Source organism: Mya arenaria, chromosome 17 (assembly GCF_026914265.1).
Source record: "Mya arenaria isolate MELC-2E11 chromosome 17, ASM2691426v1".
In the NCBI taxonomy this organism is placed as follows: Eukaryota; Metazoa; Mollusca; class Bivalvia; order Myida; family Myidae; genus Mya; species Mya arenaria.
In genome coordinates, this window is record NC_069138.1 from 47048499 (window position 1) to 47164397 (window position 115899).

Sequence of the window (115899 nt, forward strand, 5' to 3'; positions counted from 1 at the left end):
AGCACTGCCCCTGTTCTATTCTCTATGAGAGGAAAGCAGAACAGCACTGGCCCTGTCCTGTTCTCTATGAGCGGTAAGCAGAACAGCACTGCCCCTGTCCTGTTCTCTATGAGCGGTAAGCAGTACAACACTGTCCCTGTTCTCTATGAGAGTAAAGCAGAACAGCACTGCCCCTGTTCTATTCTCTATGAGAGGAAAGCAGAACAGCACTCACCCTGTTCTGTTCTCTATGAAAGGTAAGCAGTACAGCTGTGCCCCATTTCTGTTCTCTATTAGAGGTAAGCAGAACAGCACTGCTTCTGTTTTATTCTCTGTGAGTGGAAAGCAGAACAGCACTGCCCCTGTTCTGTTCTCTATGAGAGGTAAGCAGTACAGCATTGTCCCTGTTCTCTATGTGAGGAAAGCAGAATAGCACTCCACCTGTTCTATTCTCTATAAGAGGTAAGCAGAATAGCCCTGACCCTGTTCTGTTCTATATGAGAGGAAAGCATTACAACACTGTCCCTGTTCTCTATGAGAGTAAAGCAGAACAGCACTGCCCCTGTTCTATTCTCTTTTAGAGGAAAGCAGAACAGCACTGCCCCTGTCCTGTTCTCTATGAGCGGTAAGCAGTACAACACTGTCCCTGTTCTCTATGAGAGTAAAGCAGAACAGCACTGCCCCTGTTCTATTCTCTATGAGAGGAAAGCAGAACAGCACTCACCCTGTTCTGTTCTCTATGAAAGGTAAGCAGTACAGCTGTGCCCCATTTCTGTTCTCTATTAGAGGTAAGCAGAACAGCACTGCTTCTGTTTTATTATCTGTGAGTGGAAAGCAGAACAGCACTGCCCCTGTTCTGTTCTCTATGAGAGGTAAGCAGTACAGCACTGCACCTGTTCTGTTCTCTATGAGCGGTAAGCAGTACAACACTGTCCCTGTTCTCTATGAGAGTAAAGCAGAACAGCACTGCCCCTGTTCTATTCTCTATGAGAGGAAAGCAGAACAGCACTCACCCTGTTCTGTTCTCTATGAAAGGTAAGCAGTACAGCTGTGCCCCATTTCTGTTCTCTATTAGAGGTAAGCAGAACAGCACTGCTTCTGTTTTATTATCTGTGAGTGGAAAGCAGAACAGCACTGCCCCTGTTCTGTTCTCTATGAGAGGTAAGCAGTACAGCACTGCCCCTGTCCTGTTCTCTATGAGCGGTAAGCAGTACAACACTGTCCCTGTTCTCTATGAGAGTAAAGCAGAACAGCACTGCCCCTGTTCTATTCTCTTTGAGAGGAAAGCAGAACAGCACTGCCCCTGTCCTGTTCTCTATGAAAGGTAAGCAGTACAGCACTGTCCCTGTTCTCTATGAGAGGAAAGCAGATCATTACTGACCCTGTCATGTTCTATATGAGAGTAAAGCAGTACAACACTGTCCCTGTTCTCTATGAGAGGAATGCAGAAAAGTACTGCCCCTGTCCTTTTCCCTATGAGTGGAAAACAGAACAGCACTGACCCTGTTCTGTTCTCTATGAGAGGAAAGCAAAACAGCATTGCCTCTGTCCTGTTCTCTATGAGCGATAAGCAGTACAGCACTGCCCCTGTTCTGTTCTCTATGAGACGACAGCAGAACAGCACTGTCCCTGTTCTCTATGAGAGGAAAGAAGTACAGCACTGCCCCTGTTCTCTATGAATGGAAAGCAGTACAGTACTGCCTCTGTTCTATATGAGAGGACAGCAGTACAACACTGCCCCTGTTCCGTTCTCTATGAGAGGACAGCAGTACAGCACTGCCCCTGTTCCGTTCTCTATGAGAGGACAGCAGTACAGCACTGCCCCTGTTCCGTTCTCTATGAGAGGACAGCAGTACAACACTGCCCCTGGTCTCTATGATAGGTAAGCAGTACAGCACTGCCCCTGTTCCGTTCTCTATGAGAGGACAGCAGTACAGCACTGCCCCTGTTCTGTTCTCTATGAGAGGGCAGCAGTACAACACTGCCCCTGTTCTCTATGAGAGGACAGCAGTACAGCACTGCCCCTGTTCAGTTCTCTATGAGAGGAAAGTAGTACAGCACTGTCCCTATTCTCTATGAGAGGTAAGCAACACAGCACTGCCTCTGTTCTGTTCTCTATGAAAGGTAAGCAGAACAGCACTGCCCCTATTCTCTATGAGAGGTAAGCAATACAGCACTGCCTCTGTTCTGTTCTCTATGAGAGGTAAGCAGTACAGCATTGCCCCTATTCTCTATGAGAGGTAAGCAATACAGCACTGCCTCTGTTCTGTTCTCTATGAAAGGTAAGTAGTACAGCACTGCCCCTGTTCTGTTCTCTATGAGAGGTAAGCAGTACAGCACTGCTCCTGTTCTCTATGAGAGGTAAGCAATACAGCACTGCCTCTGTTCTGTTGTATATGAGAGGTAAGCAGTACAGCACTGCCCCTGTTCCGTTCTCTATGAGAGGACAGCAGTACAGCACTGCCCCTGTTCCGTTCTCTATGAGAGGTAAGCAGTACAGCACTGCCTCTGTTCCGTTCTCTATGAGAGGACAGCAGTACAGCACTGCCCCTGTTCTATTCTCTATTAGTGGAAAGCAGTACAGCACTGCCCCTGTTCTGTTCTCTATGAGTGGAAACAGTACAGCACTGACCCTGTTCTGTTCTCTATGAGAGGTAAGCAGTTCAGCACTGACCCTGGTCTGTTCTCTATGAGAGGTAAGCAGTACAGCACTGACCCTGTTCTCTATGAGTGGAAAACAGAACAGCACTGTCCCTGTTCTGTTCTCTATGAGAGGTAAGCAGTACAGCACTGCCCCAGTTCTGTTCTCCATGAAAAGAAAGCAGAACAGCACTGACCTTGTTCTGTTCTCTATGAGAGGAAAGCAGTACAGCACTGCCCCTGTTCGGTTCTCTATGAGAGGAAAGCAGAACAGCACTGACCTTGTTCTGTTCTCAATGAGAGGTAAGCAGTACAGCACTGCCCCTGTTCTGTTCTCTATGAGAGGTAAGTAGTACAGCACTGCCCCTGTTCTGTTCTCTATGAGAGGTAAGCAGTACAGCACTGCCCCCGTTCTGTTCTCTATGAGAGGTAAGCAGTACAGCACTGACCCTGTTCTGTTCTCTATGAGTTGAAAACAGTACAGCACTGCCCCTGTTCTGTTCTCTATGAGAGGTAAGCAGTACAGCACTGCCCCTGTTCTCTATGAGTGGAAAACAGTACAGCACTGACCCTGTTCTGTTCTCTATGAGAGGACAGCAGTACAGCACTGTCCCTGTTTTCTATGAGAGGAAAACTGTACAGCACTGTCCCTGTTCTCTATGAGAGGAAAGCAGTACATCACTGACCCTGTTCTCTATGAGAGGAAAGCAGTACAGCACTGACCCTGTTCTCTATGAGTGGAAAACAGTACAGCACTGACCCTGTTCTGTTCTCTATGAGAGGTAAGCAGTACAGCACTTACCCTGTCTGTTCTCTATGAGAGGTAAGCAGTACAGCACTGCCCCTGTTCTCTATGAGTGGAAAACAGTACAGCACTGGCCCTGTTCTGTTCTCTATGAGAGGACAGCAGTACAGCACTGTCCCTGTTCTCTATGAGAGGAAAACTGTACAGCACTGTCCCTGTTCTCTATGAGAGGAAAGCAGTACAGCACTGACCCTGTTCTCTATGAGAGGAAAGCAGTACAGCACTGACCCTGTTCTCTATGAGAGGAAAGCAGTACAGCACTGACCCTGTTCTCTATCAGAGGAAAGCAGTACAGCATTGACCCTGTTCTCTATCAGAGGAAAGCAGTACAGCATTGTCCCTGTTCTCTATGAGAGGAAAGCAGTACAACATTGCCCCTGTTCTCCAAGAAAAGAAAGCAGTAGAGCGCGCGAAGAAAAAAAATACTTAGCCATAACATTGTTCAATGTGTTGATCGCCTTAACATTGTTGAGTGTGTTTATAACCACAATAGTGTACAATGTGTTTATAGCCACACTATTGAAAACAACTGTCAATTAACTTCTTAGGGTCAATTGTGTACACAGCGAGGATTAGAGGATTGTAAATTGTCTTCTTGTAAACGCTTCAGATCTGATATTTACGTCTGTAGATCGTGTATTTGGTGAAATTCATTATTTTTTCAAGTACTCTAGTAGTCATTTGGTACTCGGGTACTCGGATGATTGATCGAGTACTCGAGTACTCGGGCACTCGTTGCCATCCCTAGTTTATAGTCACACAAGTGTACAATGTGTTTATGGTTCACACAAGTGTATAATGTGTTCATAGCAATAACAATGAACAGTGTCTTTATAGTCACAAAAGTGCACAATGTGTTTATAGTCACAATATTGTACAATGTGCTTATAATCACACCAATGCGCAATGTGATTATAGCCACACAACTGTACGGTGTATTTTAAGTCACACATGTGTAGTGTCTTTATAGTCACAAAAGTGTACAATGTGTTTATAGTCACACAAGTGTACAATGTGTATAATGTCACAATAGTGTACAATGTCTTTATTGTCACAATAGTGTACAATGTGTTTATAATCACACAAGTGTACAATGTGTTTTTATAGTCACAATAGTGTACAATGTGTTTATTGTCGCAATAGTGTACAGTGTGTTTAAGGTCACAATAGTGTACAATGTGTTTAAAGTCACAATAGTGTACAATGTGTTTATAGCCACATAAGTGTACAATGTGTTTATAGTCACCCAAGTGTACAATGTGTTTATTGTCACAATAGTGTACAATGTGTTTATAGTCACACAAGTGTACAAATCACTACTCGAGTACTCGGACGTTCGCTCGAGTACTCGGGTACTCGTTGCCATCCGAGTTAGTCTATAGCCACAATAGTGTAAAAATGCGGTATAAGAAACACTTCCGGTTCAGACAAACTTTTGGGTTATTTAGAAAGGCAACTCCTATTTACATTTTGTCTGTCTTGAAGTGTCAAGAGCGAATTGGTATAGTCACTCCTCCCCCCCCCCCAAAAAAAAAAAATAATAATTTTTTTTTGTCTTATTCTTGGGTAGTTGTTAGTTTTTCATTTATTTTTCACCACGATTGTGAAGTAAGATATTTCAACTGATACAAAGTTGGCAAGATGATGCGCGAAAGTTTGGTCTTCGGTTGTGGGAATGACTGGATCTACACGGAGAATACCTGTAGTGGTCTGTGATATACTCTGCATGATCTAGTAAACTCCGCCTACCAACTAGCAGCTGCGAATAGCAATTACGCAACTATATCCATTTATTTCAATAATCATAGTTAGTTGTTGTAACAAGGATATGTTGTTTAATATTCTTATTATACATAACACGTAACAGTACAATACCCACTTGCATGGCTTGGTGACAACTAACCAAATTCGCATACGCCAAGGCCGGGAACCGAAGTCGCGACGAAATGGTGAGAAGCCAGTGTGTTTTACACTACTCTCACCGAACATCTTTCGGCAATATTTACTGAACATGTTGAATTGAACTTATGACAATAAGACAGGCAATTAGCAAACGAAGTTTAAAATCGCCAAAAAAAAAAAATGAAAATGATAACGTCAGACCAATAGGCGGCGTAGTGGAAACTGAATAATTGTGATATCGAATATCCTGATAGTAATGAAACGACCCCATCTGACACCTTTTATGCACATGAATGTCCTGTTAACTATTTTAGCATACCATTATAGGCGTCCGCACCGTGGTACTCTTGTCTACGGTTAATATGCTTTGCACAATTTCATTCATTTGGCTACACTAAACTTAAAATAATCTTGTGTATTTTTTTCACATATACTTCCAATTCCGTGTGTATTTTCAGGATGAGATATTTTGGTCTGACAGGGATGCCCGAAATCACATTGTTAATAGTATTTCATTACTATGTTCAAAATTACTTACATGTACTAAGATATATCACAGTATCTTTAGTTTTCCAGATGAGAACCTACTTGTACTAATTTCGGCATTTAAAAGACATTATCTTGTCGTGTTGAAATCAAAAGATTTGTTCGCCATTTTGATCCGCGGTGAACGTTAGAACTCTCCTTCGTTCAAAATAGCATTTGTCATGTGTAGGAAACTAGTAAATTTTACATTTCTTTTTCAAATAATTCCAATATGTCTGCCGCTGTTTCTGCTTCAGCGGGGTTGGCCGTTTCTTGGCCGTCGGCCGAAAATGGGTCGCTCTGTTTTGACACCGGCCAGAAAACGACCCGGCCAGTTTATAGCCAAACCCCTGGTATTTAATGGGAGATGGATTCTTGCTTTAAATTTTATAGAGAACGTCTGGCGCTCAGTTAAAATTGATTTAAAAACTTTAAAGTTCTACATTAAATGGTTTAAAACTTTATTATTAACAATTATAACCTTTTTAAATAGCTATACAAATAATTGAGGAGAATTCTTATAAAGAAACTGTCGAAGCAGTAGAACGTATTTTTATAAAGAATTATTTTACACAGTGATACGTAACCCTAAGTAAATATTATTTAAGAGAGACTGTAAGTTCAATGTTAACGTGTGTGTATCCGCCATTGTTAAACTGTTGCCATTCTATACTGGAGGAGTTGATATTAAAGCAGTATATTTCAATATACTAATAGGTTAACACGAACTGTGAATCAATAACTTTTTTATAAACTAAGTGCAGACGCCTGATATGATTTTGTAAATTATATTTATAAGTTCTCATTTGTTTCAGGTTGTTCTCAGAAATAAATCGTTAAATGTTATATTGGACTTTAAATCTTAATTGACCCTACCTATGCGAGGTCGTAACAGTATATCCTTATAATATATATGCCCTTGTTATATTCTAATAAAGTTGAATAAATTGTTTTTGTGAAGGATGGCGACCGTCCGAGGTCTTTGTTTTAAATATTTGAAAAACGTATGTAGTCACAAGGACTCCATTCATACACATAACACACAAAAAGCGTGCCTTGTCTAATACTACGACGTTAGACAAGGTATTGATTGGCCTGAGATATATCGTATTTGTAATCATAAGCCTGTGAGTTTGTTTGGCCATAATCCATCAAGTGGATTTAAAACTAAATGCAACATCTTCAGCCTGTGGATCGACTTCATTCACGATGGATGCATACTTTAACGTATCACATGGAACTAACTACTGAAGAGGCGGATCATACCTCCGCAATGCATCCATACAAGTACAGCGTGCATTGATTCTACTTGAATGTAGCTTTATATAAAGCTCACATAAACGGCGCGGTGACAAACGGACTCAAAATACAGGATTAACAGAACTTTTTAGATTTTACATTTTGCGTAAAAATGATTCATTTGAATTTTAAAAAGGCCTCGATTAGATCATATTTTCATGACAGTATGCGAGTTCACTAACTCGTGAGTTATACTCCATATAAATTGTTTCATATGCGCCCTATAATATTGTCCGAATAAAACGTAAATTAGTCCCAACGAATGGCAAAGATAGCGAAGTAATGACATTAAAATCACCAGATCACTGAAAATATAAGAGGAATTTATTTCAAATTTATCATCTCAACGTGCCGGCTTCTAAGTAAATCAAATATTTAAATCATCGGTCTTAAGTCGGAGTTCATAGTTTATGGGTGCTTGCAGTTTCATCATGTCTTTAATCCTGACAAGAAAGTCATTTCTTGTGACAGGCGCGGGCCGAGGACTGGGGCGTTCAGTTGCCACCACCCTTCATTCCCACGGCTGTAAGGTGTACGCTCTAAGCCGGTCACCGGAACCTTAAGAGTCTTTGGTGACGGAACACCATGGAATCATACCGATACAAGGTGATTGAACATATCGAGGATGTCAGTGAGAAATAGAAGGACATAGAAGAGTTGGATGGTTTAGTGAACAATGCTGCAAAGTTTAGGCTTAAGCCAGTGAGTTAAATTGATTGTATGCGTCTGTTATGGACGTTAATGCTAATTGGACTATAAATATTATGCAGGTCGTGGCAAGAAAGATGATTTAGGCAGGAAGGAGCGGTTCTATTGTGAATGTGTCCAGTATGGTATCCGATTTCATCAATCCAACATATATTGTACCGAAAGACGATCAACATTTGGATAAGGATCGAGAGTCGCCGTTTGCAACGTACTTCCGGTCACATACTCCGGGTCGGCTACTGTGTGCCACAAGTGAGGTGGTGTCGCCAATAATGCATTTGCTCAGTGACCTGTCCACCATAGTTTCCGGGACTGAAGACGGCGCTATGCTGTTGTCATTTATTTCAACTTCCACAAAGATATAAAGGATTTATTTCTTAAATATGTTAATATTTTAAGACCAGACAAAAAGCGACACCTAAATATTATGATAAAGTCTTTAACATATTAGATAGATTATAACAGAGTATAACAATTATCATATGAACACCAGGCATCATCAATTCACTTACTGCAGGGCGAAATATCGTAACTAGCTTACAATGCGATTGTCAAGAAGAGTTGTAAGAGAAAAAGCTATGAAGCATATCACCATAACCATACAGAGACACATTTAATGCTAAACTGTGAAGAACCCTTGCAATATTCGACACTTCTTGGACTGACAAAACTACAACGAAAGTTACATGTACATTCGCACACACAGAAACAATGACAGAAACTATCACAGATACAATGAAAGACACAAACTCAGATATAAACACTGAAATAGTCACGGACACAGGCGTAATCATTGCAACAGACACAGACAAAGCCACATATACAATAATAGATACTGAAACAGCCACAGATACCGACACATATACAGATATAGACACTGACACAGGCAAAGTCATACACACTGAAACAGACACGGTCACATATACAATAACAGACAATGACACAGACGCAGAAACATATGCAATAATAGACACTGACACAGATGCAGAAACATATGCAGTAAAAGACACTGACACAGATGCAGACACATATACAATAATATACACTGACACAGACGCAGAAACATATGCCATAATAGACACTGACACAGATGCAGAAACATATGCAATAATAGACACTGAAACACTTAATAATTGACTTGATAAGTTTTATGTATACAGGCCCTGCCTGGCATGCTTTTTGTCTTTTAAATTGCGTAACACCTAAATTTATTACAATCGATAATATGAGTTTTTTAATCTTTTTATAAGAATCAATTAATTATTTCTTAAAGAGGACATGAGGATGTACTAAAGAAAACTTAAGCAGATGCACTTTGCAACAAATAAATTCTGGACGAGTTAAATATGTTCCCACAGACAATGATACAGGTCATCTTAAGTCAAAACGCATTAACGGTATCCGACCATTAGATATCAGGCTATTAACGAATCAACCCCAAACGGTAGCCAACCATTTAGCTAGCTAACCATTTAGGTAGCCAACCATTTAGGTATCCGACCCTTAAGGTATCTAACCATTAATGTATCAGACCATTAAGGTATTCGACCATAAAGGTATCCAGCCATTAAGGTATCAGACCAAAGGTATCCGACAATTAAGATACAAGCCAATCAAGGCTTACGAGCATTAAGGTATCCGGTTATTAAGGTATCCGAACATTAAGGTATCTAACCATTAAGGTATCAAACCATTAACAATGACCAGATCGGATTAACATCTAAGCGACTATGGGTGACTGTGCATAAAAGTAGTTTCCATAATTATAACATTTTAGGCTAATCATTTTTGATTCTGGTAGTTTTTTGTAGATTTTGATTTTACTCGGCTTGAGCCTTGTGGTGTCCGAATCTGCAAAAATCTACTTGAGTCGAATACAACCTACTGGATCAAAACGCAGTACTTATAACCCTATTATGTACAAAACCTGTTACCCCGTGGACAGAGCATCTTTAACCCACAGGGCCATTGTAACTTTGAACAATCATTGTAAAAGACAACTACATACATGTACAAGATGCTTAAGGAAGTAGTAATAAAAATTTAGAATTGTTTTCTCCGTCTTAATTTATATGCATTAGATAACTCAATAAATGCTGCAATTGGCCATTCTTATATTGTCCTTTGTCACTGTCCTGATAGCTCCCTATCTCAATAGATGCAAAAGGTTGTAGGTTCATGATTCCCTGGTCCAATATGTCATACAGAAAGATGTTGAATGTAGAATCAAGAAGCTTTCTTTTCAGGCACTCCAAATTGAATAGTACTGTAACATTTGGAGTGCCAAGAATTTGTTGGATTCCTAGGCAACAGGTATCAGGTGTTGCAGTACATTTGGAAAATACTTTTCACCCGTCCTTGTAAATCTAAAAAAGCTTTCATTTCGCAAAAGAAGTTTATATGACTAAATTAAGGTTGCTAAATCAGAGTTTGAATAATTCTGAAAACTAGATGTGCCTTTAATTGCAGCAATTTGAACTCTAACTCATAATGTCAATTAAGCTGGTTATGCAATACTGCAGTTCCTTGGTGTTGGGATTGCTTTATTTACTTGAATAAACAAACAGTTCTTGTGTTGGAAAGTACAATGTATTAACATGCATTTTTCTTGCCCTAACTCCATCCAAGCCTTAAATCTTAGATCAACATGTACTTGGGGCTATGTGTAATATCAATGAGAGCTATAAATTGTGTTCAATTTAGTGCCACTTATGATATTTCATTCCACATACAAAAACACTAACATGTTCAAACGAATATCCTATGTTATGATAGAACCATTGCCAAGTTTGTAATTTGAAAAGACAAGAAATTATATCTGGTTAGGGTTTGACATAGTCTTTCTAGACAGCTGGACTTGTTTTGCAGTTACTTTAAAAATATTTAAAAGCTAAACTGAGCAAGACTTAAGCAAAAAACTCACAATACCAAAAGGGGTTTTAAAGACTTATGAGATCATTCTCACATCACTTATACCATTAGTTCTTATCTACAAGCTTAAGTCAACATAATAATTGATGTTTTACATAAATATTGCAATGAATAAAACATATTGCAATAACATAGCAATCAAGCCTAAACATGAGATTTCAACATTTTCCCGATAAACAATAAATAAGTTTACTTAATAATTTTCTCGATACTTACACAAGCTGGAAAATGGTCTCTTTTTGAATACTTCACATATTTCATGGCTTTCATCATTAAAACTAACATTTCGCTTGTTATTTCAATATTCAATGATTTGGTAAACATTCATAAATGAAGGTTAAAATTAAGATTCATACTAATCATGCCTACCAAAAACACCTGACTGACCAATTAGAATCCAATTTCGGCAGGGCTTATTGGTGGTTCAGTGAAATCAACCATGACCTCCCACAATCTGCACTGATCAACAGTAAATGCATTGTTTCCATTGTTCTTATTTTCATAAAGTTAGAAAACAATTGCAATGAATAAAATTTATTCCTTATCACTGAGAGAAAGTTTAGAATGAACGAAGCCGACGGTTACATTTAGTGGGATATCAAATCCTACAAATGTATTCATCATTTTATTTAACCGTATTTAGTATAAATGTTAAAGTTTTGAAAGTCTAAAAAGTTTCAATTTTTGTATATTTTGTGCTTCATTTAATTTCATTGAAATTTGTTTTTCTTAGTGTTCAATCCCAAGCATACTTGTTCACATTTAAGTGCAAGAAAAGTCTCAAAATTATGATCTGAATAAATTTTTATATTAATGTTAGGTCACATAAAAGATAAACAATGTATTGTGCTTTTTAAAAATAACAGTTTTTCATCTGTTTAAAATTATTTCAAATGCTGTGCATTGAAATTTGATTATGAGTTTAAACTATGACAGGAATAATTCAAGGGAATGTTGTTTTTTGGTGATTTCTAGCTTTTAAATTGTCTGAATCGAATGAATATTTATAAATTACGTAAGGTACCGGGTATTCTCAAATTGGTCACACTTGTTGAACTTTGTACTGGCTTCTTTTTGTCTGTCTCAAATTTAATACAGCATTGGCTTCACCTGTTGTTTATTAAAGGGAATGTACACCAGAATGGCACCAAAAAAGTTGGATTTTTTTTCTTTAACGAATCTAAGGACAATTTTTTAATAAACTATTTTACTCTTTGATATCGTTATTGCAAATAAAATACCAAAATGTAAAAAAATTGCAGTATAGTGTCGAATCCTTTTTTTAAAGGAAAAACACGAAATAACTGCTATTAATAAATCATTTGTAAACTATGTGCATCATCAGTTAGTAAGTTTCAATGCATTAATTCGGTACACATCGATACCAAGTTAATGTCAGGTTTCTATAAAAAAAGTTTTTTTCTTTTTCATTATTAACTGAGTACAGCCCATTTAAAATGTACCTTATAATGTCTGTGACTTATCAAATATTTAATAGTAATGGTCTGCAGCCAAGATTTGTTTGAATTATCAAGGTTTCAAACTGCATTGTGTATGCGATTGGAAAGCTGATCTTGAAAGCTCCCTTACTATATTTTTTTTAAAATAGCATAGACCCTTGGGTGATTACTGATTTTCATTCTTGGCGAGAAAACAAAAAGTGAGCTCAAAGCGTCTTCAGAAAAAGAACTTTATGCACCAGTCAAATGTAACCACGACCGCCACCCCCCCCCCCCTTCCAGGTCTGGGGAATACTTTGACTTTCAGTCCAACCAATCCCCTATAAAATCCCTGCCCTACCCTGCGGGAACGAACTGGTGGTAAAATCCCTGCCAAATAACCTCACACCCCAAGGATCTTAGGTAAGGGTAATTCCCTGCTATATTACCCTGCTATATAACCACCGCAGTCATCAGGCACTGCGAGGACACCGCTGAAAGGTGAAAACACTGCCTTTTTCCCTAGTATACCCCGAGGGTGGTAACAATTGACCGGTGCATAATAAGAGTAGAAATCCAAAGTGAGCAGGTAAATGGCGATGGTTTATCACACAATGTCATTGAACAAAATGTACTTACACTGAGAATGGCTCCAAGACATTTCTATGCACATAGGTAAATACTCATCATATTCATAAGCCAGATGCTATGCGCATATTCATACATTTGGCTTCATTTAAAATGAAACTTTATTAATAAGTATGCGCATATTTGATATTTCTTTATCTCCATTTTGCAAAATTGAAATCACAGGATTTTATCAAACGAACTTGTATTGCTTGAAATTCTACGTGTCAAATTAGCCATGCTATCCACGGTAAGATGACAATAAATCCGTTTGATGGTGGTAATCATTCAATGGCGACTTTATTGATAAATTTCTTCAATATAACACGTATAAAATTCACATTATCAGCATCCGGAAGTAGTGATAACATGTACATGTGTAAATCATTCGACCGCTCTGATCAGAGTGAATGAGTCAATACAGTAGACTGGTACCCTAATTTACTTTTCCTCAAGAACACAAGTTATAACGTTATACAGGTACGCGGCATATGTTTTTTTTTATTTTATATTAATAGTATTTAAACAATCAATACCAAAAATCATGCTGTATTAAAAAAAGTGCTGAGTGACATGCAATGATTAGTTAAAAAATAAACTTTGTATTAAAAAAGAAAATATCACGGCAACATGCAAATTATGTCGAAAAAAAGAACAGCCCTGTTAATAAATTAATACCAACATTCTATGCAAAGGATAACAATACTTTTTTTAAAAAACAACAACAAATATATTGGTTGTTTACTACTTAGACCGCAAGCTTGATTCGTTTTACGTACTCACAAGACATCTCGAATGCGCGACGGGCACCGTGGTTAGCTGATACTGGTCTCTTTTCGGATAAAAAAGAAAGCGGCTACCAGTCTATCAATCAAGAGCTTTGAACGGAAAATGTCGATGCGTACTTTTCCAATATGTTCATATTCTTATTGCATTTAATCTGACCGTATGCAAGAACATTCATGTAGTTAACCCGATTAACTCACTCGCTACGTACCCATTTCTTGTGCTTCATTAAAAGAACATACAATTAGCTTGTCTTGTTAGGAGAACTATTTTTATTGGATGTTTTCATTGTAATCAGTTCTGGTACTACTTTGATTATTCAAATTTGCTAACGGCAATCCAATCAAAATGCAGCGTATGAATACATTACGTCAGTGAACCCCTAGATTCGGCTTGAAAATGCAGACATCGCGATTACGGCTATGAACTAGGCCACAACTGCCCTAAACCAAAAACCGGTTCATGCACCTGCGCACACGTCCTACACACCTATCCCTTTTGCAGAGATACACAAACATCTAGGCGAGTTACTCTCTAATGATGGCAACAAGAATAATCATATTACCTATATTAATGCAAGGCTTGGTCTAGAACTAACATCAAAAATATATATAATTAAGTTTTACCGAACAACAGTAAAACACTGAAATGGCCTAATTCAGAAAGAAAATGAAAACTAGCATGCGAAATTGAAGTGTTTTGAGGACTTACGAACTTCTTTCTCTCATAACAAAAGTTGTTGAATCGGAGCTAGATAAGATAATTATATAACAACTCATGCAATATATGGACAGTGGTTTCACGATCGTAGCCTTTAGTACATTAAGGGAATTTATGTATGTCATGTTTGTAACTTAGCTATACGGTAGATGTATTAAAGCAATGACCGCACATCTGAAGGACCAAGGCTGCAAAGGTTTGCAAAACATACTGGCGCCATGAATCAACATTGCCAACTTATATATTGAATAGATATGTGTTTATATTTATGTACAAAGTGCCTAAAATAAGTACCTAAACAGATAAAATATATTATAACTATATTGAACTGATATCTTTCGATGAAGATGTGCAGGATGGCATGCCCTTAGGTTATTTTTTTTTGTAAAATGCAACATCTTTTATCAATGCGCGATATTAGCTGAATAAATAAAAGCATGAAACTGGAGTGATTTGGATTGTAATTATATATAATGCAAAATACTGGGACAAACTTGAAAGCCAAACAATTAACAAACACCCTGTAAAGGTACAAGGTCTTTCAGAGGGGAACTGTAGTAATATATACTGAAAACTACTGGGACAAGCCTATATGTCAATCAATTAACAACAACACTGTAAAGGTAAAAGGCTGAGTCTTAAGAGAATGGAACTGTAATAATATATAATGGACACTAGAGGGAAAAAAACGAACAATTAATAGCCGAACGATTAAACACAGACCCTATGTAGGTACATGCCTAGAAGCCGAACAATTAGCGAAGACTCTGTAAAGGTACGTGGTTAAGACCTCACAGGGTGGCTTATATAATGTACAGGGACATGCCTAGAAGCTAAACAATTAGCGAAGACTCTGTAAAGGTACGTGGTTAAGACCTCACAGGGTGGCTTATATAATGTACAGGGACATGCCTAGAAGCCAAACAATTAGCGAATACTCTGTAAAGGTACGTGGTTAAGACCTCACAGGGTGGCTTATATAATGTACAGGGACATGCCTAGAAGCTAAACAATTAGCGAATACTCTGTAAAGGTACGTGGTTAAGACCTCACAGGGTGGCTTATATAATGTACAGGGACATGCCTAGAAGCTAAACAATTAGCGAATACTCTGTAAAGGTACGTGGTTAAGACCTCACAGGGTGGCTTATATAATGTACAGGGACATGCCTAGAAGCTAAACAATTAGCGAATACTCTGTAAAGGTACGTGGTTAAGACCTCACAGGGTGGCTTATATAATGTACAGGGACATGCCTAGAAGCTAAACAATTAGCGAATACTCTGTAAAGGTACGTGGTTAAGACCTCACAGGGTGGCTTATATAATGTACAGGGACATGCCTAGAAGCTAAACAATTAGCGAATACTCTGTAAAGGTACGTGGTTAAGACCTCACAGGGTGGCTTATATAATGTACAGGGACATGCCTAGAAGCTAAACAATTAGCGAATACTCTGTAAAGGTACGTGGTTAAGACCTCACAGGGTGGCTTATATAATGTACAGGGACATGCCTAGAAGCTAAACAATTAGCGAATACTCTGTAAAGGTACGTGGTTAAGACCTCACAGGGTGGCTTATATAATGTACAGGGACATGCCTAGAAGCTAAACAATTAGCGAATACTATGTAAAGGTACGTGGTTAAGACCTCACAGGGTGGCTTATATAATGTACAGGGACATGCCTAGAAGCCAAACAATTAGCGAATACTCTGTAAAGGTACGTGGTTAAGACCTCACAGGGTGGCTTATATAATGTACAGGGACATGCCTAGAAGCTAAACAATTAGCGAATACTCTGTTAAGGTATAAGGCTAAGACCTTACAGAAGGAAACTGTGTTGATATATATTATAGGGATACTGGGATAAGCCTATAAGCCAAACAATTAGCAAAGCCACTGTAAAGGTACAAGACTGAGTTCTAAGAGAAGAGACTGTAATGATATATAGCGGAAACTAGAGAGACAAAAGCCGATCAGTTAAACAAAGACCAGGCTACACGTACAAGGGTAAGACCTTACAGAGGGGAACTGTAGTGATATATAATAGAACCTACTGGGATAAACATAAAACAATTAGCAAAGACCCTATAAAGGTACGTAGTTCATGGGGGGGGGGGGTGTAATGTAACATAATGTACAGGGACATGCCTATAAGCCAAACATTTACCTTAGACTCTTTAAAGGTACATATTAATGCCTTACAAGGGGTGGGGGTGGGGGCTGTAATGACATAATATGAAATGTACAGGAAGACACTGAACGAGATACACACAACTTAAAACTGTACATTTTCAGTAACATATTCGGCTACCAGGTAGTTCCATGGTGTGATTATGAATAATAGTGGATATTGTAACTATGATGGACGTGAATAGTAAGTCATATGTTCTACTACCAGGTCGTTCCATGGTGTGATTATATCACTTTAATTGCCATTAAAATCGTGTTTGAAAGTCATGACCACCAGTGCTGGTGCGACAACTGATAACGATTGTCGAGACTAACCCTCGTAAGGCGGCTTTCAGTTCATCTCAAGTAAGGTAAGAGTGTACATATGCTTTTATAATTCTTTTTTGTTGTTTGATAAAATAAAGATAAACTAGTATTGAACAAGGGGGTTATGACTTAACGTCGACGTTACTTCCGTTGTTTTGTATATTATGATAGTTGAGTAAAACGATCGAACCTGACACGGCGTGTTGTTTACTGACTCAGTCTTACAAAGATATTGTGGCTGAAACCGGTACTTGTCCGGCTTGGTGAAAACAAACCGAATTCACATACACCGAGGCCGGAAATTAAAACCCGGGATGCCTTGGCGAGAAGCAAGCGCCCTTATCACCGCACTGATCGGACACGAACTGAACAGTTGACTTAAAGATTTCATTCTATCATCTACAGGTGTTTACAATATACCGAAATGGGGATTGGCTACGTAGTTATTGCGCTTTCATTTGTTGGCATCTGCCATGGGTGAGTACCACATATTTTGGCATCTGCCATGGTTGAGTACTACATTTGTTGGCATCTGCCATGGGTGAGTACCACATTTGTTGGCATCTGCCATTGGTGAGTACCACATTTGTTGGCATCTGTCATGGGTGAGTACCACATTTGTTGGCATCTGCCATTGGTGAATACCACATTTGTTGGCATTTGCCATTGGTGAGTACCACATTTGTTGGCATCTGCTATTGGTGAGTACCACATTTGTTGGCATCTGCCATTGGTGGGTACCGCATTTGTTGGCATCTGCCATTGTTGAGTACCGCATCTGTTGGCATCTGCCATGGGTGAGTACCACATTTGTTGGCATCTGCCATGGGTGAGTACCACATATTTTGGCATCTGCCATGGTTGAGTACTACATTTGTTGGCATCCGAGATGGGTGAGTACTACATTTGTTGGCATCTGCCATGGGTGAGTACCACATTTGTTAGCATCTGTCATGGGTGAGTACCACATTTGTTGGCATCTGCCATGGGTGAGTACCACATTTGTTGGCATTTGCCATTGGTGAGTACCACATTTGTTGGCATCTGCCATTGGTGAGTACCACATTTGTTGGCATCTGCCATTGGTGAGTACCACATTTGTTGGCATCTGTCATGGGTGAGTACCACATTTGTTGGCATCTGCCATTGGTGAGTACCACATTTGTTGGCATTTGCCATTGGTGAGTACCACATATGTTGGCATCTGCCATGGGTGAGTACCACATTTGTTGGCATCTGCTATTGGTGAGTACCACATTTGTTGGCATCTGCCATTGGTGGGTACCGCATTTGTTGGCATCTGCCATTGTTGAGTACCGCATCTGTTGGCATCTGCCATGGGTGAGTACCACATTTGTTGGCATCTGCCATGGGTGAGTACCACATTTGTTGGCATCTGCCATTGGTGAGTACCACATTTGTTGGCATCTGTCATGGGTGAGTACCACATTTGTTGGCATCTGCCATTGGTGAATACCACATTTGTTGGCATTTGCCATTGGTGAGTACCACATATGTTGGCATCTGCCATGGGTGAGTACCACATTTGTTGGCATCTGCTATTGGTGAGTACCACATTTGTTGGCATCTGCCATTGGTGGGTACCGCATTTGTTGGCATCTGCCATTGTTGAGTACCGCATCTGTTGGCATCTGCCATGGGTGAGTACCACATTTGTTGGCATCTGCCATGGGTGAGTACCGCATCTGTTGGCATCTGCCATGGTTGAGTACTACATTTGTTGGCATCCGAGATGGGTGAGTACCACATTTGTTGGCATCTGTCATGGGTGAGTACCACATTTGTTGGCATCTGCCATGGGTGAGTACCACATTTGTTGGCATCTGCCATGGGTGAGTACCACATTTGTTGGCATCTGCCATTGGTGAGTACCACATTTGTTGGCATCTGTCATGGGTGAGTACCACATTTGTTGGCATCTGCCATTGGTGAATACCACATTTGTTGGCATTTGCCATTGTTATGGGTGAGTACCACATATTTTGGCATCTGCAATGGGTGAGTACCACAATTGTTTGGCATCCGAGATGGGTGAGTACTGCATTTGTTGGCATCTGCCATTGGTGAGTACCACATATGTTGGCATCTGCCATTGTTGAGTACCGCATTTGTTGGCATCTGCCATGGGTGAGTACCACATTTGTTGGCATCTGCAGTGGGTGAGTACCACATATGTTGGCATCTGCCATTGGTGAGTACCACATTTGTTGGCATCTGCCATGGGTGAGTACCACATATGTTGGCATTTGTCATGGTTGAGTACCACATATGTTGGCATTTGTCATGGGTGAGTACCACATATGTTGGCATCTGCCATTGGTGAGTACCACATTTGTTGGCATCTGCCATGGGTGAGTACCACATATGTTGGCATTTGTCATGGGTGAGTACCACATATGTTGGCATTTGCCATTGGTGAGTACCACATTTGTTGGCATCTACCATTGGGGAGTACCACATTTGTTGGCATCTGCCATGGGTGAGTACCACATATGTTGGCATTTGTCATTGGTGCCAGCGTTTAAATGTGTCAACAAAGCAACTGCATATGCTTTTGCTCTGACGCTCCAGCGTAGGGTTTTCAATGTTTATTTAAAGCTGAACTCTCAAAGAGTAAACGTTTTAACAACTGTCCTAAAGTTCTCACTGGTGGAAAACCAAGTCATGTCTTAACAATATAGCATGGTACTTATTAAAGGCCTATAAGAGATTTCGTTGGAAAATGGTAGAATATAAATTAATAAACTCATTGTGTCAAACTGTTCTATGTGGTGATTTCAGAGGATTTATTTATCGTTTATATTTCATTGCTCCTATAGGTTGGATATGAGTCGGTTGCAGCCGTACAATTTTACGGCAGAGATCATGTTCATCGTGGAGGATTTAGACCAAGACGGGATCATGACTGTCGCCGAGATTGACACCGTCTTCGCGCAATATGACACCAATGGTATCGTTTTAACTATGTATTTACGTAATTGAAAGAGATTCAGCTCGTATGCCCTAGGTCTAAGACATTGTTTGTTTCGGGTAACCCGACCCTACATGATAAAAGGCGCCGACTCTAGTAAAAAATCCACACAAAAAAGAAAAGAAAGAAGAAGATCTTCCCACCAAAAACCCATTTTTTGAACAGTATTAGTATTTTTTTTTGACAGAATAAAGTTCCATAACAAGTAGTAACAGCAATGTTTGAGCGCTGTTTTCAAACAAATGCGCTTGACATAAAGTATATTGGAATACACATCCCTACCTACCCTACCTAGTAAGTTTGGGGATGTTTCCCTAGAAAAACATCTTTTTGGGCCCTATGTTGCTCGACATTTTTACTTTCTTTTTGACATATGCCATATATTTTGATGATATTCGTTGTATTTCATGGGTACTGTTTCATTTACTTTATGTTTTATATCAATACTGACTTCTTTTTTCTCGTCCTCCCACTCATGGAGGTCAGAATTTATTTTATACTACCGTACTTCATTGTAAAACACTGCAAAATGCAAATGGCTTGCACTACACATAAATCGATATATGTTAACTAATCTGAATATATACTTGTTTGAAATAGTTTGCTGTATTTAAGACCCTTAAAGCCTGGTTGAACACCGTATATGTGTCCTGTATTACATATGTAACCTGAATTAAATATATACATGTATTTACGTTTTTCAAAATAATGTTTGCGTTGAGTATAAAATAAAAATGACAATAAAACGACAAATGAAAAAAAAGGCCTCCAGTGATGATCAACGCCAACAGGGTCTATCAATAACTGATTCATGTGTAAATTATTTATATTTATATTAAAGATTAGCTAGACAACAAAATAGCATACACATGTACTATAAATACCAAGCGGGTATATAGATAAGGCCTAAAATGGTTTGTTTAGGGTTACATCATTTTTAAAAATAGGATGGGTAGGTAGGCTTTTTCATTTATTTTTTTATAAGGCTTTATGTAAAAATGTCTTTTCCATCATTAAAAATGGTGTTAAAGTAATCTTCTGTATAAAACATTCAATGTTTTAAACTAAATATTGAAAAGCACTTAAAGAAATATTCTTGTTTTTGGGGCCTTATGAAGCTTACCTATTTAGAAAGTCTCATTAGAATTTAATTGTGTTGTTTCATTTGTGGCATATGTCCTGTCCTTCTTACCTGTATGACAAAATAATTTTACGTGATTATAGCACAGCGTACAGTATTTCTTGACTTTAACATTTGTCCCCAATCTTCATGTGATGAAATAGAGAGCCTTACTAGTTCACATTTATAATTTATATCTCTGATGCCGACCCGGAGACAGCTAAAGTTCATTACTAAGACGAGGCGAGGGGCAATGTTTACGAACTGTCTCAATTCTGAGTTCACACTCAAGTTGCAAACCTGCGTTACTTCATTTCATTGTAACTTAACTTCCCGTTGATTATTTGTGATGCATTTGCTAAACGTTAATTATATTTGAAGCTGACATTTATTTTTGTAAAACGTATGGTATAAATACGATTCTTTGTAATTTTATAAAAATGCTTTTCTGTGTCTGAGTTTTAACTCAGACTTGAGACTGTACGTAATCACGATCCCTGTAGTCATGTTACAGCAATCAGGACCCGATATCTCGAAATCTTAAGCGCAGCAATCATAAGTAACTAATTTCAATAAGCTGACATTCTTACTTGCTTTTACTAAAAACAATATGGTTAATCCTGATTATCATCAAGGCCATTTCCTTTTTTAAACTTGTTCAAAAACACTAAATAATATAAATATTGCACAAATTATAGCAAAACAAAAATAGTGAGTTTAACTTAATCCTGGTATAAGGGATTAAAGCTATTCCGAGAAATTGGCTCTAGGTAGCCTTGTTTAGTTTGTTCTGCCATTTACCTGTTTGTTTACATCGATTTTGACCCGTGGTGAACAACGTGAGAACCCCGTTGAAGTCACGTGATTCCTTACCATGATGACACAATACATGCATGTTATCCGTTACATATTTTGACCCCTCACTTCAGGCGATGGAAAAGAGAGCCGACACGAGTACACGGCGTTTATATGCGCCGCTGATCCTGCCCTCTACCAAATTAGCCACTATTTGTACGACGCATACGACGTCAATGGTGACCATAAACTCGATTTGGTCGACTACGAGGGCTTCCACAATAATATGGATAGCAACAGTTTGTTATATTTATCTATATAAACTTTACCAAGCTCGTATAACCTCTACTGCTAACGAATGCAATGTATGTTATCAGATATATGCGTTAATGTGTACAAGCCAAACTACTGTATGTGCAAGTAGACGTACAACCGTGCAATATCTCCCATGTCTACAATATGAGTAAAAGGCAAACACAATTGTTTGAGTGAATATTTGATTTGTGTGCACTTATGAAAGCTAAACGTTTTAACTTACAGACGATGGACTACTCAACATGGAAGAATTTGTGGCCTATTGGGTAGCAGTAAGTGTTTTACTTTTCTATCTCTACCCCACTTAGAGATTAAGAGTGGGGACGCGCCCGACCCTCAACGCACTCTCCCCTCTCTCCCCGACCACCTTAGCTAGTTAACTTTCCTTATGTCAACATCGGATGGAAGTAATGAGTATAATAGACCAGACTGCACACTTTTCCAAACATTTATTATTAATTACCAAATTGAATATATGAGTCACATCTCCAAGTTGTTCACGCAAACTCCTCTCTCTCTCTCTCTCTCTCTCTCTCTCTCTGTCTCTCTCTCTCTCTCACACTCTCTCTCTCTCTCTCTCTCTCTCTCTCTCTCTCTCTCTCTCTCTCTCTCTCTCTCTCTCTCTCTCTCTCTCTCTCTGTGTCTCTCTCTCTAATTATACATATATAAAACCGTTCCTAATATTTTGTCTATTCAGCTACTCACGAGTATTGAATCCGTTGGCAACCATCAGCACGGACAGTCGCACGAACACGGCGCTCCAGCTTGCCATACCTAACCATGACGTGTTTGACCACATTGCTATGTTTGCGGAGTGATGAATTAAAAATAGAAACGCTTTTGTGGTTACTTTATACTTAATTTGAGTTTGGCTGTAGAAAATGATGACTTTCATGTTCGAGTCAGTGTCCTTCAAAAAAAAACAGTATAGCACTGCTCATGTTCTCTCTGAGAAGAAAGCATTACGGCGCTGCCCCAGCTCTGAGAAGAAAGCAGTTCAGAACCGCCCCTGTTCATTTTGAGAAGAAAGCAGTACAGCGCTCCCCCGTTCTCTGTGAGAAGAAAGCCGTTCGGAACTGCCCCTATTCACACTGAGAAGAAAGCAGAACAAGGCTCCTCCAGTTCTCTCTGAGAAAAACGCAGTTCAGAACTGTCCCTGTTCTCTCTGAAAATAAAGCAGTACAGCACTGCCCCGGTAAACAATGAGAAGAATGCAGTACAGCGCTGCCCCTTTCCACTCTGAGAAGAAAATAGTACAGCACTTTCCCTGTTCAATCTGAGAAAAAACAAGTAGAGCATTGCCACTGTTCACTCTGTGGAGAAAGCGGTACAGCACTGCCCCTGTTTACTTTGAGAAGAAAACACTAAAGCACTGCTTCTGTTTACTCTGAGAAGAAAGCAGTACAGCACTGCCTCTGTTTACTCTGAGAAGAAAGCAGTTCAGCACTCCCCATGTTCACTCTGAGTAGAAAGCAGTTCAGAACTGCCCCAGTTCTATCTGAGAAGAAAGCAGTACAGCGCTTCCCCTGTTCACTCTGAGTAGAAAGCAGTTCAGAACTGCCCCAGTTCTATCTGAGAAGAAAGCAGTACAGCGCTTCCCCTGTTCACAATGAGTAGAGATCAGTACAGCACTGCCTCTGTTCACTCTTAGAAGAAGCAGTTCAGAACTGCCACGGTTCACCCTGGGAAGAAAGCAGTATAGGGGTACCCCACTTCTCTAGGAGTAAAAAGCAAAACAGTGCTGCCCATGTTCACTCTGAGAAGAAAGCTGTTTAGCAATGCCCCTGTTGTCTGTGAGTAGAATACAGTACACCACTGCCCCTGCTCAGTCTCAGTAGAAATCAGGAGAGCACTGCCCCTTTTCAAGCTGATTAAACTGAGTAAAAACAGTTCAGCATTGCCCCTGTTCACTCTGAGTAGAAAGCACTACAACGCTGCAACTGTTCACTCTGAGAAGAAAGCAGTATAACACTTCCCCTGTTCCCCTCAGTAAAAAGCATTACAGCACGGCCCCTGTTCAATATGAGCAGAAAGCAGTATAGCAATGCCTCTGTTCACTCTGGGTAGAAAGCAGTACAGCACTGCCTCTGTTCACTCTGGATAGAAAGCAGTACAGCAATGCCTCTGTTCACTATGGGTAGAAAGCAGTACAGCAATGCCTCTGTTCACTCTGGGTAGAAAGCAGTACAGCAATGCCTCTGTTCACTCTGGGTAGAAAGCGGTACAGCAATGCCCCTGTTCACTCTGGGTAGAAAGCGGTACAGCAATGCCTCTGTTCACTCTGGGTAGAAAGCAGTACAGCAATGCCTCTGTTCACTCTGGGTAGAAAGCAGTACAGCACTGCCTCTGTTCACTCTGTGTAGAAAGCAGTACAGCACTGCCTCTGTTCACTCTGGGTAGAAAGCAGTACAGCAATGCCTCTGTTCACTCTGGGTAGAAAGCAGTACAGGACTGCCTCTGAGTCTGAGAAGAAGAACAGTACAGCACTGCAACTGTTCACTAAGAGAAGAAAACACTAAAACACTGCCCTGTTCAATATGAAAAGAAAGTAGTGCAGCACTGCCACTGATCACTCTGTGAAGAAAGCACTACAGCACTTTCTCTCTTCTCTATAAGAAGAAAGCAGTATAGCACTGCCCCTTTTCTCTATATAAAAACATTACATCACTGTCTCATTTCACTATGAGTAAAAAGCAGTACAACACTGCCCTTTTGACATAGAAAAGAAAGCAGGATAGCACTGCCTTGTTTTCTATGAGAAGAAAGCAGTGCAGCACTGCACCTTTTCACTCTGTTTAGAGAGAAGTAAATCACTGCCCCTGTTCAGTTTGTGTAGAATGCAGTACAGCACTGCCCCTGTTCACTCTGATTAGAAAGCAGTACGGCACAGCTCCTCTTCACTCTCTGAAGAATGCAGTACAGCACTACCCTGTATACTCTGAGAAGACAGCAGTACAGCAGTGCCACTGTTCACTCTGAGTAGAAAGCAGTACACAACTGCCTCTGTTCACTCTGGAGAGAAGGTAGTACAGCATTGCCCATGTTTACGCTGAGAATAAAGCAGTACAGCACTGCCCATGTTCTCCAAGAGATGAAAGCAATTCAGCACTGCCCCTGTTCGACATGAGAAGTAAGCAGTATAGCGCTCCCCAGTTCTCTCTAAGAAGAAAGCAGTTCAGAATTACCCCGGTTCACCCTGTAAAGCAAGCAGTTAGTGCTCCCCGAGTTGTCTCTGAAAAAAAGCAGTACAGCGCTTCACCTGTTCTCTATGAGAAGAGAGCAGTATCGCACTGCCCCTGTTTTCTATCAGATGAAATCAGTACAGCACTGCCTATTTTCACTCTGAGTAAAAAACAACTGCCTGGTTCACTCTGAGAGGAAAGCAGTACAGCTCAGTCCATCTTTACCCTGAGAAGAAATCAATACAGCACCGCCCCTGTTCTCAATAAGAACTTTTAGTTCCCATAGGAATGGTCATTCACTAAAAAGGCCGTCGTCAATTCTTGTCTAATTGTTATCTAGGGAAATAGTTAATTTTAACTAAATTTATTTATTTATTTTTAACAACGATTGTAAAGTAACTTTATTAACTAAAGCTTGAAATATTCTTATGCTAATAAAATCAGGCAAATTACAAACAATATTTGAAATAGCCATAATCAGAAAATGTAAATATTACAACGTCGGCCAGAACGGCAGCGTCGTGGAAAGAAAATTATTTTAATATCTTATCTCCTTATAGTATGTCCTGATTGTATGTCCTTATAAATACTCTTGCTTTATTCTTATGAAGTTGAATGAATTGTTTTGAGCAGGATGGCGATCGTGTGAGGTCTTTGTTTTAAATATTTGAAAAAGACGTATTTCGTCACATGGGCTCCGTTGATTCCAAAAACAAACAAAAAGAGTGTCTTGTCAAATAATACGACGCTTGACACGTTATTGATTGGACTGAAATATATCGTATTGGTTATCATAAGCATGTGAGTTTGTTTGGCCTTAATTCATCAAATGAATTTAAAACTAAATGCAACATCTTCAGCCTGTGGATCGACTTCATACACGAAGGATGCATACTTTAACGTATCACATGGAACTAACTACTGAAGAGGCGGATCATACCGTCGCAATGCATCCATAACAGTACAGCGTGTATTGATTGATTCCACTTGTACCTCCACACAGTAGCTTAAAATTACGCTCACGGGAACGGAGCAATGACAAACAAACTCAAAATACCGGTTTGAAAGAAAAAAGTGGATTTCAACTTTTGCGTAAAATTGAATCATTTGAATTTTAAAAAGGCCTCGATAAGATCATATTTATCTTAAGGACATTATGCGAGTACACTTACCCTTGAGTAATTGTTTAAAATATGCCATATAATATAGTTCGACTGATACGCAAACTAGTCCAAACGAATGGCAAAGATAGCGAAGTAACGACATTAAAATCATCTAATCGCTGAATAATTTAAGAAGAATTAAATTTAACTTTATCAACTCAACGTGCCGGTTTTTAAGTAAATAAAACACTTGGATTATCGGACTTAGGTTGGAGTTCATAGTTTAATAGTGTTAACAGTTTCATCATGTCTTTAAACCTATCCGGAAAGTCATTCCTTGTGACAGGCGCGGGCCGCGGACTGGGGCGTTCCGTTTCCGCCACCCTTCACTCCTATGGCTGTAAGGTGTACGCCCTAAGCCGGTCCCTGGAACCTTTAGACTCCTTAGTGAGGGAACACCCGGGAATCATACCGATACAAGGTGATATTGCAAATATCGAGGATATCAGTGAGAAATTGAAGGACATAGAAGCATTGGATGGTTTAGTGAACAATGCTGCAACGTCTAGGATTGAGCCAGTGTGTGCAATAGATTGTACGCGCGATTTGATGGCGTCTGTTATGGACGTCAATGTTTATGGGACTATAAATATAACGCAGATCGTGGCAAGAAAGATGATTGAGGCAGGAAAGAGCGGTTCTATTGTGAATGTGTCCAGTACATGGTCACTTCAGGCAACACCTCAGTGTATGGTCTACACTGTATCAAAGGCGGCGCTGGACATGGTATCCAAACAGTTTGCTTTAGAGCTTGCACCGCACAAGATCAGAGTCAATTCCATCAATCCAACATATATTGTACCTGAAGACGATAAGCATTTGGATGAGGACCGAGAGTCGCCGTTTGCATCGTACTTTCGGTCACATACTCCAGGCCGGCGACTTTGTGGCACAAGTGAAGTGGTGTCGCCAATAATGTATTTGCTCAGTGACCTGTCCACTATGGTTTCCGGGACTGTAAATGTTGTAGACGGCGCTATGCTGTCATCATTTAGTTCAGCTTCCACGTTTAATGACATATTTAATATTTAATCGTGTATATGTAGATTATGTTTCGATTGTAAACAAAGCTCAAATAAGTAATGTGAATGACGTTATAGGACGTAAACTTCTTTGAAGTCTGGTGAACATTATTATCACCGACTTCGGAAGAATTTGGACATGAGCCACACTGAACACTTTGTGGCAGACCATTGTTAAAAATCCTGTGCAATACAGCAAAAGTGATGATCTGTAAATATGAATATATTTTAACGTTATTTCCTATAAATTGCAAAATATAAAACCAAAATATTAAAAAACACTATTTTATCGATAGACGGTGTGAAAAGCACTGTATGATACTTCTCTTCAATAAATTGCACAGTTGACAAAGAATCTACATTGTTCTAAGTTATGATGTCAGTGTTCTGCTGTTCCATGTAAGTGACGTCACGCGTTGTGGTGACATGGGTGCCCATTTATCAAGTTCACCTAGAACGGCCGCCTCAAACCTTAAAAAGTTTGTTTAGTTGATAATTAAGATGCTATACAGTACCAAGCAATGGTTTCACTGCAACCCATACTGAACAAAATTTTGCATTTCTCTTTGTATTAATACGGTAATCAAAACTTTACCAAACATAACCCTGCATTTCTAGTACAATTTTCGATACGTAGAAGAGGGCTTTACCACTTACTTGTGATTTATATCGAGTTTATGCACGGCCTGTAAACGCCAGCTCCACCACTTTACGGTGGTGCAAAGAAAAAGAGCTGTCGACACTTCCGTGGTGGAGCTGTCCCCTGTTTACATGAACAAACGTGAGTATGATTTATATTTTATTTGAGAATTTCATTTAACGGACATATTTCGGAGATCGGAGAATGTGGTACCGTGTAAGAACACTTCTACTGTAGGCTGGTAACTATTTCGTTTCAATATTGTGCAAACTGTGGTGCCAGGAGCTTTTACCCCGAATCAGACTTGTGCATATTTTGAGATCTGATTGCATAGCAAGTACATTTCGGTGCTTACACACCCCGTAAGACAATCTCACGCATGCAAACATAACTGTTATGTATTGTACCTAAGCCGGAACACAACAAAACTAATAAGCACTTCTTAAAAACGAAAAATGCACGTATTTATAAAAGTGGTGGCGCTGTTGCCCTAGTGGTGGCGCTGTCGAGTAGTGGTGGCGCTATCGAGTATGTTTTGCTCTTGAAGTAATATAAAAAGTTAACGCTTTTGGAATAAATACTTTAGTTGCTATATTTATCATTCACTGAACATTATGCTGGTTATGCATACTACTTGCGGAAACAAAACTCTTCGCGAATTATCTTAACCTTACTTAAAACTATTTCGAAAACAAACGGCTATGTGCTGTTATACATATATGCTATATACATCCGAGGTTGTTTTCGATAAAAATGGCCGAGGAGTTCCGAATGATCACTCTATTGTACAATGTGATTATAAATGCACTTCCGGTTCAAGCAAACATTCGGATCATTTAGAGGCAGCTCCTATTTACTTTTCGCGAGTCTTGAAATGTCAAGAGCGAATGACACTTTTAGTACCCATTGGTATGGTCATTCACTAAAAGGCCGTGGTAAATTCTTGCCTTATTGTTTTCTAGGGCAAATGTTAGTTTTAACTTTCTTTATTTTTACAAGGATTGTGAAGTAAGGTTTAGGCCTCGGAAGCGTCAGTTTGAAGGTGCAATGAATCGGAGGTTAGCCAGCGTTTGTGAAAAGGCAGTTGTTTACCATTGAAATATTCTGTAAATAAATTCCAAGCTCGTAAGTACTACCGGCTTTCTTAAGTAAGAGTGATACTTTGGCATGGCTTTGATACATTCTTTGTAAGGACAATTAGACGACGTAAAAAAACAGCGCCTTGGTAAGACGACCTGGCGGCAGAAATTTAGTAAGCCAAGGAGGGATTGCAGGTTCTTAAGAGTTAGTTTACGTGACCGAGGTGCCGAAACCTAAGCCCCATAAGCAGTCTAAGTTTGTCTAGTTTGTCTTGGGGCAATATGGCCTCCATTGTAGTTGAGTCTAATTCCAAACCCATAAATGTGATAATTGATGTGGCGTTTTCAGTTTTTTCGTGTTTAATTGGAACACCGATTTGAGAACAAAATCCCCAAAAACGGTCTAAATTGGATTGGCAAACGACCGAGTCTGGCGGGCCGATAAATAGAAAATCGTCCAAGATATGGACTATGTAATTAATCTGTAAATACCTTTGAGCGGCGTAATGCAGGCCGGAGCTAAATCTTTCAAAAATTGCACATGAGAAGGATAGTATCATAGAAATATTGACCATTAAATTTCAAACCAAGCAGATGGTAATCATCTGGATAAACAGGGGTTAATCGAAAAGCTGGATCTATGTCAGTTTTACCAAAAAGGGCCCCCTGACCTATGAGAAGAAGTTCGTGCACGGCGTCGTCGAAAGAACTATAGGTGACAGATGATAAATCTTGATCGATGAAATCGTGGACTGATGTACCATGAGGCCAACTGAGGTGATGAATGAGCCGATACTGACCTGGGGATTTCATTGGTACTAAACCAATCGGTCTTATGCAGAGGGTAGGTAAGGGGGATTGACGAAGGGCCCTTTAATACGACCAGTATCCAGCTCCTTCTGAAGCTTGGCACAAACCATGTCTTGATTTTCAGTACATGACTTCAGATTAGAATGGGTGGGTAGGCGAGGACCGTGGTAACCAAGTCTGAAGCCTTGAAAGAAATCTGCAACGATGTATTTGCTAAACTGATAACACTTTAAATACTTGGATAGAACACCATTTTTGACTGGAGTGACTATGTCGAGGTTATTTATTGTATTTGTTAGCTGGAGGGCGGTTTGTGGACAATGTTTTCTCCCACCTCAGATAAGTAGATCCAATAATTAACCATGCTAGAAATTCTTATCTTGCCCACAGGCGAAGATAAAAATGCCCGTATGGAACTCCTTTTTAATGGTCACCACATTGTAAATACCTCCCTTGTTGAAGACTGTCGTCTGTAGCATCATGGAAACCGTGTCTTCTGGCAATATTTAGAACGCTAATTAATTACTTATCGCTTTAAATGTCACCATAAAACAGTTTTCACGCACCTATCAAGAAATAATGCTTCACTCTCCTTAGAACTATTTAAAGACCGATTTGACTATTAACATAATCTGAATCACTGCGCGCATATCCATGACAACCACGAATTATCGCATATCCATACGCAATTATTTTTACTAAGCACAAAAGAGTTCCAGCAAAAAATACATTTTTACTTAATTTTGTTTAACTGAGGTGGGAGAAAAAGCTTCTACCATAGCCGCTCGTGTAAGATAGGTCCATCCCAACCCTCGCGCAGGATGTTTTGTGGAAACTCGGTAAACCTCGTTTATGCACCCTACTCTCGGGTCGGAATGAACCTCTCTTACACTCTCGCCCATTGAAGATACTTATAATCTCCTTATAGTATGTCCTGATCGTATGTCCTTATAGTATGTCCTTGTTAGATTCGTATGAAGTTAAATGAATTGTTTTTGTGAATGAATGCGACCGTCCGAGGTCTTTGTTTTACATAAAGACGTTTTTAGTCTCAAGGTCATACCCATAACACACAAAACGGGTGCCTTGTCAAATACTACGACGTTTAACAGATTTTGATTGGACTGAAATATATCGTATTGGTTAGCATAAGCATGTGAGTTTGTTTGGCATTAATTTGAATCAAGTGGATTTAAAACTAAATGCACCTAACATGAAAAGAATGAATTAGATAAAATCCAGACCGAGTGTGCCAGAATTGTAACTGGTTGTACACGTTTTGTTTCCTTACGTCTTCTTGAAGTTGAAACTGGCTGGGAAAGTTTACAAACTAGGCGCGAAATGCACAAACTTCTCCTTTTCTTTAAAATGTAAAATGGGTTCACTCCTAATTATCGTTCAAACTTGGTCCTCCCAACAGTAGGGCAAGTATTAACAAGATCTCTCAGAAATTCATCTAAAATCTCCATTTCTAGAACTCGCACATCATTGTATATGAACTCTTTCCTTCCTTCGGCTATCTCTTCCTGGAATAGTCTTCCAGCTGAAGCAACTTCTTTAGATACCGTGTCTGGTTTCAAAGAGTATCTCAAGTCAGTTACTTCTAAATCTAGCAAGTTATTCTATTATGGGAAGCGTAAGCTTCAAGTCCTACATACTCGTTTATGAACGGAATGCAGCTCATTAAACCATCACCTTCATTCGAAAAACATCGTATCTTCTCCACTCTGTATTTGCGGACGCCAAGAAACAACATATCATTTTCTTCTTTTATGTCCACTCTACTCCGATCATAGACTTTCTCTGATCGACTCAGTGGAAGCACTGACTGAAGTAACTCTTCGTTCACTATTGTATGGTGCTGACACTCTGACTGAAGAACAGAATTTCAAACTGTTTGATGCAGTCTACCAATATATTCACTTAACAAAAGGATTTGATTAATCGACTCCAGTTTAAATCCATCCCATGACTTTTACTCTGCCTTCCTTCTTTCCTTCTCCTATCTCAACATAGCTTATCATTATCTTCTTTTGCATTTTTTTTTTTCATTATCTGATATTAAATTCCTTTAAATTTGAAATTTTACCACCGTTCTATCTAAAATCATCTTACTACTCTGAGAGCTATCATATTAATCCTTTATTTAGTAAAACCTGCATTTAATAATATTGCAAATAACCATTAAAGGAAAGGAACTTTATTAGTTAATTCTACCGTTCCATTCCTTTATTTTATATGTTTGTAACAAATGCTGTATTGTTGTTTTTCTGCATAATAAATATGTTAAAACTAAAACTAAATGCAACATCGTCAGCCTGTGGATCGACTTCGTACACGATAGATGTATACGGTACTTTAACGTATCACATGGAACTAAATACTGAAGAGGCGGATCATACCGTCGCAATGCATCCATACAAGTACAGTGTATAGATTCCACTTGAACGTAGCTTTGAATTACGCTTACAGGGACGGCGCGGTGACAAGCAGACTTGAAATACAGGTTTGAAAGCACAATATGGATTTCACCTGTGTACAATTTAATAATTTGAATTTTAAAAAGGCCTCGGTAAGATCATATCGTAATGACCTTATGCGAGTACTCTAACTCGCGAGTGGTACCGCATATCATAAAACAACATTATTTAAATGCGCCATATAATTTAGTCCAAATGACATGTAAACAAGTCCAAACGAATGACAGTGACGTTTAAAATCACCTGATTGCTGAAAATATAAGACGAATTTATTTTAACTTGATCATCTCAACGTGCCGGTGTCTAATAAATCAAATATTCGGATTATCGGTCTTAAATCGGAGATCATAACTTGTGAGTGCTTGCAGCTTCATGATGTCTTTAAACCTATCCGGAAAGTCATTCCTGGTGACAGGAGCGGGCCGCGGACTGGGGCGTTCCGTTGCCGCCACCCTTCATTCCCACGGTTGTAAGGTGTACGCCTTAAGCCGGTCACCGGAACCTTTAGAGTCATTGGTGAGGGAACACCCGGGAATCATACCGATAAAAGGTGATATTGCAAATATCGAGGATATCAGTGAGAAATTGAAGGACATAGAAGCGTTGGATGGTTTGGTGAACAATGCTGCAACGTTAAGGACTACCCCAGTGTGTGCAATAGATTGTACGCGCGATTTCATGGCCTCTATTATGGACGTGAATGTTTATGGGACTATAAATATAATGCAGATCGTGGCAAGAAAGATGATTGAGGCAGGAAAGAGCGGTTCTATTGTGAATGTGTCCAGTATATGGTCACTTCAGGCAACACCTCAGATTATGGCCTACACTATATCCAAGGCGGCACTGGACATGGTAACCAAACAGTTTGCTCTAGAGCTTGCACCGCACAACATCAGAGTCAATTCCATCAATCCAACTCATATAGTACCGGAAGTCGATCAACCTTTTGATAAAGACCGAGAGTCGCGGTATGCATCTTACTTCCAGTCACAAACTCCGGGCCGACGACTGTGTGGCACAAGTGAAGTGGTGTCGCCAATAATGTATTTGCTCAGTGACCTGTCCACTATGGTTTCCGGGACTGTAAATGTTGTAGACGGCGCTATGCTGTCTTCATTTAGTTCAGCTTCCACGTTTAATGATATATTTAATACTTAATCGTGTATATGTAGATCATGTTTCAATTGCTAAACTGTACTCATAATGCCACACTAATTTGAATGACATTATTGAAGGAAAACTACTTGGAAGTCTGCTGTACATTATCATCGAATTTGAAGGCTTCAGGAAGAAAACCAACTGGGACAAGAACGAAACTGCACACTTGTAGTAGACCTTGTTAAAAATCGTGTGTGCTTCAGCAAAATGATTATTTGTAAATATGTTGTTGTTTTTATTTCAGTAATTACAATATGCAATAAAACAGAACCAAAAATACAATAATTTAATCATAAACATTAACACAGTTGACCAATAGTGTACGTTGTTAATGTGTTAAGACACATTGTCACAAATTAAGTTACATATTGCAATGCCCGGATATAAAACATAATACCCAATCTTGTACAAACAAGTAATATACTTGCATATTAGCCGTTTAAGGTTTACACGTTGCGATCCCAAGGTCATTATCCAACATAAAGGTAGCAGCCCCGGTTGCCCCAAGCTTGCACGTGACAGCATTTTGTTTGCTACCAAGAATGTACCAGAAGTCGAACTGCTCAAATGGCGCGCCCACAAGCTCCGATGTCACGGTACTGCTGGTCCATGTAAGTGACGTCACGCGTTGAGGTGACATAGGTGCCCATTTATCAAGTTCACCTAGAATGGCCGTCTCAAACCTGAAAAGGATTTGTTTATTATATAATTTAGACGCTATACAGTACTATGCAATGGTTAAACTGCAAGCTTTATGTTACAAAATGATGCATACCTTATTGTATAATCCAAAAATTAAGGATAAACAAAACTTCATCAATAATATCCCTACATTTTTGTCAGAGCTTTCGAAACATAGTAAAGGCTTTTATTTTCTTGTAGTTTATAGTTACTCATCAGTGCAATAAAATGTTATTTTACTGTTTTAAACAGAGAAATAAAAACAATCATATTTTCACTGTTGAAAGATTAGCCCGGTCACAGACATGCCACACAATGTTAAGACACAATTCCTACGACGCCATTTCTGATATCTTACAACATTTTTTGTTCAGATGAAAGGCGCAATATATTTCACCGAATGAAGTTATATTTCACGCGGGGGGGGGGGGGGGGGGGGTATTTACTTTTGATGCTTTCGAGGTAAAACAAATTGCGAACTTTAAATGAAACAAACAAGTATCCCCTTTATCGCAGAGATGTTGAAAAATTCATTAAACTGAAGATCATACAGCGTAGCGAATCACACAATCGTCCAGATATAAGGGTCGTCCGTTTAACTATACGTATGCTACCAAGTCAAAGCCCCAATGGTACGTGATACCATCATGGAATAACCGTTGATACGTTGCAAACTTGAATGCTATGTAGAGTGAAATAGTAAAACAACTGTTGATCTCAAAGTTACTGTGTAGTTAGAATACTGTCGTATCACTAAATCAAAAGTACATTGAAAAGGACTCTGTGTTATGCACCTAACATTTGGAAATAGCCCGCGAGACCCGAGTGCTTTCCTACTTGCTTTTAAGAACCTGTCGTCTGGGGAAAAAACTGGAAGACATAGTAGAGGGTTATCCTACTCGGTGTAAAGCACCTACCATCCGGAAATAAACTGTAATACATGGAAGAGGGCTATCCTACTCTTTGTTAAGCACCTACCATCCGGGAATAGCCTGCCAGACATGGTAGAGCGCTATCCCACTCTTTGTAAAGCACCTACCATCCGGGAATCGCCTGCCAGATATGGTAGAGCGCTATCCTACTCGGGGTTAAGCACCTACCATCCGGGAATAACCTGCCAGACATGATAGAGCGCTATCCTACTCGGTGTTAAGCACCTACCATCCGGAAATAGCCTGCCAGACATGATAGAGCGCTATCCTACTCGGTGTTAAGCACCTACCATCCGGGAATAGCCTGCCGGACGTGGTAGAGTGCTATCCTACTCTTTGTAAAGCACCTACCATCCGGGAATAGCCTGCCAGACATGGTAGAGGGACATCCTACCCGGTGTTAAGCACCTACCATCCGGGAATAGCCTGCCAGACATGGTAGAGCGCTATCCTACTCGGTGTTAAGCACTTACCATCAGGAAATAGTCTGCCAGACATGGTAGAGCGCTATCCTACTCGGTGTAAAGCACCTACCATCCGGTAATAGCCTGCCAGACATGGTAGAGCGCTATCCTACTCGGTGTAAAGCACCTACCATCCGGTAATAGCCTGCCAGACTTGCTATACGGCTTTCCTACTCGATGTAAAGCACCTGCCATCCGGGAATAGTCTGCAACACGTGCTACAGGGCTATCCTACGCAATGTGAAGCACCTACCATCCGGGAATAGTCTGAAAGACGTGCTACAGGGCTATCCAACGCAATGTGAAGCACCTACAATCCGGGAATAGTCTGCAAGGCGTGCTACAGGGCTATCCTACGCAATGTGAAGCACCTACCATCCGGGAATAGTCTGCAAGACGTGCTACAGGGCTATCCTACGCAATGTGAAGCACCTACCATCCGGGAATAGCCTGCGAGACATGATAGAAAGCTAACCTACTCGATGTTAATAACCTACCATCCGGGAATATCTTGCGAGACATGGTAGAAAGCTAACCTACTCGATGTTAATCACCTACCATCCGGGAATAGCCTGCGAGACATGGTAGAAAGCTAACCTACTCGATGTTAATCACCTACCATCCGGGAATAGCTTGCGAGACATGGTAGAAGGCTATCCTACTCGATGTTAATCACCTGCCATCCGGGAATAGCTTGCGAGACATGGTAGAAAGCTAACCTACTCGATGTTAATCACCTACCATCCGGGAATAGCTTGCGAGACATGGTAGAAGGCTATCCTACTCGATGTAAATCACCTACCATCCGGGAATAGCCTGCGAGACATGGTAGAAAGCTAACCTACTCGATGTTAATCACCTACCATCCGGGAATAGCTTGCGAGACATGGTAGAAGGCTAACCTACTCGATGTTAATCACCTGCCATCCGGGAATAGCCTGCGAGACATGGTAGAAAGCTAACCTACTCGATGTTAATCACCTACCATCCGGGAATAGCTTGCGAGACATGGTAGAAGGCTATCCTACTCGATGTTAATCACCTACCATCCGGGATTAGCTTGCGAGACATGGTAGAAGGCTATCCTACTCGATGTAAATCACCTACCATCCGGGAATAGCTTGCGAGACATGGTAGAAGGCTATCCTACTCGATGTAAATCACCTACCATCCGGGAATAGCCTGCGAGACATGGTAGAAGGTTATCCTACTCGATGTTAATCACCTACCATCCGGGAATAGCCTGCGAGACATGGTAGAAAGCTAACCTACTCGATGTTAATCACCTACCATCCGGGAATAGCTTGCGAGACATGGTAGAAGGCTATCCTACTCGATGTAAATCACCTACCATCCGGGAATAGCTTGCGAGACATGGTAGAAGGCTATCCTACTCGGTGTAAAGCGGCTATCGAACTGTAGACCGTACAGAGAGCTAAAGGTCACCCAGCCAAAGGGATCATCATAAGGCACAGCGTACAGGTCTGTTAGGCCAACCTACAAGACGTCAAAGAATGCCAGACATTGATAAGATTAGACTCACACAAATTTAGCCTTATTTTTTTATTCAATGCATGATCTTTACCCTTGGGATCGTGTGATATTTTGAAGTAAATTTCTACTTTATAACAAACGAGTTCTGAAGTCCTATGAATCATTATCTCAATACTAATTTACTGATTTTCAAATTATCGATTTCGTAAAGCGAAAAGTAAAGTTAAAAGGAATCGTACTATTGTTCATTAATAGTAAGTTCGAGCGGAACACATACGTTAAATGCAGGAAATGTGCTTACATTGTCGTAGATGCCAGTGTCCCGGGGGTACAGTGTATACGGGCTCTTGAGATTGAGCACGAGGATATCGGCAAACCTCAACCCGCCCACCTGGGTGTACGACAACCACGCCTCCCCGTCTGGGCCGTCCACGTCATTAAACGCCGCCTAGCGGGAAAATGAAATATTACAATATATAATGAATAACGATAAGGCCGATTACATTTTTCTATGTTTGCAGGATTGGATTTCAGGCATGTGCTATTATTTGCTAAGAAATAAAAAAATGGACTACACTCCTATTGATGTTCGTTGGTACATTGAACATTAATGTTCCAATTAAACAACTGGTTTTGCAAGTGGCCAGTTGGCAAATGGCAACTGGTACAGTTTAAAATATTGAAATAATGGTTTAAGAGTCCTAACAGCTGAGTGTGTCATTAGTTCAACCATACAAGGCAATACAATACACGCACAATGTCTTTGTTGTTACTTTTATAGCTTCTTTCAGTAGATGTGAGAAAAATAAAACAACACTAGCAGTACCTGAAGTATCTGTGCGTCAATGGCTCTAATGGGAAACTGGGGTTTCAAGATCACGCCGTCACTACGGCAGCACCTGGCATAAAATGGCAAATATTATAATAGTGTTGTTGTTTCAAGGGTTATAAGCAGGGTGAGAAAGTCGTTTAGAAATTAACGTCATTTGATTGTTTGATCGGATATGACACGTACTGCGAGAAACTCTTTGAAGTCACGTGATTTCTCACACTAAAGGTTTCTCTGCACCGGTCAGCTGCAGCGCTGACCTAGACCGACTTAACGTATTGAGAATTCCTTTAATTTCGACACGCAATACCAGACACATGGAGATATTCTTAGGATTACTTTGAGAAAACTTGAAAATGCCTTATTATATATACATTTCCGGAATCGCCTTTGGTTTTCCGGTAATTACAGACTGAAATTATTCATGAGCACAATTGGCCGGTAATAAAAACCTTTCGTCTTTTTAAATCGTAAGTTCATGAAACGTCCAAGCACAATAAAATTCAGTATAACAGTATTTGCCTTTGAGCGTACTCATTGTATGATCGTTGTGGCAAAATAGTAATCGCGAATTTTACTTGTTTATATGTTTAAACAAAGTATGACGAACACTATACATTCGAAATGTTTCCGATGAATATTAATAATATCTGTCATGTGTTCTCGTTCCGGATAGAAAAATCCGACCCGAGGGCACCTGCGTTGCCAGGTAACGAGGCTTGCCGAGTTACCGGCTACGCAGCGTGCCCTCGGGTCGGATTTTTCTATCCGGAACGGCACACATGATAGATATTTTTTCTAGCATACCTTAAATTACATTTTTTGTGAAGAAAATACATAAGAAAGCGCGTTTTTGTACATTTAACCAAAAAGCGCGTGCGATGATGTTTACTGACGTCATGACGCGCAGTAATTTGTATTCACTGCATACGTCAATAAGTTCGTTCGCTATCACGTCTTTTAAGGTTTATTTTGTTTTGTTTAAAGGAATATTTTTGTAAAGTTAATGTAAATGGAACTCATCTACTGAAATTTCATAACTATGGTTACATTAAGTGTTTAATAAAAGAAATTGAAAGAATTACGTCACAGCACGTGACTCATCTGGCATGGGGGGGGGCAGATGGAGTTTTCCAGCACGGCTGAATTTACCGGAAGTGCCTATCCGGTGTGCTAGAAAATTTTATACAAGAGCTGTTCGAGTCGAAATGAAATAATAATAATAAGTGTGTGTCTAGCAGAAACATGCCACACTGCGTTTTTGATATAGCGTACGCGAAGTGCAATATGGTGTATCAGCTTGATTGATAGAAGACACATTTTATTCCATCACTTGTCTCCGATCATTTAGATTTTGGACATTTTACTTCATAATTCATTATAGTTTAGTTGTATTCAATATAGATATATAAATAGAATATTGAAAAGCCATTTAGATATATTCGAATGCAATGTCGCATGATTGAAATGAAATCACATTTCGTCAAATAAAAAAGTAAAAGAAAGATAAGCGATAATACATCAAAACTTGCCATTCGCCCCTCAGTACCGAAATTCAAATAGTTTAACATATTGGCAAGTATTTTTGGATACTTCCCGAGAAAATTTTAACATTTTCTTGTCCAAAATGGTGCATTTTGAGCGTTTATAACTTTTGTTCTTCGATATTGACATAAAAAAGTTAAATTTGGACGATTTTAGTTTGGGATGGGGGACAGGTGCGCCACCATCTGAAACCGCTAGTGAACATGTATTATGATTAATATTATTGTTTTCTGGCGTATCTTGGTCAGCATGGACAGTTTTGTGGCTCCGATCATGTCGTTAGAATCTACCAGTATGCTAGTAAGCGCGGTGTTTAATAATATTACTACTCACTTCATCAGCATGGACACATTGGTGGCCCCGACCATATCACTGGGACCCACGGGCCCGGTACTCAGGGTCGATACAACCATGTTCAGTTTCCAGTTGGGCTCAGTTCGTTCTGAAAAACGTAAACAAAGGTGATCTTAGATATGTTTAACACAAAAAATAGTCCTTTCTAAAGATTAAAAACATATATATTGCATAACACAATCACACGTTATGCTGTGTCATCATTGTCGAAAACCACGACAGTGGAAAGGTTCGACCGTGTGTCTCCGATAATATATATGTCGATGAGCATATCCGCAACAGAAAGATATTTTAAAGATATACCTTAAAAATCAAAATAACATTAAATACACGAGATGCCAAAGCATAACTTCAGATGGTATATGACTGTAATAAGTAAGGATTCTTACTATAAATGTTGCCAGGCTGTGTCTCAGTGGTCCAGAATGTATCCTTAAAGGGGGCGATGCCGAGAGCGGTGGCAAAGATGCTGGAAATACCGATACTCCACTGTCCGTCACCAGGGCTGTAGTCGTTAGACACACGTCCCTGCGGAACAGATAAAAGCATGTGCAGGGAAATTCTTATTTTTTGTTTGTTTGTGTTGTAAGGAAAACATGTTCTTAAGGCAGCGAAGATCGTTGAGAAAAACAAGTAAAGTCGAACCCCGTTGGCTCGAACTCCCAGGGACCGGCGAAAATACCTCGTCCTTAGGAAAATTCGAGTCTAGCGGGAATGCTTGCCTTCAGTATATAGAAATCGGTCCTTTACATCCAGTTCGAGCCAACTAGGAATTTCAGCCAAGTTAGAAAACGGTGTTCGACTGTAATTCTTTTTTTTTATTAGACATCAAACTTTTTTTACAAAATTGATTCACTCTAGTCGAAATAGCATAATAGGCTATTTATGACAGGAAAGTATAGGCTTTTTTTACTTAAACATTTCATGTTTGCTTGGCGTACCTGGGTAACTCGGGGATACATGAGTGCTTGCATGGCGTGGCGAGGGTTTGCCATGCAGTACTGGATAAATATCCCCGCATCGTCAGCCGCTGTCGCCATTTGGTCAAGCCACGTTGTCCCGAGGGTCAGATTATGTAGTAACGCCTGGACGCCGCTAAACTCCACGTTCAACCAATCCTGTAGGTCGCGGTATATCAGAAGTTATTACAATGCACGCATATCAATAAATCTTAAGGATCAAATATGTAACTTCTCGGTAGAATCGAATCCTAATTTACTGTTAAACACTCTGGTATGGATTGTAAATCAGGCTTCAAAGATCAATTTTATCTGTACAAACTTTAATAGCACGGAAAATGTGTCTCATAGCCATCTACCAAATACGGAAGATTTTTTTGATAAAAACGAGAGAAAGGTCGTTGCCGTGAATTGATTTAGCAGCGCCTCCTACATAATTATGGTTAAAAATATCAACCAATTCTTCTAATATTATTATTTATTTAAGCATTTTGCAAGCCACATACCTGTTCATACATTACGAGTCCCCACTTCTTTGCCTCATTAAACAAGTCGTCCCAGAATTTCTTAGTAACCGGAAGTGCTTTACTCTTCTCTACGATGAAGTCGTACGTGCCTCCGTTCTGCTTCGCGTACGTCGTGTCCGAGGCCCTAGATTGGAAAAGGTTTACAGACGTTCATATAGGTTGAGCGGAAAATTAGAGACTATTTGCATCAAAGTCAAGTAAACTTTTTTCATGGTATAGTCTGCTCAAATTCTGCTTTGCTGACATCGTGTACGCAGCCTCGGTTTGTTTGAAAAGGGTTGCTCATGTTAATTCATGATTTTCCTTTTACAAAATTGATCGTATTTTTGACACACGACATGTTTGATGCACTTGGAATATAACTTAAATATGCATTTATTATAAGTTGCAATTTGCAGTGTGTTTATTTTAGGCAAGTGATACACCTTGAACGATTGTCCATGTTTTTTTATACCATATGCCTCTATATACATATGTATTCTGTTCATATCTCGATGTTTTCGCACAGTCATTTTAACAGTGTGTGTATACCACGTCAAATAGATGGGACACAGTGATAAATTGCGTCATATATGCTACGTCGGAAGGCAACATTTTGCTTCGAATGAAGACTTGTAACAAAGATAACTTTCCTATTTCTTCACCATTTTAAATGAAACAAAGCGCAGTCTACGCCTCTTACGGAGCCATGCCTTCGGTCTTTTACCAGAGTGTGATTGAGAGTTTCGTTTCTTAAAACACTTTAACAATACGACCGTCTGACGGAGCACTGTCAAAACATTAGTTTGGAAACAGGTTTGTCGAAGTGTTTGATGAAACTAATCACCTTATCAAACTCCTGTAATAAAACGAAGGCGGGGCTTTTTAAGCGGCATAGACTGCCCTTTGTTTCATTTAAAATGGTGTAGTAAAAGAAAAGTTATCTTTAATTTAAGTCTTCAATTTATGCAAAATATTGCCTTCCGGCGTAGCATAGATTACGTAATTTATCACGTGGTATACACACACTGTTTTGAGAAGTTGCTTCGTACAATGTTTAACAGCCTGAGGACGAGAACCGAGACTATTCCCCATGTATATCTTGATTCACGACACACACTTAGGCAATATTAAGTGAGTAATATATTTGTGCATCCTTTCAACGAAGGGCGGTTTGCGAAGTTTTCCTTAACTGGACAAAACATAATATACAACAGAAAACAGTTGTGTTTCCTACACTAACGCTATGTACATACCAGTATCTGTTGTGGGCGGCTGCTGGTAAACCCATCATACGGGAAACGTTCCTGCCAAGAAGATTTCCTATTAATTACTCTGACAATTATGATTCCTTGTCTCGATGGCTGTACAATGATAGACTTAAAAATAGTTTGCAATAAACGAAATATTAGTTTAAACTTATTTAATTTTACAACGATTGTGAAACAAACTATTGCAACTTATATTAATCACTCTCGTTGGCACGATGTTGTGCGAGAGTGTGGTCTTGTGTTGTGGGGGAAACCGGAGTACCCGGAGAAAACCCACTTGTCCGGCTTGGTGACCACGTACCAAACTCACATGCACCCAGGCCGGGAACCGAACGTAGGTCGCCTTGGTGATAAGCGAGTGCGCTAATCACTGCGCTAACCGGACAACCTAAATATTATTTAGCCCATTAAATCATTATAGACTGTCGAGTCAAGAATGTTTGTATTATTCATTGTGTAAAACCTACCGCATTTCAGTAAGTGTGTCAAGATGGTATGGATATGTACTGATTTAATATTATAAGCACACACAAGGTAGTATTTTGTTTTTGAATGAACGTTTTTATTTCTCTATCTATAAGTGTTTTTACGAAATAAATTTGATGAAGTTTCCATTAGTCATTAGTGCTTAGAAACCAGTTTTTTCTTAATTATAGAACACATTATTCTCATTCCTATGAATATGAACACTACATAACTGCATTGAATATTACATTTGGTTTCATAGTCTATGTGGCAACGTAATTACATTGCTTCTCATTACATGTGACGTTTTGGGAAAGGGCCGTAACTGATGTAGGAAAAGCCCGTGGCTCGATTCCTGTGCATTTCCTTTTCAATGAACGTAAGCTTTGTTACATTGCAATGATTCTGCTTTTGTTTTGTTTTCTTCATCATATCTTGCGTTAAAGTATCGTCATGCAATGAGTAGTGCTTAGATTGTATACTCCGAGAGTGACAGCGAGAGGGTTCTATCTGCATATTCATCTAATGTCACTTAGAACCTTTTCGCTTCCACACCTCGAAATAAACAAAATCAGGATTCTCACAAAAAGCCGTCTGGGAAGACATCAGGCCGGGAGACCCAGGTCTTCACTCCGTCGTCAACACCCTTGTAGTACCACCAGGAATCGTACTGGACATACCTGTATAAAGGACAGGAAATACCATACTAAACAATGTGGCATTCGTCAGTATACAGAACGGTATACATAAAGATTGTGATTACCAGGTCTTGACTATTTCGTCAACACCGTTATACGAGGTCCATTCATTTGTCTACACGGTTCATTAAACATTTAATGGAGGTTATCAATATAACAGAAATTTTCGGTATATTTTTTCTTAACAAGCAAACTTTCATTCAGTTTGTCTTGCTGACTGTGCCCTCATTTACTCGTTACCCTAATACTGTGCGCTGTCATTTACTCGTAACATTACAACTGTGTCCTATTATTTGTCCGTAATGTCTCCAATGTGTCCTATTATTTACTCGTATCTCTACAACTGTGTCCCACCATTTACTCTTCACTCTTCCACTGTGACCCATCATTTACTCGTTACTCTACCACTGTGTCCCACCATTTAGTCTTCACTCTACCACTGTGACCCATCATTTACTCGTTACTCTACCACTGTGTTCCACCATTTACTCTTCACTCTACCACTGTGTTCCACCATTTACTCTTCACTCTACCACTGTGACCCATCATTTACTCGTTACTCTACCACTGTGTTCCACCATTTACTCTTCACTCTACCACTGTGTTCCACCATTTACTCTTCACTCTACCACTGTGACCCATCATTTACTCGTTACTCTACCACTGTGTTCCACCATTTACTCTTCACTCTACCACTGTGTTCCACCATTTACTCTTCACTCTACCACTGTGACCCATCATTTACTCGTTACTCTACCACTGTGTTCCACCATTTACTCTTCACTCTACCACTGTGACCCATCATTTACTCGTTACTCTACCGCTGTGACCCTCCATTTACTCGCAACTCTACCACTGTGACCAATCATTTACTCGCAACTCTACCACTGTGTCCCACCATTTACTCTTCACCCTACCAGTGTGACCCATCATTTACTCGTTACTCTACCACTGTGAACCATCATTTACTCGTTACTCTACAACTTTGACCTATCATTTACTCGTTACTCTACCACTGAGAACTAACATTTATTCGTTACTCTACCACTGTGGCCTATCATTTACTCGTAACTCTATCACTGTGACCTAGCATTTACTCGTTACTCTACAACTGTGTCCTATCGTTTACTCGTTACTCTAACAGTATGCCATGTCGTGTACTCGTAACGTTACCACGGTGTCCTTTCATTTCCTCGTTAATCTACAACTATGTCCTATCATTTCCTCGTTAATCTACAACTATGTCCTATCATTTACTTGTTACTCTACCACTGTGTTCTATTATTTACTCGTTACTCTACCACTGTGACTGATCATCTACTTGTTTCTCTACCACTGTGTCCTATCATTTGCTCGTAGCACTACCACTATGTCCTATCATTTACTCTTTACTCTACCACTGTGACCTATCATTTGCTCGTAGCACTACCACTGTGACCTAAAATTTACTTTTTACACTCCACCACTTTGACTGATCATCTACTCGTTTCTCTACCACTGTGTTCTATCATTTACTCGTAGCACTCCCACTGTGTCCTATCATTTACTCATTACTCTACCACTGTGACCTATCATTTGCTCGTAGCACTACCACTGTGTCCTAACATTAACTCTTTACTCTACCACTGTGTTCTATCATTTACTCGTAACTCGTAACTCTATCACTGTAATTGTTACTCCACCACTGTGTCCTATTATTTACTCGTTACTATACCGCTGCGTCCTATTATTTAGTCGTTACTCCACCACTGTGTCCTATTATTTACTCGTTACTCGTAACTCTATCACTGTAATTGTTACTCCACCACTGTGTCCTATTATTTACTCGTTACTATACCGCTGTGTCCTATTATTTAGTCGTTACTCCACCACTGTGTCCTATTATTTACTCGTTACTATACCGCTGTGTCCTATTATTTAGTCGTTACTCCACCACTGTGTCCTATTATTTACTCGTTACTCGTAACTCTATCACTGTAATTGTTACTCCACCACTGTGTCCTATTATTTACTCGTTACTATACCGCTGTGTCCTATTATTTAGTCGTTACTCCACCACTGTGTCCTATTATTTACTCGTTACTATACCGCTGTGTCCTATTATTTAGTCGTTACTCCACCGCTGTGTCCAATCAATAACTCGTGGCACCTTTTAAAGAACAAACCATCATCTAAACTGGCATATACATACTTGTATGGTATTGTCTTGTTATTGGCGTAGGTTCGAACATCCAACATTGTCTGTTCATATGTCTTGTTCTTCTCCGTATTGTAGTAGTAGTATGCACCTTTAGGGATACAAAAATGATGTCGGCGTATTAGCATAGCTGTCTGTACAGTGTATTTGTCCTCGGGTGTTAGGTTCAAAACAACCAACACAAAACCTGAGCAGTATTATTAGGATACTGCAAGAAATATGACATGTACATACTACTACAGGCCAAGGCGATATCTTAAACGAAACGGTGAAAGCAATTTAATACAAAACAATGGTAAAATCATGGACAAGTCCAGTACGGTAGTAGTCTGAAATGCGACCAATATTCCATTTTAACCGAGCAGATATCGAGACCAAACACATAGAAAGACTACTGAGCTCGGACTATGTATGGTAGAGAACTATAACAACATACGATCGAGTATAGGGCGACTTGAATTGCCTCCGTACAGCTGTTGCGAATATTAATATAGTATTGTCAAGATTCCCTCATTTATATTATTAATTATGAGTAACTTAACTAATAGCCAGGCCCAATTTACTCGAAACTTCTTAAGATTTACAGGCTTCAGTAGCTTATTTCAATAAGCCAAAATACATACTTAAATTTGATTATAAATGAAAACTGGTCTATTGTAATTATATTCAAGATAATTCCCATTTAAAATATTTTAAGGAAGTTAATATATATATACACACAAATTAGAAAAACAAAAACTGTGAGCTTAGTTTAACTCTGTTATAAGGGACTTAAGAAGTTTCGAGAAATTTGATGCAGTTTTTTACTCTACCCTGGGTTGCGTCAAAAGACAGCGGCCGATGAGACAATAGACACAAATTTATCACGGAACTTTGAAGAAAAACATTAACTTCAATACGCTGTTAATTCAAAAGCGCAACGTACGTTCGCGAAAACAAAACCAATCTGTGTCTTCAGAAAGGGCTGAACTAATACCAAAATCAGGTAACGAATAAAGATCACGGTTACAAGTTGAATTATTGTAATTAAAATGTGTCTATATGACCATCCAGAACTCACTTACCATTGTCCGTATAATAGCCCAGATATTTGATGGTCATATCTTCCTGTTGTCTGGCTGGGTCCTTTCCGTAGAACGTTCGCATCAATTTACCCCACCCCTCAAATGCCTGCATGAAGATAAGAATTATGTTCAAGCTCAAATAGTAATTATTGGATGGACGAAAACTTTCATGAAAATTTTGTAAAACCTAAAATGAGAACCAAACCAGGAAATAATGTACAATAAATCCAAAGCAATCAGTTTGAAGCCTGATAAGGTCCTGCTCCCTGAACGATCATTACTAACGGATTCATCTGATTCGAGGAGACAAATATATAAAATAGTCAAGTGTATCTTATGATAGTTGATACACAAATGTCTGAACAAACTATTATATTCAATGTTTAATATGATATACAATACTCAAATGTCTGATATGGTCTATGATACTCAAATGTCTGATATGGTCTATGATACTCAAATGCCTGATATGGTCTATGATACTCAAATGTCTGATATGGTCTATGATACTCAAATGCCTGATATGGTCTATGATACTCGAATGTCTGATATGGTCTATGATACTCAATGTATGATATGGTCTATGATACTCAAATGTCTGATATGGTCTATGATACTCAAATGTCTGATATGGTATATAATACTCAATGTCTGATACGGTATATGATACTTAAATGTCTGATATGGTCTATGATACTCAATGTCTGATATGGTCTATGATACTCAATGTCTGATACGGTATATGATACTCAAATGTCTGATATGGTCTATGATACTCAAATGTCTGATATGGTCTATGATACTCAATGTCTGATATGGTCTATGATACTCAAATGTCTGATATGGTCTATGATACTCAATGTCTGATATGGTCTATGATACTCAATGTCTGATATGGTCTATGATACTCAAATGTCTGTTGTGATCGATGATACTCAAATGTCTGATATGGTCTATGATACTCAAATGTATGTTGTGATCGATGATACTCAAATGTCTGATATGATCGATGATACTCAAATGTCTGATATGGTATATGATACTCAAATGTCTGATATGGTCTATGATACTCAAATGTCTGATATGGTCTATGATACTCAATGTCTGATATGGTCTATGATACTCAAATGTCTGATAAGGTCTATGATACTCAATGTCTGATATGGTCTATGATACTCAATGTCTGATATGGTCTATGATGCTCAAATGTCTGATATGGTCTATGATACTCAAATGTCTGATATGGTCTATGATACTCAATGTCTGATATGGTCTATGATACTCAAATGTCTGATACGGTCTATGATACTCAAATGTCTGATATGGTCTATGATACTCAATGTCTGATATGGTCTATGATACTCAAATGTCTGATTGGTCTATGATACTCAAATGTATGATATGGTCTATGATACTCAATGTCTGATATGGTCTATGATACTCAATGTCTGATATGGTCTATGATACTCAAATGTCTGATATAGTCTATGATACGCAAATGTCTGATATGGTCTATGATACTCAAATGTCTGTTGTGATCGATGATACTAAAATGTCTGATATGGTCTATGATACTCAAATGTCTGTTGTGATCGATGATACTCAAATGTCTGATATGATCGATGATACTCAAATGTCTGATATGGTCTATGATACTCAATGTCTGATATGATATACAATACTCAAATGTCTGATATGGTCTATGATACTCAAATGTCTGATATGGTCTATGATACTCAAATGTCTGAAATGGTCTATGATACTCAAATGTCTGATATGGTCTATGATACTCAAATGCCTGATATGGTCTATGATACTCAAATGCCTGATATGGTCTATGATACTCAAATGTCTGATACGGTCTATGATACTCAAATGCCTGATACGGTCTATGATACCCAAATGTCTGTTGTGATCGATGATACTCAAATGTCTGATATGGTCTATGATACTCAAATGCCTGATATGGTCTATGATACTCAAATGCCTGATATGGTCTATGATACTCAAATGCCTGATATGGTCTATGATACTCAAATGTCTGATACGGTCTATGATACTCAAATGCCTGATACGGTCTATGATTCCCAAATGTCTGTTGTGATCGATGATACTCAAATATCTGATATGGTCTATGATACTCAAATGCCTGATATGGTCTATGATACTCAAATGCCTGATATGGTCTATGATACTCAAATGCCTGATATGGTCTATGATACTCAAATGTCTGATATGATCGATGATACTCAAATGTCTGATACGGTCTATGATACTCAAATGCCTGATACGGTCTATGATACCCAAATGTCTGTTGTGATCGATGATACTCAAATGTCTGATATGGTCTATGATACTCAAATGCCTGATATGATCCTCAAATGCCTGATATGATCGATGATACTCAAATGCCTGATATGATCGATGATACCCAAATGCCTGATATGATCGATGATACTCAAATGCCTGATATGATCGATGATACTCAAATGTCTGATATGATCGATGATACTCAAATGCCTGATATGATCGATGATACTCAAATGTCTGATACGTCTATGATACTCAAATGTCTGAAATAGTCTATGATACTCAAATGCCTGATACGGTCTATGATACTCAAATGTCTGAAATAGTCTATGATACTCAAATGTCTGATACGGTCTATGATACTTAAATGTCTGATATAGTCCATGCTACTTCAATGTCTGATATGATCGATGATTCTCAAATGTCTGATATGGTCTATGATACTCAAATGTCTGATATGATCAATGATACTCAAATGTCTGATATGGTCTATGATACTTAAATGTCTGATATGATCGATGATACTCAAATGTCTGATATGATCTATGATACTCAAATGTCTGATATGGTATATGATACGGAAATGTATGATATGATCGATGATACTCAAATGTCTGATACGGTCTATGATACTCAAATGTCTGATATAGTCCATGCTACTCCAAAGTCTGATATGATCGATGATTCTCAAATGTCTGATATGGTCTATGATACTCAAATGTCTGTTGTGATCGATGATACTCAAATGTCTGATATGATCGATGATACTCAAATGTCTGTTGTGATCGATGATACTCAAATGTCTGATATGATCGATGATACTCAAATGTCTGATATGATCGATGATACTCAAATGTCTGTTGTGATCGATGATACTCAAATGTCTGATATGATCGATGATACTCAAATGTCTGTTGTGATCATCGATGATACTCAAATGTCTGATATGATCGATGATACTCAAATGTCTGTTGTGATCGGTGATACTCAAATGTCTGATATGGTCTATGATACTCAAATGTCTGTTGTGATCGATGATACTCAAATGTCTGATATGATCGATGATACTCAAATGTCTGTTGTGATCGATGATACTCAAATGTCTGATATGATCGATGATACTCAAATGTCTGATATGATCGATGATACTCAAATGTCTGATATGGTCTATGATACTAAAATGTCTGATACGATCTATGATACTCAAATGTCTGATATAGTCCATGCTACTCAAATGTCTGATATGATCGATGATACTCAAATGCTTGATATGGTATATGATACGGAAATGTCTGATATGATCGATGATACCCAAATGTCTGTTGTGATCGATGATACTCAAATGTCTGATATGGTCTATGATACGGAAATGTCTGATATGATCGATGATACTCAAATGTCTGATATGGTATATGATACGGAAATGTCTGATATGATCGATGATACTCAAATGTCTGATATGGTCTATGATACTCAAATGCCTGATATGGTCTATGATACTCAAATGTCTGATATGGTCTATGATACTCAAATGTCTGATATGATCGATGATACTCAAATGCTTGATATGGTATATGATACGGAAATGCCTGATATGATCGATGATACTCAAATGTCTGATACGGTCTATGATACTCAAATGTCTGATATGGTCTATGATACTCAAATGTCTGATATCTTCGATGATACTCAAATGTCTGATATGGTATATGATACGGAAATGTCTAATATGGTCTATGATACTCAAATGTCTGATATGATCGATGATACTCAAATGTCTGATATGATCGATGATACTCAAATGTCTGATATGGTATATGATACGGAAATGTCTGATATGATCGATGATACTCAAATGTCTGATATGGTTTATGATTCTCAAATGTCTGATATGGTCTATGATACTCAAATGTCTGATATGATCGATGATACTCAAATGTCTGATATGGTATATGATACGGAAATGTCTGATATGATCGATGATACTCAAATGTCTGATATGGTCTATGATACTCAAATGTCTGATATGATCGATGATACTCAAATGTCTGATATGATCTATGATACTCAAATGCCTGATATGGTATATGATACGGAAATGTCTGAATTGATCGATGATATGATACTCAAATTTCTGATATGATCTATGATACTCAAATGTCTGATATGATCGATGATACTCAAATGTCTGATATGATCTATGATACTCAAATGTCTGATATGATCTATGATACGGAAATGTCTGATATGATCTATGATACTCAAATGTCTGATATGGTATATGATACGAAAATGTCTGATATGATCGATGATACTCAAATGCCTGATACGGTTTATGATACGGAAATGTCTGATATGATCTATGATACTCAAATGTCTGATATGATCTATGATACGGAAATGTCTGATATGATCTATGATACTCAAATGTCTGATATGGTCTATGATACTCAAATGTCTTATATGGTCTATGATACTCAAATGTCTGATATGGTCTATGATACGGAAAAGTCTAATATGATCTATCGCAGACAAACGCAAATGGATGTGTCTATCGGTGACAAGAAAACACCGTGGCTGTGGAGTTGGCTGTGACTTAACATAAATGGAATTACATAGAATTGACAATGAAACAATCTCGCGTTTAATGCATTGATTGACCTGTTTGGGCAATTTGAGTACGGGTGATGCAAAAGTTTAAAAAGAAGTTACTTTAAATCTTAATATGTTGGGTTGTTCTAATTGATGGAATAAGTATTAAAATGTTGGTCACCTTGTTTATCCCAGTGTCATAGTAGAGAATAAACTCTTGGGTGTAGCCCATCGGAACCGAGGAGACACCTACAAACACATGCGTAAAATAAGTTAACGTCTCATCACTTAAAAACATGGGACAGTTTTCTGAGAAAAGCACTATATATGGGGTAAGAGAAAGCTGCTCAGAACATTTTAAGACAAATCGATCTCCCCGATATTAATTCAGTTCATTACAAAAGAAAAAAATCAGAGAGACTTATATATGTTATAATCCTAATTTTCAAAACATTTTGTTGAGAATTTCCGCCAGAGGCAAGCACAGAGGTTATACACTGCATATGTAAATGCATGCAAAGAAAGTTACCAAGTACAAACATTGTTTTTTACTTTTCATTTTGAACTATTTTAAACAGGCAACATAAGCATATGTAAGCTTTTAAATAGCCTGACACACCTCCCATAATGCCCCCGTAGTAGTTCCCGCCTATCCCCGCGTCGTGGAGGAAGGACGCGGACATGAAATTGTTGAAAGGTGAGAGAACGAGTGTCCGTCCGTCCGAGTCGAACAGGGCCAACGGTCCGCCCGTGATTCCGTCATTTAGTCGGTATGTGGCGTTCGACCATCTGGAATAATTAGTGGTCATTGACCTTTATCAGTCATCCTCATGGCTATTTATTAAGTCATTTATTTGTGTGTGTCGACTAACAAATTGCTGGATCTGGAACCGCCCTCCAAACAGTTGCTCACGCTAGCTAACGTTCTCTAGTTCGTTCCACGCTTGCCGTCAGTGTGTGTATACTACGTGATAAATTACGTCGTAATTGCTTTGTTTTCAGTCTTTATTCGAAGCAAAATACTGCCTTCCCACGTAGCATTTATGATGTAATGTATCATGTGGTATACACACTGGCCGTGTATACACTACACTAATACACAACTGAACAATTTGCTAATGCATAACGTGAATGGTTGTCTCAACAGAAAAGGCCTGGTTTATCTTGTATTACAAGCCTAGAAACCATCTGGAACTGTTGAAGTGAAGTCGGTCGTGTTTGAATGTTTTGCCGCCAGAACTTGGTTAAACTGATTTTACTTTTGACCTGTAAAGTAAGAAACCATCGTCAGTCCTGTCTGAACGTTATACCACCAGTACACGACAAATATTGGCATTGAAACGATCCATCAGCTATGCTAGTGTTGATCAATTCCTAATATTCGAAATACGTTAGTTTTGATCTATTAACTGTAGTCTTCTCTCAGTAAAGGATCACTACAAATCGCCTGAATGCCCGAATTCCTGCAAAGTAGAAACCGTCAAGCTATAAATAAATTACACTCAAACATAGCGGGACAGAAGCAAACAGCCGGAAAGTGGTTACATGGGACCGACAGAAACACGCCGGAAAGCGTAAACTCCGTGAACGTCGTACCTCCCATAATTCCGGCGTACACGTTTCCGCCGTATGGGGCGTCCTGATGCAGGGAGGCGGCCATGAAATTGTTGAAGGGAGAAAAGATGACAGTGTTTCCGGTCCGGTCGAACACCGCCAGAGGACCACCGGACAGTCCACCGTTGATTCCTAAGCCTTGGTAGTACCATCTACATGAGTAACCGATTCCAAACTAAAATCGTTTTCTTTGTTTTCGGTTATGTGCATTATTTTCCTATCATTCAGAGCTTTAACCATGCAATAAGAAGCGTGAAGATAAATAACAAAGCTATTTCAATATAAACACACTACTCGTTGCGTGGAAAATTTATAATATTTTTAGTACAAAATAGTTACTACGCCCAACCCTGGTAATTGAAATCATGCATGCACGTGTGCTCTAACAGAGCTTGAACGGTGCATGTGCGGTGTCCACACGGTGTCCGTACGACAAGAATTACCCAGTTTGGCTGTATCTAAATTTTTCAAATATTTAGCTTGTCAACTGAAGTGAAGACATCCAGTAAAAAAATAATATTTATTAATTAATGTGTCCGTAGTATCGTACGGACATCGTGCTCGGATCTGACGGGCCCACGGTGTTTCGATGCCCGTACTAGCTCTACCGGGGCCCTTGCGAGCTGCTCTCAACTGAGAAATTGTCCATGTGCTCGGCAAGGATGCGGGAAATCACCTATCACTGAGTCCGCAAGTTCTCCACGAGTTCAAAATTCCGAACGATGCTCGCAAGAGTCAACGATGTCCGTATGGACTCCGTGCGATGTTGCAAACTTTCGACTGAAAACCTACTCGTACGGAGCTCGTAGCTTGGATGTGACCAGGGTATCAATATTAATCAATTTGAATGTCAAGGGGGAGGGGGGGGGGGGGTCGAGTCCATCAGTAGCTGTGTGTTCAAATTATATTTAATTCTGAGAGCCGAACTTAGTTGATAAAGTAAACATACAAGGCAATTCCGTAATAAGTTCAAACGCAATGTCTTTGTAGGTCATCGGCTTAAAATATGTTGTTCAGAAGCATATGGAAACAATATAAATTTGATCAAAAGTTGACAATTCAAACATATATTTAGTACTATGAATCTAAGCTTACTAGCATGCATATATGTTTATGTATCAATAGAGAGTATATTTTGCCATTCAGCAGTCAAGAGATGAGATGTACCAAATTAAGATGATACAGCTCAAATGCTGAACATCATTCTTTCTCTCGCTGTATATCTCAATAACACGTGCAGACAAGTCAATGTAACAATTGCTGACTTCTAGATGATAACAGAAGATAACTACTGATTATAACCCTACTTGAGCATGACCCGTGTGTTCAATCAGAACATCTTTACGATGTCAACCTCTTCTTTGTTTAATTTATCCAAAGTTCTCCATTAACTCGATTTTAAAGAACGGAGTAACGAATCAAATGTTTTGGTAAATCGGCGTTTACAGTTCTGTAATGTTTATAAAGGTCTGTAGAGTTATGAAATCAACGTGAGATGATAGTATGGGTTAATGCCGTCCCCCATACACACATACACCCCACCCCACCCCACCCCACCCCCAACACATTCGTACCGAATACCCTTATTATCTACCAGAAACGTTACAAAAATGCTATTATAATATTTTGAGAGTCTGCGCACGGAATAAAACCCTATATATTGTGATCAGTATCATCCTCCATGTGCCCGAGTTCTTCTAAAAAACACACCCTGAAACCGTTTACCAAAAAACGAGGGGTAGGTCATAAATAATGTTGATGTACATGTAAAAATTTGAAGTACGTTATTACTTCATGCCCTATATGTGCTAAAAAGAACTCTCTCTTTTTCTAGAAATTCTCTTTATGTAAAAGCATACGTATAACTTACAGCCCAATTTTCTTGCTTGTATCCCCAAACATCAGACCGCCAAAGGAAAGGAAGCCGAGTAGCCCCGGGGGTCCCTCCAGCTGAAACCCGGGAAATCCCCCACATAGATCCTCGTACGTTTTACCCTGGGTCCACTTGGCCCCGTCCGTATACACCTGGAATAAGGGGCCATTTTATGTGATAAGTAGCATGGCTAGAATCTCTAGAAACACGTTACATAGTGCATTTTAATACATGATTCACAGTATTGATCATCTTGGAAGGGGTGGGGCAAGGGGGTGGTACAAAATTAAAGTAAAACATTTCAGTATCTGTAAAAAGGACTAGATTGTTGAACATTCATTGATTATATTGACCATGACGGCATGCGTTATTCTAATTTTGTTAAGAATTTTACCGGAACCTTCTAGTCTTCCCCATTAATTTTTTAAGTTATAGATTTATCAAATATATATCAGACCTTAAAGAAGCTTTTGGTGGTAACATTGGAGTAATTTACCTGTTGGAAAATAATCACGGGTAAGCTAGGGTAGGTTTTTATCACCGCTGTAAATCTGGTTTTGCCGGCATCGTTTATAACGTAATCGAACGACGTCGACTGCCATTGGCCCAACTTATCCGTCCCTGACGTCGCTGACGTTGACGTAAGATTAAGCGTTTTGTCCGCTGCGCTGTACGTCTTGTTGTTAGCGTTGAAGAATGTCGGGGCGCTGTTTAGCCATGATTTACCGTGTATATTTATACTGTACGTCCCGTCAGTTGTTATTGATATAACGAAGTCATCATTACTGGTACGTTGTTTTCTATTCTGCAAACCTGTTAAAATGATTATGGGTAAGAATTGGTGTATTTGAGCAAATACTTAGAATGGTCAGTGCCTTTTTTTAAAGCAACCAAAATAACAAGACTTTGTAATGAACGCTTATTACAATGTCTTTTTATAGTATATTTCGTAACCCAAATATCTTATCCAAATATCTTTAATGTATAAGTGTGATTCAAAACATGTCAAAATCTCTCACATAAGAAAGAAACTTATTGTAAAAATTGGATCCAAACATTTTGAGGAAATAAATATAATGGTCAGTGTTCTTTTTAAAGCACCAAATTTTTCTTATTGTAAAGATAATGCTTATAACGGAGGTTAAGATCAACTCTTCATAAATCCAAAACGATATGTATTAAGAAATACTATTAACTATTTTAGTTGGTTGTAGCCCCAATATTTCAAATCGATATAAGGTTGTTATTACAGAGGTTATTTTATAAGACATGTACATGTATAAGGGAGAGACTGAGTGACGTAGAGTCAGTTATTGAATGATATGAATACTTAGTATTAAACAACCGTCTAAATACGTGCGAAATAAATATACAAAATAAACGTACCGTAACATAATTGATATAAGGTAGTTAAACACAGTACACTAAACACAAATTTATAGTCCATGTTGAACACAGTCAATACAGCATGTGAGGTATGGTAAAAGTTTTAAAATACGTTATCATAATACTGAAATTATCTTTTTTCGTATATCTGCCGGCGGTTAAGATAGTCATAATAGTGAGCGGCGGCGTTGATTTGTAAATACTAAAACCTAATGGACAATAAAGTGAGTGTGCATTTCAATCTTGAATTATTTGATCAAATGATTGATCGATCGATGTTGATTTTACTGCTGAACATTAAAGGGACTCTACCGCTGATTCATGTTCTGAATCATGACAATAAGGTCCAAATGCAATAATGTGAATTTTGGATGCATGGTCACTCCATATTGGTTTGATGTCATTGGTATGGGGTTTATGATTAGAAAAAGAATGTTTAAAGTTTAAAATAATACTATATACATACTTATATAGAACATGTATATATAAATATATATAGGGAACCAATAATAACAAGCTTTTTGGTTTAAAAAAAATAATGTAGAATATTTCATTTCACGCCTGATTACAGTTGAAATTAAGTACAGAATAAACTCCAATACCTTTATCTTTATTGTTTTCTTCGGCCATTTGTTTTACAGTCGAACCCCGTTGGCTCGAATTCCTCGTTGGCTCGAACTGGATGTAAAGGGCCGATTTCTTTATACAGAAGGTAAGCATTCCCGCTTGGCTCGAATTTTCCGAAGCTCGAGCTATTATCACCGGTCCCTGGAAGTTCGAGACAACGGGGTTCGACTGTATACATTTGTGATCAGTCAACAGTGACCTTTCAAATGATACCAGAATAATATGGGTCCACCAGAAATAACATATATACATAACGTAACGTAACGTAACGCAACGTAACATAACAAATAACATGTATTCAGAATGAAATGATATAACATTCATAGTCTTTTATATATGCCTCTTTTTATATTTCCAATGACCCTATCAAGTGGCAATATACATATACAGACACTTGCTTCAACACTGTGTGTTTCTTATGTAAAACAAAGCCTAAAACCATTCGTCCATTTAGGACTGTATTAATAACTATGTTCGGTATTATTATATGAAGAACTTCTGGTCCATTTCAAAAACATGAACAAGACGACTCTTTTATCAAGTTATATTGTTCACTCATCATAGTAACGAATACTTTCTTTAAAAAAAATGTTATTTTTGTTCATTTCGGAGAGAATGTCCCTTTAACCCGATAGTGAAAAATAAGTACAGCTTTCTATAACTCTCTCAGTAAAATTCAATTGAAAACTATAAACATAGTGTATAAATGTATATAAATGAATATGTATAAAACATTAGTACACAAATTTAATGATTGCATTATATTTTATTGAATAAATGATCGTTTTGATAAGTTCGCGTTACAAACATTTTCAAACATACATGCAAAAAAAACGCGTTGCCACCGCGCGTGATTGCGACATCGCGGAAAATCGCGGTTATATAATCCGCGGTAGCCAACGCGTTCATCTGCTGTTATCGCGACTTCCGAAAACATGCACACGGCGTATCGCCGCAATGTGGCTTACCTCGTTATGTCGGTATTTTGACAGGTAAAGGTGGTACAAATAGAAGAAAGTATATGTTAATTGAACCGTGGTCGCAGAATGGATTTCACTCGATTGCGAGGGTTAACAATTTCATCCCCCCCCCCCAAACTTCTAATAAGTGAATTGATTCAATATAGTATTTATTAACAATTACACAAGTTTAACGTGGGCATTCGAAGTTTTGAATTTTTTTTAACAAGGTGACAATAGCTAGCGTCTGAATACTTTCACAGTTGCAAAGCATACTTTTCAAGGATCAAACTACGTTTTGAGTGCGAACCAAGACTTGTAGAGTTTGTATGAGTTCAAGTTATAAAACTAACTCGAATTGCATGTATAGGAATCAGAATCAGAATGTAATTTATTTGGATTTAAACATGTAGTTTATCATCCATAAACATGTAACAATAATATTAACAAGTCAATAGTAAATAAATACAAACAACACAACAAACGTGTTATGTTTACCTATAATGGTATAATATATACAGCAGTATAGGACGTGAACAAAGACAAAGCCTCTCGATAATTGACAGCTACCTTAATTACCGTTAATTAACACTATGCAACGCCGCGTATCGCGGTGACTCGACGCGGTGGAACGCGGGAGAAATTATAAATATGAACGCGGTAGGCATTATGCTTCAATCGAGGCGTATAATGACAATGAGATTAAAAAGATAATGTCCGCGGAAAAGAAAAATCGCGGAGGTGTTCAAAATATGCAAAAACGCGTGGTTGGTAGAGTACGATAATAGACAGGTAATCAATATAAGCGAACGAACTTTATTCCAATATATTTCAAGTAATAACAAGCTTTCTTGAAAACCAGCTTCAGTTTCTGGCATCACAACAATATCATCAGCATACAACAATACAAATAGTCTGAACACATCTAAATCTATGCCATGATACTTATTTGCAATAAAATATTCTTCTTTATCATTGAAATACATTAAAAATATAAAAAAAAATGGGGACAATTAAAGAATCTCCTTGACGCACACCTAGAAAACGTGTACAACTTTCACATACAACGTTGTCACATTTCGTTCTAGACTTAACATTCAAGAACATTGAGCGAATAATATCGAGCATTTTATCTCTTACACCTAGTTTAATGAGTCTATACCACTTAATATCCCGGAAAACATTATCAAATGCCTTTGTAAACTCCACAAATGCAGTATACAACTTCTTGCTATTCGTAAAATAATTCATAATACTATGCAATTCACAGTTCCCATGTTTTGTCTAAAACCAGCCTGTGTTGCTATATATACATGATACTGCTCAGCCAATAGTAAGTCTATCATTTAAAATGTTAGTGAATAATTGTCCAACATTACTCAGCAATGTTTTACCTCTAAAATTGCTTGGACTATTAATATCTTCCTTTTTGTGTAAATGGACAATATATCCCTCTGATCATTTCTCTGGAAAATAGTCAAAATCGAAGCATATATTAAACAATGTACATAACACAGATGAGAATATATCATTGATTGATCCATACTTGAATAACTCATTTATTAAACAGTCAGGGCCACCTGATTTACCATTGTTTAATTTTTGGCAAGCCTTCCTAACTTCTTCGATTGTAAAAGGCACATTTAGTTCCTGAAACGTAATTTTTACTTCCCCATTAAGATATGTTTTTATTAAAATACAAAACATCTACATCTGCTTGGAAAAACAGTAACTGATCAAAAGTATTCTACAAAATAATTTGATTTAAAAAACTCGTCTGATTAACAACAGATCCACTGAGCATTTTCCAATACAATTTTGTATTACATTTACTTCCTTTTGCTATTTCTAGTTCATGTGTTTGTGAATCATCATATATAAATATCTTCTTTCTAACAACAGTTTTATAATCTCTTCTTGCATGTACCATATCTATTCTTGTAAAATCACATGGGTTATTTCCAAGACTCTTGTAGTATTTTCTTTTTAAATCAGTACATTCCTTGTCAATATAATCAGTACATTCCTTGTCAATATAATCAGTACATTCCTTGTCAATATAATCAGTACATTCCTTGTCAATATAATCAGTACATTCCTTGTCAATATAATCAGTACATTCCTTGTCAATATAATCAGTACATTCCTTGTCAATATAATCCGCATCCTTACAACTTTTTTTATTTCTGCTTTTAACATTTCTACACTAGGATTTTCTTTTTATATAAGCTGAAATATTTGCATTCGAATATCTTATGTTAATTTGTTTAAATTCAATAAAACATTATTTTATTAAATCAAATCGTTCTCTTGCATCTTGAGTCATCAGGACCAGGGTATACTCTAGGACAATTTTAATCGACAAATATCTGGTTTAATTTGACATTAGTTTCATATAGAGACTCCGCCCTAGAAAATTCGAGGATGATGTGCAATTTAACGCATCTCTAACTTAATATGCTCGTATGGGTTCTAAAGGATCAACTATACATGTGCCTCGATTTATATGTATCGTTATACATAAAAAAAACACTTAAACACCGCGAATCATTTATTTCTTTTTTTACAAAGTCCACAATACAACTCTTGTTACTTTTATCATAATATTGTACGTATATTCACTCAATTGGAGATAAAAATAATAGTAACATATGTATTACGTTAAATATATATTGCGATAGTTTCTATGATGATTGTTTTAAAAGAAACTGTTCATGGCAATAACAGCTCTGAACACCTCTGGTTTGAATTCGTCTGCAGTTCAAGATTAATTATATCTTCCGGGTTCGGCCATTCCATCGATATATCAATGGAAGAAACACTGAGTTCCCTCGATTTCTGTATCTCTTTTATTAAATCCTTTGCAGAAGATGTTCTTGGTTCCAACAGTGTGCATTCAAACATGACGAGTTCTACAACATGATCCTTTCCGGCTTCCTTGATGCGCCCAATGGTGTGTTTAAGCATATCCACACACACCGCATTATAATCCAATTTGACGCGCGTAACTGTATATGGAAACGATATCTGTTCATTTCCAAAGTCTATCGCATTCAAATTAATGTACCTCAAACAACTCAGAGATTCTACTGCACGACACAGGAATGGAACATCGTTCGATTTATTAATGATTATTTTTTCGAGCGGACTGCTGTTTGAAATTAGAGTGCTAAGCGCAGATTGTTCCACCTCGGGTGTTACATTGTCCAGTACGAGGGTCCGTGGACTTGATGTAGGTATTGCAACGCTTGATCCTTCAAAAAAGAAGGCGAGGTACAAACACCTTAAGTTCCGACATGGGGTCAAGTCAAGGTGTCCACCCATGAGCCTCAAATCAAGTGCGGTAAGAGTGTTGCCAGACAAACGGAACATTTCATTCAATCTTGAGTCTGAAAAATAATTTAACCATGAACTATGGATGAACGTTATAATGTTGTGTTTATTTAAATCAAAGAGGGGTGCAAATGAGGATGCCAGCCTATCTTCTTGATTTTTTCTGAAGAAGTAGTGGGACAAGGCTAGTTTGACATCAGCATAGCCATTTACAATAGCCTCCTCATATCCTGAAAACATCATTGTTTGGAGAGAATCGACTAATTTGTGTGCAGGTCTCTCTGCTTCAAACGTCGTTTTAGCGTGAAATTCTTTCATCTGCGTCTTACATGCAATTTTGGAGTTTATCCATGTAGAAAGGAGTTCTGCAATGTTCGGATTCATACCACACAGAAATATGAACACTTGAGAAATATCCAATACGTTTTCCTCAATACTAGATTCAAAATATAGCCGTATGTCTTCTCCCACGGCATGTTGGTTTTGTGCTAAATATACTGCTGCCAAATATTCTTGAAAAGTCTTATGTAAGAATATGAAGTCTGATTTTCGAGAGGTAAGAAACTGTGTCGATTCTCTTTCCGACAGAATCCCTGCTTTAAGTGCTACTTTCTTTTCAGCAGATGAGAGGTGATTGTCAACAATTTCTTCACCAAATACAATCGAATTTGCCTTATTGTATTTGAACAATAAGTGGAATGCAAGTTTTGAAAGTGATTCCGTCACTTTCTTCTTGCCCTTTGCTTCAAACTTTTCTATTGTTTTGGTGTTGTCAATTCCGATATGTAGACCAATAGCCCTACCAAAAAGCATGTCAATCATGTTGGTATATATTTCCCTGAGACTTGGTTTTAAGCTCCCATTCTCATACCAAAGGCATACCAACTGCATTAACACCACAGGTATTTGTAGAAAACTACTAAGATTAAGTTGTTTAAGTTTCTGGATGAAATCTGCCGCTGATTTATTCTGTGATGATATGTTGTTCAAACATCGAATGACCTTCTCAGCCAGGACTTCTGCGTTTTCTATTCCGGAAATGGTCAATACAGCATCAATATCCGAATGGGCGACGGCCACTTTAGCCATTCTCCACGGCCTACTTGTGGTCAAGATAGTACATTTCTTCCGCATACGTTTTTCTGGCACGATTCTATGGTCTGAATATGACCACTCGTCCAGCCCTTCTAATATGATAAGACAAGAATTTTCATCCAGAACCGTTTGTATAAGTTCATACATGATCTTATGATCCTTTTCAGAAAATATTCGTTTTACTATTTCTTCCTTAATCATTTCATCAACGTCTTTTATCGAGCTAGTACGGCGAAGAATGATAAAAAAGAGATAGTCAAATTTCTTTAGCGTTTCAACATCTCTAAACCCTTCAGTTTGGCTCGATTTATTTTTCCCTTTTGCAAAGGCACTTGAATGGGCATCACACCAATCTAAAGCAAGTTTAGCGCAAAAGGTAGATTTTCCCATACCTGGCTCGCCTTGTAGGTACACATCTGCATATTTCTTCTTTGAATTGTGACTCCAAAATATATCTTTGTACGATACTACTACTTCAGATTTATCATCATCGTCGTGTTGGCCCTTTGTTCCTGGCTTAGGTTTAGAAATGTTCGGCTGCACATAAAAGTTGTACAACTTGTTGTTGATGGTTGGAACAAGGGGTGACAAGGGAATTGAGCCCAAACGCTTTTTGTAGTCCTGTTGAAGGCGCTCTTTAAGATCTGGAAAACAAAATGAGATGAGTATATTTGAACACATTCTGAAAGAGAGAAAAACAACACTTTTTGGAGTAAAACTTGAGAAATGAACGACCAATTTCCATGGATGATGCGGATATTGTATTTTTGGATTATTTTATTTTATTTAATATATGTGTTTCTTCTATTTATCAATGATAACAATAAGATAGCGAACCCTTTATCAGCTTCTGGTTGTCGATCGATATCTTTGAGCCTGTAAAATAAAGAAAAGCTTAAATACGTACTAAAACTTTCATCATCATCATCATCATCATCATCATCATCATCATCATCATCAACATCATCAGTACGAGTGGCAGTAGCAGTAGCAGCAGTAGAAGTATTTGTAGTAGCAGTAGCGGTAAAGATTAACTAAGTACTTGTAGCAACAGTTTAAGTGATAGAAGCAGTAAAAAGTGGTAATTGAAGTCAATTCTATGGATATTATACAATTTTCAGTGTCCATACTTCTATTACTAATTTAAATAATTTTACTAAATATACAATGAATACGTGTTGCAATATTTTATTTTTATAACTACCTTTAGGAGTAGAAATATTGACGACACCGGTATTCTTTATGTTGATCTGGTCTCCATGTACATGTGTGACACTGGTCTTTGATGATTTGTGCCCTGCAGCGATAAAAGCCACCTTTTGCTTTTATTTTTTTCACTTTGTACAATACTATATGCGCAGAAAACAGTTTAATGTGCATCATAACAACTTAAAATTGCACCTGAAGATGATTCAATGAAAATCTATTACCCTGTTCATTTTCAGTCCGTTGTTCATGTATGCAATGGCCATTGCATTTTGGCCAGAACTTTAGTTTCCAGATACGTTTCATCAGTAAATCATTTATTTAATAGAATTAAACGTATGATTTATTTTTATTATAATTTTTTAAACAAAATTTCTGATCTTTTGTATGCTTACTCTCGCTAGAAACCTCATTTCGGAAGTGTTTAACCTCCTCGCGAGTTGCTTCGGATAGTTTAACTTTAGTTTCATCAACAACTGTGTCTGCTGCACGCTTGGCGGTGGTCTTAAACTTCTGTATTTCTTGGTTTGCTTGGCATTCAAGTTCCTTTCTTGTATCATTCAATATATCTTCTACATCCTCAGTCGTATCATCGATGAATCTAAATGACATTTCTTCTAATTCACACTTTAATGCGTGAGGACTTGGTGTTAGAAGGTCCATGGAACATGTTCTACGAAGTTCGCCTGTGAAATAAAGAGTATACAAAATAATCTACTATCAGAGGGTAACATAGATTCTTGCCGTGTAACAATCACTGTCGGTAAAAACGTTCAGTCAAACCAAGCTGGCTATTTTCATAAAATCTTGTTAGTGAGGATCCTTATCGTGCCTCTAGACGCTATCTCGTCATTCAAATAAGCAATGGCCATTATTACTGTTTAGTGGTTATCCAAATACTCCACCAATGGTGCCCAGAGCTCAGACAGGTTGATATACATATACATGAAGAATCTGCGAGTATGCTCTTTATCAATAAGACACCGGCTTAATAGTAAAGACAATTAAATACTACAACCATTTTAAAATAGACTCTATCATTTCGAGGGGTAAACACGAAAAGGTTAAAAGTATTAATTAGATGACATTAAGTAAAATCTTAAATTTGAAGAATTGGCGGATTGAGCGTAGCGAACGAGCCCTTCTTAATCATTAAGATTTTACTTAAGGTCATCGACTTAAAATACAACCGCATTGGCTGACACATTGTCAACGCAAGATCTGACGGAGGAATTGTGTATCGGATAAGTGGCCGGATGAGTTGCAGTAGGCAGAGCTTTAAACATCCGCTAAAGTTGAAATTCTTAATGATTAAGCCTGGTACTAAATGATTTCCTAACAGCAATTTCATTGGCTGAAAATAAGTGTGTTATTTATTAAAGAAGCTTTAACCCCTTGAGATACTTCATATGATTAAAAGAGACGCCTGGTGTTAAAGTCAAGAGTTTTAACCTTTGAATGATCTCTGTTTACTAAGTGGCAGATAGATGATCATTGTTGTTTACTTTGTGTATGTATAGAAACCCCTATTCGATCAAATTATGTTATCTCAATCAATTCTTCAGTCGTATAAAATAGATTAGATTGACTGCACCAGATCTTATATTCTTGAGACAACGGACTAAATAAATAGTCCATATGCTCGTACTGTAACATATTCCGAAGTCAAAAATGAAATGAAAATCCGTTTTTCACCGACACCTTATCACAGAAACACATGGTATAACGTTTACCTTCATGTTGGTCTTCAGCTTGACCCTGGCCGCCCACTTGCACGTCCTCCCCATCATAAGAACGATACTCGTTGCCATTTGTACTCAGCCTACAACATGTCTGACCCATTGAACCCTTTCATGGCTGTCCGTACATCACCTGTAAAAACAAGCATTGGAGAGGAGTATGAGGTTCCTTTAAGTTTTACATTATCCACTTTGATCCTCAAACTGTACTGTATGACCAATTACGCAACTCAACATCTTATTGATGGATAACCTATATGTATGTGTCAAGAATTAAAAACACTTTTAAAACATATATTTCACTCGTTTAGCTCCTTGTTATATTTCACATTTGATATAACCTCGTTTGTCCATGTATTTATAAAGACAACTTGACAACTTATCATTTATTGATGAAGCCATTTGACGCGTGTGTGTGGTCATTTTTAGTGTGAGTGGTCAGTGTATATTGTGAGTGGTCAGTGCGTAGTGTGTGATCAGTGTTTAGTGTGTGTGGTCAGTTTGTTGTGTGAGTGGTCCGTGTGTATTGTGTGTGGTCAGTGTGTAGTATATGTGGTATGTGTGGTCAGTGTGTAGTGTGTGTGGTCAGATTGTAGTGTGTAGTCAGTTTGTAGTGTGAGTGGTCATTGTCTAATGTGTGTAGCCAGTTTGTAGAGTGAGTGGTCAGTGTCTAATGTGTGTAGCCAGTTTGTAGTGTGAGTGGTCAGTGGCTAATGTGTGTAGCCAGTTTGTAGTGTGAGTGGTCAGTGTCTAATGTGTGTAGCCAGTTTGTAGTGTGAGTGGTCAGTGTCTAATGTGTGTAGTCAGTTTGTAGTGTGAGTGGTCAGTGTCTAATGTGTGTGGCCAGTTTGTAGTGTGAGTGGTCAGTGTGAAGTGTGTGTGGCCAGTTCGTTGTGTGAATGGCCAGTGTTTAGTTTGTGTGGTTAGTGTGTGTGGTCAGTTTGTAGTATGTGGTCAGTTTGTACTGTGTGTGTTGTCAGTGTGTGTGTGGTCAGTTTTGTAGTGTGTGTGGTCAGTGTGTAGTGTGTGTGATCAGTGTGTGGTCAGTTTGTAGTGTGTATGGTAAGTGTGTAGAGTGTGTGGTCAGTGTGTAGTATGAGTGGTCAGTGTGTATTGTGTGTGGTTAGTTTGTAGTGTGAGTGGTCAGTATGTATTGTATGTGGTCAGTGTGTGCGGTCAGTTTGTAGTGTGTGTGTGTGGTAAGCGTGTATGGTGTGGTCAGTGTGTAGTGTGTGTGGTCAGTGTGTAGTGTGAGTGGTCATTGTAAAGAGTGTGGTCAGTGTGCAGGGTGTGTGGTCAGTTTGTAGATTGTGTGGTCAGTATGTAGTGTTTGTGGTCAGTGTTTTGTGGCCAGTGTGTAGTGTATGTGGTCATTGTGTAGTGAATGTGGTCAGTGTATGTGGTCAGTGTGTAGTGTGGGTGTTCAGTGTGTAGTGTGGTCAATGTGGAATGTATGTGGTCAGTGTGTAGTGTGTGTGGTCAGTCAGTAGTGTGTGTAGACAGTGTGTAGTGTGTGTGGTCAGTGTGTAGTGTGTATGGTCAATCAGTAGTGTGTGTGTGGTCAGTCAGTAGTGTTTGGTCAGTCAGTAGTCTGTGTGGTCAGTCAGTAGTGTGTGTGGTCAGTGTGTAATGTTTGTACTTTTTGTGACTCTTGTTCAGAGTCATTTTGGCGCTTAACACTTTGGACGACAGTTTAACCGTCAGTGTAAGTTAAATTAATTAACTTTTTGAACATCTTCAGTCAATGACTTTCTCGTAATAACGTTATACTTTTAGCCTCATTTAGCCAGGTCTATACTGTATGTACCTTCCATAGCCGAGAGTGTAAGACAGGTTCATTCCACCCCGAGTGTATGGTGCTTTTCCCCTTACCTCAGTTAACAAAATATAGGAAAAATGGAGTTCAATATAATTTTTATTTACGGGTACTTTTTTATCTTTGCCCGTGGACAAGATAAGGATCTGTGTGAATTAAATATCCCACATTGCACCCTATGTGTTTCAATTTTTAGGCACTAGTGTAATACATGAATACATACACAATCATATTTACCTTTCTTTCAGTCTGATTCAACTATGTGTATTGGTCACTCATTGGATTGAGATTAACCTTTAATAATTGTATAGACAAATAAAAACACTCATAATTCTCTCTTTAGTTTAAGACTTACCTGACGTGTATTTAATACGGCAACGGTACTCAGGTATTTATTTTTTAAAAGACCTGTTATATTATTTATATACACTACTCAAACACTACAATAGACAATGAGTTAAATTGCATTACTTCCCTTTAATCATAAACTCTATTGCATGTATTATTTATTATAGACTGATGTTGTATACTTTTATAGCACTTGTTAATCGGACTTCACACAGTAAACATGTAACAAAAACCTTGTGTCTTTGTACATCTCACTCTCATCCCAAGAAATACAACAACCACAACATACCTGACCTATTTACACCTGAAAATCTCTCCACGCATCACTGGTTTACAACAATCTGTTTATATTAACACTTCCTTCTGTGTACGTTTTTGCTTTTGTTTAAAACAATATCTACACACTTTGTTACGTTACAATGCATGATATAATTATTGTCATCCGACTGTTATACATCTTATTACATATACATATTCAATTGTTAACAATAAATATCACGTACCAGTGCAGTAAGCGTTCATTATTCATGCTGTTAACTATCATCGCATGATTCAGTGAAACGCTTTATCGAACATAGTCCTGTTAAAGTTGCTGAGGTGTGCAAAGCGATCACTGTATGGGTCCGTTATGATTAGCTATATCGTTGTTAGATCCATTTAGATAAAAACTGGAAACTAGGCCGGTTGCACGAATAAACTAAGACGGGTTATGATTCAAGATTCAAGATTCAACTTCGATTTATTAAGTAACTTGAACACAAAGTTCTCCTCATTACATGATAGATACATAATACATTCATTTGCGTATATAGTGTTATGACTTTCCTTAAATATCTTTGTGAAAAAAGACACAGGATGTACATGTATATATAAAAAAGTGGTTGAGAATTGAATAGCGTATTTCATATACTCAAGAATAATGTTTTGATGTCTTTTTTCGTTTATTCTCAATTACATTAAAATGTCTTTGTTTTCCATGAAATATGAGGAAAATGATTTTTTCATCAAAGGGTCTGTAGAAATCCAAATTTCGTACAGAATCGATGAAATGTTAAGCATATATCGAATTGTCAGACGAGAAACGCCATATGCAAGGTAAAAGAGCGAAAGCTTTTAAGTTAAGGATTATATATGTTTCTGAAATTTTGGAAATACAAAAAAATTATTATATGAGAACGAATTAGAAAATGGTACACAGTCAAAATAGAAAGGCAAAAAGACAGTACCCATCATGCAAGATTCGAACTATGATCATTGGATTTGACAAGTCATCAATATAATTCATAATTCTAGTGGTTTTTGTCACAATTGTAACTACAACAACTTTTGTTTATGTATGACATCACCAGTACGTCATATGTATTTCTGTTGTGTGGAAAATTCTCAATAAAAATAACTGTCATTGTGGGCAATGCTGTTTGTTTAACAAGTGGAGAGACTTTTCTGATTAATAACTCCCCCACCCCCTTGTTTTGCCTTAAATGGAATTTAAAAACCTTGTACTTAAAAATATATACGGTTATTTTAGTCTGCATCCGCTAGAAATGACTTTAAATGTTGTCTAAAAATGATCATTTCACTTTGAATTATAAAGGAAATGATAATGGTGGTGTGTAAACTTAACATTCGAATGTTGATGACTGTTGCCAACAGGTGATATGAGGACATTGTTTTCCGTATTATTTTTAATAGCTATTACTTCATCCATTAATATATAACGTTTAAGAGGTCTAATCAAGCCAATTATTTGTCTTCCTTTATAAGTGAATAGAACATGTAAGATCGCCAAATTACATATCATTGTTTCACTTTAAAATGTGGTAAGACGTATAAAGAAAAGGAAGTCAGAGAAAATACTTTACATTTTAAGTACATCATATATAAAGTTATACAGACATATAATGTGACATTTGAAGGCCAAAATCAATTTGATATATCATTTTCGGTATTTTCCTTTTCTGCAAAGCGAATCATTTTAAATAATACAAAAACAATAGATGGTCACCAGGCCTCAAACACGCACGCACACACGCACGCACGCACGCACGCACGCGCACGCACGCACACACACATAGAAAAAAATACAAAATGTATATACATATATTATCATATTTGCTGAATCGATAAAAGCTAAAATAAACAAGTATATAGTATAGAGTATTTACATTTCTTTTTACACATCTATATGTAATTTGAAGCTTAATTAAGAGATCTTATACGAGTATTATAACTATTAGAATATCCGTTTAAGATATGTGCACAATATATATGTATTTTATTAGTCCGCGTTATACCTGAGTATATGTCACCCTCACTTTCGCTTTACTTGGATGGTTATAAATGCGGAATTTGGATATAATAGAACATTAATGAATAACAATAACTGTAACCTGTGAAGGGATTGTTGAGTTAGTCATATGTGGAGAAACCAAGAAGCTAGATTTATCTAGATTGGTTGATAATAAACAGCGTTAAAACAACTGACACAGAATCATGTCCTGTTTCAGTTTGACACGGGATGGTCTTAATATATGTACATTGTAAATATCTTCTTGATTTTTAAAGCCCGAAGTAAACAATCGACTGAACTAGTATAACGGTTTGTTATCAATAATTGGTCATAATGCGAGTAGGCTGAATAAATAAACTAATTGGGATTGAATATAAAACTATAGGTGAAACCAACGAGCATCAAATTGAACAACAACGATGGAGATGAACGGTTACATTCGAGGCGATGAAGCTTCTCACCCAAGGGATTCAGGTTACACACCGGACCTAACCCCGATGGAAACACCGGAGCTTGGTCCGGGCGAATCGAAGTTTACGGAAATATCTACAGGAGACATGGATGTTGAACCAGACGGCTGGAAGATCACTACACAGACCCCGGATGAGACCGTGGGCTACCAGCCGGCGGGGAACAATGGTATTAATGGAGAGGATTACAGGTATGATATGTAACCAAGGTTCACATCAGTCATTTGTGTTGATAAATGTATATATTTTCTTCACATTAAATATTGATACACCTTCGGGCCGCTCAGAATATTAAACATGAAACGCATACATATTTCAAAATATAAGTAGAAGTACTTTTGTAATGTTGTTATCATACAAATGGCCATGATTATTTGCTGTTTTAGTATTTGTAAAAAAAAAACAATAAAAAATCATCGGCGGACTGTAAATAGTTCCTAAAGGGTCCGGTTTCACAAAATAAAATCTAAAGTCATATAACTGACTTTTCGACTACCTGATTGGATTGCTATTTTGACTTTATACTATAAAAGTTTTCATACAGCCGGACCCAGATCTTCGTTGTTAGTACTATAATACCAAGTGTTTGTTTCCTTTTCATCTTGAGAATATTGGACATTGAAGATATTGGAAATTGTGAGTTACTGACTTACGAAAACGAATGACTTGTTTGTGTATTTATGCTTTTGATGATTAATATAGTAGAACCGGAAGTCCATATATCACGCCTCCAACATAAATTACGCAACGCCATTGGTCCAGGACTGGTCACGCGGTGACCCAATATTTTTCCATATTGGGTCACCAAATTTATATCGTACCAAAATGGCGGATATTTCCGATTCCGATGAATAAATGAAACATTTTAACATGTCAACAGGTTGTCGACGTGATATAAACGTAACGGGAGTAGTAGGCAACCCGATATGGGACTTACAGGGTGTAGGTAACCCGATATGGGACATACAGGGTGTAGGTAACCCGATATGGGACATACAGGGTGTAGGCAACCGATATGGGACATACAGGGTGTAGGTAACTGATATGGGACATACAGGGTGTAGGTAACCCGATATGGGACATACAGGGTGTAGGTGACCCGATATGGGACATACAGGGTGTAGGTGACCCGATATGGGACATACAGGGTGTATGTGACCCGATATGGGACATACAGGGTGTAGGTGACCCGATATGGGACATACAGGGTGTAGGTGACCCGATATGGGACATACAGGGTGTAGGTGACCCGATATGGGACATACAGGGTGTAGGTAACCCGATATGGGACATACAGGGTGTAGGTAACCCGATATGGGACATACAGGGTGTAGGTAACCCGATATGGGACATACAGGGTGTAGGTAACCGATATGGGACATACAGGGTGTAGGTAACCCGATATGGGACATACAGGGTGTAGGTAACCCGATATGGGACATACAGGGTGTAGGTAACCGATATGGGACATACAGGGTGTAGGTAACCGATATGGGACATACAGTGTGTAGGTAACCGATATGGGACATACAGGGTGTAGGTAACCCGATATGGGACATATAGGGTGTAGGTAACCGATATGGGACATACAGGGTGTAGGTAACCGATATGGGACATACAGGGTGTAGGTAACCCGATATGGGACATACAGGGTGTAGGTAATCCGATATGGGACATACAGGGTGTAGGCAACCGATATGGGACATACAGGGTGTAGGTGACCCGATATGGGACATACAGGGTGTAGGTGACCCGATATGGGACACACAGGGTGTAGGTAACCCGATATGGGACATACAGGGTGTAGGTTACCCGATATGGGACATACAGGGTGTAGGTAACCGATATGGGACATACAGGGTGTAGGCACCCGATATGGGACATACAGGGTGTAGGTAACCGATATGGGACATACAGGGTGTAGGCAACCGATATGGGACATACAGGGTGTAAGTAACCGATATGGGACATACAGGGTGAAGGTAACCCGATATGGGACATACAGGGTGTAGGTAACCGATATGGGACATACAGGGTGAAGGTAACCCGATATGGGACATACAGGGTGTAGGTAACCGATATGGGACATACAGGGTGTAGGTAACCGATATGGGGCATACAGGGTGTAGGTAACCCGATATGGGACATACAGGGTGTAGGTAACCCGATATGGGACATACAGGGTGTAGGTAACCCGATATGGGACATACAGGGTGTAGGTAATCCGATATGGGACATACAGGGTGTAGGCAACCGATATGGGACATACAGGGTGTAGGTGACCCGATATGGGACATACAGGGTGTAGGTGACCCGATATGGGACACACAGGGTGTAGGTAACCCGATATGGGACATACAGGGTGTAGGTTACCCGATATGGGACATACAGGGTGTAGGTAACCGATATGGGACATACAGGGTGTAGGCACCCGATATGGGACATACAGGGTGTAGGTAACCGATATGGGACATACAGGGTGTAGGCAACCGATATGGGACATACAGGGTGTAAGTAACCGATATGGGACATACAGGGTGAAGGTAACCCGATATGGGACATACAGGGTGTAGGTAACCGATATGGGACATACAGGGTGAAGGTAACCCGATATGGGACATACAGGGTGTAGGTAACCGATATGGGACATACAGGGTGTAGGTAACCGATATGGGGCATACAGGGTGTAGGTAACCCGATATGGGACATACAGGGTGTAGGTAACCAGATATGGGACATACAGGGTGTAGGTAACCGATATAGGACATACAGGGTGTAGGTAACCCGATATGGGACATACAGGGTGTAGGTAACCTGATATGGGACATACAGGGTGTAGGTAACCTGATATGGGACATACAGGGTGTAGGTAACCCGATATGGGTCACACAGGGTGTAGGTAACCCGATATGGGACATACAGGGTGTAGGTAACCGATATGGGACATACAGGGAGTAGGTAACCGATATGGGACATACAGGGTGTAGGTAACCGATATTGGACATACAGGGTGAAGGTAACCCGATATGGGACACACAGGGTGTAGGTAACCCGATATGGGACATACAGGGTGTAGGTAACCCGATATGGGACATACAGGGTGAAGGTAACCCGATATGGGACATACAGGGTGTAGGTAACCCGATATGGGACACACAGGGTGTAGGTGACCCGATATGGGACATACAGGGTGTAGGTAACCCGATATGGGACACACAGGGTGTAGGTTACCCGATATGGGACATACAGGATGTAGGTAACCCGATATGGGACATACAGAGTGTAGGTAACCGATATGGGACATACAGGGTGTAGGCAACCGATATGGGACATACAGGGTGTAGGTAACCCGATATGGGACATACAGGGTGAAGGTAACCCGATATGGGACATACAGGGTGTAGGTAACCCGATATGGGACACACAGGGTGTAGGTAACCCGATATGGGACATACAGGGTGTAGGTAACCCGATATGGGACACACAGGGTGTAGGGTACCCGATATGGGACATACAGGATGTAGGTAACCCGATATGGGACATACAGGGTGTAGGTAACCGATATGGGACATACAGGGTGTAGGCAACCGATATGGGACATACAGGGTGTAGGTAACCCGATATGGGACACACAGGGTGTAGGTAACCCGATATGGGACACACAGGGTGTAGGTAACCGATATGGGACATAGAGGGTGTAGGTAACCGATATGGGACATACAGGGTGTAGGTAACCCGATATGGGACATACAGGGTGTAGGTAACCCGATATGGGACACACAGGGTGTAGGTAACCCGATATGGGACATACAGGGAGTAGGTAACCGATATGGGACATACAGGGTGTAGGTAACCGATATGGGACATACAGGGTGAAGGTAACCCGATATGGGACACACAGGGTGTAGGTAACCCGATATGGGACATACAGGGTGTAGGTAACCCGATATGGGACATACAGGGTGAAGGTAACCCGATATGGGACATACAGGGTGTAGGTAACCCGATATGGGACACACAGGGTGTAGGTAACCCGATATGGGACATACAGGGTGTAGGTAACCCGATATGGGACACACAGGGTGTAGGTTACCCGATATGGGACATACAGGATGTAGGTAACCCGATATGGGACATACAGAGTGTAGGTAACCGATATGGGACATACAGGGTGTAGGCAACCGATATGGGACATACAGGGTGTAGGTAACCCGATATGGGACACACAGGGTGTAGGTAACCCGATATGGGACACACAGGGTGTAGGTAACCGATATGGGACATAGAGGGTGTAGGTAACCGATATGGGACATACAGGGTGTAGGTAACCCGATATGGTACATACAGGGTGTAGGTAACCCGATATGGGACACACAGGGTGTAGGTAACCCGATATGGGACATACAGGGTGTAGGTAACCCGATATGGGACATACAGGGTGTAGGTAACCCGATATGGGACATACAGGGTGTAGGTAACCGATATGGGACATACAGGGTGAAGGTGACCCGATATGGGACATATAGGGTGTAGGTGACCCGATAAGGGACATACAGGGTGTAGGCAACCGATATGGGACATACAGGGTGTAGGTAACCCGATATGGGACACACAGGGTGTAGGTAACCCGATAAGGGACATACAGGGTGTAGGTAACCCGATATGGGACACACAGGGTGTAGGTAACCCGATAAGGGACATACAGGGTGTAGGTAACCCGATATGGGTCATACAGGGTGTAGGTAACCCGATATGGGTCATACAGGGTGTAGGTAACCGATATGGGACATACAGGGTGTAGGCAACCGATATGGGGCATACAGCGTGTAGGTAACCCGATATGGGACATACAGGGTGTAGGTAAACCGATATGGGACATACAGGGTGTAGGTAACCGATATGGGACATACAGGGTGTAGGTAACCGATATGGGACATACAGGGTGTAGGTAACCGATATGGGACATACAGGGTGTATGTAACCGATATGGGACATACAGGGTGTAGGTAACCCGATATGGGACATACAGGGTGTAGGTAACCGATATGGGACATACAGGGTGTAGGTAACCGATATGGGACATACAGGGTGTAGGTAACCGATATGGGACATACAGGGTGTATGTAACCGATATGGGACATACAGGGTGTAGGTAACCGATATGGGACACACAGGGTGTAGGTAACCCGATATGGGACACACGGTGTATATGGGACATACAGGGTGTAGGTAACCGATATGGGACATACAGGGTGTAGGTAACCGATATGGGACATACAGGGTGTAGGTAACCGATATGGGACATACAGGGTGTATGTAACCGATATGGGACATACAGGGTGTAGGTAACCGATATGGGACACACAGGGTGTAGGTAACCCGATATGGGACACACAGGGTGTAGGTAACCCGATATGGGACATACAGGGTGTAGGTAACCCGATATGGGACACACAGGGTGTAGGTTACCCGATATGGGACATACAGGGTGTAGGTAACCGATATGGAACATACAGGGTGTAGGCAACCGATATGGGACATATAGGGTGTAGGTAACCCGATATGGGACACACAGGGTGTAGGTAACCCGATATGGGACACACAGGGTGTAGGTAACCGATATGGGACATACAGGGTGTAGGTAACAGATATGGGACATACAGGGTGTAGGTAACCGATATGGGACATACAGGGTGTAGGTAACCCGATATGGGACATACAGGGTGTAGGTAACCCGATATGGGACACACAGGGTGTAGGTAACCCGATATGGGACATACAGGGTGTAGGTAACCCGATATGGGACATACAGGGTGAAGGTAACCCGATATGGGACATACAGGGTGTAGGTGACCCGATATGGGACATACAGGATGTAGGTGACCCGATATGGGGTATATAGGGTGTAGGTGACCCGATAAGGGACATACAGGGTGTAGGCAACCGATAAGGGACATACAGGGTGTAGGCAACCCGATATGGGACACAGAGGGTGTAGGTAACCCGATATGGGACATACAGGGTGTAGGTAACCCGATATGGGTCATACAGGGTGTAGGTAACCGATATGGGACATACAGGGTGTAGGCAACCGATATGGGACACACAGGGTGTAGGTAACCCGATATGGGACATACAGGGTGTAGGTAACCCGATATGGGACACACAGGGTGTAGGTAACCCGATATGGGACATACAGGGTGTAGGTAACCCGATATGGGACATACAGGGTGTAGGTAACCGATATGGGACATACAGGGTGTAGGTAACCCGATATGGGACATACAGGGTGTAGGTAACCCGATATGGGACATACAGGGTGTAGGTAACCCGATATGGGACATACAGGGTGTAGGTAACCCGATAAGGGACATACAGGGTGTAGGTAACCCGATATGGGACATACAGGGTGTAGGTAACCGATATGGGACATAAAGGGTGTAGGTGACCCGATATGGGACACAAAGGGTGTAGGTAACCCGATATGGGACATACAGGATGTAGGTAACCCGATATGGGACATACAGGGTGTAGGTAACCCGATATGGGACATACAGGGTGTAGGTAACCCGATATGGGACACAAAGGGTGTAGGTAACCCGATATGGGACATACAGGGTGTAGGTAACCCGATATGGGACATACAGGGTGTAGGTAACCGATATGGTTTTCTCTGCCCCGTATTTCCCATATCAGTTCACCTACTAACCCCGTACCTTATAATATCCTTATCATTTCAGTGCTTTCATTTATCCTCCTTATAAAACGTTTGTTTTACGGTTTTAATCACTGATATGCCGGATAGTTTCGTGGAGAAAATGACAGCCTTCAAGCTTTAATTGTGCATTTTATATATGTTTAAATATAAAACCCATTGCCCTCAACAATGCTGATCTATACACGACATAGGGACGCATAGTTGATTTTAATCTTTATAAAATACTGTTATAAAACCATAGTAATATTTGTATCCGAAAATTGAAACATGAACTATTATTATTATTACTTGAACGAAAGAAGTAGAACTTGCCTTGCATCGACAACATCATTCATCATGTGATGTCATTTGTGCTCCATCTAGTTTTAGCCCATAGTATTGGAAATCAAATAAATCCATGGAAAGATCATGTAGCAAAATGGAATCTTGAAAAGTGTCAGGATGCGAGTATTTTGTTTTAATTCCACTGAATGACGCAAACTTGTATGTTTATGCGTGCTATGCACCACACCAGACATGTTTTATCTACCACGTCAGTATTACTTTAAAGATGCACTCTTACTCCCAAAAAATATTGACCAAAATTAATACAATTGTTTTTATTTACCAAAAAGGATACATAAATGTCGAAAAGAAGGTTCTTATGAATGATTATAACCGAGTATAATATGAAAGAAAGGTGTAGAAAACACGGTATTTCTACCTTCTTAGACGATAGAAGATCATAGTAAATCTTTAAGCACTCACCAATCATTTAATATTTTTGCGTTTTCAGCTATTAATACTCGCTAACAATATTGTCATCAGTAATTTATATTTTCCATCAATGCATTATTTAGTAAGTAGTTTAAGGTTTATCACTCAAAATTTATGTTTGTTATAAATGTATATGCATTGATTTTGAATAAGAGTGTCACTTTAAGGCACTGTTGCTGTAAATGTACAAGACATATTCCATCAACCATGTCGTTATTTGTTGTTGTTGTTGTTGTTGTTGAGTTTATGAAGGTCTGCCCGCGCCCTATAATGGCTGCATTATGGCTTGACCCCGTCACATCCCCTAGTGTGGCTTAAATAGAATTTCGAAAGCCAAAGGGGGAGTTTTACTCCTATCGGTTGACGGGATATTCGCCAAATGAGTAGTTCTTTCTTTCAGGGACAAACGCAATAATAACGGTTCGTCTGTACAGACAGTATATCGGGGCAGGCAAAGAGGCGGGGCTCCGTTGTGGGATTTTATACCAGACATGTCCCCTCAACCATGTTACTATTACTTTCAGAGACAACCGCAATAAATACGGATCGACTGTACAGTATTACGGGACAGGTGAAGATGCAGAGCTCTGTTGCTGGCTATGTACCGGTTTACACCACCAGTAAGTTTAATGCATTTCATGTATAGTTAATATAGACCTAACTACTACCTTTGCCTACATTATATCCTGGTCTGTCTTATTTATGGTTATTGATGCTACCTTCTTTATCCTACCTTTGATATTTGAAAGTGTTACTATTTAAGGTGATACTTAAGTTCATTGTTTTACCTATATTGTAAACCAAAAGGAAAAACACATCATTTTTATTTTTAAATGAAAACATATTTTTTTAAGAGAATTGTCCATCATTGTTCGAGCTTAAAGGCCTAGTTTAATCCTTCGTTAAGTGACCACACCCACCCACCCACCCACACACACACACACACACACACAAATATGTGTACAGTACACAAGTCCTGTGTAATGATCCTTATCTACTTGTATTGATCCCTCGTATCAGATCTCTGATCTGGATAAACAGCTGTGCAGTTTTGGGGTTTTATTATTTTATGGACCCTAAATGGCACTGAGCCAATCAACGATTACACAGGAAATTGGGGATTATCATGCCAAACATTCCTTAAACTAGGCCTTTAAAACCATGTTACAAAACCCAACAAAAAGGTGATAACTAGAGAGCCCAAGATGAAAATCCAAACAAATTTGTTGATACAATTATAGGAAAACAAAGGCATTTTTAAAAATGTCTAAAAGCCTTTCTCCCTACAATATCATTTGGTTTACCATTACGAACAATGTCAAGCATACATTCATTACAGTATTTTTGGATTTAATTCTCTACAAAGGTCTAGTTTTTTGTGTATTTTAGTGCAGAAACAACAGGAACTGATTTAAGCATCCTTAAGAATCCTTCCACTTCTTATGATAGTAACGGTTACCTTTAACAAAGTACATTCTCAAATGCGATTAAGAAAGTTTGGAATAAAAACTAAGTAAAGGCATACATTAACAATGTCTCATTTATCTTGTTACAGATGCTGTCACAGCTCAGATCCAGACTCCGTGGGCTGTTGTTCATGTGACCCGGGATGCGGATGTTGTGACGGCGATGTCGGCTGCTGTCCCGGAGACGTGACCAGTGGATGTGGACAGTGTCATCTCTGTAAGGACTGTGGCAATTGTGGGACATGTGATTGTTTGAGTGGTGCTTGTGATGGTTGTGACTGTGGGGGAATGGATTGTGGCGGATGTGACTGCGGAGGATGTGACTGTAGTGGGGGATGTGTGATATTATGATGGAGCTAGTGGAGACTGGTAGCGCTGGTAGCGCTGTGATTGTGTTTTTTGGTTGTGTTTTCTGTGATTCTCACTGTGATATATTTTGGGCTGCGACTGCGGTGGGAATGATTGTAGTGAAAGAAGATAGTGTAAACAGTAGAATATGTGATGGACTGAGCTGTGGTTGAGATTTTTTGTGAGTCTGACTGTAGGGAAATGGATTGTGGGGGATACGATTGCGGAGAGTGTGTTGTGTGGTATTATATTTTATTACATAATGTTATATACCTTAATATAATGATCACCTACTTTTCAGTATTATACAGGTGTAATATAACAATATCGGTCCGCATGTTTGTGAGCAATTTAATTGGAAACATTAATTGCTCATATTAAAATTGATTCCAGCAAGTAATACGTTAATTTCTTATTTTGTTTTTATGATAAAGATTGATCTAAATTTAAAAGTTAATTAGTTAATTATTAAATTATAAGAAGTGAGATTTCCTTATAATTCCATGAAAAACATTCTTCAAACTATCGTCGCTTATTGTTTTTAAGCAGAAAATGACATCATGAACATAATAAAATATTGAAATATTATGAGATCATCTAACCGAGAGTGACGTCACCATTTACGAAGATGCAAATTTATATGTTGTGATTCTTTCTTGACATAACCACAATTGTCATTGTAATCATAAACATAATTAAATGATCGGAATAATACCTATTTTACTAGGTAATATCATTGCTTTGGTAGTTTGTGGTATTCGGCTCATCATTAGCTCCAATCGTAACATCTCGGCCATCTCCGGCAAACTTCAAGATAGTCATATAAGTTTAATATTAGCGGAGGTGCTCCGATTGCATTTGCTCAGGTGAAACAGGGAGGTTTTTAACCAGGTTTTCAAACATGAGAAGGAAGATGGGGAAGAGGGCGACGCGTTTTTTTACATCTATGACTATTCAATAATACAATGGAAACTATAGCGAAAAGCAGAACCGTCAAACTACAAACAAAACAAAGACAGATTTTAAGTATTGTTTATCAATAAATGGTGGGAAAGCACCTCGTGTGAACGTGTCATATTTAATGACCTTTGGTTTAACAAGTTTAAGCCATGCTGACTGAAAATACCTACTTCTCCCGTATCCGGATCCAGTTCTCCTTCACACTCACGGAATGTGACATACATTAATTCATAGCATGTCTTTAAAAAGGCACGCGGCTTTCTTTAAACTGACATTTAATCCTCTTTTTTGTTTTAAATCTGAATCTACAGCGGTAGGTTAAACTGCCAAACTTGATATTTCTTTATCGGCGTGAAAGAAAAAAAGAGAAAAGAAAGATCAAATTTAGTTAAGATCTAAATAGGCATGGACGAGCTAATGAGTGCAAATAATATGTACAGATCAAGAAATAGAGCATGTTGATTTCCGTGTAAGTCGTATTCATACAAAAAGTATATGATCACGAGTAGTTTGAGTAAAACAAAATACGACCTTACACTGAAATCTTCAAATATTCTGTTTCTTTTTAAGAGTTGTATTGGTATTTTATTTTTGGTTTTCTAAATACCCCCTTTAAAAACACGTTTGCTACGCCGCTACCCGTGGGACGCCCCTCACGCAAAGTTTTGATATACATGACTGTAGTTTAATATTTACTCGTGTTTCAGAGCAAGCATTTTGTGAACATTCATCAATGAACATTTATTTACATAGGATCTATGTTCTAAATAATATCAGTTAATGCACGGTTGTATTTTTTAAATTGTACACTGGATGAACACATGACCAAATTACACTGGTCGCCATTTTCTGAATTAACATTTTAAAGGGTGAAAGAGTAAGCTAAACAAATGTTGATAAACATAGGATTAAAAACATTGTTTCCAAGTTTAAGACTTTGTTTCATGATATATGGGTATTCAATCACACTTCACTGTCAGAGATCAGGTCGTTTTCCCGATAAAGAGTAAAAAACACACTTGGTTGTTGACATGATTTAGGCGTGGTGGTTTAAGAAAATATCAGTTAATTGTGTGAATGTGTGTGAATTTAGCCAGGAAGAACGCTTTACAAAGTCATACAGTTGTAAAAGATATTTGATTGATGAAAAAACGTTGAATTTATGTGCGAGCAGTTGTTTTCGTCTGTAATTTGTTTTGTACGAAATCAAATGCAACCTTTTTAAATATCAAATTATTATTTTTGGCAAAATTTACTATTTCAAACGTGAGGTGTTTATGCACCAGTCAATTGTAACCACGCCCCCGCCCCCACCCCGGTCCGGGGGTATACCGGGGATAGCCGGGGAAATGGGCCGTGTTTTACCTCTCAGGTGGCCCGTAGTGCCGGGTGAATGCGGTGGTTTTGTCTTCGCACCAAAATTAACGGGGGATGTGCCTGACTTAGGGTCCCTGGGGTGTGGTGCATTTGGCGGGGATTTTATCAGCAGTTTGTCCCCGCAGGACGGGAATTTTACCCGGGCTTGGCTGGACCGAAAGTCAAAGTCCCCGCTATTCCCCGGACCTTGGGGGCCGTGGTTACAATTGACTGGTGCATTAGTTTTTGTCAAGGGGAATTAACTACAATTGATTTTAAAAGAAGTTCTTAAAGTTGATATTTTCACTCCATAGTTTGTAGTGAAAATATCAATTTCCACTGTTGTTATTACACTGATAAAGACTCCATATTACAATGAAAAGCATGAAAGGATTTTCCCCAGTTACATTTTAACAATAAAAGCAAAATACATTCAGCTTCTTGACGCTACCAGGATGAAAAACCCCGCTGTCATCGTATAATCACACCATTTTGTTTCATCGAATAGTATGTAAGAGTGAAAAAACAATGAATGACGTCACAAACATGTTTTAAGTGAGACGAAGGGGCGTTAGAAGGTCAGATCGGACAGCTGTTAAAGAATGTCAAATAATGAGCCACATCAATGAATGACGGTTTGTTGTTCCATAGTGGGATTCAACGAGGAAAGAAGTTGTTCTAATCTACATTATAATGTAGATCTATATTGAGTATGGAAGGAATATGGAACTGTGCGATGACTTTGTCATGGATTTTGTTTGGTTAGGCAACGTGTAGGATACATATAAACATGACGGTGTGCTATGTTGTATAGCATATTGAGTTACAGCTGTTGACGGTATGACGGTGTGCTATGTTGTATAGCATATTGAGTTACAGCTGTTGACGGTATCACGGTGTCTTATGTTGTATAGCATATTGAGTTACAGCTATTGACGGTATGACGGTGTCCTATGTTGTATAGCATATTGAGTTACAGCTGTTGACGGTATGACGGTGTCCTATGTTGTATAGCATATTGAGTTGCAGCTATTGACGGTGTGACGGTGCGCTACGGTATGACGGTGTCCAATGTTGTATAGCATATTGAGTTGCAGCTATTGACGGTATAACGGTGTGCTATGCTGTATAGCATATTGAGTTGCAGCTATTGACGGTATGACGGTGTCCTATGTTGTATAGCATATTGAGTTACAGCTGTTGACGGTATGACGGTGTCCTATGTTGTATAGCATATTGAGTTGCAGCTATTGACGGTGTGACGGTGCGCTACGGTATGACGGTGTCCAATGTTGTATAGCATATTGAGTTGCAGCTATTGACGGTATGACGGTGCGCTATGTTCTATAGCATATTGATTTTCAGGTGTTGACAGTGAGACGGTGTGCTATGTTGTAGAGCATATTGAGTTTCAGCAATTGACGGTGTGACGGTTCGCTATGTTGTATAGCATGTTTAATTGCAGCTGTTGACGGTATGACGGTGTCCTATGTTGTATAGCATATTGAGTTACAGCTGTTGACGGTATGACGGTGTCCTATGTTGTATAGCATATTGAGTTACAGCTATTGACGGTATGACGGTGTCCTATGTTGTATAGCATATTGAGTTACAGCTGTTGACGGTATGACGGTGTCCTATGTTGTATAGCATATTGAGTTGCAGCTATTGACGGTGTGACGGTGCGCTACGGTATGACGGTGTCCAATGTTGTATAGCATATTGAGTTGCAGCTATTGACGGTATGACGGTGTGCTATGCTGTATAGCATATTGAGTTGCAGCTATTGACGGTATGAAGGTGTCCTATGTTGTATAGCATATTGAGATGCAGCTATTGACGGTATGACGGTGTGCTATGTTGTATAGCATATTGAGTTGCAGCTTTTGACGGTATGAAGGTGTCCTATGTTGTATAGCATATTGAGTTGCAGCTATTGACAGTATGACGGTGCGCTACGGTATGACGGTGCGCTATGCTGTATAGCATATTGAGTTGCAGCTATTGACGGTATGACGGTGCGCTATGCTGTATAGCATATTGAGTTGCAGCTGTTGACGGTATGGCGGTGCGTTATGCTGTATAGCATATTGAGTTGCAGGTATTGAGGGTATGACGGTGCGCTATGCTGTATAGCATATTGAGTTGCAGGTATTGACGGTATGACGGTGTCCTATGTTGTTTAGCATATTGAGTTGCAGCTGTTGATGGTATGACGGTGCGCTATGCTGTATAGCATATTGAGTTGCAGCTGTTGAATGTTTGACGGTGCGCTATGCTGTATAGCATATTGAGTTGCAGCTGTTGAATGTTTGACGGTGCGCTATGCTGTATAGCATATTGAGATGCAGCTATTGACGGTATGACGGTGTGCTTTGTTGTATAGCATATTGAGTTGCAGCTATTGACGATGTGGATTGTGGGGATGCTTATGCGGTGGTGTGACTATATTAGAGGATGTGTGATACTAATATTATAAAAGAGCTAGCCAATATGAAAGGCAAATAAAATACGCTATACAGTGTAAACATTTGTGAAATGGGCCCAGATTTCGAGTTCACATACATTTAATTAAATGTACAATTCAAGTTTCTATATTGTACGAAGGAATTATTTGAATGTTGTTTTTTTCTTGAAAATGCACAAAGATGCTATACACCACAACCAAAATGAAATTCATTTATATTTCGTGTATGCATAAGTCGCTCAAATAGTTATAAAGTATATTTATGGTATGCTCTGAAAAGTGCATTACTTGAATAAAAAGGATTTGAACAGTTGACATTGTTTAATCGTGTACATATTGTTAAATGTTGGGGTATGTTTGAAGTTGGCCGTTCATCAACCAGTAAAACCAGTAAAACCCAAAGTAATTTCAAGTTATATTGGAAGTAACCACTAGGCGTGCCAAGGCAACTTCCCCGATATGTACTGGATGTTATCATTGGGCGTGCCATGGCAACTTTCCCGATATGTACAGGATGTTATCTTTGGGCGTGCCAAGGCAACTTTCCTGATATGTACTGAATGTTATCACTGGGCGTGCCAAGGCAACTTCCCCGATATGTTCAGGATGTTATCATTGGGCGTGCCATTGCAACTTTTCCGATATGTACTGGATGCTATCATTGGGCGTGCCAAGGCAACTTTCCTGATTTGCACTGGATGTTATCACTGGGCGTGCCAATGCAACTTTCCTGATATGTACTGGATGTTATCACTGGGCGTGCCAATGCAACTTTCCTGGTATGTACTGGAAGTTTTCACTGGGCGTTGTAAGGCAACTTTCCCGATATGTACAGGAAGTTTTCATTGGGCGTTGTAAGGCAACTTTCCCGATATGTACTGGATGTTATCATTGGGCGTTGTAAGGCAACTTTCCCGATATGTACTGGAAGTTATCACTGGGCGTGCCAAGGCAACTTTCCCGATATGTACTGTCAACGACATATTGGTACTTCTTGTGGGATGTATTTGTTGCCTGGCAACGTCGTATATATCTCCTATTGTCTGTTGGCGTAAATATGCGTGACTTTAGGAATGATGTTGGTAAAATATTGAACTTAATGGTCCTGTCCCCTGTAGTGTACTTAATTGTATTTAAAAGAAAGAATCACATTCAGACTCTAATTATATTTTGAAATCATTAAGTACATTGGAAATTCCAACTAGGCCATTCCAATGAGTACTTCATCAAACTCCCGGTATGGTTTATGCAGTGTTAGTTTCTATTGAAGAAATATCAAACACCGCCGAGGACCCTAAGCTTTAAAGTCACTGGTAAGTCAGAATGGCAATATTTTGAAACATACTTTTTAACATGCACGTACATGTATGTCAATGATCCTCTTCCCTTGGTTAATCTGCATATTTGGTTCGGTTATTGTATATAACATTTTCTTATATTTAAATAAGTAAAAACATATCAGCGCTAACAGGCATTTCTTTTGCCGAATGGATCTAATCAATACAGTCGAACCCCGCTGGCTCAAACTCGCTTAGCTCGAATTCCTCGTTGGTTCGAACTAGATGTAAAGGACCGATTCTTTATACTGAAGATAAATAATCCCGCTTGGCTCGAATTTTTCTGAGGCTCGAGGTATTTTCGCCGGTCCCTGAGAGTTCGAGCCAACGGGGTTCGACTGTACATGTATATTCATTTACATTAAGCCCGAAGTCCAAGGGTGCGGGTGATGTCTATCACGGAAATGACCGTATTCGTTAGCAAATGACCACGGCAATACAGATTGTTAGGCGGATCACGCTAGTGTAACATACAAACACTTTCAAAATTTAAATTCTGATAAAGTATATCTTTACACTAAACAATCTATAACAAACATCTTGTTCATTTTTTATAATTCCCTATAGCAGGCGTTTAACATAGTAATACCTTTTTTCAAAACTAGCGGAGCGTGATCCGATTAGCCGATGTCCATGTCACGTTAAATGATTATTAAAAATAGCGGAGCTGGGTGAAGTTAGCTAAACATACGACATTGGACATTGGACATTCAAAATCGAATGTTGTGCTGGCACGACATTGGACATTGGTCATTCAAAATCGAATGTTGTGCTGGCACGACATTGGACATTGGACATTCAAAAGTGAAAGTCGTGCTAGCACGACATTGGACATTGGACATTCAAAATCGAATGTTGTGCTGGCACGACATTGGACATTGGACATTCAAAATCGAATGTTGTGCTGGCACGACATTGGACATTGGACATTCAAAAGTTAAAGTCGTGCTAGCACGACATTGGACATTGGACATTCAAAATCGAATGTTGTGCTGGCACGACATTGGACATTGGACATTCAAAAGTGAAAGTCGTGCTAGCACGACATTGGACATTGGACATTCAAAATCGAATGTTGTGCTGGCACGACATTGGACATTGGACATTCAAAAACGATTGTCGTGCCGGCACGACATTGGACATTGGACATTCAAAATCGAATGTTGTGCTGGCACGACATTGGACATTGGACATTCAAAAGTGAAAGTCGTGCTAGCACGACATTGGACATTGGACATTCAAAATCGAATGTTGTGCTGGCACGATATTGGACATTGGACATTCAAAATCGAATGTTGTGCTGGCACGACATTGGACATTGGACATTCAAAAGTTAAAGTCGTGCTAGCACGACATTGGACATTGGACATCCAAAATCGAATGTTGTGCTTGCACGACATTGGACATTGGACATTCAAAAGTGAAAGTCGTGCTAGCACGACATTGGACATTGGACATTCAAAATCGAATGTTGTGTTGGCACGACATTGGACATTGGACATTCAAAAACGATTGTCGTGCCGGCACGACATTGGACATTGGACATTCATAACCCAATGTTGTGCTGGCACGACATTGGATATTGGACATTCAAAAGTGAAAGTCGTGCTAGCACGACATTGGACATTCAAAATCGAATGTTGTGCTGGCACGACATTGGACATTGGACATTCAAAATCGAATGTCGTGCTAGCACGACATTGGACATTGGACATTCAAAATCGAATGTTGTGCTGGCACGACATTGGACATTGGACATTCAAAATCGAATGTTGTGCTGGCACGACATTGGACATTGGACATTCAAAAGTGAAAGTCGTGCTAGCACGACATTGGACATTGGACATTCAAAATCGAATGTTGTGCTGGCACGACATTGGACATTGGACATTCAAAAGTGAAAGTCGTGCTAGCACGACATTGGACATTGGACATTCAAAATCGAATGTTGTGCTGGCACGACATTGGACATTGGACATTCAAAAGTGAAAGTCGTGCTAGCACGACATTGGACATTGGACATTCAAAATCGAATGTTGTGCTAGCACGACATTGCACTTTACATTAGCATTAAACTTGTGAAGTGAAAGAAATGTTACATCCTAGTACATAGGATAATAGGTAACTAACTAGCTAATAGTAATAATAATTAATCAATTGCAAAATCAATTCTTAGGTTATGAAATGCACTTACCTGTTATAGTTTGATGCCGGTTAAAATATTTTGGAATTTATTTTAGGGAAAGCTAAAGTCTCATGAAAATACTGAAAGCGTTGAAGGGTTGTAGGCGCATCAAGCTTGATTTTTTTTAACTGTTATTACAACTCTGTTCACACACTTGATAACTACACTCATGTGCAGTCTTCACATAGGAATGGTTAAGAATTGAATTATCAAAATGTTCTTGTGCATTATAAAACCCATCAACGTTCCTACAAAAGTCCATGATTCTGCAATGCTGTTGGAGATGCATTGGACATGTTATTTTAAGATCAGTTGTGACACAATCTAGTTCAACCATACTTGTTAGGCCGTGTGCAATGTCAAGCATAACGGACAGGCTTTTAAGGTGAATATTGCGATGCTGAAAAAATACGCGGAGATTTCACAAATAGCAAGTATATAAAGATCCGACCCATGACAAGATTCGTGAACGGCTTTTGCACGCGCCTTTGAGTCGGATTTTCACCATACAAAATGGAATAACATTAAAAAATAGTTACAATATTTCGGTATAATAACCATGATCGTCGGTCAATAAACATTACTTTTTTGTTGTATACCTTGGTAAAACCTGATAAAGAAGCTCCTCAGATTTCTTCTTTTCTTCCAGTAGAGCTTGCGTTCTCTCCTCAACTAGCCCTTCCAGATTGTCAGCATACTGCTCTCCTCAACTAGCCCTTCCAGATTGTCAGCATACTGCTCCATGCGTTCTCTCCTCAACTAGCCCTTCCAGATTGTCAGCATACTGCTCCATGCGTTCTCTCCTCAACTAGCCCTTCCAGATTGTCAGCATACTGCTCCATGCGTTCTCTCTTCAACTAGCCCTTCCAGATTGTCAGCATACTGCTCCATGCGTTCTCTCCTCAACTAGCCCTTCCAGATTGTCAGCATACTGCTCCATGCGTTCTCTCCTCAACTAGCCCTTCCAGATTGTTAGCATGCTGCTCCATGCGTTCTCTCCTCAACTAGCCCTTCCAGATTGTCAGCATGCTGCTCCATGCGTTCTCTCCTCAACTAGCCCTTCCAGATTGTTAGCATGCTGCTCCATGCGTTCTCTCCTCAACTAGCCCTTCCAGATTGTAAGCATGCTGCTCCATGCGTTCTCTCCTCAACTAGCCCTTCCAGATTGTTAGCATGCTGCTCCATGCGTTCTCTCCTCAACTAGCCCTTCCAGATTGTCAGCATACTGCTCCATGCGTTCTCTCCTCAACAACTAGCCCTTCCAGATTGTCAGCATACTGCTCCATGCGTTCTCTCCTCAACTAGCCCTTCCAGATTGTCAGCATACTGCTCCATGCGTTCTCTCCTCAACTAGCCCTTCCAGATTGTCAGCATACTGCTCCATGCGTTCTCTCCTCAACTAGCCCTTCCAGATTGTTAGCATGCTGCTCCATGCGTTCTCTCCTCAACTAGCCCTTCCAGATTGTCAGCATGCTGCTCCATGCGTTCTCTCCTCAACTAGCCCTTCCAGATTGTTAGCATGCTGCTCCATGCGTTCTCTCCTCAACTAGCCCTTCCAGATTGTAAGCATGCTGCTCCATGCGTTCTCTCCTCAACTAGCCCTTCCAGATTGTTAGCATGCTGCTCCATGCGTTCTCTCCTCAACTAGCCCTTCCAGATTGTCAGCATACTGCTCCATGCGTTCTCTCCTCAACTAGCCCTTCCAGATTGTCAGCATACTGCTCCATGCGTTCTCTCCTCAACTAGCCCTTCCAGATTGTCAGCATACTGCTCCATACGTTCTCTCCTCAACTAGCCCTTCCAGATTGTCAGCATACTGCTCCTTGCGTTCTCTCCTCAACTAGCCCTTCCAGATTGTTAGCATACTGCTCCATGCGTTCTCTCCTCAACTAGCCCTTCCAGATTGTCAGCATACTGCTCCATGCGTTCTCTCCTCAACTAGCCCTTCCAGATTGTCAGCATACTGCTCCATGCGTTCTCTCCTCAACTAGCCCTTCCAGATTGTCAGCATACTGCTCCATGCGTTTCAGCAAAACATCGAGTACATTTTGAGAAGGTTTTACGTCTCTGTAATATTTCGTCGTACTTTTGAAACATTTTTTAACTATAAAACGAATAGTCTGGGCATAATAAACTAACATTTTGATTGTACTAATAACTTTGAGTAAGGTATTTTCGAAACGCAGTATCGTCGATAAAATTATTACGATGTTACACTAAGTAATTGTCAAATTACCCACATAACACAAAGACAACCTTTTCAACCGTATCTTTTTGACAACGCTTCTGATGTTAGGAAAAAGTGGCAAAAAGCAAATACAAAATGAAAACTGTACCATGATTGAATGCAATATTTTATCTGCTATAAATTCATTATATGCAGATTCTATTGCGACCAGCCCAGCAGACATTAAACAAATATTTACTGTGGAAACGGATCAAAGGACATTTGAATTAAAACAAAACAGAAATCAACTTGTGCAATAAACACAGTTAACATTGATGTTTAGATATCGTTTATAATCAAAGGATCACCATCCAGCTTAATTAGGACTAAAACTAAAGCACAACTTTAACATATGCGAGAATATGCAAGTGATGGTTTGAGTGTTCATATTGCCTGCCCCCGCCCTTTAGATGCGTAATGGGCTGATTCCATCGATCCTACGTGCAATTTAAAAGAGAAATTTTAAATCCTAAAAAAGAAATGAACTCTCACAAGGGTATGATATACAAAGTGGAAGAGAATAATTTAGAGAAGAAATAATGGTTATGTTGCCACGATGAATGACTTCTAAGTAAAAGAATGTTAAATGACATGAACTATCAATTTAATGATCAAGAATGGGCAGAGTGAGAGTAGTGAACGAGCCCTAATTATTTAAACTTTAATTCAGGTCATTTAACTGTCTAAAAATACTACCTCATTGGCTGACACATTGTCAAAGCAAACACTGACGCAGACAGTTCGTATCGGATGAGTGGCAGTATATTATATAGAAAGCGAAACATGTAAGCTCGATGATCGTTCACAATATCACAATCTGTTAACTCGGTTTTTTTTCGAAAACGTATCTTTAAAGGGGTTGCACAAATTAGGGTTGACAGTATTGTTTTATTATAAAATAGTGATGTCATCAGTCAATAGTCGTACACAACATATAGCCCTTCCAGATTGTAAGCATGCCACTATATATATATATATATGTAAAGCCTCAATTTAGCATAAAATGCCATTCTAATTGTACAGACGTTCAAAATAAATCAAGACCCCAGATATCCTTGAGATAGGCAATGAGAATAAACTAGTGACCATCCCGAGATTATAAGTATCTTCCATAGCCGAGAGTGCAAGATAGGTTCATCCCGACCCGAGCGTAGGGTGTTTTGCGGAAACGTACCAATGGGGATGAATCTATCTTATACGAACGTCTATGGTAGATGCTTTTTCTCCCACCTCAGTTAAACAAAAGTAAGTAAAAATGTATTTTTTTGCTGGAACTTTTTTGTGCGTACATGCGTAGTGAAAATAAATGCGTATAGATATGTGATAATTCGTGGTTGTCATGGATATGCGCGCAGTGATTCAGATTAGGCCACACCAAATTAATGTTTCGTTCCTCGGATATTTGCCCCCAAAAAAATGGTACGAGCGAGCGAAAAAAAATCAAAATACAATTTTGTCAGTTTTCATTATACCCAAAGCGAGCGAAGAGCGATTTTTGTCCTTATAATCAATATAAATGGGAAAGATTGTTCAATATAATTGCCCTTAAACCCGTTGAAATGCAATCTTGAACTGAACCTCTAATGGACATTGGGAAAATGTCGGACACTATTTATTCATCCGTGTACAAACATTGTATGGATAAATCAATTTTCTAATCCCATTAAAATGTATTTATGATGACGATCATTCCTTATAAAATCAAAGTGCTGAATGCACTGATGGACTAGGGCTTCATTCAGAGATGTTGACAACCATGTTCTAAGCATTGCAAAAATCGGTTCACATTACAAGAGGTCACTGTTAAATGGGCTAGCTTAAACTTTAGACTAAAACTGCTTGCAAGCTGCAAAGGAAATTTGAAAAATCTAGTTAAGTGTGTGTAGAGTGAGAGGGGGGGGGGGGGGGTGCTTAAGCGTTAAATCAGATCAAGTCATAGTTCTTTTGAATTTCTCAAAGTCGTTAAATCAGACTTGTACAAATCAATTTACGTGGTTGGCACACATACTTCTTTTAATTTGATCAAATCCTTTTATATCAAAGGACTGTTATTTGCAGTTTCAGAGAAGATTTTCAATAATGTAATTATATACTATATAGAAAACCTGTCACCTCTTTTTCAGGGGAGCTTTAAACCATAGGGCCATACTTTGAACAATCTTTGTAAAAGACATCTACATTGTACACCTATGTCAGACTGCATACACAGTGCTATTAGGAAGTAGTTTTTATATAAAAAGTGAAGAATAATTTTGTCCCTCTTAATTTGTGCTTGGTATTCAATTCATATAACATGTTAACATGATAACTTAGTGCTGTTGATAAATATTAGGCACTCCCTTCTGTCTAATGCTATTCATATTACTGCTGCAGACTTTTGTACATAGCAAAGCAAGTTGAGTAGACTAAGATGAGATGAATATCGTTTTTAAAGTATGAAATATTGAAATGTCTTTTAAATACTTTGACCATCAAATTTCATAACATGGTGTCAGCAGTTCATCACACTGCTAGTGAGAATGGAATACCAAACATAATTTTATTCTTTATTTTATACCCATCATCAATCCACATGCAATACATATCACAAAATACTTTAACCCATATTCCGCTCCAGTGCAATACGGCCATATACCACTCTTGTGACGTCACGTCATAACAAGTATGTTGCGCATTATTAAATTGACGTCATTAAGCCAATGAGTGCATCCTTAAAATGAAATTTATTATGCAAAGATGTGGCTTCTAAGTGATCTAATCAGTAATGTATAATATAATAAAAGGGTTATTAGTACTGCGTTTTGATCCGGATATGGCGGAATCTCATATTTGATTCTGGTAGTTTTTTGTAGATTTTGATTTTACTCGGCTTGTGTCTTGTGAAATCCGAATCTGCAAAAATCTACTTGAGTCGAATACAACCTCCTGGATCAAAACGCAGTACTTACAACCCTATTATGTACAAAACATGTTACCCCGTGGACAGAGCATCTTTAATCCACAGGGCCATTGTAACTTTGAACAATCATTGTAAAAGACAACTACATACATGTACAAGATGCTTAAGGAAGTAGTTTGGAAAAATTAAGAATTATTTTCTCCGTCTTAATTTGTATGCATTAGATAACTAAATAAATGCAGCAGTTGGCCATTCTTGTATTGTCCTCTGTCACTGTCCTGATAGCTACCTATCTCAATAAATGCAAAAGGTTGTAGGTTCATGATTCTCCTGGTCCAATATGTCGTACAGAAAGAAGATGTTGAATGTAGAATCAAGAAGCTTTCTGTTCAGGCACTCCAAATTGAATAGTACTGTAACATTTGGAGTGCCAAGAATTTGTTGGATTCCTAGGCAACAGGTATCAGGTGGTGCTGTAAATTTGGCAAATACTTTTCACCCGTCCTTGTTAATCTAAAAAAGCTTTCATTTTGCAAAAGTAGTTCATATAACTATATTAAGGTTGCTAAATTAGAGTTTGAATAATTCTGAAAACTAGATGTGCCTTTAATTGCAGCAATTTGAACTCCAACTCATAAGGTCAAGTAAGCTGGTTATGTAATACTGCAGTTCCTTGGTGTGGGGATTGCTTTATTTACTTGAATAAACAAACAGTTCTTGCGTTGGGAAGTACAATGTATTAACATGCATTTTTCTTGCCCTGACTCCATCCAAGCCTTAAATCTTAGATCAACATGTACTTGGGACTATGTGTAATATCAATGAGAACTATAAATTATGTTCAATTTAGTGCCACTTATGATATTTCATTCCACATACAAAAACACTAACATGTTCTTTAAAACCAATATCCTATGTTATGATAAAACCATCGCCAAGTTGGTAATTTGAAAAGACAAGAAATTATATCTGGTCAGGGTTTGACATAGTCTTTCTAGACAGCTGGACTTGTTTTGCAGTTACTTTGAAAAAAACTCACAATACCAAAAGGGGTTTAAAGACTTACGAGATCATTCCCACATCACCTATACCATTAGTTCTTATCAACAAACTTAAGTCAACATAATAATTAATGATTTACATAAATATTGCAATGAATAAAACATATTGCAATAAGTGCCAATAACATAGCAATCAAATATGATCACTATAGGACTAAACATGAGATTTCAACATTTTCCTGATAAACAATAAACAATTTTACTTCACAATTTTCTCATTTTTTACACAAGCTGAAAAAATGGTCTCTTTTTGAATACTTCACATATTTCATGGCTTTCATCATTCAAACTAACATTTCGCTTGTTATTTCAATATTCAATAATTGTGTAAACATTCATAAATGATGGTTAAAATTAACATTCATGCTAATCATGCCTACCAAAAGCACCTGACTGACCAATCAGTATCCAATTTTGGCAGGGCTTATTGGTGGTTCATTGAAATCAACCATAACCTCCCACAATCTGCACTGATCAACAGTAGTTAATGAATTGTTTCAATTGTTCTTATTTTCATAAACTTAGAAAACAACTGCAGTGGATAAAATTTATTCCTCATCACTGAGAGAAAGTTAAGAAAAATGAACGAAGCCGAGTTACATCTAGTAGGATATCAAATCCTACAAATTTTTGAAAGTCTAAAAAAGTTCATTTTTTTGTATATCAAAGAACATTTGTGTGTATAATTTTGATGATATTTTGTGATTCATTCAATTTCATTCTTGTTTTATTTAGTGTTCAATCCCAAGCTTTCTTGTTCACATTTAAGTGCAAGAAAAGTCACTTAATTATAATCTGAATAAATTCATTATAATGTAAGGTCACATAAAGGATATATTGTGCTTTTTAAAAATAACATTTTTTCATCTGACTTAAATTATGTCAAATGTAGTGCATTGAAATTTTATTATGAGTTTAAAGCTGCACTCTCATTTTGACAACTTTTTTATTTTTTGTCTTGGAACGAGCCAATTTTTGCGAAAATCCATGGAAACCAGTTATATAAGACTGCTGACCAAAATTTAGATGGCAGATTTTTATATTAAAGTTACAAAATTGATGTTTTAAGCATTATTCTTAAACTTTTAGTAACGATTTAAGCCATAAAACATTAATTTTCGAACGGAAATATGAAAAACTATGTGCTGATTGTTTGTCAGCAATCTGATATCATTGGTTTGAAGATGTTTACGCAAAAATTTGCTCTTTCAAAGACAAAAAAAAAAGTTGTAAAAACGGTAAATCTGTGAGAGTGTAGCTTTAAACTATGACAGGAATAATTCAAGGGAATGATTTTTTTGTGATTTCTAGCATTAAAATTGTCTGAATGGCATGAAAATTTATTAATTATGTAAGGTATTCTCACATTGGTCACACTTTTTGAACTTTGTGCTGTCTTCTTTTTGTTTGTCTCAAATTAATACAGCATTGGCTTCACTTGTTGTTTATGAAAGGGACTGTACACCAAAAAAGTTTTTTTTTCCTGTAACGAATCTAAGGACACTTTTTTAATAAAATATTTTACTCTTTGATATCGTTATTGTAAATAAAATACCAGAATCAAAAAAAAAATGCAGTGAAGTGTTGTATCCACTATGCTATGAAGACTTCCTTTTACTGGGTGGAATTTTCCAGATGTATACCTAACTCGCTTATATCATGTAATAACATCAACGGCAGATCACGCATAAGGAATGAATTCTTCTCGGTAGACATACCTAGTAATCTTTTTTTAATGGAAAAACACGAAATAACTGCTATTAATAAATAATTTGTAAACTATGGGGATCATCAGTAAGTTTCAATGCATTAATAGTACACATCGATACCAAGTTTATGTCAATTTTCTACAATTTTCTTTAAATATTTGCTTTTTCATCATTAACTGAGTACAGCCCCTTTAAACTGTACCTTATAATGTCTGTGACTTATCAGATATTTAATAGTAATGGTCGATAACCAAGATTTGTTTTAATTATCCAGGTTTCAAACTGCATTGTGTATGCGATTGGAAAGGTAATCTTGAAAGCTCACTTAGTATAATTTTTACAAATAACATTCCTGCAAGGTACTCATATTTGGAGGATACATAAAGATTTGCACAGTCATTTATGTATACTTGCATTTAGTGATAAAGGATACCTTTTGCAAATCTTTGATTTAGATTGCAAAGTATAACTTATATAAATAAATACATATTCTTAACTTTATCTGAATACACAAGCTAATGCATCAGTCAATTGTAACCATGCCCCCCGCCCCCCCCCCCCCCCGGTCCCGGAAAAGCGGGGACTTTTACTTCCGGACCAGCCAACCCCAGCTAAAATCCCCGCCCTGTGGAGATAATCTGATGGTAAAGTCCCCACCAAATGCCCCGCACCCAAGGGACATTAGTGCCCTAGTCCAAAAATAACCCTGCTTTTAGGAAAAAGTATGAAACGACTGCATTTGCATCTGTATTTAGACATCTTTAGGATTGATATCGGATGTGTTAAAAATGATATTTGACTATCAAAATTCAGACTCCATATACATTTAAAATTTTGTTTTTATTATCCCAGGAAATGAAATGGCATGTGCTTAACAAAACCAAAAGAACAAGCAAATTCGTTGAATTGATATCCCTCGCCTGATTAGGCAAAGTTTATGGGTTGGAAATGAAAAGTAGGTGGAATATTTATATATTAACATGCAATATGGCTGCAGAGAAATGGACCGTTATGAACGTTGGATATAAGTTTGAGTTCGTTTGGAATCATTTGAAATAAAAGTTTTGTATATAGAGTAACATTTGTAATAGTTTCTATGAATTTGAATGATATAAAAGTGAAAGTTCAGATACGTCTGAGGTGATAACAGTAATAATGGAAAATGACATTTTAAGGTACCTGTTGATCAGGTTCAGTGTGTGTTATTCTCAAGCTCATTTTAAATGCCTCTAGTTTGTTCCAAAGGCTTTTCTTAGATTTGACATATTGACCTAGTTTTTGACCCCATGCGACTGACGTATACAAGCGGTCCATATTTTATTAAGGGGTACATCCTGACCAAGTTTAAACATAATCTGTCCAATCATTACCATGATATGATTCCTGACAAGATTTTTCTAAGATTTGACCTAGTGACCTAATTTTCGATCATATGGGATCCTGTTTTATATATGTCCAAGAGTTCATATAAGTTTCATGAATATTTGACCGTATATTATGACCTAGTGACCTAGTTTTTGACCCCATGTGACCCACTCTTACAAGTGGTCGAGATTTGATCAAGGGGAACATTCTGACCAAGTTTGAACATTTTCTGATAAATACCTACCAAGATATGGTTCCGGACGGACGGACGGACGGACGACGCCAAATAATATCCCCCTCCCGAAACCTTCGATTCGGTGGGGGATAACACTTTTATGGTCATTTAAATGTTTTTATGCAACAGCAAATTGTATATTGCCCCCCTTAGTCTGGAATAGTGGGGATTTTCAGGTCCATCCAATCCCACCACCCTCCCCCCACCCCGCTGGGATCCCTAGGTAAGGCCACAGTGATTTGGTGGGAATGAGCTGAATTCTGACCTTTACAAAATTTAGCATTGACATTTAGGTGCAGAATCAGAATAAGCGTGTGTTAATAAAAGTTCTTCTTGGCTAACAAATTGAATATGGTTATAAATAATAACATGTCTCATAGCCCAAGTCTAAATTACACTCACGCTTATTCTGATTCTGCATCACACAAAAACTGCATAATACTTCCTCGCCCAACATAAAAGGTGTTTAAAAAAATATGCAAAAAAATCAACAAAAAATAGCTAAAAGAGGTACAAGAAAGGTGCACTTTGAATAAAAAACACAGTTTCAAGTCACGCAATTTCATATATTCACTTTGTAAACAATTAATTGCTCAGCTTATACATTCAATAACATTTTTGTAATTGCCTCTAGAAGCATAGGTTTAAAAACTGAGAGAAGTTTCCACGTGTGGCCTCCGGGTAGGCGTATTTATATTGCTGGAAAAGTGATAAAAGTTACTTACCAAGTGAAATTATCCTCCCAAAACACCAAAATGTCTTCGAACACCGCCATTTTATTCCGCATCACACAATTCCCTCACTTAAAGCATTGAAATGGAACGATGGAATAGACCGCAATCAACGCCCCTAAATGATCGTAAATGCACTGTCTGTTCCTTATTAGAAGATGTATACCATTTTCTTCCAGAATGCACATTATTTAATGAACTTAGAATGAAATTTATACCTAGGTATTATAGACAACATCCTAGTATGTATAAATTAATTGCCTTGATCAATACAGAAAATGAAACTATTTTAATAAGATCTGAGTATGTTTATATACAAGTCTTTGGAACTTAGAAATGCTGCATTATATCCAACATAAGTATGTGTGTGTGTTAATATGTGTATATGTTTGTGTTTATGTTTATATATATATGCATATCAAATATAATCACCTACATACCATTCATTCTATTGTTAGCATTTTGATTTTGTAAGTTTTGGTGTTGTCTGTAGTTCACGAAAGTGCGAAAGTAAATATATATTTGCAAACGTTTTGTAATGTTCGCCATATATGTAGGATATTCTGCCACATGGTTCTATGATCTTCTGGTATATAAATGATCTGTTCTGTTCTAAACATTCGGCAAACACAAAATACGTTTGACCCCCTGATTTAATACCGAAATTAAAATAATTTGAAAATAGATTGTTATTAGTAGAAAGTAAGCATGTGTATAAAGTATTTGTAAAAAAGAGGAAAAATGCTGCATTCAGATTAAAAATGCAAGAAATAGAACATCTAAAGAAACGTTAACCTAGATGGGAATATTTTAAATCTTATTCTATATCAACATATAATAGCTTATCAAATGAAACTTTTAAAGAATATTTTTCAGCTTTAGGTAAGTAGTGTTTTTTAATGTTTCAATTTTGGTAGAACGAATGATTTTAATTTTATCAATGATTCATTTCCCGAATTGGACCAGCCTATAACTGTAAATGAACTTCATATTGCTGTTAAAACTGAAGCGTAATAGATCGCTAGGTACTGATTTATTGATGAATGCATATTTTATAGAGTCTTTTGATATTTTGTCTTGATTTATCCCTTGTTACAAAACGGTCTATTAGATATAATAACCTTTTTTTGAAAGACTTGTTCTTATAAGCATCGTTCAGTGCTCAAGGTAGAATTAGGACAAACTAATTTGAATGTCCGTATAAAGTGCTCGAATTCCTTTAAAATGGGCGACGGTTATGCCAGCAGTATGCCAGGACAGTTTTGAGACGATCGTCCCCGGAAACCAATAATAAATTATATAACCAATATAAATTTTGACTGATAAACCTTTAACTACTTACTAAAAATGCATTTTTGAAACTATTAATGACTGATAAAATGATTGAAACCGTGTATTTAATAGTTGAACACACATACATACTAAATGATGGGTGCTGAAAGATATTATAAGTATCTTCCATGGCCGAGAGTGTAAGATAGGTTCATTCCGACCCGAGCGTAGGGTGTTTTGCGGAAACGAGGTTTACTGAGTTTCCGCAAAACACCCTGCGCGAGGGTCGGGATGAACCTATCTTACACGAGCGGCTATGGTAGATGCTTTTTCTCCCACCTCAGTTAAACAAAATTAAGTAAAAATGTATTTTTTGCTGGAACTCTTTTGTGTTAAATGACCATAAATGCGTATGGATATGCGATAGCACGTGGTTGTCATGGATATGCGCGCAGTGATCCAGTTAATGTTAACAGTCAAATCGGTCTTTTTAAATAGTTCTAAGGAGAATGAAGCATTATTTCTTTAATGGTGCGTGAAAACTGTTTTATGGCCACATTTGAAGCGAGAAATAATTAATAAGCGTTCTAAATATTACCATAAGACAAGATTTCCTTGATGCTACAGACGACAGTCTTTAACAAGGGAGGTAATTACAATGTGTTGACCATGAAAAACGAGTTCCATCCGGGCACTTTATCTTCGCCCATGGGCAAGATAAGAATATATATCATGGTTAAATTATTGGATCTACTTATCTGAGGTGGGAGAAAATGTAATCTACTATAGTCTCATAAGGTAGAAATACAGAGTTTTCTGCACCTTAATAATCTGGAAATTGCTTTCGACACGTATTCGTCCTTTCTGGCATACTAAAACATTTAAATGAATTGTGGTAAACCTTATTTGTGAGTAAGAGTGCATCTTTTACAATGATATCCCTACAAAATACTGGTGTCAAATAACATAAGTTTATTAAAGCTGCGCTCTCACATATTGAACGATTTGACAACTTTTTTTTTATTTTTTGTCTTGAATGAGCCAATATTTGCGAACATACATGGACATTACAGTTATATAAGACTGCTGACAAAAAAGATTGCAGATTTTTATATTTATGTTAAAAAAGAAGATATTTTATGCATTTTTCTTAACGGTTTAAGCCATGAAAGATTAATTTTCGAACTGAAATATGAAAATCTACGATCTGATTTTTTGTCAGCAATCTTAAATCATAGGTCTGCAGAAATTTAAGGAAACAGTTGCTCTTTCCAAGACAAAAATAAAATAGTGGTATATCTGTGAGAGTGCAGCTTGAAATAAAGCAATATAGCCATATCATACATCGCTCAATGCGCCTACATGTTTTCAACTAACTAGATCGGCCCTATTTTATCCTTCCGACCCTATACATTTAGTAGTAGTGATTTTCCCGTAATTTCCTAAAACTCCATTTTTTGAGTGAACATGTTCAAATTCTACCATTTTAGTTTGTATTTTATATAATTTAATTTAGTACAATAGTGATATGTCGGTTTGGTACAGAATCCCGGATCTAAAAAAATGGTAAGAGTATTAAATTCATTCTAAAGTATTTGATTTTGTTTCTGGATGGAATAAGTATATTTAGATTTTCTGCTCTGTAAACAATGTGTTACATCATTAAGCTTAAAAGGTTTTTGTTGTGACTTAAAATAAAATATAGGGTAGATAGGGAGCCATGACTTTTTTGTCAAACTAATTCCTGAAAATATTTTTCACTAAAGAGTTTACTGGAAATATATATACAAATGTTTATTCAAACACTTCTGTTAAGACAACAGCTAAATGCTTACAGTGAAAACACATCATTTTTAGACATCCTAATTGCAAATGTTTAACCTTAATACGTACATTCCATGTGGTGGTGGTGGTGTTAGTAGTTTATACTCCGGGTCCCGGCGTGAGCACATTGAAGGGTCCCAGAGTGACAGTTCAACCACCGCACATGTATCCTGGGCAGAACCAGTACTAGGTGCCTTCACCTCTGCAAGGAACTGACAACTTCTGTACATGCCAGGGGCAGTGGTACAGTGCGAATGGTCGTAGAAAGGATTTCAAAACCAATCACAACAGAAGTGACATTCCATGTCGAAAGCCTGGTTATTATTATTATATGGAAGGGTAGTAACTGTCCACGATTAATGGTTTTGTCAACAGTAGGTTACATCCCATCAGTACAAATCCCTACCTGCTTTATTTATTAATATCCATATATTTTTTAGATACTCGTCAGATATAAATATGTTTAATTGTTCTTTTGTGTGGCCATTTGTGTGTATATATGATACTGTTTGTGTTTGGCCAAAGGAATGAATTGGCTGATATTGCCAATAAAATGAAACTGAAACTGAAACTGGTATCCTCAACAAGATTTATTCTTTTCGTTAGTTTAATGGTGTTTAGAATTCAATCTACGTGTTGTCACGTAACAGAGTTACGTATAAAATGTGACGTAATACCGTAATACTTTTATCAAAGTTATATTTAAGATATAATTAAGATTTAATTAAATGTATATGTGTCTACATACTGTATGTTTAGTAATGTAGGGCATATTTGATTGTCATTTGAATATGGAGATGGTTGACAGCCGACCTGGTACAAATGTACAAAATGGTCATGTTAATTACAAAAACGTGTATTCCTGTGGTTGTAAAGCTGTCATATGTAGACAACAAATTAGTATAAGAGAGATGATTTGGGATGCGATAACAGAGGGTTAGGCAAGGCAAGGAACGCGGCCTTGGGTCCTTAATGGACGGCAGTTAGGATGTGGGATTACCTTAAATGTCATGCTGTATTATATACTGATTATTATACTTAGAAAGAACGTGGAACAATAAAGAACTGACATTCGAACGGTTGTTGTTTAATAACTTAAAGACTTCCAACAAGTTAATTGAACAGTAGCATTACGCGACAGTGTATAGCCAATTCAATTGCAGACAAGGAATCATTAAGTTCTAGGCTTAATCATTAAGAATTTCGCGGGTGTTTATAGGTCCGCCCACTGCAACTCATTCGATACACCCTCGCTGCGTCAGATGTCGGGTATACAATGTGTAACCCAATAAGGTTGTATATATTTTAAGTCAGTTAAATGTCCTGAACTAAAATCGTATTGATTAAGAATAGGGCTTGTTCGCTTCGCCAATCAGCCCATTCATAATCATTAAGATTTTAATTCATGCCATCTAACTATTACAAAGAAATAGACATAATGTGTTTTAAAAGTTCACCATGGAAGGTCTGATTTCGTTGTCAATTGATCCGTGTGCCATCATTAGTGAATTTGAAGGTCAAAATGCAGGTAAAGTAGATAATAGCTGTTTAAGAAACAAACTGAAATTCAAGCCGATACGGGCGCAACATATCCTAGTTGTTTTTTAGTATACCTTTTGGTTATTTGACGTTGCCGGTATAACGCACCTGTACACGGACTACAGCTGTCATGCGCTTTCAGAGTTGTGCACGGCCATCAAGGGAGTACCATTGGCAAGACCCTTCAGCATGACGCGGTCGGGGATTTCACCCAGGGCCTACGATGCGCATCAAGGATGGCGATGGGGGGGGGGGGGGTCGAGCCTCTTTTTCAACTGGTGAACTACCAAATTAAATGTACTATTAATTCATTTTAAGTTATACAAGTATATGCTATTGCATCCTTGTCAGTTTTTGCGAATTTTATTACATGACCAATAGTAGGGTCTTGTTCATTTTTGGACCCAAAATAAGTTTTACAGAAAATGCATCTGTTATCTCTTATTTTATAATACTTTTACTCTTTCATACCGAATATGCAGAATAAAATACAATAAAATAATAAAACCAAATATTTAGTTTAAGTGTGGAGTGAATCCCAGCGGTACATCCAAGAAACAGATTATAAACATCCCGACGTCTGAACCACTCGGCCACCAGGACTGATACAACATTGGATTGATGTTTAACCTTTATCAACTACATTGGTAACATCACGTTATAATATGATCAACCTATCACGCAACGACTCTTGTTGCTAACGTTTTTCAAAATTGTTGTTTTCAATATACATGTTTTTAAAAATTATTTTTGGTAAAAAGTAGTGATGTTCCGATGATCGATTATAATCGAAAATCGATTGGTTGGGCCTGAAATCGGCGACAATCGATAGTATTTGGTTATAATCGATTATCGAAAAAAAAAAAAAAAGTGTTCAGATGTTATCTTTAACAAAATGACTGATTAAAGCCACAATGAGCAAGAATATGAACTATTTTTTATACAACAACACTTAATAACTTCAATCATAGACATAAGGTATGCATAAAATGATAAAGAGTTTAATACTGTACATGAATAAAACTACAACTCTAGTATTTTAAAAACCGATTGTACTATCGATAATCGGTTACTTGAGTGGAACCGATCATCGATAATAAAATTGCAACCGATTCCCAACACTAGTAAAAAGGGCATTTAACACACCATGGACGATTCTTTTTAATTACAACACAGAATCCCGTTTTTTTTTTTCAAAATAAAAGAAAAACGAGAATATGAAAAAAGCAATGCATCTGAAACATAACGGTTCATTGCCACAACAAACAATAAATAGGCACGAACACATGTAAATTAACGAATCCGGCGTTTCCCATAGTAATACACCTTATTAAAAAATGATAAATGAACCACTCAACACGATCCGAACACACCATATTATTGTCTTACGGATTTTACCCGAGCGGGGTGAAATAAATACAATAATAATAACAACACTGAAAAAAACAACAAAAAAAACAACAACAAAAAGCTGTGAAAGACAAAACCTTTTTATTTCCTATATAATCATAATCTTGATTGGTGGGCATTTGTTTGACTGTGGAATGGAAAATATCGGTCACTTGAAAATAAATTTTAAAGGGAAGGTGGGTAACTCCGTTGAGCGAAACAAAATTTGGTTTGACATTTAAGTCCTAGTTACCCGTGACCTGTAGTAATAAACAACAAGTTCTAAAAATAGCAGGGATTGAAAGTCCTCGATTCTGTTGGGAAAGAATATCGTTATGACTTCTGGTAAGTACAATGCTAATTAATTAACTAAATTTGAATGTTTCCAGTTTGTGAAATATATAATGCAAAAGTATGCCTTCATTTGATCTGTTGTTTTGTCGAAATAAAGAACTGTGATTGTCGCGGTAGTTGACGCGCGATGTTTCTCTTGTACATGTTAGCACAATGGACGTGAATGTGTCATGCCAAATATAGATTCATATGGGGGGAAAACGTGTTGCAAAAGTTTTAAAATGTTTATTTAAAAGTATGAATGTGTAAAGTCTAATTTTTATTTATACTTTCATGGCAAAAAGCTTTAGGGGTCATACGCGATTGCGGCGGTTTTAAAACGTACACTTATAAGTATATTTTAATGGGAATTGCATGTTGTTTACGGACTAATTGGCTATTGACAGGCTAATACTTTCAGGATATAAATGACTGTCTGAATTTGCAGGTAAAGGCTGACTTTCGTTTGTTCAAGTTATTAAGTATTGCAGTGTAAAATTGGAAATCACAAAATACATATTTCCTGCAAATTCACTGAATGATGGAGGCGAAATTCACATTGCTTTTTTGACTTACAGTATTTGAGTAGTACCACGACTATTGAAATAGAGTATTGATATTATGATATTTTTACTCTCTCTGTCTCTCTCTCTCTCTCTCTCTGTCTTTTTTTTGGTATTTTTTTCACCGTCTGTTCCTTCCAAACTGGGATTAATTTTGACTTTGGGAAAAACACAAAATCATGCTTCAAGAGCAAATAAACATGAATATCTTCTTTATGCATACGTTATGCTGTAAAGGGACTAATCTTATCAAGATTTCGATTATGTTTTGAATAAATTCATTGCATTTTTATTCATTTATAGAATATGTAATTAAGTGATATATAAATATCACGAATTTTTGGGGAAAATGGAAAAAAAAACGCTGTGAGAAGGCAATACATTATACCAAAACAATCACTGCTCGTGTTTGTAATAATGCAAAACTCACGCTTTGTAGCCATTTATAACGATGTTAGAACTAATGCACCAGTCAATTGTAACCACGCCCCAATGTCCAGGGGTATACCGGGGATAGCGGGAGAAATGGGCCGTGATTTTACCTTCCATGTGGCCCCGCAGTGCTGAGTGAAGGCGGTGGTTTTGTTTTCACTCCGAAAATAGCGGGGAATGGGCTTAACCTAGGTATCCCGGGTTGCGGGGGCATTTGGCGGGGATTTTGACAGCAGTGTGTCAACGCAGGGCGTGAATTTTACCCGGGTTTGGCTGGTCCGAAAATCAAAGTCCCCGCTATTCACCGGACCTGGGGGCGTGGTTACAATTCACCGGTGCATAATGACTAAGATGTTCACAACATTTGCGATATTGATGCCGACAGCAAAAGTGACAGCAATAAATTTTACTGTGATGACGGTTAATAGTAAAGTTTACTAATTATTTTAACTGTGTTAGTAATGTCATTCTTTATTACAGGTCTTTTAAATTTTGTCAAAGACAACATAGGAATTAATACTTTTAACAGATTCTCATGCCCTAACATACAATTGTATTGGTTTTAAACCTTTGCCATCACACACACACATTAGTTTTTTTCATAATCTGACGTCTTCCCAAGTGTACTGTTTTTGTCGGTCGTTTTAGCCGGTTTCAACATTTCTTGCAACATGAAACCGATCGAAACCAGTTCACGGTAGGCAGGATAAACCGGATCTGTCAAGAGTCGTCATATTGTACACATTTGATTCAACAAGTTCATGAAGCTTATTAACATATTTCCTATACTGTAGGAGCTGAATCAAATTGTGTTTTATATGATCAAGTGTGTAAGATCCTTTTAATCACATGTCTTATTGAATAAATAAGGACAACAAATCTACCTGTTTCACATACGCTGATGATGAACTGTCCAATGCTTTGTCGCGCGTTTTATCAGTGTGTGAATACCATGTGATTAATTGCGTCATAAATGCTACGTCGGAAGACAATATTTTGCTTCGAATGAAGACTTAAAACAAAGATAACTTCACTATTTCCTCACGATTTTAAATGAAACATAGCGCAGTCTACGACGCCGACGGAGCCCCGCCTTCAGTATTTTACCAGAGTTTGATTGAGAGTATAAGTTCTTAAAACACTTCACAATACGGCCGCCCGACGGAGCACTGTCAAAACATTATTTTGGAAACTGGTTTGTCGAAGTGTTTGATGAATCTGATCACCATATCAAATCCCGGTAATAAAACAAACGAAGGCGTGGCTCTTTATCGGCATAGACTGCCCGTTGTTTCATTTAAAATGGTTTAGTAAAAGAAAAGTTATTTATTAGTTAAGTCCTCATTTTTAGCAAAATGTTGCATTCTGGTATGCTACCTATATGACGTAGTTTATCACGTGGTATACACACACTGTGTATGCACTGATTATTATATAAATTTACATTATTAAATTTACTCCTTAATAAAAAAAATTCAGTACATAACTGCACCGTCGGTAAGTCCGTCCGTGTGTCCGGCTCAAATTCTCTTGTCAGGACTGTAACTTTCTCTTGTAAAGAAATATTTTAAATTAACTTGCCACATGTGTTTGACATATCATGACGACGTGTCGCGTGCAAAACCAGTATTCCTACCTCTAAGGTCAAAGTTACACTTAGAGTTTGTTTACTATGGAATGCTGCATATAAGGACATTGCGCATAATTCAGTCTGTACGAAAGTCATTATCACATTGCAGGACACGAGGTCCTGCAATACAGTCTACATTGCAGGACCGGACCAGTTTTTGCAGGACCAAAAATTTTATGTATATCTTAGTGAAAATCAGAGCTTCCAACAGGGTCTAAAATCCAAGTCAATGACTCTTGAGATCTGATTTTCAAGAGTCAATATCAGATCTTCAAGTGTCATTGTTCTTCACTGTTTTTACAAATATTTGGTCTTTCTTCATAAATTATAGTTCTCATCTGTCAGAAGATGGCATTGCAAGGTACATGATTATCCATACGTCCAAAACTGAAATAAAAAACAACAAACAAATCCAGTGTTTTATTAGGATCAGCTGTATTAATCCACTTTTCATTCTAGAAAAATCTCAAGTAAGAGAAAAAAAAATATTATCAATATTACTTACAATAGTATATCCGTGCTCCAGTCAGTATTTGAAAAGGGTAGGGTGCTAGGCTATTAAAGGGCACTTTTGATGCGCATTGAATGAGCCCTAATGGGGTATAACTGCAAGGGTCATTGCTCAATTCTTAATGTGCATGTGTAGTAACTACTTTCAATACTACAGTAATCATAAGTTTGCTATGAACACTTAAGCTGTTATTTTTACTTTAATTAGTGTCAAAATTATGTATATTTTGTATACTTTAATTTCTGAAATTTTGCTCTGTCAAACAAAAGGGCACAGAAGGGTGGAAAAGTACAGCAGGGTGCCATTTTAATAAATGGCATAACAATAAAACAATAATAAATCTATAATATTACAGAACTTTATTGTACACTGAAAACGTTTTACGCGTTCTTCTTTCACTTTAATTAAGATTGACAGAAGGTAAGCGTGCACCTGTTTCCCGTGCTTTTTAGACCATGTGCAGGGTTGTCAATAAGTTTTTGTTGAAGCGACTGAAACAGAAAAGTAGGTGGCCAGCTAGGGGATCCGTGGGCATCCCCCCCCCCCCCCCACCCGGAAAATTTTGAAATTCAGCGCTTCATTTCCTGCATTCTGGGGCATTTTGGGAGTATTTAATTAATTAACCCTTCACTTCATAGATACGCAATTTTACTTATCTATCCATAGCTTCATACATACCGAGATCCACGATCGATAGCTTCATAGATACTTAATTTTAAGTACTTGTAATGTAGGGTCATTTATTTTCATATCTGTTGCTTGTTTATTTGCTATAAATTTATTTCCATGAAGTATTAACGTCGATAAATACAATGCACTAAAAAAACAACACTATTTTACTATTTTAAGAATTTTGGAAAATCGCGAAATAAGGTCATTGGTATCAAAGATGTAAAAAAAACGTTGACTGCGCAGGTTTGTGGGCATTCCTGTCTCGTTTTCCTCGTGGAAACAGTTCTGCAAGTTATAATTAACTACCAATAATACAACTATATTTAATTGATCACGAGCCTGACGTCACAGGTCATGGTTCAGAATCGTGTAAATGTTGAATAAACAAATATGCCGAATCGTAAGATATTGATTCCGATTATCGGAAAATTTAAAACCAGTCAAGGCGCTGCTCTAAATTTCGAAAAGAGATGTTATAAGCGAAAAGGGCCGTTTGTAGCGGTAAGGAACATTTATTACCAAAGAAACTCGCCAGCATTTTTTTTTCTTCCGGAAAGGTATCCGTTAATTTGCATAATGGGCGGAGTTAACACGTCATTGAGTTTGAGTGCTGCTAATTGACATGGAAACCGTTCAGATTCCAGATCGATAATCAGTTGTCACTTCGGGTGTTAATTGCTCTTGACTTTAATTGATTTAAAAGGCATTTAGATCATGCCTTGCGGCTCCTATTAAATGATTAATAATACACATTTATGATGCATCATTTTCGGGTCATTTACGATTTCTGTGCGTCAAAACCCGGGGAGCTCGGGTCGATAAACGCCCTGATTAAGTTGGTTTGATCAAGTAAACATAGGTTAGTTAATAAAATTCACATGATACACGATTAACACAGTATTTATTTAATCATTTTGCCCCACAAATTATTGCCGGACAAGCGGGCCTGCAAAATAGCTGCGATTGTCGGACCTCGTCATTTATTACCGGCGGGAGCCGAGGTCCGACGAACTTTCGTACAGACTGATAATTGGACGTGCCCTGGCTGTAACTTTGTCTTGTATGGACATATTTTAAAATAACTTGACACATGACCACATGTTTCTCTCTGGTTTAGTTTGTATAAGACCAACAACAACACGTACTGACACATTACAGTGAACACACGCAAGGGTCTCATGTGGTGTTTTAAAACATCAATGAGAGGTAATTAGTGTTTTATATATTTCACTTGTTCATTAACATTCCTTGCTTTATCCACACATTTCATTGCTTGTTTCTTCCTTTTGTATGTACTGACATTGTTCAAAGGCCAATGTCGCATTCGGGAGCATTCGTCACGTACTTTGATAGCTCTTGTCTCAAGCTGATGTGTTTACCAAATAGTTTTTTCTGCAGTTGTTTTGACTATTAAAAGTACTAAATTATGTCTAAAACGACTAACTCCTCCGAACTTTAGTTATGTATGTCGATTTTATTCAGAACATACGACTTATATGGACATGATTCCATTACGTCGTATGCAATGAACAAAGAAATTTCAAATATTTTTTTCTCTGATGCTGAAGATGCTGTACATTTTATCAAGAACATGTTTACAAACTTTTCAGGCTTAAATTAGTTATCAAAACAAATAATGGTTAAAGCAGGACTGAATAGGTAATTAATTGATTACCCAATAGGTATTGTGTGTAAATAATCCCAGTAATCCAGTCAATTTTCGAAAAAACAACACTTTCAAAACGAATGAACACTGCAAAAAATGGCGTCAAAACGAAATGCAGCTGCCGAGTTATGTTGCGGCCCGAATCGAGCTTAATGGAAAACTTTTTCAATGACATCACTAATGACGTCATACAAGCACCCGTTATAGAGGTTATTTTGAACTAACTGTTTTTGCATTTTCGTGACATTTAACAGCATTTTTAAACACAAATGTTTCTTCAACTGTTCCATCCATCATGAAATTATCTACATTAAAATCAATCAAATTATCGTTGCTTATTTTGTTTTAACTGCTTTACTGCAGATTACAGTTTTGCATGTTGCCAATAATTTTACTACGATTTCATTAAAAAAATAGTTCCGTAGTAAATATGCCCCGCCCCTTGGTATTATTGCGCCCAATGACAGGAAAGAAGTATCGAACAAACGCACGCGATATCGATGGGAAATGCCATTGCACTTTATACAGAAATAAAGTGCAATTGATAAACAATAACCATCGTTAAGGAATGAAGTGTGAATGTAAATATATAGACTTGGTATGAAGTTAGTTGTTACAATTTCATATCCTCTAACCTATTAGTCGATATGTTTTGATGTTTTACATAACAAGACTTAAGGCTCACATAGAAAATGTGTTTATTTATCTATTTAAAATATGTATGAAATAAAATTTAAAAAATCTGCCACACGGGTCTATGACCTAATGGCTGATAAATATTGTGTTCTGGTCTTTCCTGTTCTAAACGCGCTCGTCTAAAACAGTCAATATCGAGTTATTAGAGACGACCATCTAAAGCATTATAATACTTATAACGAATTATTTAAATATACACTGTTCTTTTTAATTTCTATTAGCGTTTCTTTTAGTTTCGCTATCATAAACAGCGCAGACATTTGCTGTCATAAGAACTGAACGATATTGATAACGAAAGCTAATAAGATAAAATAAATGTACTTTCAGTTAGCTGCGTATTTGCGTGAAAGAAAAGCGGAACTCCTGAACATGAGTGCTGTGGTATGTGTGTTTTTTATTTCAATAGTTAATGACACATTTATAACTCATGTCAACGGATTAATCGCATGTCTCTGTGTCAGTGTGTGTATACCGCGGGATAAATCTTGTCTGGTTCCCAGCAAACTCTGCACAACAAGAGGACCGATAATGAAATGGTAAGGGCAGGTAACCCAGGCTAGGGATAAATCACGACATAAATTATTTATGCTACGTCGGAAGGCAATATTTTGCTATAAATGAAGACTGAACGAAGATATCTTTTATACGATACGATATATTATGATATCCATTGAAACATGGTGGTGGTGGTGTGTAAGCTTATTCATACTCACACTCTGGCCTTGCCCATTCTGCAAGTGCTCCGATAAGATTGTTAAATAGTCATTTTACGTTTTTGGGGCATAGTGAACAGACGGAATGTAACCCTGGTTAGAGCTACCCTGGTTCTTTAACGTGCACCAGTTTATAGCACTGTCACAAGGGATCCCCATTTAACGTCCCTCCCGAAAGACGATTAGTATTTCTAGTCATGCGACGGGGATTGACAGTCAAGTGTGTTACCACTAGACCACGGATCCGCCACATTGGTCTTCCTGCACTCCTGTGTACCGGTGTAGCCCGGCTGCTTAATAACATAATGAAAAATGGCGCAGCCTACGCCCCTTATATATCCCCGTCTTAAATCTTTGCCCAGAGTTTGACTGAATGGTTCTCAAAACACCTCGATAAACCGCTTCACAAAACCGCCACCTGATCAGTGTGTGTATACCACGTGATAAATTACGTCATATATGCTACGTCGGAAAGCAACATTTTAAGCAAAACAAAGACTTAAATCAAAGATATCTTTTCTATTTCTACACCTCTTTAAATAAAACAAAGGGCAGTCTATGGTGCTTAAAGAGCCTCGCCTTCGCCTTATTACCGCAGTTTGATAAGTTGATTAGTTTCATCAAACACTTCGACCAACCTTATATTTTGACAATGCTCATGAAATGGTTTGTCTAAGTGTTTTAAGGAACTAAATTTTCAATCAAACTCTGGTAAAAGACCGAAGGCGGGGCATTGTAAGTTTCGTAGACTGCGCTTTGTTTCATTTAAAACGGTGAAGAAATAGTGAAGTTATCTTTGTTTAAAGTCTTCGTTCGAAGCAAGTTATTGCCTTCCGACGTAGCATTTATGACGCAATTTATCACGTGGTATACACACACTGCTGATGTAGCACTGTCAAAACATTATTGTGGAATCACGTTGTCGAGGTATTTGAGGTAACTTTATTAAGTCTTATAACCTTATCAAACGCCGAAAAATCAAACGAAGAAGTTGAAATTATTTGAAAAGGGTCAGAGATCACAAAGCAATGAACCATTATGAAATTTATTAACACCAAGAGAGCATTGTCATGACGATTCCATCGCAATATTTGAAACTTAAGCATGATTCAGATATATATGATGTCACATATGCAGAGAAAGATTCAAATGAATATACTTATGAATGGTCGTGGATTATATGTAGACAAACAGTGATAATGCTTTCAAAATGGCATATTGTTAATAAGCTTATTTTTTACACACCACTGCTACACATCTAGTACCATTTATAAAGGAAGTGAAGATAATTATATCCACAGTATATAATGACATATGGAAAATATAGACATGCATTGATGATTCCTACAAGTATAAATGTAATCGTCCGTTCATCTTTTTTATCTGGTTTTACGTAAACACAAAAAAATATTGTCAATGAGTCGATAAAGTAACCTATTCTTGCCTGTCGACTTGTTTTTTATCGACTCAGTTAGTCGAACATGCTACGTCGTCTTCATTTGGTAAAGTTTATATGAAATAATTTTGTTCGATAAACCACTTTGATATTTATAAGTCGACAGAATTACACAAAGCGTTTTATAATCAATCGCATCGACATTAAAGAATTCAAAATGACGTCTTCATCACATACGACATAAGTTCTTATAGGTTTTACAGAATATACAATTTATACATGTAAAATGTGACACCAGAGCCATTAGAAATGGCATCTTGGGCAGAACTGACAATGGTTGAAAGGGTTGAAAGGAAACAAAGCGCGAATAATTATATAAACCCAACAAATGTGCACTTCAGTATGTGTTTATCTACAGAGCTTTAGAATAATTATATTACATTAATGAATGTGTCTGCATTTACATGGGAATATGTATGTATATCAATCGAAAGGATTGTTTTAATACAACTCTCAATAACAATGTTGCGGACTTTCAAATACAAGTTCCTTTGTTAAATATGTGTTAGGTACCTCAAATGTATAATATTGTCGGACATGGATGTGACTTAAGGCAACATACACACAGCTAAACTTGTCAATGCATAAACCATTGGCGATAATGCTACATTTTGATGCATGGGGATCCCATATAATTTTGGTATTATTTTAAAGGGTACTCCCGACAGATAATTAATGAGTAAAAATGACCTATGTCCAACAATTATTATTTGTATACTGGTTGTCGTTTCATTATATTTTTTCTCTTAATATATACCACTTCCATTGGATGCCTAAATAATATTTGGTCACTATGAATAGACAAATATACGTTATTAATTATTATAAACCATATTTTAAAAAATAAAAGCCAAGTTGAATGTTGTTATTTAACACAATAATTTGAATGGACAAATTAGAATTGCAGCCTTATCACCAGTCCAAGATTTCGGATATATATATTTCTGCCACCTCAGAAAAGTAGATTCAAACATTTGTCCATGCGTGAAATTCTTATCTTCCCAACGGGCAAAGATAAATTTGGATTTCAATTTATTGGGGCTAACATCTGCAACATTTTATAAATGTCGCACTCAATAAATGTTCAAATATAAAACAAGCAGTTCAATTCGACTACAATACTGGCCACATATTATTCAGTTAATGGACGCGTGAACTGCTCAAATCTATCTTAGAGGATCATTCGAAGTCTCTGTCTATCATGGGTCCAAAATTTATATTTATTACCAAGACAACTAGCCAGCACGACATATTATTTTGAATGTCCAATGTCGTGCCAGCACAACATTCGATTTTAAATGTCCAATGTCGTGCTAGCACGACTTTCACTTTTGAATGTCCAATGTCCAATGTCGTGCCAGCACATCATTCGATTTTGAATGTCCAATGTCATGCTAGCACAACATTCGATTTTGAATGTCCAATGTCCAATGTCGTATGTTTAGCTAACTTCACACAGCTGTATTAGCTATAGCGGTCATTTGAACTGTTTAATCTTGTTTCATAATTTAAACAAACTTTTTATTCACAATTTGCACGTACTGAATTTGTTAGATTTCAGACCTTATAAAACGTGGACAAATTCCTTTCAAGCTGCACTCTCACAGATATACCATTTGTACAACTTCTTATTTTTTGTCTTGGAGAGAGCAAATTTTTGCGTAAATATGTGCAAACCAATGATAAAGATTGCTGGCAAAAGATCAGATCGCAGATTTTCATATTTCCGTTCGAAAATTAATGTTGTATTGCTTAAACAGTTACTAACGGTTTAAGAAAAATGCAAAAAAACATCAATTTTTTAACTTAAATTCAAAACTCTGCAATTTTTTTTGTCAGCAGTCTTATATAACTGGTTTCAAAGGATTTTTGCATAAATTGGCTCGTTCCATGACAAAAAAATATATAAAAAAAATAGTTGTCAAAACGTTCAACCTGTGAGAGTGCAGCTTTACAAGAGAGCCATTGACAATGACTGAGACCATTCGATCAACAATCTCTGTTTTAATCAAACCAAAAAGTTAAGCACTAGCAGTTCATGGGTGTGTACCTGACACGCGCTTCTTTAAAACTATCCAAGTGGTCTATTCATGTTAGAGATAAGGCATGCACATGATACAGCCTAAACAAATATTAGTCCAAAACCCCAACATTAACTTTAGAGCATATATTTCCGTTACGGGCGGTAGTGGGGAGGGGTAGGCGCACTCCTTCTCAAGTTATGCCCACAGTGCGCCTCCTCTAACATCAAATATTGGATTCGCTTCAGATACGCATTAGCTTAGATCCTACATTAAGCAGAATTACAATAAGTGGATAAAAGAAACTGCCTTTTACAAGAAAGGTTTAATTTCCCGTTTTGAAATGTTCTTGTAATGCCACCAAAATCTAACCAGTAAGTAGTCGTATATGAAAAGTGCAAATACAATTTTAAACGATCATTATTTTTATATTACTGTATACTATTTTGCCCTTAAGGTCAACAGTGTCACAGTTTCGCAATAAGTTATTAAGATAAAATCAGTTAAAGGTTTAATTTTATTATAAAACACACACAGAAATCAAAGCACGGTTTAGGATGTTTTATATATACAAGAATATTCTTTATTTATTCTTAATTTGTTCCATATTCATTTATTCTGAAAG

The 115899-nt window shown here is 38.2% G+C and overlaps 6 protein-coding genes across 9 annotated transcripts; 4 read left to right on the top strand and 2 right to left on the bottom strand.

Moving 5' to 3' along the window:
• The first annotated feature begins 16856 nt into the window (after window positions 1-16856).
• LOC128224899 (uncharacterized) lies at window positions 16857-22922 on the top strand. Its single transcript, XM_052934989.1, has 6 exons — window positions 16857-16905; window positions 17267-17338; window positions 19702-19832; window positions 21903-22067; window positions 22309-22355; window positions 22781-22922. The coding sequence occupies exons 2-6, from the start codon at window positions 17286-17288 to the stop codon at window positions 22859-22861; spliced, it is 477 nt and encodes a 158-aa protein (XP_052790949.1). The 5' UTR covers window positions 16857-16905; window positions 17267-17285; the 3' UTR covers window positions 22862-22922.
• Window positions 22923-26593: 3671 nt separating this feature from the next.
• On the top strand, window positions 26594-27744 carry LOC128222704 (L-xylulose reductase-like). Its single transcript, XM_052931798.1, has one exon. The coding sequence runs from the start codon at window positions 26675-26677 to the stop codon at window positions 27458-27460; it is 786 nt and encodes a 261-aa protein (XP_052787758.1). The 5' UTR covers window positions 26594-26674; the 3' UTR covers window positions 27461-27744.
• Window positions 27745-32834: 5090 nt separating this feature from the next.
• On the top strand, window positions 32835-33620 carry LOC128223555 (carbonyl reductase [NADPH] 2-like). The gene has a single exon (XM_052932831.1). It carries the CDS (start codon window positions 32835-32837, stop codon window positions 33618-33620), a length of 786 nt encoding a protein of 261 aa, XP_052788791.1.
• Window positions 33621-33842: 222 nt separating this feature from the next.
• LOC128224213 (uncharacterized) lies at window positions 33843-57009 on the bottom strand. Of its 2 annotated transcripts, none has more exons than XM_052933986.1 (17): window positions 56855-57009; window positions 55965-56281; window positions 55466-55620; window positions 53578-53747; window positions 52163-52230; window positions 47080-47185; window positions 46010-46106; window positions 43705-43800; window positions 42641-42691; window positions 41385-41529; window positions 40861-41037; window positions 40309-40447; window positions 39899-40007; window positions 38018-38090; window positions 37493-37639; window positions 37049-37194; window positions 33843-34303 (listed from the first exon to the last, which is right to left on the bottom strand). In XM_052933986.1, exons 1-17 carry the CDS (start codon window positions 56913-56915, stop codon window positions 34060-34062), a joined length of 2301 nt encoding a protein of 766 aa, XP_052789946.1. In that variant the 5' UTR covers window positions 56916-57009; the 3' UTR covers window positions 33843-34059. The 2 variants fall into 2 exon arrangements, with proteins under 2 accessions (XP_052789946.1, XP_052789947.1); XM_052933987.1 differs by lacking the exon at window positions 53578-53747 and adding an exon at window positions 52601-52770 and having other exon boundaries at window positions 56855-57008.
• A 3881-nt stretch (window positions 57010-60890) lies between these two features.
• On the bottom strand, window positions 60891-68603 carry LOC128222855 (uncharacterized). 3 transcript variants are annotated; one of them, XM_052932005.1, is made up of 7 exons: window positions 68267-68465; window positions 65808-65946; window positions 64470-64760; window positions 64073-64165; window positions 63706-63744; window positions 63261-63512; window positions 60891-61829 (listed from the first exon to the last, which is right to left on the bottom strand). In XM_052932005.1, exons 2-7 carry the CDS (start codon window positions 65914-65916, stop codon window positions 61153-61155), a joined length of 1461 nt encoding a protein of 486 aa, XP_052787965.1. In that variant the 5' UTR covers window positions 65917-65946; window positions 68267-68465; the 3' UTR covers window positions 60891-61152. The 3 variants fall into 3 exon arrangements, with proteins under 3 accessions (XP_052787965.1, XP_052787963.1, XP_052787964.1); XM_052932003.1 differs by having other exon boundaries at window positions 60897-63512; XM_052932004.1 differs by lacking the exon at window positions 68267-68465 and adding an exon at window positions 68481-68603 and having other exon boundaries at window positions 60899-63512.
• A 1674-nt stretch (window positions 68604-70277) lies between these two features.
• Window positions 70278-80632, top strand: LOC128224685 (uncharacterized). The gene is made up of 3 exons (XM_052934657.1): window positions 70278-70928; window positions 78736-78831; window positions 79767-80632. Exons 1-3 carry the CDS (start codon window positions 70687-70689, stop codon window positions 80026-80028), a joined length of 600 nt encoding a protein of 199 aa, XP_052790617.1. The 5' UTR covers window positions 70278-70686; the 3' UTR covers window positions 80029-80632.
• The last annotated feature ends 35267 nt before the right edge of the window (window positions 80633-115899 follow it).

What these genes read in the sequence shown, in the direction of transcription:
- LOC128223555 (XM_052932831.1), top strand. Translation starts at nt 32,835, where the DNA reads ATGTCTTTAAACCTATCCGGAAAGTCATTCCTGGTGACAGGAGCGGGC.
- LOC128224213 (XM_052933986.1), bottom strand. Translation starts at nt 56,915, where the DNA reads ATGGACTATAAATTTGTGTTTAGTGTACTGTGTTTAACTACCTTATAT. An exon ending in ACAGCCTGGCAACATTTATA is followed by an intron (nt 40,008 to 40,308) that starts GTAAGAATCCTT and finishes TACGTTTTTCAG; the next exon opens with AACGAACTGAGCCCAACTGG. An exon ending in AATGTGTCCATGCTGATGAA is followed by an intron (nt 38,091 to 39,898) that starts GTGAGTAGTAAT and finishes ATTTTATGCCAG; the next exon opens with GTGCTGCCGTAGTGACGGCG.
- LOC128222855 (XM_052932003.1), bottom strand. Translation starts at nt 65,916, where the DNA reads ATGGGTCAGACATGTTGTAGGCTGAGTACAAATGGCAACGAGTATCGT. An exon ending in AGCTGAAGACCAACATGAAG is followed by an intron (nt 64,761 to 65,807) that starts GTAAACGTTATA and finishes TTTATTTCACAG; the next exon opens with GCGAACTTCGTAGAACATGT. An exon ending in CAATATTTCTACTCCTAAAG is followed by an intron (nt 63,745 to 64,072) that starts GTAGTTATAAAA and finishes TTTATTTTACAG; the next exon opens with GCTCAAAGATATCGATCGAC.
- LOC128224899 (XM_052934989.1), top strand. Translation starts at nt 17,286, where the DNA reads ATGGGGATTGGCTACGTAGTTATTGCGCTTTCATTTGTTGGCATCTGC. An exon ending in CGCGCAATATGACACCAATG is followed by an intron (nt 19,833 to 21,902) that starts GTATCGTTTTAA and finishes CCCTCACTTCAG; the next exon opens with GCGATGGAAAAGAGAGCCGA. An exon ending in CAATAATATGGATAGCAACA is followed by an intron (nt 22,068 to 22,308) that starts GTTTGTTATATT and finishes TTTAACTTACAG; the next exon opens with ACGATGGACTACTCAACATG.
- LOC128224685 (XM_052934657.1), top strand. Translation starts at nt 70,687, where the DNA reads ATGGAGATGAACGGTTACATTCGAGGCGATGAAGCTTCTCACCCAAGG. An exon ending in ATTAATGGAGAGGATTACAG is followed by an intron (nt 70,929 to 78,735) that starts GTATGATATGTA and finishes TATTACTTTCAG; the next exon opens with AGACAACCGCAATAAATACG. An exon ending in TGTACCGGTTTACACCACCA is followed by an intron (nt 78,832 to 79,766) that starts GTAAGTTTAATG and finishes ATCTTGTTACAG; the next exon opens with ATGCTGTCACAGCTCAGATC.
- LOC128222704 (XM_052931798.1), top strand. Translation starts at nt 26,675, where the DNA reads ATGTCTTTAAACCTATCCGGAAAGTCATTCCTTGTGACAGGCGCGGGC.